The sequence below is a fragment of the Myotis daubentonii genome, chromosome 2, assembly GCF_963259705.1.
Source record: "Myotis daubentonii chromosome 2, mMyoDau2.1, whole genome shotgun sequence".
Taxonomy (NCBI): domain Eukaryota; kingdom Metazoa; phylum Chordata; class Mammalia; order Chiroptera; family Vespertilionidae; genus Myotis; species Myotis daubentonii.
The window spans coordinates 63,589,354-63,711,249 of NC_081841.1; the positions used below are offsets into that span (position 1 = coordinate 63,589,354).

At 39.1% G+C, this 121,896-nt stretch overlaps 1 protein-coding gene across 2 annotated transcripts; it reads left to right on the top strand.

Annotated features, from left to right (window-relative positions):
- Nucleotides 1–26,368: 26,368 nt before the first annotated feature.
- Nucleotides 26,369–110,070, top strand: LEMD3 (LEM domain containing 3). Of its 2 annotated transcripts, XM_059683509.1 has the most exons (13): nt 26,369–27,953; nt 64,819–64,856; nt 69,777–69,843; nt 72,096–72,163; nt 98,789–98,868; nt 98,952–99,097; nt 100,003–100,104; nt 100,518–100,620; nt 101,258–101,436; nt 105,348–105,429; nt 107,387–107,492; nt 107,582–107,660; nt 107,871–110,070. In XM_059683509.1, exons 1-13 carry the CDS (start codon nt 26,408–26,410, stop codon nt 108,032–108,034), a joined length of 2,760 nt encoding a protein of 919 aa, XP_059539492.1. In that variant the 5' UTR covers nt 26,369–26,407; the 3' UTR covers nt 108,035–110,070. The 2 variants fall into 2 exon arrangements, with proteins under 2 accessions (XP_059539492.1, XP_059539493.1); XM_059683510.1 differs by lacking the exon at nt 107,582–107,660 and having other exon boundaries at nt 107,871–108,029.
- The last annotated feature ends 11,826 nt before the right edge of the window (nt 110,071–121,896 follow it).

Consider the following 121,896-nt stretch of genomic DNA (forward strand, 5'->3'; position numbering starts at 1 on the left):
GTCATTCTCTCTCCACCCTCCACCGAAGGCAAATATTATTATGCTTTCTTTTACTATGGATTAATTTTTTGTTTTAAAAAATTAACTAAATGGAATTATATACTGCCTACTCTTCTATGTCTAGCTTTTTAATTTAAAAAGTTTTGAAATGTCTCCAGATTGATGTGTATTAGTAGTTCATTCCTTATTATTACAGAGTAGTTCCAAAATAGTTCCATTTTAGTAGTTCCACTTTTAGTTGTTAACATTCACCTGTTGATAGATTCTGGTTTCAGATTTCTGCTCATTGTGAATAGTTTTATTATTAACATTCATATTTAATCTTTATGTAGATATATATTTCATTTCTCCTGGACAAATACCTAGGAGTAGAATTGCTAGATTATATGGTAAATGTATGTTTAACCTTATATAAACCTGTCAAATTGTTATCCAAAGTGGGCATGCCATGTGGGGAAGGGAAAAAATTCCCTTTTTTCTCTTCTGGTTCTTTTTGGATGACCAAATAAGCAAATCAATAGGAGGCAGATTGGCAAGAGAAAGTCAAATTTAATATTATGCGTACAGGAACCCCACATGCATGAGGGAGTCAGAGAACCCACATACACATGAGCTTCAGAGATAGAAAGGGGGATGGACATATATAAGACATCCTGAGCTAGGAATGAGGTAACGTACCTTGGGAACTTCAAAAGGTCATTGCAGGATGCTAAGAACAGACATTTAGTAAATAGAAGTTCTCCCTGTCCTATAAATAGGTCAAAAGAAGTTACCTCTCATAATCTACTATTATGGTCAAGGCCTTTCTTTTATTTAAATTCTTCTAGATAGATGCTGGCTGTTTATTGATGACAAGCAGTCATAAAGTTTCTCTTGAGCTTGAAGCTAAAATTGACTTTATCTCAAAATAATCTGCATACCACTGAGGCACACCTTGGGGTGGCTCATTCTGAACCCCACAGCCATTTTACAATCCCACCAGCAAAGTATGAAAGTAATGGCTGCTTCACATCCTTGCCAATACTTGATATGATCATCCTTTTGAATTTCAGACATTGTAGTAGGTGTGTAGTGGTATTGTATTGTTTTAATTCACATTTCTCTAATAACTAGTGATGTTGAACATACTGTAATATGTTTATGGCCAGCTGTATATCTTCTTTTGACAAGTGTCTTCAAATATTTTGCCCATTTTTCAATTGGGTTATTTGTCTCCTTATTAAAGATAAAATAATCCAATTGCCTTTTAATTTTATTAAATACTAGAAGCCTGGTGCACAAAATTCGTGCATGGGGCAGGGGGGAGGTGTGTCCCTCAGCCTGGCCTGCACCCTCTTGCAATCTGGGACACTTCAAAAGGGTAGGGTCCCTAGGCCTGGCCGGTGATCAGAGCCTATTGGGGCTTTCCTTCCCCTAGCTGCCAGCAGCTGGCCCTGCCCCCGCCACTGCCACTGCTTGCCATCTGTGTGGTGCTGCCCCCTTCCCCAACCACTGGTCACCTCCATCTGCAGGTAACTGGCGTGGGGTATGTTCGCTTGGCTGGCCTGGGCCTTCCTCTGTGGGGCAATCATGGGACAATGGCGGTGGGCCCCCCGACCAATTGCATCACACCCACTTTGGCTGGCCTGGCACCAGTGCATGTCATAGCGTGGTCATCTGGAAGGTCATCCGGATGGTCGTTCTGCTGTTCGGTCATTTGGCCAATTTGCATATTATGCTTTTATTATTATAGATTGTTCTCAAAGAGCAGAATATTTTAGTTTTAGTAACATCCAATTTATTATTATTATTATTATTATTTTAAATATATTTTATTGATTTTTTTACAGAGAGGAAGGGAGAGGGATAGAGAGTTAGAAACATCAATGAGAGAGAAACATCAATCAGCCGCCTCCTGCACACCCCCTACTGGGGATGTGCCCACAACCAAGGTACATGCCCTTGACCGGAATCAAACCTGGGACCCTTCAGTCTGCAGGCCGACGCTCTATCCACTGAGCCAAACCAGTTAGGGCTATTTTTTTTTTTTTTTTTTTAATGACCAGAACTTTAGGAACTTCAGCTTAAGAAAATGTAACCCTCAGCTTCAACTTTTTACCTTGCTGTTACTCACTGAAATGCTTTAAAATTGCAGAATTGGGCTAAAGTTTAGGCAAATCTTATAAAAGTCCATGTATGTGACAGTCATCTTTGTTTATGTTAATAGTTATCATTTTGTGGGTCTATACTATGAAATAAGCAGTGTGCTAAATAGTTAATATATAAAATTTCATTTAATTTTTATAAAAAGCCCAACTGAAGAGGAAACTTGGATTAAAGTTGTAAAATAAGGAGACTATAAGCTTAAATATCATCAGTGACAGAACTAGAGTCTACTTGAATCTTAAAAACTATGCAGCATTCTACGAAATCTTTGTATATGTCAAAATCATAAAGATTTTTCTATGTTTTCTTCTAGAGGTATTCTATTTTAGCTTTATGTTTGTGTTCATAATCCATCCGAGTTCATTTTTGTATATGATATGAAGGATTAAATTTCATTTTCCCCCTATGGAAATCATAGTTGTTTGCACTGTTTGTTGAAAATATTATCCTTTCCTTCACTTAATTACCTGGACAACTTTGTGAAGAATCAATTGAACATGTGTGTGGGAGTCTATTTTGGGAATCCCTGTTCTGTTCCATTGATCTATACCTCTGTTCTTATACTGATTCCACACTATATTGATTACTGTAACTTTAGAATGTCTTTGTAGTATTGTTATTTATTGTTACATGTATTTCTTATTTGTTCTTCATCCCCATTTCTGTCACAAAGCTCCTAAAACACTTAGAATTTCTTACAGTGATGAGAATCATAAAGGTGTCTTTGGTTATATTAATGAGGTGATAGCTTCAATAATAGATCCATTACAAATCATTTCACAGGGGATTTCAATAATATACATTCCTAAATGAAAACTGCTTTCAAGTTTGCCATCTCCAAGTTTTACTAACTATTCACTATAAGCAGAATCCTCTGATCTCATATTTGTTTTAAGAGACAATTTATTGAAACATTCCCAAACATTACAGTACTTTAAACTCATTTGTACTATGGCTGATCCCATAGCATGCGGTACAATACTGAGACATTGTTGAAAATCATCTCCAAGAAGGAGAACTTTCCCACCAAATACAACATTCAAATTCATAATTTCTCTTAGTAATCTGTCTATGGCGTTTATAGCATGACTGGATGCCATGATGCATTCATCAATAATGAGAAATTGGGCCTTTTTAATAGTTTTAGCAACTTCACTGTTTATATCAAGTCTAGAAATTGAAGTTTCATTTAATGGATTTGGTCATTTATATTGGGAATGAAAGGTTCTTCCACCGAGAAGTAAATTTGCAGCAATTCCTGTAGACGCTGTGGGTAAAACAGTACCACCACCACCTCTAATATAATGTATTAAAACTTTATTGTGGGGAGCCGCTACAGTCTTTTGGACAGGTTCAAGCCTTGGACTGATGAGAGGGCACAGTCCTCTCATTGCCACGTGCAAATCCCAGCTTGGAGGGCATGTCCCTCCCAGCACAATTATAACCAAGTTATAGTTGTAAGCTTGAACCTATGGTCCAAACACGTGGCCCCACGTGCCTGAGTGTTGTAGGCTTAATAGAGTTCAGGTGCATGTAGTTGAGTAGGATTAAAACCCAGGAGAATGTTGTAAACATCTTGGTCATGCCCTTACTTTGCCTCGTGGCATCTGCTATAAAATAAAGGCATGGCTGTGGGCGTGGTCACTGTCTCTCAGAGAAGCAGTGTCCCACCGAGACCCAGATTTCATTCTCTTGTCTGTCTTTTCTAAGCCTTTCAGCCACCTCCACTCAGGTTCACCCTTGGCCGTGCTGGCACAGCACACTTTATAAAGATATGCCTCCATGCTCCAAGGGCGGGTTCCTGCCTCAAATCCCACCCTTACAGAAAATAACTCTGGGAAACAGCTGGGGGGGGGGGGCGGGTAGTGGGGGGAGGGTGCAGCTGTTTCCAAGACAACCCCTGCAGGACTGACTTCCTTCCACTTGGTGGTGCTTCTGGCCATGATGTTACACCCAGGGTTTTTATATAAGTAGATGGATGGTTCAGTAAGTAAAATGTATTTCTGAGTTCTGTGAACTGCCCTAGAAAATGAATCAAACTCAAGGAGAAGATTGTGGGAACCTCTGATATATACCCAGTCAGTCAGAAGTATGAGAGGTGAGTCAATTTACTTGTGAGACTGAATCATTTACTTGCGGAATCTGATGCTATCACCAGGTAGATAGTGTCAGAACTAAGCTGAATTTCAAGCACCCTACTGATGCCAGAGAATTGTTTAGTTTGTGTGGGAGCCTGCCCTCAACACACACGTTGGAATTGAGTCCAGGAACCCAAAAGAGTCTTTTAAGTCAAGTAGTGTAAGACATCCAACTTTGTTTTGTTTCTTTTTATTTTCTTCCTTTTTTATTTTTATAAAACATGGGGTGTCGTTTAACATTGTTTTGAGTATACTAGGTTCTTTGCATTTCCATATAAATGTAAAAGTCAAATTATTAATGTCTTTTTAAATAACTTGCTGAGATTTTGATTGAGCTTGCATTGAATTTGAGGAGGATGTACATCTTAATAGTATGTCTTCCAGGTTGTGAATATGATGCAACTCTCCATTTAATTAGGTCTTCTTTCAGTTCTCTTAGCAATAATTTATAGTTTTCAATGTACAATCTTATGCAATTTTATAAAATCCATCCCTGAGTATTTCATGTTTTCTAAATGCTATTATAAATGGTATTTAGAACTTTTTAATTTCCAAATGTTCATTGCTCCTATGGAGAAATGCAATTGAACTTTTTAATATTGGTCTTATATCCTGGATCTTGATATAGATACTTAATTCTTCTAAAAGTTTTGTGTGTTTTTTATTGGTAGGTTTGTGATAATTTTCCTTATATAAATCATATGATCTGTAAATAGGAATAGTTTATGCCTCTTAGTATTTTTCTTGCTTTAATATACTGGTTAGGACTTCCTGCACAATGTGGGCATGATTTATTGGACATTACACTCGGCTTTTACTGCCACTTCCTTCTAGTGTGAAGTAGATGGAAAAGCAAATACTAAAATTCCCAGACTTCCTTGCCACCAGAATTGTTGTTTCTTTAAATATATATTTTTTATTGATTTCAGAGAGGAAGGGAGATAGAGAGAGATAGATAGAAATATCAATGATGAGAGAGAATCATTGTTTGGCTGACTCCTGCACACAACCGGGGCATGTGCCCTGACTAGGAATCGAACTGTGACCGCCTGGGTCATAGGTTGGCACTCAACCACTGAGCCATACCGGCTGGACAGAGTTTTAATGTTTGATTAAGTTCTACCAGTCAGATGCACCTACACACATTTGAAAGATGAAGCTAAAGGGGAGGCTTTCTTACTGCCACTTAGGCTGTTTATTGATGACAGCCATGGTACTGTGGAGTTTTCCCCAGTCTCCAGTTTCATGGATTTCAAGAGGCAATTGTAGTGGCAGTAATATCAGCTTCTTGACCTCTGGATTGTGGCTACAGTGTTGTGTGTGTGTGTGTGTGTGTGTGTGTGTGTGTGTGTGTGTGTGTTAATCCTCATCCAAGGACATTTTTAAAAATTGATGAGAGAATGAGAGAGAACCACCCAGCGGTGGCCTCCCATATGTGACCTGGCCTGGAATTGAACCCGCAACCCAGGTATGTGCCCTGACCAAGAATGGGACCTGCAACCCTTTGTTCCATGGGATGTCACTCCAACCTACTGACCCACCCGGCCAGTGCTCTTTGTATGTTTTTAACATGAATAGTTCTAGTGGCAGACTCCTGATTCCCTTCTTGTTAATGGCAGAGGAGATAACTGCCCTGACAGGTCAGTTTTTCATGCTGTTCAGGGAATTCATTCCTGGACTTCAGCTTATAACCCAATCTCCCAGCCCTTCCCATGATTCTGTAATGATCTAATCCTCTGCATTAAACCCCTTCCTGCTTACAATACAGTGGGGCCTTGACTTACGAGTGTCCCGACTAACGAGTTTTTTGAGATACCAGCTGTCTCTCGGCCGATTTTTTGCATTGAGTTGATAGAGTAATTTGAGTTAACAAACTCCTTAACGAGCTCGGTCTCCGAACGAATTAAACTCGTAAGTCAAGGCCCCACTGTACTTCAAGTGGTGTTTGTTTCCAGCATTGAACTCTGCATGATACAGACCAGATAGACCTTCAATACAGGCTTAGTCAGCAGAAACAGAAACAGGCAGTTCAGGGGCAAGAAATTAAGTCCTTGGGTGATAAGAGTGCCAGGCAAAGTCTCCATCACAAGAAAAGAACGCAACACCCTAGCTATCAGGGAACCAGAATACCAATGTCAGGACAGGCTGTGCTGCAACGCTTGGTAAGCCTCTGTCCTGGGGCTCCTGGGGCTCCTCTTGTTCCCTAAGTCAGGGAACACATTTGGTTCCAAAGCCCAGGGCAAGAGGATACCTTTAGCTCAAGGTGAAGCAATCTCAGCAATGACAATTGGAGAGATACAGGGTCAGGCGAATAAGGAGGGCAGTTTAAAATTTAACAGAATAATTTCAAGGCAAATAAAAGGCATATCTACTTCATAAAGCATTTAGTAGCTATGTGGTACTCGTTACCCAAGATGTGAAATATAGACATATGGCTTTAAATGTGCTTTCTTCATATACAATTAAGGACTGTAAGTAGTCAGACAAGTCATTGAGCCCATTTGTCATTCAATTTAGAAACCCCCTCAGTGTTACTGAGTAATGGTTCTCTATGCCTTGCTTGAACCGTCTGAGTGGCAGGGAAGTAGTTCGTTATTTCACAGACTTGGCTATTCCATTTCTCTAATAATCAGACCATTATCTTGTATGTGGAATACCAAATGAACTCCCTGTGATTTCTTTGTCTGAGGAAAAGCATATGGCCTCTTGCTGCTTATTTTTCAGAGGAGGAGACCTGGGTGCCTGCTTCCCACTCTAGAACGAAAGGGCACCTCTTCCTCTCCTAGCGCTCAGAAAACCAGGCATGGGTATGTGCCCTTGTTTTGGCCAGTCTTATACTTTCTCTTCAGTTTTTTTTAATCCTGAGAGAATGTGGCATGAATAGGAGTGGTTAGAGGTCATTCAGTATAGAGGTCCTGTGCCAACTACACATTCTAGTTATGGGACAGAGGGTATACTTTGTGCTTCCAAATCAATTTGTGTCACCTTGGTTATCGCTCAGTTCAGAATGTGGTCCTCTAATTTCCATTCTAAGTGCCCTCAATAGCCTTTTAACAGTTTACTTATCTTAGAGTTTGTTTCTCTTGCTTCCAATTCAAACCTCACCAAAACACTATATATAAATGGGTAGGTAGCTCTTTCCCCCCAAAATGTCTTGTCTCTGCTTATCTTAGAGATAATTTGGTTGCAATGGACAGAACCCACTTTAGCTTACTCAAAAAATTAGAGTTTTGCTCTAGCCGGTTGTCTCAATGGATAGAACATCAGTCTACGGACCAAAGGGTCCCGGGTTCGATTCTGGTCAAGGGCATGTACCTCGGTTGCAGCTCCTTCCCAGCCTGGGCCCTGGTCGGGGCTTGTGCAGGAAGCAACCAATCCAGCGGTTCTCAACCTTCTGGCCCTTTAAATACAGTTCCTCATGTTGTGACCCAACCATAAAATCATTTTCGTTGCGACTTCATAACTATAATGTTGCTACTTTTATGAATCGTAATGTAAATATCTGATATGCAGGATGGTCTTAGGCGACCCCTGTGAAAGGGTTGTTCGACCGCCAAAGGGGTCTCAACCCACAGGTTGAGAACCGCTGAACCAATCTATGTGTTTCTCTCACATCAATCTCTGTTTTTCCCTCTCTCTTCCACTCTCTCTAAAAATCAATGGCAAATATCCTTGGGTGAGGATTTAAAAACAAAATTAGAGTTTTATTGAAAGTGCACTCAAAGCACTAAGGACAGGAATTAGAATGAGTCTAGGGGAAATGGAGCTGGGAAATGCAAAGTCAGGAGCTGTGGTTATTCTTCTGATTTTTCAGGGGTCAAGTGTCCTACTTCATATTTGTGTCTCTCCTGTGACTCCACCAGTATTTTTTACACGTATTTTTGTCTCTGTTCTTGCTGGGTTCCTGTTTAACCATCTCATATCAACTCTTCATGACCCTTTAGCTTAATCTACAACTAAGTGACTACAACTCTATGTCTCTCAGTTCAGATTATGAAAAGAGAAAAATACCCTCTCTGACCAGCCAGTAGATGGACTGGCTTTGGATTAGGTTTTCATCTTTAGTCAAATCAACTAGGAAAAAGGTAAGGATAGGTTAATTATATATTCATCCCTCCGTAGGCAGCAGGTGTGGCAGAATGTGAAGTTGGGAGCCCCTAGCAAATTGACTGATTGGTCCAATATGCTCTTGACAGGCAAATGACCCCCACATGGCCAGACACTTTGAAAAAGTGCAGCTGAATAATATTTCTCACCAAAGGATACCTGCTTATTCGTAGTCATCCTGACTCTAGTCAACAGTTGTTGCCCCTCAGAGGCTGATGGAAATCGTCTCTTCTCAGTGGCTCTCTATAACATTCCAAGATTTCTCAAAGTGATGTCTGTGGAAGTTTATTTCAAATGGAAATTGATTCCTCAGATTAACTCTAGATCTACTGAGTCAGCACTTCTTGCAGGGACAAGAGTGGAAGGAGCTGGCCATTTGCATTTGCAACAAATTCTTTTCTTTTTGTTTGTTTGTTAATCCTCACTGGAGGATTTATTTTTCTATTGATTCTTAGAGGGAGTGGAAAGGAGGGAGAAATGGGGGGGGGGGCGGGGAGAGAAAGAGAGATATGCAGCCAATCCATGTTCTCTCACAACCAAGATTGGGTGCCTCCTGCATGTGTCCCAACTGGGCTGGGAATGGAACCTGAAATCCAGAGACATGCCCTTGATTGGGAATCAAACCCATCATCCTTCGATGCACAGGCCAATGCTCTAACCACTTAGCACATAGGCCAAAGCAACAAATTCTTTAGGTTGTTTCCAAGTGCATTAACATTTGGGAATTACTGAACCAGACTATAAATTACTTGAGGACAGGGGACAGTATTTGTCTTGTTTAGGATTATATCCCTGATACCTTGCCTGGCACATAGAAGACAGTTAAATAAATGTTAAAAAATCAATAAATTATCTCTTCCATCAACAAATGTATAACAACAGTGATGAGGCTTAGCTTATGATTAATGATTGAATCATAAACTCATGATTATATTACCATACCAAATTATTTCTAACAACTACTAAGATACTCATAGTGTTAAAAAATCACCCCATTACTGTGATATACTTAGTAGCTAGAGCTCTCCTTTGCTGTTACATTAGTCTTGCTTTCTTTCAGCCCACATTCCAATTCTTCCCCTAATGGCATAGGTATGGTTTTTATGTCCTTCAAGTCCAATTTCAATTACTTTTCCATCAGACCATTTTGACATAGAAATATTTGTTCACATTCAGCCTTAGTGTTCAGTTTCTTATTGGTTTCTTCTTCTATTTCATAGTTATACATACAAGATGAATGGGGATGTGAGGTGGTGGTGGTCATGTAGACTACTTGGAAGTAGTAATTTTAAGTGATTCCTCAAGCACTTTATATTCATTTTATATTTTTTAAAAATTGTTTTTCTACACTTTAGTATAATAAATATAATAGCAGTTTGTTTTGCAGTTTATATTGCTAATTTCATGAACTTTTTGAAATTCTATAATACTTCTGACAGTTATGAACTTTTTCTCCCTCTTTGACACTGAGTTAAAATAATATGAGGTTGGAGGGAGAGTGGTGTGTTCCAGCTCTTTCTACCCACCACCCACTTCCTCTCTCTACCACTGAAGTCTACCACCCTGGCCCATGTGGTTCAGATAGTTAGAGCATTGTCACATACACCGAAAGGTTGCAGGTTTGATTCCCAGTCAGGGCACATACCTAGATTTCAGGTTTGATCCTCAGTCTGGGCATATATGGAAGGCAGCCAATTGATCTTCTCTCTCACATTGATGTTCCAATCTTCTCTCTCTCTCTCTCTCTCTCTCTCTCTCTCTCTCTCCTTTCCCCTCTGTCTAAAATCAATGAGCATATCCTCAGGTGAGGAAGATGAAGAGGGATGAGGACAGGGAGGGGGAGGAGGAGGGGGAGGGGGAGGGGAGGGGAGGGGGAGGGGGAGGGGGAGGGGGAGGGGGAGGGGAGGGGGAGGGGGAGGGGAGGGGGAGGGGGGAGGAGGAAGAGGAGGGGGAGGAGGAGAAAGAATGGAGGCAATCTTAGTCAACTATTCTTTAAAATAAAAAAAGAAAAAGAAAAGGAAATATCTACCAACTGGCAAGTTCCTCCTCCTACTCCCATTCCCCCACCCAACACCATCCATGGTGCTATCCTCTGAAGACACTGTGATTAAATTCAGCTTAACCTATTTTATTTTAAAAAATCTTCTTAATACTTGTATGACTATATCTCAAATTCAATATATATCCAAATTCCAATCACTTCTTTTTTCCTCCACTGCTACCACCCTGGTCCAGACAGTATCTGCCCTTGCCTGAATTATTGTAATAACCTCTTGCCTTGTCTTCATTCTTCCACATTTGCCACACCCCCAACAGCCTATTTTCAGTATTAACTCCCAAAATGATGCTTGAAAACATGTGAGATACTGTCACTCCTATACCTAAGATTCTCCATACGGCTCTCCAAGGCATTCAGGTACTTGGCAAGCTCTTTGGAGTTACTTAAACCCTATCTACTCTGCCATATTATGGGCACTAGTTACATTTTTGTTGAGTGAATGAATACATTTAAAGAACCTTTAATTCTTCCTCTTTTCAAATTAAAATCCTAGTTCTTCAAAAGTTCCTTTGAGAAAATGGCTTCCAGACTTCCATTCCAGTCATCCTTCTCTGTGAAGCTTAGCTCTATAGAATCCCTCTTAAAATGTGGCACCAAGATGTGACCATATGATTCAACTTTAGTATAGCCAGGGATGTTTACTCCATACGTCCTCTATCAGTGCAGCCTAGTAATGCATTAGCTTTTTTGACAGCCATGTCATAACACTGGATCACATTCTGTTTGCAGTGAACAAAAATTCCCACATCTCACCCAAAAACTGATGTTAATTCAAATCTACTCATTCTTGCACTTGTGCAGTTGTTGGTTTGAAATTCTGTAAGAACTGACCAAAAATTATCCTTTCATAGAATTTGATTCTTTTTGTTCAAAGAAATTTGCATCAATATCTGTAATTGCTCAGTTTTGCTACTATGGCAACACTGTTAGTTACTATTTTCTCAGGCATTCCATTTCCCATCATCAGCTTGTCCCCTTGTCTTCCAACTGGTATGCAACACAAAAGCGTTCTTTTATTCTGCGGAGATTATTTTGCTAGATCATTTAAATATTTCTCCTGATATGACTACTTATAGAAAAACACATTAAATAGGATTCAGAAGACTTGGGTGCTGTTCCATTTACTAGCTCTGTGATCTTGGAGAAGTGTTTGAAACTCCATACCTCGATTTTATCATCTATATAAAATGAGAATGATAACTCATATCTGCCAGTTGGTAGGGTTATCTTAAAGTTCAGCAAAATCATGGAAGTATTAAATCAATGGAGTATTGATATAAAACCAGAAAATGGCCAGAGACCCTAAATCAACTTACAATAAGACTAGCTTCTCTTATCCTGATCTGGAAGTTAGGACCACTGGGTTCTAAGCCTAATTTTCTCACGAATCAGTTGAGACACTTTGGACAAGTAATATAACCTGATAGGCTTCATTTTCTTAACTTAAAAAACAACAGGATTTGTCTACATACATGCTCATTTCACTCTCAGGTTTTTGAACTTTAAAAAAATCTGTCATGCTGGCCCACTCTCAAGAGTGACATGTCTTATTTGCACATTTGTCTTCATCAAGGTGCGTGTCTGGTGGCCTTTATGATCCTCCTACTGCATTTCAAATAGCAGCAGAGGTGCAGTGCCCATAAGTGCCAAAGGCTTTTAAATGAGCCCTAAAACACCAAATGGAAATCAACATGATTTAGTTCAAGTAACTAAAGAACTGCTTGTGCTAACCTAGAACAAATTTCTACTTAATGAATGAGTTTCATAACTTAGATCCCTACCCAAACCTATGAGTTTAAAGACTTTACTAACAATAATGCATCTTGCATAAATAAAAATAGTTAATCTTTTTACATGAGGTTTAAAAGATACAGACATTAGCAATCAGTTATTTCTTCTCTCCATTAGAAAAAATGCATCACTTGGACTTTCACATACAAATACCAAAATGCTAAGAAGAGAACCTAGGCTAATATGTACAATAGAAAAGAATGACAGATTGGGATGTTAATTAAAAAAAAATTTTTTAATGAAACTCATTTTTTATTAAAAACATGATTAAACATTTAGGACAATTAAAATAAAATTAATATTATATTATTATAATCCCACTACTATAATGCAACTTTAAAATTTTATTATTACTTCTTAATATATAGGCATATATTGGAGTTCCTTATCATTTTGGAAATAATCAGCCATAGGCCTTCATGGAAAGATCCTTATCCACAGAGAGAGTGTATGACTGAGGGAAAATCTTTAGAAATTTGGTTTAGCAGTTTCCAAGACATCAATCATTTGGTTTTCCTCCATCTCACCACTAGCTTGTTTTCAGTCTCCTTTGCAGGTTCCTTGTTATCTTCTTTATCCTAAATATGAGAGTATTTCAAGGTTCATTTCTCACCTTTTTCCTTTCTAGACTGCTAATTTCCCTGGCTTTAACTTTCAACTCTCTGCTGCTGATACTCACACTTAGAACTTTAGCCCAGAGCTTCCCCACACTTATGTATACATTTGTTTACCAGTCTCCTTTACTTGGAAGTCGCAACCATAACATATCCAAATAAATCTCTTTACTCCCCCCCAACACCTACTGTATCCCCAGGCTACTATATCTCAGTAAATAGCCACTCCTTTCTTCTGGGTACTCAGCCCCAAAACCTTGGACTCATTATTTAGTTTCTCTCATATCCAATGTCCAATTTGTAAGCAAATCCTGCTTAGCTTTACCTTTAAAATATATTCAGAATCCAGCCCTAGCCGGTTTGATTCAGTGGACAGAGCAGCCTGCGGACCAAAGGGTCCCGGGTTCAATTCTGGTCAAGAGCATGTACCTTGGTTGCAAGCTTCTCCCTACCCTGGGTCCTGGTCAGGGCTCATGCAGGAGGCAACCAATTGATGTGTTTCTCTCACATCGATATTTCTCTCTGTCTTTCCCTTTCTCTTCCACTCTCTCTAAAAACCAATGGAAAAATACCCTCGGGTGGGGATTAAAAATAAAAAATAAATAAAATACATTCAAAATCCAAATGCTTCTCACTTCCTCCCACTAGCACCCTGTTCCAAACCATAATTCTTTTCACCTAACTCTTGCAATAGCCTCCTACTTATCTCTTTCCTTTCCCACTTCTTCTCCTAAAGTATATTCTCAACAGAACAGATTCAAAAAGTTGTAAATTGTGTAAACAGATTCAAAAAGAAAGTTATGTCTCTTGGACATCTGTATGTCCACTTTGCAGAATACAGATGGCCAGAGACATTTGAAAATATGCTCAAAGTCACTAATCATCAGAGAGATGCAAATTAAAATGACAATAAGTATCACCTCACACCTGTCAAAATGGCTATCATTAGCAAATCAACAAGTGTTGGCCATGATGTGGAGAAAAGGAAACCCTAATACACTGCTGGTGGGAATGCAGACTGGTGCAGCCACTACGGAAAACAGTATGGAATTTCCTCAAATAATTAAAAATGAAACTGCCATTTGACCCAGTGATCCCATTTCTAGGACTATATCCTAAGAAACCTGAAACACCACTCAGAAAGAATGTATGTACCTCTATGTTCATAGCAGCACAATTTACAATGGTGAAGATATGGAAGCTGCCCAAGTGCCCATCAGTAGATGAGTGGATAAAAAAGTTGTGGTACATTTACACCATGGAATCCTATGCAGCTGTAAAAAAGAAGAATCTCTTCCCCTTTGAGACATCATGGAGGGACTTGGAGAGTATTATGCTAAGCGAAATAAGCCAGTCAGAGAAAAACAAGTATCACATTCATATGTGGACTCTAATGAACAAAATAAACTGATGAACAAAATAGATGCAGAGACATAAAAGGATGGAACAAACTGTTGAATCTCAGAAGGAAGATGAGATTGGGGTGGGGCGAGAGGAGATTAACCAGAGAACTTATATGCATGAATGCCCATGGACAGTAGTGTGGTGAAGGCTGGGGGCGGTGTGTGGGGAGGGGGAGTCAATGAGAAAAAAAAAGGGAGATTTTTAATACTTTTAACAATAAAGGTTATTTTTAAAAATAAAGTTACATCATGTTGCTTTGCTTCTCAAAACTCTACAATGGCTTCCCATTTCACTTAGAGTGAAATCCATGGTCTTACCATGGCCAAACAGCCCTCCAAGATCTGTACTCCTCCACCACTGATCAGACCTCATCCCTCCTGGCTCAGGTCTCATCCCCGTTCCCTACACCAGCTATCCAGGCCTCCTTTCTGTACCAAGCATGATTCCACTTGCACATTCCCAATGCTGGTTTTTGCCCGTGCCATTCCCTTCTCCCTTAGATATTCACCTGGCTTACTTCCCCGCTTCCTTCAGATCTTGCTCAAATGTCCCTTTATCAGAAAGGTCTTCCTAACCACCTATATGAAACAGTATCATCTACCTGTCACCTTTACTCTCCATCCCATTTGTCTGGATTTGTTTTTCTTCTTAGCTCCATCACTAACTGACATATTACGGTACTTGTTTAATGTCTATCTTGTCTTCTAAGCTAAATGTAAGGTCTAGGATGTCTATTTTGTTTATTGTAGTATCCACATCACCTAGAACAATGTTTGGCCCACAATAAGTACTTAATAAATATTTAATAAACAAATGAATGAACAAACCAGGTAGTCTTAATCAGAGACTTGACAAAATATACATTAGCAGCTAAAAAGTAAACATGTCATTCATTGTTTGGATACAGTGAACTAGAGTTATATATGTCTGAATTTCACAATATTGAACAAAAGTGTAAGTTACAGAATAATGAATATATATCATATATAAAATTTTAAAATAACTAAAACATGGTTTATATATTATGTATTTATATAGTGTGGGGAGAGAGAGAGAGAGAGAGAGAGAGAGAGAGAGAGAGAGAGAGAGAGAGAAAGAGGAATGAAATGATGCATGAGAATGATAAACATCAAAATCAGGCCCTAGCCAGTTTGGCTCTGTGGATAGAGTGTTGGCCTGCAGACTGAAGGGTCTCGGGTTCGATTTTGATCAAGGGCAGATGCCCAGGTTGCCATCTCGATCCCTGGTGGGGGGTGTGCAGGAGACAGCCAATCAATGATTCTCTCTCATCATAGATGTTTCTATCTCTCTCTGCCTCTTCCTTGCTCTCTGAAATCAATAAAAATATACTTTTAAAAATGTAGAGAGTTTAGTACAGTAAATTAAACTACCTTTTATTGGGACTTACACTCCTTGCCAAGATGGAGTAGCAAGACCTCTAACCTGAAACAACTGAAAATAAAGCGAAACAATAGTGTCATAATAATGGGCATCAGGCAACGCAGGACAGTGATTCCAAGAAAAGGGGAACAAATGAGGTGAATCTAAAATAGTCCCAGCTCCATCTGAGAGAAGTTTCAGGCTGTAGCAGGGAGGGGAACCCAAGGGGCATTGCTGCTCATGTGGACCTGTTCTTCAGGGGCCAATAGAACAATGAAAGCACACACAACTCTAAACATCTCTCTTATGTGGATGGGCAGAAAATGTTCTCAGAGAGAAGCAAGCAGCAGAGGTCAGGAGCAAATTCTCAATCCCATCAACAAACACGAATAGTGGCTCTCTCCCCCTGCAGTTCTCTCTATCCATGCTTAAGCTTCTGTGAAGAACACACAGGAAGCATCAACGGATACATTAACCAAAGTTTGAACATGTGAAATACAAACCTGATGATTCTCTATGCCTTTTACATCCGAAGTTCTCTTACTTCAAATAAAAGGTCATTTAAAGAAAGGACTGCATTGAAAAGACGGAATAATCATAAACTGAGGGGTTCAGATCTCTTTGTTTATATGATGTAGGGAAGGAAATCATTGGTATTAAAATGCCATTTGCTACTTAAGGAAATCAAACCTGTAGAGCAGCCTGTCAGGAGCCTCTTTGCAGGTATATTCCTTAAACTTCATGCTCAATTTAGACTAGCATTTCTCTCCTGATTTTAGATCATCACACAGGAGTCCTATCCCTAATGTATTTCTTGTTTATATGTCACCATAAAGTCTTCTAAATGCTATTTTGTGATATGTGGTATTACTTTACTATTCATTCAACACATTCAACAATAAGCTAGGAGCTGAGAGGGATACACATTTCAATAAGACACAGACCCTTATCTCAAGGAAATAGAGTATAGTGGGAGAAATAAAACAATTGTATAAGTAGCTGTAATAAAAAGTACAATCCTATATCATAAAAGCCTAATATGCTAAGTGTCCGGTCAACCGGTCAGCCATTCAACCAATCAAAGCATGATATACTAATGACATGTGAAGGCTGCTCAACTGCTCGCTATGATATGCACTGACCACCAGGAGGCAGATGCTCTGATCGGTAGGTTAGCTTGCTGCTGGGATCTGGCCGATAGGGACTGGGTGAGACAGTCTGGACATGCCCTGGAGCCCTCCTGCAGTCCCTCCCTGGCTGGCCAACCTCCTGTGTCTTTCCCTGGCCCCGATCATGCACTGGTGGGGTCCCTTGGCCTGGTCTGCACCCTCTCGCAATCCGGGATGCCTCTAGGGCTGTCAGAGAGCCGGTTTCGACCCTATCCCGCAGGCCAGGCTGAGGGACCCCACTGGTGCACTAATTCGTGCACCGGGCCTCTAGTAAGTACTATAAGAAAGGGCTTTCAGAAAGTTTTTGATTTTATGGGATCTTGATCAAGTATTTTGCTGGGGTTCTTGTCCCAGCATCAAGAAGGGTTCAGGATTCTGGAAAAGGCTGTGCGCAGATGATATAGGAATCCAGAGACTAATAAAGAGTCCAGAGACAAGATATAATTTTGAAAGGCATTGGGGGTCAGAGGAGCTTCAGCTAAAGGAATTGAAGACTCCCTCCTTGTCTAGGACCCTTGCTTTTATTAACACAATTTGTCCTAAGGCAAGGTGGAGATAATACACTTCAAAGGGTAAGGTTTCAAAGGGTACAGAAGCATTGTCAGTTTGGGGAATAGCCTACGGCTGTTCAGGTGTTTGGCCAGTAGGAGGCAATAACATGTAGATTAAGATGCCCTTTAACTGTCTGGCAGCCACAATCAGTTTCCTATTCAGGTTTGGGGAAATGCCTTTAGCCATTCCCAACAGGTGACTACATGTGTGACTCAACCCTGTTGAGTCCCCAAGTTTCATCAACCTTTTGATGAAACTCTTAAAATTATGACATGCTGGAATTGGTTCCTGGCAGTATTTCTTTCTCATTCTAGAGATGAAGAAATTAAAAGGTGAAATGACTCATTCGGTGCACTACATTCTACCCATGTGAGGCATCATGGGCTGGAAAGAAGAATACTGAAGTTAGGGTTAGACAATCTAGGTGTGGTTTTGGATGTCAGCCCTAACTAGCTCTCACAAAGGACAAATGATTGAACCTTCTAGCCTTAGTTTTCTCATCCACAGAACTGAGATAATAACGATTGCTGGTTTGGGTTGGTGTAAAGATTGAGAAAATGAAAAGGGTTTGTAGACTATGAGGTAATATAAAAATGTAAAATATTGCTACAATTAATTAATTGCAGAACTGGGACTAGAACTCAAACCTTCCCATTTTGAGGCCCTTGCCCATCATGTATGAATATGAAATGCTCTCCACGACTTCTAGTATATGATTTAGCTATTTGTCTTCTTCCATAGTTAGAGTAGAATATAATTATCAACCATATGTATGTTGTTTACTTGAATCATATGACTATTCCTAACCTGTTTGAGTTATATACAGAAAAATAAAACAGATGCTCTTGCTGTGAAACTTTTTGGCTGATTCTCACAGTAACATCGGATAAGAATTTTGTCCTACATTTCTCAATACCATGTTGTATTTTTAACCTGTTTATTCTGGCTTCTTCTTTAGAAGCAGTGTTAGTGTTGAATAAAAGTTGAGCAATTAAAAAGAAAAATAAACATCAGGAATCTTCTAAAGTAAAACTAGTGAATACATTGTTGAGGCACTTTAAAAGAAGTTAAATGATAACATCATTATAATATTGTTACTTTTTTTTTTAAATCTCCTAACTCAAATCTATTTTTCTCCATTATTCTCGCTTATTCCAACAGTTTGCTACTGGTCTCCCTGCAAATCATGTCTTTCTTCAGTGTTATTTTTTTGATCTGCTAAAACTTAAGTGTTATAATCAGTTCTATATTTTTGAGTTTCCTTTCCAGTTGCTGTATATAGCAACAAAACCAAGGAATAATAGAACTGTAAAAGATTTGACTTCTTCCTCACTCCATTATAGACATTTTCCTCTTAGGGTGGTTGACAAAAGAAGGAACTAAGTTTATCTTTACATATATTACTGTATGATTGAAGAAAGGTATTCAAGAGGTGGTATGCTGTAATGGAAAGAAGAAGGAATTTGGACTTGGAGGTCATGGGTTTCAGATTCTCATCTAACTCTTTTAAGACTTGAATCAAGTAACTTTTCTTTCTTTTTCTTTTTAAATACATTTTTATTGATTTCAGAGAGGAATGGAGGAGAGAGAGAGAGATAGAAACATCAATGATGAGAGAGAATAATCGATTGGCTGCCTCCTGCACCCCCCACACTGGAGATCAAGCCCGCAACTCAGGCATGTGCCCTGACTGGGAATTGAGTCGTGACCACCTGGTTCATAGATGGATGCTCAACCACTGAGCCACACCAGCTGGGCAATCAAGTAACTTTTCTTGCTTCAGTTTTTTCATATGGAAAAAGATGATTAATGAAACCTACTCCTTGGATTGTCAGAGTGTGGTAGGCAGTTAGACAGATAAGGATGATGGGCCGGCATAGAAGGTCACCAGGGTGGAAAGTCCCAGGTGCCTAGCAACGGACAATCACTTGTAGGGTGGGACCTCACCCCCAAGGTGACTTTTCCTCCCCTAGCCAGTTGCTGGTCATGTGGGTGGGACCCTCTGACCCTTCCTTCCTAGAGATAACATCTATGTTTCAGTTGTATTCCAGCTCCAGGCCCAGATAAGCAACAAAACCAGACACGGGCTGACGTCAGGACCATATGCATTGAGTAATGACCTACTGCCCTGGTGCCGGCTAATCAGTCAGTGGAGATCACCACAACCTTAAAAGGACAGACCAGGAAAACTGCTGAATATTCTACTGAGATCTTCTCCTGGGACCTCCCCTAAAATGTCCACCCTTAAAACCTTTAGGACAGAGGACCCAGAGCACTCTTCTCCCCTCCCCCCACAACCAGCTCTCCCAGGACTTTTCCCCTCCACCTGCCCCCAGGCCTGTTACCTTTAGCTTCCTCACTCCCAAGCTCCAAGGGCCCTTCCTTTACCTCTATAGCTTGTTTCCTGAGCCCATTTTTTCCAGGAATTACTTCTTCTACCTCTGTGATTTACCAAATCAATGTTCTCTTACAGTGTGGGTCTTGGCTCTGAATTCTTTCCTAGCCAGAACTGAAGTACCGAAGTTGCTGACCCAGGTCCCATCTGACCTCACAGGTCAGACACCTGGTGCTCTTCCCACTGCCTACAACAAGAGGAATTGTATGGTTTTCACAAAATGATTAAAGGCAGCTAAAAACATGCATGTCATATTAAGAAGATAAAGTTAAAACCATTTTTTAAAAATGAAGCATACAAAAGTAAAATTAAGCAATTTAAGTGGCATCAGCAGTGGGAATAACTTATAAAATATATGTGATGGAACCCTAAACACTTTCTACATTTGTACTACATACTTGAGTCTGAATTTTCTGGCTGTTCTCTCAAAGAGGGATACATAGCAAGACAGCAAACCAACAGTGTCCACCCATAAAGTTAAAAACAAATAAGCAGTTTTGTGATTCCTCAAAAAGTTAAATATAGAATTGCTATATAATCTGTAATTCTTAGGAATATACCCTAAATAATTGAAAACAGGTATTGAGATACCTGTACCCCAATGTTCATAATAGCATTATTCACCTTAATCAAAAGGTGAAAACAACCAAAATGTCTATCAATGGATTAATAAATAAAATATTATTCAGCAAAAGAAGTAAATACTACACATGCTACAACATGGATGAACTTACGCTAAGTGAAAGGAGTCAGAAAAAAAGGTCACATATGGTATGATTCCATTTACATGAAATATCCAGAATAGTTAAATCCATAGAGACAGAAAGTAGATTAGTGGTTGTTAGGGTCTGGAGAGAGGGAGAACTAGGGAAGGACTGCTTAATCGGTACAAGATCTACTTTGGCAGTGATTAAAAATGTTTTGGAACCAGAAAGAGGTGATAGTTGTCCAACATTGTAAATGTACTAAATACCGCTGATTGTACACTTTAAAATGGTTAATTTGATGCCATGTGAATTTCACCACCATTAAAAAGAAAATGAAGCAAAAACAAAACAAAAAACAAATGAGTTGTTGGAAAAGTGCAACTATTTCTAATATTGAGACCAGAAAGAATATTTTTTTTTAATTAAATCTTTATTGTTCAGATTATTACATTTGTTCCTTTTTTTTCCCCTCCCATAACTCCCCTCCTCCCAGTTCCCGCCCCACCCTCCGCCCTCACTCCCCACCCACTCTCCTCATCCATAGGTGCACGATTTTTGTCCAGTCTCTTCCCACATCTCCCACACCCCTTTCCCCCCCAAGAATAGTCAGTCCATTCCCTTTCTATGTCCCTGATTCTATTATAATCAACAGTTCATTCTGTTCATCAGATTATTTATTCACTTGATTCTTAGATTCACTTGTTGATAGATGCATATTTGTTGTTCATAATTTGTATCTTTACCTTTTTCTTCCTGTTCCTCTTCTTAAAGGATACCTTTCAGCATTTCATATAATCCTGGTTTGGTGGTGATGAACTCCTTTAGCTTTTCCTTATCTGTGAAGCTCTTTATCTGACCTTCAATTCTGAATGATAGCTTTGCTGGATAAAGTAATCTTGGTTGTAGGTTCTTGGTATTCATCACTTTGAATATTTCTTGCCACTCCCTTCTGGCCTGCAAAGTTTCTGTTGAGAAATCAGCTGACAGTCGTATGGGTATGCCCTTGTAGGTAACTGAGTTTCTTTCTCTTGCTGTTTTTAAGATTCTCTCTTTATCTTTTGCTCTTGGCATTTTAATTATGATGTGTCTTGGTGTGGTCCTCTTTGGATTCCTTTTGTTTGGGGTTCTCCGCGCTTCTTGGACCTGTAGGTCCATTTCTTTCACCAGGTGGGGGAAGTTTTCTGTCATTATTTCTTCAAATAGGTTTTCAATATCTTGCTCTCTCTCATCTTCTGGCACCCCTATAATTCTGATGTTGGTACGCTTGAAGCTGTCCCAGAGGCTCTTTACACTATCCTCGCATTTTTGGATTCTTTTTTCATTTTGCTTTTCCGGTTGGATGTTTTTTGCTTCCTCGCATTTCAAATCATTGACTTGATTCTTGCGCTCCTCTGGTCTGCTGTCGGGCGTCTGTATAATATTCGTTATTTCAGTCCGTGTGTGCTTACTTTCTAGTTGGTTCCCCAATATAAGATCGAGGGTCTTATTAGTTTTCGTATAGATCTCATTAAGTTTATCGGCAGCTTCTAAACAGTTCTTGAGAGACCTTAAAAGTGTGGTTCTGAACTCTATTTCTTCCATTGACAATTTTGTCCTGTTTCTTTGTCTCCGCATTTTGTTATGCTTCCTTGGTGCACCCCCTAGTGGTCTTTGTTCGCAGTCTTATAGATAAATCTTGATTGTTGTAGCTAATTCCAGGGAGGGTTTGACCTCCAGGCCAAGTGGCTATGAGAATCAGCTGTGTCAGCAGTGAGAGAACTTCTGTCCTCTAGGGAGGTGCTAATCTAGCCTTTGCCTGAGGCTATCCGGCAAATGCCTCCGTGCAGGGCTTGGGCGGGGCGGGTCGCACAGGATCAACAGGGTGGGCCGGAGAGAGCAGTTATGGCGGCTCTCAGTCCTGTCCCAAGGAGCTCTGCCTCTCTGAGTCCCAGCACCCGCTGCAAAGCTCGGAGAGAAAGCTGCCCTCGCTCTGACCGAAGCCAGACAGTCCCGCTTCTCCTGTTTGAGTCTGGGTCCCTAGAGACTCGCCCGGATCAGGAGCTCAGAGTCTGCGACTCCCTCCCGATTGAAAACAACAACCGCGCCCTCCGCCGCCAGCCCGCTCCGCGCACTCCGCACCTCAGAATTTGACTTCAGCACTGCGCCTCCTCTGAGTGTCCGTATGCATTTCTCTTTCCTCCTAGTTGTAGGACTTCCACTCAGCCAGCGTTCCTGTGGTTCTGGGTGATGTCCCTTCCGTTTTTTGGTTTCACTTTTGAAGTAGTTGTTCAAAGCAGCAAACTCCGGCGTTAACCTATGCCGCCATCTTGGTTCTCCCCCCAGAAAGAATATTGTTTAAGGAAATGAACCCTCAGCAATATATTTATTTGAACACCTTAAGTTTCATGTCATTCTTTAGAAGGTCTTTCAATGTAAGCTAATGTCATAACTATAAACGGCAACATGGGGAAAGGTATGTTACTGGGAACCAGGGTGAGTGTGGTGTTAGTAATATGGCTCAAGCTACACTGGTCTCTGGAGAACAGGCTTAAGACAGAGATAAAATTAAAAACATCTAGAGCAGTGGTTCTCAATCTTCCTAATGCCGCAACCCTTTAATACAGTTCCTCATGTTGTGGTGACCCCCAATTTCATCCTTACAAATTGAGCATAATTAAAGCATAGTGATTAATCACAAAAACAATATTGAATTATATATGTGTTTTCCGACGGTCTTAGGCGACCCTGTGAAAGGGTCGTTTGACCCCCAAAGGGGTCGCGACCCACAGGTTGAGAACCGCTGATCTAGAGGGATGCCTGACCAGCATGACTGAGTGGTTGAGTGTTGACCTATGAACCAGGAGTCATGGTTTGATACCTGGTCAGGGCACATGCCTGGGTTGTGAGCTTGTTCCCTAGTGGGGGGCCTGCAGGAAGCAGCCAATCAATGATTCTCTCTCATTATTGATGTTTCTATCTCTCTCTCCCTGTCCTTTTCTATGTGAAATCAATAAAAAAAATTTTTTTTAAAAAGATTGTTCTCTTAAAAAAGAAAATCTAGAGGGAAAGATGGACTGGCAATCCTTCTGGAAATCATAAATGTTTCCCTTAGTCAAATTTTTGGAAACAGGAGTGAAATTGAAATTGCATTCCCTGTCAATATGTGGTTGCAGATTGCCCATCTAGAGTCTCATGCTTTAAAAGATAGCCAATCTGCAAGTAGGAGTAAGATCCACTGGTAAATGTGGAGAATGTTGGAAGCGAGTAGTGAAAATGCTGAGGCAGTGAAAGTTCTGAGAAAGTGTCAGATCTGATCAAAAACATCCAAACAAAGGATAATTATAACCCCATAGTTCTGTACAATAAATCAGTATCTTCAGAGGTAAGATTTCTTGTAGATTAAATGAGCCCATGTATATGAAAGCTCATTGTAAAGTTCATATCAATTGTAGTTTTCATTGTTATTAGTATCTGGCTATAATATAGAATATGTAAACAACATATTTGAATAGAATTTTCACAAACAGTATTTTTCATCATTCTCAACAAATACTTACTGAATACTAATTGTGTGCTAAAAAAGGTAGGCAAAATCAACATTTTAGAAAAGGATAAACTGAAGTTCACAGAGCCTATGATTTGTCATATAACTTGGAGACTCTGAGACCTTTGATTCCTAATTCTTTACAAACCTTGCTGCCCCCAAGGGTTAAAATGATCAAGAATCATGGTTGCAAAGCCCTTCATCTTCATTAACTATTAAATCTGATTATTTAAATCCTTTAAGGAAATGATCCCTCAGCAATATCTTTATTTGAACATATTGTTAGGTTTCATATCATTCTTTAGAAGGTCCTTCAATATAAGCTGATATAAAAGTTTCACCATTTATATTTCTATCTGTGCAGTGGCATTTTAATTGCTGTTACTTGGAGTTCTCATGAACCATGCTACCGAACACACATACAATGCTTGGGTTTACATTATTGGCTAACATTTATTGAGTGCACATTGTGTGTTAGGTGTGGTGCTAAGCATTATGCAGACACACTCTTATTTAATCCTTATCCTTCCTCCTTTGTTCACACAGAAACTAAGGCTCAGAACTGTTAAATAACTTGTTCAAAGCCACAGGCAGAAATATAAATGGCCTTACAATCCTTATAGAAGGGTATTTAAGGTTCATGAAAATCAGAGGCTGAACCAACAGACTTCCATGATTCCTACCTGAAGAGCCAGTAGGGTATGGAACAAATGCTGAACTAAGAATAAGAGAGACAGGGCTGGGTCCATATCCAGTGTTGTTTACCACCCAAGCCTAACCACCCTGCTACAGGGAGACACAGCTCAGGTAAGTTTGTAACAACTTGACTCCCCACCCAGCCAATTATGGTAATAAATCCTGGATCATGATCATCATACTGGCTAAAATGTACTGTGTTGAACAGCTTAAAAGTGCTTTAATAGTCAGAGATTCAGGAACATTTGTAGATTTTTAAGTCTGTTGATAAAGAACAACTAGGTGCCCCTCCAGATAAAAGTCTTGTCTTTTTTTTAAAGGAACTTTTGCTGAGAGAAATCAAAAGTTCAGGTTACTGAGTATTATTTTGCTGTTGGATTCAGGATATTGAAAAGCTGGTATTTAAGTTTTAAACTAACTTTTTTTTTTCTGTAGATGTGTATAGGGTAAAATAATTCATTCGCCCAAAAATTACTATAGCATGCCAGATATTGTGCTAGGTGTTGCTGTATAGCTACCAGGGTGTAAGTACTCACGAAGCGTCAGCTCTGCCAGAGTCTGAGGAAAAGGGAAGCAATCTTTACCAAACTGGCCAAATTTCACCCCTCTGGGATTCATTTCTCATTTTGTAAATGAGGGGGTTGGATATCTAGGTCTTAATGGTTTGTTTTACATTTTTTTGACTTTGTGTGAAGGTTTCTCCTCCTCATCTGGCACTATTTCATACCATGACAAAATATTAACCTCATACTATTCCAGCTTTGCAATTCATTAATTATTTCAACAGATGTTTATTGAACTACTAGGCTGCCATCGGGCTGACGTTGAGAACAATGAAAGCAAGGGTCCTCTGCTGGTGGAGCTTAGAGTCCAAAGGGCTAGCACAATAAAAAACTTAAATAATTAAAAATATAGATGCATAAATGCAATCATTTACAAAGATAAATAACTATAGGTTAGAAAGGTGCTAAGTCATAGAATGAAGCAAATAGGCTCTCTCAAGTACAAAAAAATGATGACCTATCGAGGTCACTAGATTTAAAAAGGGGAAAAACATGGTAATACCTTACAACAAACGAAGGACATGAATAGACCTTACTTTTGAAGAAAATAGTATTGTGACTGGTCTACCCTGTATCTTCTCCCTAGAGTGGAGGCTTCTCAAAAAAGAGCAGCGAGGGAAACTCACTTTTTTTCTCTTTTTCTTTTTGTAAGTCAAGCAGAAAGACAACATGCAAAGCGAACTCGGAGTCAGGCAGGGACATCACCAATCGTGTCTGGCCGTTTCTTTTTGAGTCTTGGGAGGCTTCCCCGCGCAGAGGGGTTCTGGACTACAGAAAACTGACGTCGGGAGCCTCAAGGGAGATTGCATTTCAATTGCTCCTGCCCCGTGGCGGGGTCCCGGCAGGAGGAGGTCAAGGTGGCTTAGCGAGAGGCAGCTCCGGGGAGGCTCCGCGAAGGGCAGGGCGGAGGACCGCGCTAAGAGGGGAGGGGAGGGAGGCAGGGGGCGCGTGTGCGGGTGCCGAGGGGAGGGGGTGGGAAGCCTCGCCGCCCGGGAGCCGCACGGCGCCCAGGTGGCCCTTTCCCGCTCAGGTGAGCTCCTCCCGCGCCTCCCATTGGCTGCGGCGCGCGGCGCTGGGCGGGCGACGCAGCCCGGTCTAGTTCAGGGTCTAGGGCGGCGCGTCACTTCCGGTAGCGCGGAGCTTGTAAAACACCCTGGAGAGAAAATGGCGGCGGCGGCGGCGGCTTCGGCGCCTCAGCAGCTCTCGGACGAGGAGCTTTTCTCTCAGCTCCGCCGTTACGGCCTGTCTCCCGGCCCCGTGACGGAGAGCACCCGCCCGGTCTACCTCAAGAAGCTGAAGAAGCTTCGAGAGGAAGAGCAGCAGCAGCAGCAGCAGCACCGGTCCGGGGGCCGCGGCCACAAGACGCGGAACAGTAATAACAATAACACGGCAGCCGCCTCGGTCGCCGCCACGGGACCGGCTCCGGCGGGGGCCGTTGGGATGGGGGTCCGGCCGGTGTCGGGAGACCTCGCCCACTTTCGGACTCCTGGGGGCCTGGGCAGAGTGTCGGCCTCCGGCCCCGAGAACCCCTTGGGAGGGCCCGGGGGCGCCTCGGCCGCCCCCACGGCCGGCAGCAAAGTGCTGCTGGGCTTCAGCTCGGACGAGTCGGACGTGGAGGTGAGCCCGCGGGACCAGGCCGGCGGCGGCGGCGGCGGCGGGAGGAGAGACCGGGCTGCGCTCCAGTTCCGCGGGCTCAAACCGCCGTCGGCGTCCCTGGCCAGCGGCGAGGTGACTAACAGCCCCGCGGCCGAGCGGAGGAAGCCCCACGCGTGGTGGGGGGCGCGGAGGCCGGCGGCCCCGGAGCTGCCGCCCCCGTCGGGGAGAGACCGAGCGGCGCGGGACGGGGACGACGAGGGCGAAGACCGGGAGGACAGGGACCCGGAGGCCGGCGAGGCGCTGTGGTCGAGCCGCACCGTGAATGGCAGCCGGCTCCTCGCCTACAGCTGCCGGGAAAACTACTCGGACTCGGAGGAAGAGGAGGACGTCGACGTGGCCTCCGGCCGGCAGGTACCGAAGGACGACTCCCTCCCCCGGCCCCGGCCCCGGCGGAGCCACGGTAAGCCTCTCCCGCCGCAGTCGGCGAGATCGGCCGGCGGCCGGCCGGAGCCCGCGGTCCCGGGAGGGGGAGGAATCCCGATGAATGACAGGGCGGCGGCCGCGGGGAGTCTAGACAGAAGTCGAAACCTCGAGGAGTCCGCGGCGGCGGGACAGGGAGGGGCGTGTGAGGCGCTGGACTCCAGCCCGGTTCCTCGATACCGTGTGAACGCCAAGAAGCTGGCCCCGCTCCCGGCCCCGCCGCTCACCGACATGGACGCCACCCTGGACTCGTCCGCAGGCTCCCTGCTCAAAACCAATAATCATATCGGCGGCGGCGGCGCCCTCGGGGTGGACTCCTCCAGGATTTTCCCCAACAGCCTCCCTCCCAGTGCGGCGGTGGCCGCCCCGGGTTCACTCAGGATCAATCACTCCAATCACACGGGCGCCAATCACACCTACCTGCAGAACGCGTACGGCAAGCCGAAGCTCTCCGAGCCCGAGGAGGAACTTCTCCAGCAATTTAAACGGGAGGAGGTGTCCCCCACCGGGGGTTTCAGTGCCCACTACTTGTCGATGTTTCTCTTAACTGCTGCCTGCTTGTTTTTCCTAATTTTGGGACTGACTTACCTAGGAATGAGAGGAACCAGCGTATCCGAGGATGGAGGACTCAGCAGTAAGTATTAAACCCCCGTGGGTAAGGTAACAGAGGGGATGTTAGTGATCTGCCCCAGCTGCACTGGGCATTTGACGTGGGGTGACGTCTGCGTGCAAGAACATGGTTTAATAGTGAAGGCAACAGATTGAGTGCATTTGTGCCATTTTAAGGAAGAACATTATAACCGTTATCAGAATGATAATCCCATGGCTTGATGTAAAAATTTTTGCGTATGATAGGGGAACTCCAAAACATCTTATTTTTAAAAAGAGAACAAAACATTACAAGCCTGTTAGTAAAATGCATGTATTTACATTTTCTTTAGACTTAAATGTAACTATACGTATACATATCAATGATTCAAAAGTTTTGAAGCATTTTGACTGTTAAAAGGCATCATAAATACAGTGTTGTTTTTTCAAATTGAGTTGTGATTCTGAAAGGCAGTGTAAGATCTCTTGAAATTCTGGTTCAATATTTTGTAGTATTAAGTATATGGGTATATAGTTCTGTAAGTTTTAAAAAAGTGAATGAATATAGAAGGTAGGAAGGCACACCTCTAAATTGGTTTCCCAGCCGAAAGCATTTCTCTTTTCACCCACGAAAAAAGTAGTGGTAGGCCATGTAGGAGTTTGCAGTCAGATTTATCTGGATTGGTTTCCAGGCCCTGCCATTTACTTGTTGAATGGCTGGAGGGAGGTGTGTGCATTCATTCATTAAGCTAGCATCATCTATGCTGAGCACTCAGGGTACAGCAGTGTAAAGTCAAAGTATTCCTGTCCTTCGACACAAGCAGATGAATGCACATCATTTTGTGTTTATGAAGGAAGGAAGAATCGAGTACTTGGTGTATGCTACTTTAGGATTGGTAAGAGTAGGTACAGCTTGAGGTGAGACCTGAAGCAGGAGGAGACAGCATTGCAGGGAGCTAGGAGAGCATTTGAGGAAGAGATTGTAAGCTTTTAGTTGAGCAAGAATCTTGTGGGTTGGAGTGGTTGGAGCACTTTGAGCCAGGGGGAATGAACAAGAGTTTGAGCTTTCCTTTTCTAATCTGTAAAATGATGCTAATATTGATTAGAATGATGCCTGTGAAGAATAAAAGAGAGAAAGTAAATTAGTGCATGATAGACTGCTGAATACATAATTTCTCAGCTCCTTTTCCTCACTCCCCCTGAAACTTCCTACCCATTTCACCCAACGTGAATTCACTGTATCATGATTTGTATTTCTAAAATTGGCTTAGTATTAGATTTATTTCAAAATAGTGAATGATGCAGTTAGACTTAGGTAAAGAGTAGGAGTGAAAATAGTGTAAGCCTGGATTTGGATGCAGCCAATTTTAAGGTAGTTAAAGAATAGATTATTACTATTACTATATTGCTTAAAGGAGTTAGAAGAGGACTGAAATACAGCACTCATTTTAATTTGTATCCTGGGAGCAAGTGTGATATATTCTGTCCTGCCCCAGATACTTGTAAAAAAAAGTATCAAGGTCACCCTAGGAGTTCAGTTAGTAAAGTTCACATAAGTTAAATGACATTACCTATCAGCAGTACTTATTTGCATCTGTTTCTCTGACAACACTAACTATATGACCTGGACCTTTTCTAAGAGCTAAGTACTTTACTCATATTAAATCGTTGAATCTTCCCAACAACTCACAGAGACAGATGGTGTTTATCCTCATTTTGTAGATGAGGACAGTGAGATTCAAGGAAGTTAAGAAATGTACCCACAGTTGAACAGCTAGTGAGTGAAGGACTAAGATTTTGTTTCAGATTTTTTCAACTATAAAACCCATATTGGTAACACTACTTTGGGTATTGCTTCTGGAGAACTTTCTAAATAAGAGGGTACTTTTATTAGGATTAAGAAAACAATTGAATATTTGGTGGCATTTAAAACAGAATTGCTGATGAATACAATTCTCAATTTAAATGATTGTCATATCTTTCTCCTCACTGTTAAGAAAAATGAATACTATTTTCTCAGGTACCAAAACTTCAAATGGAGTAGAAAAGCATAGGACTGCTAGTGTTGAAGAAAGGAAATTATAAAGCGTTTTTGCATTTTAATACATAGTAAATGTGAGGAAGCCAGAGGGATGCAAAGAACAGTAGCTAAGAGGTTGAGGATTTGGGTATAAGGACTTGTCAGAATGACCTTAGTCAAGTTTCTTAACCTTTGAGCTTCATTCTTTTGTATTAAATGATAACAATAATTTCTGCTGTCTGTGGGATTGTTGTGAGGATCAAATGAGATAGTTTGTTAAACAAACATAAATTGGTATTATTCAAAAGTTTAGGTAAAACATATTCCTGGTAATCTATATTATGTAAAGAGAAATAAGTAATTTCTGTAAATGACATTTAGTGTATTTCTTACCTATTCAACATTTAATTTTTATTAAATTCCACTAAATACACATTGTAGATAATGATACAGAAATTTGAATCAAAGCATAATGAATCCTTAAGTGTATTACAGACTTAACTGTATACCCTGGTTGAAAACTATGCCTACTAGTTCAGTTAGGCTGCACACCTAACGGTGAATAATTTCCACTCCCTATATTTATGTAGTATTCTGATCCTTTGTCATATTATAATGGTTAACTGATGTTTAACCATAGGGTTCATTGGTCAAATAGTGTGCTTAAGGGGATAGTTTTACTTTGAGTAATTATTCACCAGAAGATTGTAGGTTATATGTGAGAGAAAGCTTTAGTAAGCTTTTATTAGTTATTTAAATTATGTATAACGTGTAATAGCTTAGCCTTTTAAGTAGTTCTTAATCATTTGGTCTTTGAAGTATTTTCATCAATGCCTAGTTTTATTAATTGAATTATTATGAGTCTGCTTCCTCATCTGTAAAATTGTGGGGTTGGATCTCTAAGCTCTTTCCAGTTCCAAGGTTTAAGATTCTAAGTTTGAACTGCCCTACCAAAACAGCTCAAGGATCAGTCTACAGTCAGATCATGGCAACCCATCAAAAGAAAATAGGCAGAATAGACTGACTACCTTAGGCTTATATGATCATTTAGATAATGGTTTTCAGTTATAGAAGACATGATTTTTGTAGAAAATGTACATAGAGATCTATGAAGCAAAAATTAATGGGTATTGTATACTTCTAGTCTCATAATCACTTCTGATGTAAGTTCAAATAATCCATTCAGAACTTTTTAAATGTTTTTCATGTAATATGTACACTTATATATACCTTTGTGTATACATTTTCATTCAACAGTTGGGACAGGCTTCTCTAAAGAGAATTGAGCCCTAGCTGGTTTGGCTCAGTGGATAGAGTGTCAGCCTATGGACTGAAGGGTCCTGGGTTCGATTCCAGTCAAGGGCACATGCCCAGATTGTGGGCTTGATCCCCAGTAAGGGATGTGCAGGAAGCAGCCGATCAATGATTCTCTGTCATCATTGATTCTCTCTCTCTCTCTCTCTCTCTCTCTCTCTCTCTCTCTCTCTCTCTCTCCCTTCCTCTCTGAAGTCAATTAAAAAGTATATATATGCGAGAGAATTGAGATCTGAATGACTTGAAGGAACTAACTAGTCACAGGGAGAAGAGAATTTTTAATAGAAATAATAGCAAGTATAAAGACCCTGAGGCAAAAACAAACTTGGCATGTTAAAGCATCAGAATAGAATGGTCAGTGTGGCTGGGGCATGGCATATGATAAAGTCACAAGTAGGCAGGGGATGGGTCATAAAGGACCTAAAGGACTTGAAGGCCATAGAAAGGAGTCTGAATTTTATTTTAAGTGACATTATACTATACATATTCTACAACTTTTTTCACTTAATATTGTATCCTGGGTACAATATTGTATCTTAGCCAATATTAAACCTCTTTCCTCCTCTGCCATTCATTCACTCAGCCAACCCCTGTCTGGTTTACCATCCATTCTTCTCTGAGTCACCAATTACTCAATTGCAACAGACTGAGGTATTTCAGAAGAAAGGTGGGGGGAGGATTAACCAAAGCACTTATATACATCCCTGTGCACGAAATTCATGCACGTGGCGGGGGCGGGGGGGGGGTCCCCCAGCCTGGCCTGTTCCCTGTCACAGTGTGGGAGCCCCTTGATCCATCACCCCAAAGAGATAGGCCCCACCTACCCATCCGGGGCTCCTCAATGGATTGCCCCAAAGAGGTAGGCTGGAGCGGGGGAGGCCTGCGGACCCCCAGCGCAGGTTCACGGAGGCTTCCTGGCCAGGCCCGCGGCGGTGGGGCCTCTCTGCGCCTGCGGACCCCTGGCCGGGGCTGTGGTGGAGGGGCCTCTCTGTGTGCCTATGGAACCCCAGCGCAGGCACGTGGAGAGGCCTCTCTGCCGCAGTGCCGTCCCTGATGCTGCAAGTCCCTGCCCAATTGCGCCTGCTGTGCATGCAGCCTGCTGATCAGTTGTTACTGTGACAGTGTCCCAACCAATTTGCATATTACCCTATTATTAGTATAGATATGCATAGCCCATGGACAAACAGTATTGTGGAGAAGACCTGGGGAGGAGGCGGGAGCTGGGTGGAGGGTGTCAACAAAGGGGGTAGAGGGGAGACATCTGTAATGCTTTCAAAATAAAGATTTTAAAAAAGAGAGAGAGGAACAACTATTTTTCAGTATCCTTATGCCTATTTCATTATAGATACCCAATGATGAGCCTTTTGGCTAGTCTAATTACTTGAAAAAGCTAAAATATGTTTTAAAAAATAATATACCCCTTTGAAATGCCAAGGTATCTATACCTTCAATAAACAGTTCTAGTACATTGAACACCAGTCTCTAATCCAATTATGGGACTACAGTAGCCTGCAAGATATTTCTACTTGAACAATTCAAAAACTTAACTCCAAATAAACCATTTTCTCTGTACTACCTTTTCCCAAACAAGATCCCTTTGCCACATCTCTAATTCTTGTCAGTGGTATCACTATTTTATCAATCATCTAGGCTCATGACCACAGAATAATCCTTGACTCTCCTTTATTCTCTGTATCCAAACAATCACCAAGTATTTCTTTCTTCAAATGGATTTCCTCAATCACAGACCCCACTCCATCCTGGTAGTTATCAACCTCCTTCAGGTTTTCATCACTCCATATTTGCCACCTAGTGCCTATCACTCGATTACCTATACCACCACCTGTTTATCCTTATTAAAAAAAATCAATTTGGCCCTAACCCAGTGGTCGGCAAACTGCGGCTCACGAGCCACATGCAGCTTTTTGGCCCCTTGAGTGTGGCTCTTCCACAAAATACCGACTAATGTGCATGGGCCACGAAGTTTCATTCGCACTGTACTTGAGCGCCCGCATGTGGTATTTTGTGGAAGAGCCACACTCAAGGGGCTAAAGAGCCGCATGTGGCTCACGAGCCGCAGTTTGTCCACCACTGCCCTAACTTATTTGGCACAGTGGATAGAGTATCAGCATGTGGACTGAAGGGTCCCAGGTTCAATTCCAGTCAAGGGCATGTACCTTGATTGCAGGCTCCTCCCCTGCCCGGGCCCTGGTCGGGCACGTGAAGGAGGCATCAATCGATAAGTTTCCTTCACATCGATATTTCTGTCTTTCCCTCTCTCTTCCATTCTCTCTAAAAATCAGTGGAAAAAATATCCTCGAGTGAGGATCAACAACAACAAAAAATTAGAATATATCAAGGCACAGAGGACAATTATAATACACTAATAAATGCTATCAGTGACGCATAAAATCTTATTTAAGCAGAGAATGATGGGCCAAATGCTAGGGTAAAGAGAACAGGGAGAGAAGATTTTCACAGGTGACACTTTTTTTTAAGAATAAACTTAGTAGTTAATAGAGATGAAAAAAATCTTCCCAAAGAAGGAAATAACATGTGTAAAGGCATACAGGCACAAAATTTCATGACTTATTCAGTGGACACCAAGTGTTGTTCCTCTCATTCTTGAAGAATGAAAGCTGAATGTTACATTTGAAGTTTCTCAAAGTTGACTATTTTGTAAGGAAAAAAAATTTTCTATACCTCCAAGAATATTCCTGGGAATACTGGGGTTTGAATATCCCAGTTTGATGATTTAAGAAATGAAAATTTACTCAGTGAAAATGTCTTTCATTTAAAAATTATCTCTAGAATAATTTATTTATTTTTAAATCTATTTTTTATTGATTTCAAAGGAAAAGGGAGACAGAGAGAGAGAAACATCAATTTATTGATCGGCCGCCTCCTGCACTAGCCACACCGGGGATGAACTGGGGCATGTGCCCTGACGGGGAATCGAACTGTGACCTCCTGGTTCATAGTTCAGCGCTCAGCTGTTGAGCCATGCCGGCCAGGCTCTAGAATAATTTAAAAATAATCTGGATGAAAATTTATGAATTCCCCTTGTGACTATCCATGAAGTCTAGTTGAGAAACATAGTTGTCAGGGCTTAGATTGTTAAGGAGGCAGACCTGGATTTAAATATTGTCCTTTCTGCTTGCTAGTTTTTTCTTTTATTAAAGGCAAGTTGCTGAACTTTTGTGTTCTCCTTTTTTTGCTCCTTTTAAATGAACTTTAGATGTACTTTCCCTATACATGTATTTGCTTCAGTGGGAATGAAGTGTTCTGCAATTTCAGGGATCAGGAATACTTTTAAAAATGAAATATTTTCATAATTCCTCAGTAGAGTTGTGATGCTTTAAAACTAGCTTCTTCTTGCTCTACCTGGCTGCTCAGTGGTTAGAACGTGTTCAATTCCAGTCAAGGGCATGTACCTTGGTTGCAGGCTTGAGGGCCGGGGTCCATGCAGGAGGCAACCAGTCGATATGTTTTTCTCACATTGATGTTTCTCTCTCTCTCTGTCTCTCCCCCTTCTTCCACTCTCTCTAAAAATCAAATGGGAAAAAAAAAAATCCTCCTATGAGAATTAACAAAAAACAAAAAACTAGCTGCTGCTTGCACATTAATTATTCTATATTAACTTTACCTATCTGAAAAATATCTTTTATGTAAATAAAAGGAACTTCAATGCAAAATATATTTAATCTGGTTTATAAGTAGTTTAAGAATGAAGTATAACTTAAACTATCAGAAAACTCCAAAATATATGATAAATAGTAACTTTTTTATAGAAATTATATTACTAATGGTATATCTTTATTCTAATCCTACATTAATTTATTATACATAGATATTGCTACCATTTAATTTGGAAACCCAGCCCAGTACTAATTGTGGAAATTCTTTTTTTTTTTTTTTTTTTAAATATATTTTATTGATTTTTTACAGAGAGGAAGGGAGAGAGATAGAGAGTTAGAAACATCGATGAGAGAGAAACATCGATCAGCTGCCTCCTGCACATCTCCCACTGGGGATATGCCCGCAACCCAGGTACATGCCCTTGACCGGAATCGAACCTGGGACCCCTCAGTCCGCAGGCCGACGCTCTATCCACTGAGCCAAACCGGTTTCGGCAATTGTGGAAATTCTTATAACAGTTATTGCCTCAGTGGTAAAATTTTAAACTCTATACATCTCAAAATTAAAAAAACAAGTTAAGAAATTATAGAAGTAATACATGATGGCTTCCACATAATAGATCTGTTATCCTATTTTCAGACATTATTACCTGTTAGTATAAATTTTTATAATCTTTAAAAAAAACAGATTTCCTTAGAAATGTTTTCAAAGGAATATGGCAAATATAAAACAACTATAAAATGTTTGATAAATAAATATCAGAACGTAAACCCTGTTGTTGAAGATATTTTAACAGTTATTTTGACTTTCATACTCAGGATTTATTTTTAATTGATTTTAAAGTGAACTAGTAACAGTGTATTTGAGTAGTAATCTTTGGATTTTTCTTTGTTTTAATAATGCATGCTTTAACTTAAATACACAAGTGATTGTTAAAAAAAAGAAGAAAACCTTAAAATATCTTCAACAACAGGGTTTACGTTCTGATATTTATTTATCAAACATTTTATAGTTGTTTTATATTTGCCATATTCCTTTGAAAACATTTCTAAGGAAATCTGTTTTTTTTAAAGATTATAAAAATTTATACTAACAGGTAATAATGTCTGAAAATAGGATAACAGATCTATTATGTGGAAGCCATCATGTATTACTTCTATAATTTCTTAACTTGTTTTTTAAATTTTGAGATGTATAGAGTTTAAAATTTTACCACTGCCTTTGTTTGCATAGCAGATGTATTGCTCAATGCCCATAATTTTTTGCTTAAAATGTTTTTGTAAGATGACTTCAGAATTCATCTTTACAGCTATGTTGATATCAAATGGCAAGCTAACATTTAGGAACAAATGTGTGCAAACTGTTAAGGAGTTGAGTTCAGCTGTTCTAAACTAATTGAGGGATAAGTATGCACCAACAATTACTCTTCTGTCCTGAATGTGACATGAATAGAAGAAAAAAAGTCCTTTAGTAGCAGTGAGAATTTTATCACATTGCAGAACATAATTATATAAATATATAAGAAATTTGCTTATTGTGATTAATTCGTGAAAGCATTTTATATTTACAAAGGAAACTTAAGCTTACATGTAGAGAGAGCCATTGAAATTAATTAGAAGGGGGGACATTTTATTTGTTTAATTTTTTTTTAAATTAAATCTTTATTGTTCAGATTATTACAGTTGTTCCTCTTTTTTCCCCCCATAGCTCCCCTCCACCCGGTTCCCACTCCACTCTCCGCCCTCACTGCCCCCCCCCCCCATCCATAGGCGCACAATTTTTGTCCAGTCTCTTCCCGCACCCCCCAAACCCCTTTCCCCCCCAAGAATAGTCAGTCCACTCCCTTTCTATGCCCCTGATTCTATTATAATCACCAGTTTATTCTGTTCATCAGATTATTTATTCACTTGATTTTTAGATTCACTTGTTGATAGATGTATTTGTTGTTCATAATTTGTATCTTTACCTTTTTCTTCTTCTTCCTCTTCTTAAAGGATACATTTCAGCATTTCATATAATACTGGTTTGGTGGTGATGAACTCCTTTAGCTTTTCCTTATCTGTGAAGCTCTTTATCTGACCTTCAATTCTGAATGATAGCTTTGCTGGATAAAGTAATCTTGGTGTTGTAGGTTCTTGGCATTCATCACTTTGAATATTTCTTGTCACTCCCTTCTGGCCTGCATAGTTTCTGTTGAGAAATCAGCTGACAGTCATATGGGTACTCCCTTGTTGGTAACTGACTGTCTTTCTCTTGCTGCTTTTAAGATTCTCTCCTTGTCTTTTGCTCTTGGCATTTTAATTATGATGTGTCTTGGTGTGGTCCTCTTCGGATTCCTTTTGTTTGGGATTCTCTGCGCTTCCTGGACTTGTAAGTCTATTTCTTTCAGCAGGTAGGGGAAGTTTTCTGTCATTATTTCTTCAAATAGTTTTTCAATATCTTGCTCTCTCTCTTCTTCTGGCACCCCTATAATTCGGATGTTGGTACGCTTGAAGCTGTCCCAGAGGCTCCTTACACTATCTTCGTATTTTTGGATTCTTTTTTCATTTTGCTTTTCTGGTTGGATGTTTTTTGCTTCTTCATATTTCAAATCTTTGACTTGACTCTTGCGATCCTCTAGTCTGCTGTTGGAACTCTGCATAATATCCTTTATTTCAGTAGGTGTATGCTTAATTTCTAGTTGGTCCTTTTTCATTACCTCCAGGGTCTCACTAGATTTCTTGAGGGTCTCACTACATTTATCAGCGGTCTCACCAGACTTTTTGAGGGTTTTACTAAATTTATCGGTGGTTTCTAGAAAGTTCTTGAAAAAGTGTGGTTTTGAACTCTATATCCAGTAGTTTGCTTTCCTCCATTTCTGTCACTTGTGTCCTGTTTCTTTGTCTCTGCATTTTGTATGCTTCTCTGTGTTGATAGAGTGGCTTTCTGTGCTAGATGACCTATAGGGCCCAGTGGCTCAGCCTCCCCAATTACCTGAGGTGGACACTCTTGGTGCACCCCCTTGTGGGCTTTGTGCACAGTCTTGTTGTAGTTAAGTCTTGATTGTTGTAGGTATCACTGGGAGGAATTGACCTCCAGGCCAGTTGGCTGTGAGAATCAGCTGTGTCTGCAGTGGGAGAACTTCTGTGCTGGAGACACCCCTCCAGGGGAAGACTTGATTCAGTGGGGCTTTGGTGATCACTCGAAGTGGGGACGTTTTAGAGTATCTGTTTCTTCTAGTCCCTAAGCTATGGCTTGGACCCATGGTTAACCTTATTGATGACTTTCTAGGTTTTTAATGGTACCTTCCACAGTATCACAAATGCTTACTTGTTTGATTTAGCTCACTTTAAGGAAATATTTATGTAGTTCCTTCCATTCCTTTATTCACTCACCCATAAATTATTTATTAAGCACCTATCATGTACCAAGTAATACCAGGAAATGAGTATATACTTTCTAGAATGATAGGAATGACACTTCTCCCAGACACACTGCCTCCTTTCCGCCCCCCACATTGTTGGGTATGCCCTATGGTAAAATTTACCAAATGTGTACTCTACACAAAAGAAAGTTTCATTTCTTGCACATTTTTATAAGTAATTTAAAAAGTAAAGAAGGGAAAGACATGTAGAATGAATGTGCAAAAAATGAAAATGTCACAGGAATCGAACTGTGACCTCTAGGTTCATAGGTCGACACTCAACCACTGAACATGCCGGCCTGGTGGTTTCTAAGTTTTAGAGCCAGCACTTGAACCCACAATCTCCCAGTCCACAGTCTTAGCTACCAGGCAGTGAAAGATTTTCTTATGCATCTTTTCTCACTCGTTAACTTTATTCGGGCAGGTAAGTCACTTTATAACCTCTGGGCCTTGGTTTTTGCATCTGTCAAATGAGGGGATAGTAAAATCAGGTTACTTCCAGCCAATGACTTTTGTAGGAGATAAGGGAAATGCCTTAGAGCAGCGGTTCTCAATCTGTGGGTCGCGACCCCTTTGGCGGTCGAACGACCCTTTCACAGGGGTCGCCTAAGACCATCTTGCATATCAGATATTTGCATTATGAGTCATAACAGTAGCAACATTACAGTTATGAAGTAGCAACAAAAGTAATTTTACGGTTGGGTCACAACATGAGGAACTGTATCTAAAGGGCCAGAAGGTTGAGAACCACTGCCTTAGAGAAATTTGAAGGGATATATAACTGTATATTTTTAATACTGTAAGTTAGAATTTCCCAGCTACAGTGTCTCATTTAAGCAACACATGTTCAGCACTATGACATGTACTGTCAGTAATGTTAATAAGTGATAGAAGAGTGGGTTAAATTTATAGTCCTTATCAGTAGTTTTACACCTTTCTCTGAAGCTGTCCAAACAGATAAAAGGAACTATCTTTTTACAGTTGGTGCCTTACCTCTAGGCACTGAAAAATAATATTCTTATTTTTTCAGTTATATTTATTTAATAGGTTATGAAGCACAATTTAAAACTAGATTTTAGCCTCATTGGCCACTGAAAGGTAGATTTGCTGATAGGGATGGGATATATTGCTTTAGTCCAAAATATAGTAGTGAATTTGAGACAAAAATATTTCCTAAGAAATATTCTTAGGAATGTGGATAGGTCTTAGAGTAAGCTTGTGTTAACATTATCTGAAGAACAGATAGTGCATATAGCTGGTAGAGAATGATGGCCTGTCACACGCTGTTCTTCAGTTAGTTTGTAAGATAATAAGAGGACTATTATTGCTAAAGTGGGAAGATGAGGTGTGTCCCTATCAATGGGCAATACATTGAATGGAGGTAATCAGGAGATTAGGGTTATCCTATATAATAAAAGCCTAATATGCTAAGTGTCAAAGCATAATATGCTTATGATATGCTAAGGATGCTCAACTGCTCGCTGTGACGTGCACTGACCACCAGGGGCCAGACAGTCGACCGGTCGACCAATCTCTATGACACGCACTGACCACCAGGGGGCAGACGCTCAATGTAGGAGCTGCCCCCTGGTGGACAGTGCACTTCCACAGTGGGAGTGCTGCTCAGCCAGAAGCCGGGCTGATGGCTGGTGAGCGCAGTGGCGGTGGTGGGAGCCTCTCCCGCCTCTGCCTCCGCGGCAGTGCTAAGGATGTCTGACTGCCAGCTTAGGCCCACTCCCTAGCAGTCAGACATCCCCCAAGGGCTCCTGGACTGCGAGAGGGCACAGACCAGGCTGGGGGACGCCCCCCTCCCCCAGACCTAGTACACGAACTTTGTGCACCAGGCCTGTAGTAAAATAATAAAATGGATTTGATAAACAGGATATTAAACATCATGGAATATAAGGAATTTAAAGTGCGTTAGGGCTCTTTAGTCTAAACAGTTCATATGAGGCACATAATGAAATTTTCATCACATTTTGCATTGAAAGAATCAAATATGTGATTTGTTTAGGTCAGAGTTAATAGAAATATAATACAAGCCACATACATAATTTTAATTTTTCTATTGGCCTCATTACAATGTAAAAAGAAATAGGTGAAATTAATTTTATTAATATATTTTATTTAATCCTGTATATATAGTTTATTATTTTTCAACATATAATCAGTATAAAATTCCTGTCTAAGGTTAATTTGTCTAAGGTCAAAATCCTTGTAGCAGAGCAGGGACTTATTACTGAGTAAGACCCTAAAATTTTGTCATGTTCACTATACTATTTTAAAGCATAGCCATCTAGTGTAGCTAAGTGAGATTTAGTTCTGCCATTGCTCAGCTATTTTCAATTCACTGTAGTGACTAATGATATAATTACTCTTTATTTTAAGAAATATAGGACTTCTTAGCTTAAAGTAGAAGTGATATCCTGATATTTTAGAGAGAGAGGAAGGGAGGATAGAGAGATGAAAACATCCATGAGGGAGAAACATAGATCTGCTGCTTCCTGCACGCCCCCTACTGGGGATTGAACCCACAATCGGGGCATGTGCCCTGACCAGAAATCGAACCTGGGACCTCTTGGTTTTTGGGTTGATGCCCAACCACTGAGCCACACTGGCTGGGCCTCATATTTCTTATTGGGAATATTTTCTTTTGTTCTTTTCACCATTTTCTATTGTAAACTGCTTTGTACAGCTCTTCAAATTAGACATGTGGAAGGAAGAAATGGCCTTTTGATTCTGGCACATGACTGTCCTGGGAGATAAGGGAAGAGTCAGCTTCTGTTGAGAAAAAAAACAAAACAAAACTTATTGGTGTAAAACAATTTTTAAGGATTTTAGTACCTCACTTTGGGATACTTTTTTGGGGGGAGGGCGATACTTTTATTCATTGTGCTTTTTGAATTGTAAAACTTACCTCAGTTCTATTATCAGGTGTTATTTTATGGTAGTTTTATACTTAGCAGCATCTTTTTTTTTTTTTTTTTTTAAAGAGGATCTTTTCCCATTTGTTAGAGAGTGTGGAAGAGAGAGGGAAAGACAGAAATATCACTGTGAAAGAAACACATCAATTGGTTGCCTCCTACACATGCCCTCACCAGGGCCTGGGCTGGAGAGGACCTTGCAGCCAAGGTACATGCCCTTGACCGGAATCGAACCCGGGACCCTTCAGTCCGCAGGCCGACACTCTATCCACTGAGCCAAACAGGCTAATGAATTTGAATAATTTGTTTGAATTACATTTGGATTTCTAGCAAATATTTGCTCACAAAGATAGGCTGTTTGCTTCCAATAGGAAAATTGGGCAGTCTTTAATTTTTGAATGTGTGTTGTCTTACAGATATGTGAAAAATAGTTGTTTGAACTTAGAACAGCGGTTCTCAACCTGTGGGTCGCGACCCCTTTGGGAGTTGAACAACCCTTTCACAGGGGTCGCCTAAGACCATCGGAAAACACATCGATAATTACATATTGTTTCTGTGATTAATCACTATGCTTTAATTATGTTCAATTTGTAACAATGAAATTGGGGGTCACCACAACATGAGGAACTGTATTAAAAGGTCGCAGCATTAGGAAGGTTGAGAACCATTGACTTAGAACATGTTTAGTTATACTGTTTTTAAGTTTAAGTTCCTATACTAGCCCATAGAAGCATATTTTAGCATTAATGTAGAATTGGTTTAGTTTTAGATCCTCAGAGCAGCAGACCAGGTTCTGTGGGAGTTGGATGGGGAGGAAGCAAGTTTATTTTTGGCTTTTCATTATTTTTTATTTCTTATACTTTTTGATCTCTTAATCCCTGTGTGTTTTTTTTTAAAATATATTTTATTGATTTTTTTTTTATAATTAGAGGCATAAGAGAAATTTTTTTTATTAAGTTATTACATAAGTGTCCTTATCCACACGTTCCTCCCTATCCCCCCACTCATGCCCTCACCCCCCCCCCCCCCCCCCCGCTGTCTGTGTCCATTGGTTAGGCCTATATGCTTACATATAAGTCCTTATGTTGATCTCTTCCCCTTACCCCCACCCTCGCATACCTTCCCTCTGAGTTTTGACGGTCTGATCAATGCTTCTGTCTCTGGATCTGTTTTTGTTCATCAGTTTATGTTGTTCATTATATTCCACAAATGAGTGAGATCATGTGGTATTTATCTTTCTCTGACTGGTTTATTTCACTTAGCATAATGCTTTCCAGTTCCATCCATGCTGTTGCAAATGGTAAGAACTCCTTCTTTTTTACTGCAGTGTAGTATTCCATTGTGTAGATGTACCACAGTTTTCTAATCCACTCATCTGTTGATGGGCACTTAGGCTGTTTCCAAATTTTAGCTATGGTAAATTGTGCTGCTATGAACATAGGGGTGCATATATCCTTTCTGATTGGTATTTCTGGTTTCTTGGGATATAGTCCTAGAAGTGAGATCACAGGGTCAAATGGGAATTCCATTTTAACTTTTTGAGGGAGCTCCATACTGTCTTCCATAGTGGCTGCACCAGTCTGCATTCCCACCAGCAGTGCAGGAGGGTTCCTTTCACTCCACATCCTAGCCAGCACTTGTCGTTCGTTGATTTGTTGATGATAGCCATTCTGACAGATGTGAGATGGTACCGAATTGTCATTTTGATTTGCATCTCTTGGATGATTAGTGACTTTGAACATGTTTTCATATACCAGATATCAAGCTGTATTACAAAGTCACTGATCTCAAAACAGCCTGGTACTGGCACAAGAACAGACATATAGATCAATGGGATAGAATAGAGTACCCAGAAATCGACCCAAACCACTATGCTTAATTAATATTCGACAAAGGAGACATGAACATACAATAGAGTCAAGACAGTCTGTTCAATAAATGGTGTTGGGAAAATTGGACAGATACATGCAAAAAAAATCAAACTAGACCACCAACTTACACCATACACAAAAATAAACTCAAAATGGATGAAGGACTTAAACATAAGACGGGAAACCATAAAAATACTAGAGGAATGCCGGGGTCCAACCCCAGCAGGTCCAGGGGTCCCCAAAGGTGTAGACGGAGTCGGCGAATGAGGAATGACACGGAGACAGCGTTCAGTTGATCAGCAGCCTAGCCAGGATCTCCAGCCAAGTTCTGGTCTGGATCTCCAGAGAGGTTCTGCTTCGGATCTCCAGCCAGGTTCTGTGGCCATGTTCCCTCGCTAGGTTCTCCAGCCAGGTTCTGTCCAGGTTCTCCAGCCAGGTTCAGTCACCAGGTTCTAGTCAGGTTCTCTTGCCAATTTCTGTAGTCAGGTTCAGTCCAGGATCTTTTGCCATGTTCTCTCCAGCGAAGTTCTTCTGTCTCTAGAGAACGTTCTGTGTAGGTTCTGTGTTCTGAATTCTGTGATGATTTTTTGAAGAGAGGAAGGGAGAGGGATAGAGAGTTAGAAACATTGACAAGCGAGAAACATCAATCAGCTGCCTCCTGCATGCCCCCTACTGGGGATGTGCCCAGCAGCCAAGGTACATGCCCTTGACTGGAATCGAACCTGGGACCCTTGAATCCGCAGGCTGACGCTCTATCCACTGAGCCAAACCGGTTAGGGCTTAAAAAAATATATATTTTTATTGATTTCAGAGAAGAAGGGAGAGAGAGAGATAGAAACATCAGTAATGAGAGAATCATTGATCACCTGCCTCCTACACACCCCACACTGGAGATCTAGCCTGCAACCTGGGCATGTGCCCTGACCTCCTAGTTCATAGGTCGACGCTCAACCACTGAGCCACGCTGACCGGGCTTAATCCCTGTTCTTATACTGGCCTAAGCTTCCTCCTGTTCTATAATCTTGGTTAAACATCTAAGTACTCAAGAGTTCGTTTTTTTTTAAAAAATTGAGATAAAATTGACATAAAACATTGTATTAGTTTTAGCTGTTTAATGATTTGATATATGTGTATATTGAAATTTTAGTTAACATTACTACCCATAGTTATTTTTTGTGATGAGAAATTTTAAGATCTCTCTTAAGCAACTTTAAAATATACAATACAGTATTGTTAGCTATAGTCACCATACATTATATCTCTAGGACTTACTTATTTCATATGTGGAAGTTGGTACCTTTGACCACCTTCACCCATTTATTTCATCCACTTCCTTACCCCACCTCTGGCAACCACCAATCTGTCCTCTGTTATCTATGAGTTCAGTGTGTTTTTATTTTAGATTCTACATATAAGCGAGATCAGTATTTTTCTTTCTCTGACTTATTTCACTTAGCATAATGCCTTATAAATAGTAGGTCCATTTATTGGGTGCTTGGCAAGTGTAAATATCTAGTCTGCTTAAGCATTTTTTACATCATTTTATAACTGGGTAATTTTAATGGAGGATTAGGTCAATTACTTTGTCCATCGTTATAGATCAGAGAGAGGAGTTATGGAGTTATGTTGTTAAATATGACTTGAAAGCTTATCCTCTAACCATTGCACTATACTGCATTCCACTTTCATATATCCTCCCCTTTAGCAAATCCCCACTCCTTTTATTCCTTCAGCTACTTTTAGGTAAATGTTAGGGAAAGCCATTTGATTGAATTCATTGTAGAATTCTGACAATAAAAATTACATGACTTTGCCCTGATCAAGTGACTCAGTTGGTTGGAGTATCATCCCATACACCAAAAGTTTGTGGGTTCTATTTCTGGTCGGGGCACATACCTAGGTTTCGGGTTTGGTCTCCGGTAAGGGCATGTACCAAAGGCAACCAATCAATGTTTCTCTCTGACATTTATGTTTCTCTTTATCTTCCCCTTCCCCTTTCTCTAAAATCAATAAAAACATATCCTCGGGTGAGGATTTAAAAAATAAGTAATTTTAAAAATTGTAATAAGCGATTTAAAAAATAAGTGATTTAAAAAATTGAATTTGTGATAAAATTTGATAATGTGAATGTCTTTAGTAAGGATTGAGCCAATGGAATCAGTTTAGCCCAGCCTCTGTAAATCATCTTTTATCCTTATATGTGTTTTAGTTGGGTTGCTTACGTTTTTATTTTCAGTTAAAATTTGTCAGTAGTTCTTAACTTGTGGGCTGAGAACATTTTGGGAAGTGTATCCATTACAAAGTGTTGTTTGAGGACCTAACACATGATTTTCCCCTCTCATTATTACACTTTTGTTTTTCAACTGTATAGTATCAATATTGCTGTGATTAGAATACAAATAATTATTATACTTATGGTATCCTATATAATAAAAGCCTAATATGCATATTGACCAAACAGAACAACTGGTCGCTATGATGTGTGCTGACCACCAGGGGGCAGATGCTCAACACAGGAGCTGCCCCCAGCCCGCAGGCCCCAGGCCAGCCAAGGCAGGTGGGGGGGTGGGGGGAGAGTGCAGTGAGCAAGCAGTGCCAGGCCAGCCAAGGCGGGTGCCAGCAGGGGCCCCCTGATCACCCCATCGGTCGCCCCTCAGATTGGCCCCGATTGCCAGTCAAGCCTAGGGACCCTACCCGTGCATGATTTTCGTGCATCAGGCCTCTAGTATATATATATTTTGTCATATTTTCTTAGTAAGTGAATACTAAAATTATTGTGGGGATATAAGTGAAGAGGTCCTTTTACTTTAGTATAAAATCATTGCTTAAAGCATGCTGTAAAGAAATTACATGTACTGTTTATAGTTTAACATTTGTTTTTAAAACATTCATAGTGAATGTCAGGGGATCAGTTATAATGTTTAAATGACTAACTGACCAAGCTACCAACTGGTAAAAGCCCCTTAATCTCAGAGGTGATTGTACTTTAAATACAAGATCTTTATTAACCTAGATTCTATCTCTAATTAGTGACATTTTTGGCAGTTAGTGAAAATTAAGACATTATAAAAGACTTTTGGCAGGAGCCTTGTCTTAGTTGTCTCTTCCTAACAGATTTTCTAAGAATCCTGTCATTTCTTCTCAGTTACCTCTATGACACAGACAAATGAGGAATGGAGTAGTGATATATTGTGTTAATTTGTAAACTGAGCGCCATTAAAAAATATTTATTGTTGAAAGTATTACATATACTCTCCCACTGACCCCTTCTAGTCCAACCCCGCCCCTCACCCCAGGCCTTCACTACCCTGTTGTCTGTCCGTGGGTTATGCATATTTGCATATACAAGTTCCTTGGTTGTTCTCTTCCCACACACCCTCCTCTCCTTTCCTTCCTCTGAGATTCAACAGTTTGAGTGCCTTTTTTTATTCATGCCAGAATTGGAAAGAGAAGAAAAAGCTGAGATTTATTAATTCCTTCCCCTTTCATATTGCTGTGCATAGTCAGAAAACATCCCATTTTACATTAGGTTACTAAAGTCCCAGAGAAGATGACTTGCCTAAGATCACAAGTCATAAATGTTAGAGTTAGTATTCTTTTTTCTTTAATCCTCACCTGGAGATATCTATATATATAAAGAGCCAGGTGCCATCGCAACCAAACAGACGACTGAACAGGGTGAGTGGGGCGACCAGGCCGGCAAGGGGGTTAGTGAGGGATGACCAAACAACTGAGCAGCAGGCTGCGTGGGGAGATCAGGCTGGCAGGGGAGCCAGTAGGGGCCACCAGGCAGGCAGGCAGGTGAGCAGTTAGGAGCCAGCAGTCTAGGATTGTGAGAGGGATGTGCAACTGCCGTTTAGGCCCAGATCGGGCCTAAACTGGCAGTTGGACATTCCCTGAGGGGTTCTGGATTGGAGAGGGTACAGGCTGGGCTGAGGGGACCCCCCCCCCACCCCATGCACGAATTTTATGCACTGGGCCTCTAGTGTTTATTGAGTTTAGAGAAAGGAAGGGAGAGAGAGAAAGAGAGAAACATTAATGTGAGAAACTGATCGCTGCCTCCGTACACACCCTGATCAGGGATCGGACCCACAACCCAGGTATCGAACCGCAACCTAGGTATGTGCCCTGACTGGAAATCGAATCAGCAACCTTCTGGTGTGTGGGGTGACACTTCAACCAATGGAGCCACCAAGCCAGGGCAGAGCTAGTATTCTTTACTCCAGAGATTTTTTTTTCCATTTTACCCTTCTGCCTTTCAATGTGGAGAGATACTTTTCATTTATCTAAATGACATAACTTCAGAAGTAAACATTACGTAGAGGAAAATGTATACTTCATTTAAATTTTAAAAATTTAATTTGTAGTTTAAATTTTAGAAATTGTACTAGGTTGAAATTAATATAAAATAGGTATAAATTATACTAATACTCTGCCATCAAAGAAGGAAAAAGGAAATACCATCCAATTACTTTAAAAATATTTAGTACCTTTAAAAACAATTCTGTAATTTTGGGGCTGGAAAATGAGAGAAACTATGGTGACTTAGTGTCCTTGCTTGGGGGCAGAATAGCAGTCCAAATGCATTTTTAAAAATAGGAGTGTAACACTCTATTGGGTTAGTTTAAGTTGCTTATTTAATTTTTTTCAAGCAATCACGTCTATTTTCTTTACATTTCTCTTTTCTGCTTTAATTTTGTTGGGATTTAATGTGGACTAAAAGACACTGAGGTTCATCACTAGCTGCTTAGTGGTAAAGAACCATAGTATAAGTACTGTAGTTAAATAAATAAAAATCCATACACATATTTAAAAAGATAGTTTATACTAGGGTATATAATTAATGGGGGAAGGAATAAACAGCTTACAGTAGCAAGTCAAAATTCTGGTAAGTCAGTCTGTAGCTACTAGTAGAACATAAATGTAAATAAATACGTTATTTTGTGCTTTAATTTACAAGAACTTTTACTATTAATTTATTACAGGGTTGTTGCCAAAATTTTCTTTTTGTCAATTTTTTATTATGAATCCTGGTTCTGGGGGAAGTCATACTGCATGAATAAAAGCAGATACATTTAAAAGTCAACATTTTTGGTATATAAGATCATAAGAATTAAAGGAGTTTTAGAAGTCACTTGCTACTTTGGACAATGGGGTTTGAGAAAAGATATTTTAGTTGGGTTAAACTAGTTTGGTCATAAAGACAGTCTTAAACTGATGGTTTGCTTTGGGGGTGTATATGGACTGGGACTGTAGAGACTTTAGGACTGTAGAGACTCAAAGAACTCTAGGTCTGTACTTGTGAGTCTGCCTCTGTCTCAGTACTGTGCTGAATTTTGCATGCATGCTTTTATTTCTTAAAACAATCCCAAGAGCCAGGTATTATCATTACTTTTAGATGAAGAAACTGAGGCTTAGGTAGGTAAGAAACTTGTCCAAAGTTAGTAAGTGGCAAGATTTGAATACATATACTATCTATATTGTTTCTGTCTTCTCTGTATTTGTTTGTGGATTTCCTTTGGAATTATCTCTACCTCCCCATTTAAAAAAAGTCTCATAGCCCTGACTAGTTTGGCTCAGTGGATAGAGTGTCAGTCTGTGGACTGAAGGGTCCCAGGTTGATTCTGGTCAAAGGCATGTACCTTGGTTGCGGGCACATCCCCAGTAGGGAGTGTGCAGGAAGCAGCTGAATTGATGTTTCTCTCTCATCGATGTTTCTAACTCTATATCCCTCTTCTTCTCCCTTCCTCTCTGTAAAAAAATCAATAAAATATATTTTTAAAAAAAAGTCTCATATTCTACCAGACAAGGAGTTAACTCCAATGGCCCATGATCCTTAAAGAAGCTATAAATGGACTCCAGGTGAATAGGAACTCCTTGAAATTATATGCACTTTTCATATATATATATATTTTGTTTTTGTTTTTTGGTTTCAGAGAGGAAGGGAGGAGAGAGAGAGAAACATCAGTGATGAGAGAGAATCATCAATTGGCTGCCTCCTGCATGCCCCCTACGGGGGATGGAGCCCACAACCCTGGCATGTGCCCTTGGCTGGAATCGAACCAAGGATCCTTCAGTCTGCAAGATGACGCTCTATCCACTGAGCCAAACCAGCTAGGGCTGCACATTTTTAAATGTGTATGCAGTTTTCTGGGGAGAGGGCTCATAGATTTTATCAACTTCTCAAAATGGCCTGTGATCTTCCAAAGTGGGAAGGTACAATGAGTTTTCATCTGGTATTCCTTAGAACTTTATTCAGTGGAATTTAATAAATAAGATGTGGTATGTGGGGAAATAAGTTTGAAATTAGTAATAATTTGGGAGTTTTAAGATGCCTTGAACATTTACTAAATGGGTGTCATTAAAGTATCAGTTTTATTTACTTGGTTTAGAAAACTGTTTTGTTACTGACCAGTTCAAATTTCCATCTTTAGTATATAGTAGTTCTGTGCAGTTAGGTGTGATATTTTTCTTTTTAATTCTCACCCAAGGATATGTTGTTGTTTTCTTTTTTTTAAAAAAATTGATTTTGAGAGAGAGGAAAAGAAAGGGAGGGGGAGAATGCGAGAGGGAAACATGGATGGTTGCTTCCTGTATGCACCTCGACTGGGGATCAAACAACCCCAAAACCTGGTAGGTATGTGCTCTGACTGGGAATCGAACCTGCAACCTTTTGGTGTATGCAGCGACACTCCAATCAACTGAGCAACCCGGCCAGGGGCTAAAGTGAGGTTTTGAAGTCAGAGCAAAAAGCAAAAATTAAGTCAAAATGATACTAAGTCCCCTAGATTTAGAGACTGCCATATGGCCTCTCATAATGACCAGTTTTTTTCCCCTCCATGTAAGGTAGGCTCTTTTAGTATCTAATGAAGTATTAATGACCATAGTACATCTTTAAACGTTATAATCATACTCAGTGTTTGAAGTTTTTACAGTGTAAGAGCTACAGGGCAACTGAGGGTAGGTGATAGAATGACATTGTCATTTCTCTCATCTCAGAATTTGTCTAGGCCCTAGACCAGCCGCGGGCAAACTACGGCCTGCCGGATCAGGCCCATTTGAAATGAATAAAACTATTGAAAAAAAAAGACCGTACCCTTTTATGTAATGATGTTTACTTTGAATTTATATTAGTTCACACAAACACTCCATCCATGCTTTTGTTCCGGCCCTCCGGTCCAGTTTAAGAACCCATTGTGGCCCTCGAGTCAAAAAGTTTGCCCACCCCTGCCCTAGACTCTAGGGCAGGGGTCCTCAAACTTTTTAAACAGGGGCCAGTTCACTGTCCCTCAGACTGTTGGAGGGCCGGACTATAGTTTAAAAAAAAAAACTATGAACAAATTCCTATGCACACTGCACATACCTTATTTTGAAGTAAAAAAACAAAACGGTAACAAATACAATATTTGTATTTGCATGTGGGGCCCACAGGCTGTAGTTTGAGGACCCCTGCTCTAGGGCATGTGCTTATTTATTGACCATAACAGCCAATAAGATGATTGTGGGGAACTGCATGTCTTATTTTTTAGCATTAATTTACAGATATTTGTTCTGCTACAAATAAAAGTTGTAGAAGTTAGAAATAGACATTAGGTGAAAATCCGATATGATTTCAGTGTGTGTTGTACTTTCTGGCCATTGTGTTTATGTGGAAGTATGGGTTTCACTCTTAAGGTTCCATATATTGTAACCAACAAAAAAGGTCTTATTTAGCCTAGTTTACTGCATGTAATACCTGCTTATATTTTGTTTTATCTAGTGGTTTTATTTTGTACCTAATAATGACCTACTTAAATTGCTCTATTTCTCAAGTGACTTTTCATTTCTGTTTGGTTTCTTCCCGAGCTAAAAGTCAAGATGTAACTTTTAAGCACATTGCTCATAAAGTAAATGAGGGCGGAATTTCCTTTTTAGCTCCAAATTTAGTTCATGTTTGTGCTTTGTCTATACATATAAAGCCCTTTTCTCTTTTATCAGAATTACATTGCTTATCCCCATTTGATGAGTAGAATGAGAACTAATGATACCATTATAATTAACCCAGTTATTCTTTAATTAACAGGAAAGGAGTAAAGGGAAGGCCAGATAATATAGGCATGCCATTTGTGCCAGAAAGCTGCAGTTTAACACTCGCCAGGTCTGTTCCCCACAGATCCTGGGGGAGGGGACTGGGCAAAGACAGGATAGACACATGCCCAATAAAGTCCAGGTAACATAGGGGAAGGGGATTACCTGTCAGTCACATCTGGGAGCAGGTCATTGGCCAGAATAGATGTGGCCACTGCAAGCGCAGGAAGATTTGATACTTAAACTCATAAACAAAAAGAGTTCTCTTTCTTGGCTTTCTTGACCCCTTCTCTCTTGCTGCTTGCACCTGATTCCTGGCTTGTGGGGCTATCTGCATTTGCCCACATGGTTCACAGCCATGTGGACCCCATGCACAATGGACTGATAGACTGGATCTAGCCTGATTCTGTGCCAGACTCAAGTCCACCATGCAATGGAAACTTTGGACACTGGCTTTGTTTTTTAGCTTTTTTTGGATCCCCATCTGCACATTTTCCAGGACTGGTTTAAGGGAAATGGGACTTTAGAAACCTAGGGATATAATTCCATGTGAATAAACCTGTCTACCACATTTCATTCTCTCCTGGTGACCTCTGGAGATTCTTATTCCAGTAGCACCCCAAGAACTCCACTTCAACTAGCAATGGAGAAGAGCAGGCCATGCAACTCTCATCCATCTATCTATCTATCTATCTATCTATCTATCTATCTATCTATCTATCTATCATCTACCTACCTACCTACCTACCTACCTACCTACCTACCTACCTACCTACCTACCTACCTACCTACCTATTTATCTAATATGCTAAGTGTCCTTCCCTCCATCCAGGTAATGACATCACGTAGCAACGCTGGACTTCCTTTCCCTAGTGACTAGCCTCCTTGCAGTTTCTTCAGCCCTGGAACACTTTAGCCAGGTGGAAACACTTGACACTGTAACTAAACGTCTGTGAAGTGTTTTCCTGTGCCTCATCTCATTTGATCCTCACAGAAGTCCTGAAGTAGGTAGATAGGAGATTCGGTGGAATCCTATTTTCTTTTCATTAGCTAGAAAACAGAGATTTAGAAAGTTTAGAAATTTGACCCGACTGAAAAGAAGTAAGAAATGCTGGACCTTGAAAATGACTTAAGGTTTTCTCACTGTGCAGAATATAGTCAAACACTGCTGCAGTTAAATATTTTGCCCTTTGTTCTCCCTGCATGATCTATAATAATAATCTGCTTTGTGTTGATATTTACTGCTGTGTTGCTGACAGTTACCTGAAAGAGAAGTTGTGGTGCTTCACTGGGTTGAAAAAAGTTTAGCTAAATCAGAAAGCAGGTCTAATTAAGCAAGTTTGTTCTATATCTATTAGTATAAAAGGCTAAGTTGACTTGCGCATGCGCGATACATATAAAGCTCTCTCTGGTGCCAATCGCACATGTGTGTTTCCATCTGTCATTGTTGATTGTGAATTTGGTTGACGCTTCTATTATAGAGAAAGGGTGAATAGCGATATTAAAATATTTCTTCTAGTTCAGTGGTTCTCAACCTTCCTAATGCCGTGACCCTTTAATACAGTTCCTCATGTTGTGGTGACCCCCAATTTCATTGTTACAAATTGAACATAATTAAAGCATAGTGATTAATCACAAAAACAATATGTAATTATATATGTTTTCCGATGGTCTTAGGCGACCCCTGTGAAAGGGTCATTCGACCCCCAAAAGGGATTGTGACCCACAGGTTGAGAACCGCTGCTCTAGTTAATTTTCATTCATTGTGCACGAATTTGTTCACCGGGTTACTAGTAACACTATAATTAAAAATATTTTTTTAGTTCTGTTTACCTTTTCATTGCACTTCAGCTTTTCTCTCTTCAATTTTATTATTTGCATATTGTCTTTGTTCTACACAAAACTATACTGGTAGTATTTATTATCTCTAGTCATTGAAAATATTAGACACATGCATTTGATTGAGAATGTTACTAAGTAGAAGACCTCTTGTATTTGTATGGGAAATGCATGTTGCTTTATTGCATTGCACTGGAGATAGGTTACATAGTATGTCACAGATCCTTTTTGACTCTCTAAATTCTCATTTAGCAGTATTCTTTCAGAACAGACCTAATTATAATAGAGTTTCACTTGTATTCTTGATAGTGTAAACCTTGAGAAAGTGTTACCGTCTCTAGTTAGTAACAGTTAATGTTTAAAATCTCTTAATACAGTGAGCTGTCACCATGTTTAATAAATTACATATGCATTAACATAAATTGCTTTGGCTGCCAAGTTATCTTTTGCACAGATGCTTGGTTTTATTTATAGATTTATATCTAACCTTTGTGGGTTGACTTGCTTTTATTTTTCTATTCACTTCACTTGTTACCCTACAGTAATATAATTCTTTAACTGGCATATGTGTAAAGTTTTCAAGAGTTCTGTGAAAGTACTGAAAAAGCAGATCACTAAACTTTTGGACTTTGAGAAGTATAGTAAGATAAAGCTTCCATAATTTATGTAAGACACAGTAGCTTGTCTTTATTAGCATGTGTTCTTATATTATCTTTCCTCCCAACATTGGGGAAACTAACAGGATTGTGTGTAGCTAATGACATTAGATGGAAGCAGCAGCCTAATTGTTTCCTTTTGAAGTTTTAAGCTATTAAAGACTTAGGGGGTTGGGGGAGAGATTCATTATTAACTAGTTATCTTAGAGTAAGCTCTTGATATATTCTTAAAAGCCTTCCCTTGGGTTAAACATTTGTTTCAATGGAAACTAGTTAGCTTCAGTAATTAATAATTCTGTCAAATATTCTTTGAGTTATGGGTGTTATATTAAAATATCAGAGTTCATTTTTGGAAGGGATAAACTCATTAAGGTCTTTCAAATGTGTAATATATTATTATTTTCTTGATTTGCTAGAGATCTAACTTTCTAATTTAGTAATTTTATTTTAGGTAAATGAAGCCAGTCTTGTTAAATTATTACCTCCAATTCCATAGGTTAAGCATGTTAGTAATTTTGACTATTTGTTAAACATTTACTTTTTAAAAATTATTAGACATAAGCTCCTATATTTTGGCTATTTTTGTATATGCCAAATTTCTGACATTATTTTAGTAAAAGAGATAAGTTAAAATCTAATTTGTAAATGTAAATTGTATGAATTTAATAAGACTATTATTATATTATTATCCAGGTCTTTCTAAAATAAAACAATCCCTTACAGTACAATAACTCTTCTAGGTTTTGGTTTTGGTTGGTTTGTTTTTTTGCAAAAAAGGGAACTTTTCTTTTTAGTTTTCAAGAATTTAGATTGAAGTGAAAGGAAGAAATGTTCTTTCTTGTATAATAAGCTGCAGCTTTAAAAATTGTTTTTTGTTTTTTGTTTTTTTTTACCTAACATACCTAAGTATTGAAATGATCTTTTATCAGTTCTCTGGTTGGAATTTAGCACCACGAACAAATATTTTTTGTTTTGTTTTTTATACTTTTCGTCCCCTAGCATTTTACTATGAAAAATTTCAAACAGAAAATTAAAAGAATTTTGCTGTGAGCATTCATATATGCACATCTAGATTCTAGAGTTAACATTTTCTATATTTGTTTTAGTATATATTTTATCCATTATTCTATTCATTATTCTGTCTTTTTGAAAAAATGTATTTCAGACAGGATACTTTTCTCTTAAATATTTCATGGATGATATTAACTAGAGTGAGGTGTTTGTTTATATATACATATATAAGTAAATTTCAGAGAGGAAGGGAGAGAAACATCAATGATGAGACTCATTAATCAGCTGCCTCCTGCACGTCCCCTACTGGGACTGTGCCCACAACTGGGGCATGTCCCCTGACTAAGAATTGAACTATGACTTCCTGGTTCATAGGTCGATGCTCAACCACTGAGCCATGCCATCAGTGTTGCATTTTTTAGTAGTTTATTCCATTTTATTACTCTTGGTTTATTTGTAAGGCTTACGTGTATTTTAGGCAGAAGTTATTTGCCCCTTCCTGAGTTCTTAAGCACACTATACTAAACTCCCAGGTGGTATTTGATTACATTATATATCATCATTGGTTTATCTCCAACACTGCTTAAGAGTAATGCTCTCAGAACACGGTGTATAGAATATGCTCTATAAATACTTGCCAACCAGTTTGTGGTTAGAAGTCTTTCTTACAGCTTTTGTTACAGAGATCCCAAACTTTGGGTATAACTGTAATTGTAATTAACATTTGAATGAAGACAAATTTCAGTTACAGTCTTTTATCATTTTTCCTTCCCTAGGGAATCTTCATATTTATTGTGAGTAAATGAGACTTTTAAATGACCACAAAGTTGAAAGAGACCATATGTTCTTTATCATATAGAGATAAAGAATAAGAACCAACCACATAATAAGGCTGTTGACAATTAGGAGTTTTGACCTTTTATTTTCTTGGACACATTTCAGTTTTTGTTATATTCTTAGTACTTTGATGCCTACACTTAAAGCCCTTTTTATTGTGTATTTCTGTTGTTCTTTAAGAATAGCTTATTTGGAAGTAGCACAGAATTGTTGTCTCTCTTAAACTGGGCAAGTGAAAAGTTGACAGTTTAATATGATATGAGAAGTTGTGGAGCTTTTGAGTTTTTGTTCTTCTTCCCTTTTCTTTCATTAATTATCTCCATCTAGGTCGGTCCCTCTGTAAATCCAGATAGATTGGTAGGGTTAAAATGGAAAAGTTATTTATGAGTAGAACAGGGTGGTACAAGAGTTTACCTTTGGCAAGTTTTATAGAAGACAGATTTGTCCATAAAACTTTGTCTAGTTTGTTGATTTAATCTCAATATTCACAGTACTTTTTAAAGTATACTTTAAGTGAATTGTTCCTGTCTTTTAGAATGACCATCTATTTAATAGTCATGAAGAATTGGAAAACTTTCAGAGAACAAATGTGCAACGTGCTGTGTTGCTAAAGAATGTACTGCCTTGTTCACCCTGTCCATTTTTAGATTAGTCTGGCTGGTGGTGAAATGCTAAAGTGTTTGCTGCACAGGTGCAGTGTTCTGCAGCTGTTGGAAACATTTTCCCGCACCCAAACTTCACATATAATTATACTCTGTTTAAATCATTAATACTAGAAGATGGGATTTGAGAATTTGCATGTCTGTTTACAAAAAGGTACAACTCGGAGAGATAATTGGTCATTTAGGCAGCTGAATTTAACTGCCTAGATGACTTGAAGTTTCCAAATACTAAAACCTAGGTTTAAGGTTATGGATTTATAAAATTATAAGAGACTGCCTTTGAAAGTGCATATCTGCAGAGTTACTGCCCTCAAGACTGAAGTTTTTGAAGATGGAGCTTGCATAATTTCATTTTTAAAATCTCCTGCAACTAGCATAATGCCTGGCACATGGCAGCATTTGATATATATTTGTGAATGTCTTAGGTTGGAAGATGAAGCCAAAATGTTTTTTAGATGTAGTATGGTGCATAATCAGAAGAGAATGATTCTTTTTTTTTTTTAATGGATGCCTTGTGGTAAGTTTTATAGCAGTCTTATGAAAAAGTGCCATGGCAGCAGAGAGAAGGGGAATGATTAATGCTGCCTGTGGTGGTCATGGGACACTTTCTATTTTGATATATCATGGAAAGTCTTTTCCTGAACTACAATTAGAGAACTTGGTTTTGAAGTTTCCTCATCTAGCACACAGCATTGTATTCTCCAGTAGCAGTGTCTTGTCCTCATTACCCCCATTTTGGGCATTTTTTTATACATTATATCATAAGGAGATTAAAGTTTAATGATTCCAAATCTGAAGGTTCTAGAGAAGAATGCTTTCCTTAGACCAAATATTTTCTTTTCTGTAGTTGTTTTTTTCTATAATGAAAAGAGTGTAGGCTTTGGAGTCAGACATAGGTTTGAATACCATGGTTTTGAAGCCCAGCTTTGAAAACTGTTTACCTCTTCCTTGCAGCAGATTGTCCATGGCTTGTTCTTTCTGCTTCCTCAGCTTTCTATTTAAGTGCAGTCTTCTTAGTATGGCTATTGCTTTCACTGACCATATTTATTTGTTTATTTACATATATATTTTAATATATGTTTTTATTGATCTCAGAGAGGAAGGGAGAGGGAGAAAGAGATGGAAATACCAATGATGAGAGAGAATCATTGCTTGACTGCCTCCTGCATGCCCCACACTGGGGATTGAGCCCACAACCTGGGCATGTGCCCTGACTGGGAATTGAACTATGACTTCCAGGTTCATAGATCGATGTCCAACCACTGAGCCATGACAGCTGGGCCTGACCATCTTAATTAATACTAGCGGCCCAGTGCACGAATTCGTGCACCTGTGGGGTTCCTTGGCCTGGCTTGCGGGATCGGGCCAAAACTGGCTCTCCCAACACCCCCTAAGGGGTCCCGATTGCAAGAGGGCACAAGCCAGGCCAAGGGACCACACCAGGGCACAATCAGGGCCAATGAGGGATGCGGGAGATTGGCCAGCTGGGGAGGGACCCCGGGAGGGTTCCAGGACATGTCTAGCTTGTTTCACTGAGTCCCGATCAGCTGGACTCCAGCAGCAAGCTAACCTACCGGTCAGAGCATCTGCCCCCTGGTAGTCCATGCACGTCATAGCGAGCAGTTGAGTGGCCTTAGCATATCATTAGCATATTACACTTTGATTGGTTGAATGGTCAACTGGACACTTAGCATATTAGGCTTTTATTATATAGGACTAGAGGCCCAGTGCACAAAAATTTGTGCACTCAGGGCGGGGGGGATCCCTCAGCCTTTCCTGTGCCCTCTCACAGTCTGGGATCCCTTGGGGGATGACCACCTGCTGGTTTAGGCCTGCTCCCTGGGTAATTGGGCCTAAGCTGGCAGTCAGACATCCCTCTGGCAGCCCGGGAGCCCTCGGGGGATGTCCACTTGCCAGCGGGGAGCAGGCCTAAGCTTCAGTCGGACATCCTTAGCACTGCTGAGAAGGTGGGAGACGCTCCTACCACCACCGCTGTACTGGCAGCCATCAGCCTGGCTTGTGGCTGAGCAGAGCTCCCCCTGTGGGAGTGCACTGACCACCAGGGGGCAGCTCCTGCATTGAACGTCTGCCCCCTGGTGGTCAGTGTGTGTCATAGTGACCAGTCATTCCCAGTCCTACTGTTAGGGTCAGCTTGCATATTACCCTTTTACTATATAGGATAGAGGCCTGGTGCACGGGTGGGGGCCGGCTAGTTTGCCCTGAAGGGTGTCCCGGATCACGGTGGGGGTCCCGCTGGGGTGCCTGGCCAGCCTGGGTGAGAGGATGATGGGTGTTTTCAGCTAGTCACACCCCCTTCACGGTGGGGGTCCCCACTGGGGTGCCTGGCCAGTCTGGGTAAAGGGCTGAGGGCCGTTTTCATGCTGGCCAAGGCCCCCCCCCCCCCCCCCCCCCCGCGACGGAAGCTCCCAGCCTCTCATTTTTTTCTTCATTTTTTTATTCTGGGATTTATTTACCTTCTATAATTGAAACTTTGTTGCCTTCAGTGGAGCTCAGAGCTGGCTCCTGCTCGCTCCTGCTCACTCCAGCTTTGTGGCCACGGCTGGCTGAAAGCAGGTATCTGGGGTTTATTTATCTTCTATAATTGAAACTTTGTTGCTTTGAGTGGAGCACAGAGCCGACTGGGAAGCTTGGCTTCCTCCATCACAGGAGCAACCAAGCCTCCTGCTCGCTTCAGCTCCGTGGCTGCCAGCCGCCATCTTGGTTGGGTTAATTTGCATATAGTTGCTCTGATTGGCTGGTGGGCGTGGCTTAAGGCACAGTGAAGGTATGGTCAATTTGCATGTTTGTCTTTTATTAGTGTAGATTGCTTATCTCTCTCACATGTCAAGCATTTGTGTTTGTTCATTGTCTCTTCTAACCTCTCTAGAACATAAACTCCTTAAGGGCAGGGATTTTTTTATTTTAGTCACTGCCTTATTTCTGTTGCCTAGCACAAAAGTACTCCATAAGTATTTCTTAAATGTTTATCTTTCTTTCTGAGTTATAAAAGAACTTTGTTCACCACAGACTTTTATTAACTGTCACAGAGTGATTGAAATGAAGCCTTTCTGAGGAAAACAGTCTATTTGGTCAACATTGAATATATATTTTGTGAATACATTTACAGGTGGAGATATTTCATTTCCATCCTTTTATCTGGAAATTCATAATGATTGATAAATTTGATCTTAGCCTGAGAGAATGAAAAAATGTTTACAGTTGACAGAAAGGATCAGTAAAACTAGTAACATTTTTTAGAATTGATGTGAGAGGAAAAGAGAGAAAGAGGTTTGGAGAAGGAGTCAATGTGTCTTATAAGTAAGTAGGAAAGTAGCACAAGATTAGAATTTAGTTCCTTGAAGCAAAATACGATGGGAAATCATTGGACAATTTTGAGGAGTCTAGTAGTATAATTAAACATATTTAGGAATGTGACTTTTACAATCATTAGGATAGTTTAAATGAAAGAGAACTAAAAATATTAAGGACATTTACAAAGAAAAGTTTGATATATTTGAGGTTTGAAATAATCTGAAAATTGAAGGAAAAATGGACAAAAGGAGGAATTTGAGAAAAAGCAGTAATGTTGGGGGTATAGGGTATTTAAGAGGACAGTAACATCTGCAGTCACTTCAAGTTTGTGCCTTTAAGGGGGTGGAAGAGTAAAGTTTAAAATAGCAATTTGGCATTATTGTTGCTTTAGGGTAAGTAATAAGAACTATAATTTATTCTCAGGTCCACCCCTAGAAAAGAAGCTAATAAATGAAGTGGCAGTGTGTTGCTGTGCTGTGTGGAATGCTTTTGGAATATGGTTCCTCGTCTACTGTTGACTAATAGGCAGAGGAGGAAGGAGTATTTCATTAGGGTTAACAATACATGTTCTTCCCATTAAAAAGTGTAGGTAATTTGGATGAGATAGAAGATGTTGATGTGGTTTTAGAAATGCTAAAGTGAGTTGGCAGAAGAAAAAGTTAGATGTATAAAGATGCTTCTTTTAGAAATTTGAGGCCTTTTGGTTTGTCAGAAGTGCTGGAGATAAGAAACGCCCTAACCTTTGTTAGGTTAATAAAAGTCTGTGGTGAACAGAAGTGCTTTTTAGATGGAATTTCTTTTTAAAACTTGACCAAGGCTACATTTTACTTCTATTAATTCTATAGATCTGTCAATTTAGTAGATGATAGTTGTCAAGTGAAATAGGGGAAAATTATTTTTAATAGAAGATATGTAGGATGGGAAGTATATTGTTGGCTTTTTAGATATGTTAAACTCTCGGGTATTTTAGCCCATTAGACAAGAGGCAGAAATCTAGGAAAATATAAAGGACAGAGTAACGGTTTTCAACAGAATTATTGTTCTGCTCTTTGGCTTTCCCTTTATCTTATCCCCTCTCTCCCTTCCTTATTTCCCAGAACATAGCCTTCTCCAACTTCCTGCAGAATTTAATACTTTCCCTTCAGTGTTAACATGCAGTGTAGAATAAAGAAGAGTGGATTTAACCTAGGTAGCACAACCAGCACTTTTCATGCACTAACTGTGTATGTTCAGTACTATGTTTGGCTCTGGGCATACAAACATGAATGACACACAGCCCCTGTTGTGAGAAACTCACAGTAAAGCAGTCTATTGGGAGAACATCTACAATCTACAGCAGTTTTATATATATACTGCTGGGGTCCAACCCCAGCAGGTCCAGGGGTTCCCAAAGGCGTAGACGGAGTGGGCGAAGAAGGAATGACACGGAGACAGCGTTCAGTTGATCAGCAGCCTAGCCAGGATCTCCAGCCAAGTTCTGGTCTGGATCTCCAGAGAGGTTCTGCTTCAGATCTCCAGCCAGGTTCAGTCACCAGGTTCTAGTCAGGTTCTCTTGCCATGTTCTATAGTCAGGTTCAGTCCAGGATCTATTGCCATGTTCTCTCCAGCGAAGTTCTTCTGTCTCCAGGCTCTGTGTAGGTTCTGTCTTCTGAATTCTGTCTGTTGTTGTCTTGTTGCATCTGTATTTATACCAGTTGATTCAATCCTATCAATCTCTGTTACAAAGGTTAGGGCGTTTCTTATCTCCATTCCAGGGAGTAAAGATTATGTAGCTTAAGCATGATTGTTCGTAGTTAAAGTGATTAATTACCCACCTGGCACTTAGTTGAGGGGTTTTATTCCCTCCCTAACTTCAGGGGAAAATCCCTACCTGGGGATTCAACCTTTCTCGGAGAGGTGACCTTGGTTAAAACACAGCGCCAAGAAGGTGAGCAAACATATTAAGAACCATATGCCATATATGCCAGGTCCCTTGAAACAGCAAGGATGGACCGGCTCCCGGCAATATACTAGGGGGCCGGTGCACGAAATTCGTGCACAGGGTGTGTGTGTGTGTGGGGGGGGGAGTGTCCCTCAGCCCAGCCTGCCCCCTCTCACATACTGGGAGCCCTCAGGCGTTGACCCCCATCACCCTCCAATCGCAGGATCGGCACCTTGCCTAGGCCTGACGCCTCTGACAGAGGTGTCAGGCCTGGGCAGGCGACCCTCATTTCCCCCCATCACTGGTTCTGCCCCCAGCCCAGGCCTGATGCCTCTGGCCCAGGCGTCAGGCCTGGGCAGGGGACCCCCAGGCCCCTCCGATTGCTGGCTCTGCCCCTTGCCCAGGCCTGATGCCTCGGCCAGAGGCGTAGACCCCCATCATCCTCCGATCGCCTGATCGGCCCCTTGCCCAGGCCTGACGCCTCCGCCAGAGGTGTCAGGCTTGGACAGGGGACCCCCATCTACCCCCGATCACTGGCTCTGGCCCCCGCCCAGGCCTGAGGCCTCTGGCCCAGGAATCATGCCTGGGCAGGGGACCCCCATCTTCCTCTGATCACTTGCTCCACCCCCCGCCCAAGCCTGACGCCTCTGACCCAGGCTTCAGGCCTGGGCAAGGAGACCATCATATCCCCCCAATCCCCGGCTCCGCCCCCCACCCAGGCCTGATGCCTCGGCCAGAGGAGTTGACCCTCATCACCCTCCAATCACCAATCACCGGATCGGCCCCTTGACCAGGCCTGAGGCCTCCGGCAGAGGTGTCAGGCCTGGGCAGGGGACCCCCAGCTCCCCGAGGTTGCAGGCTCCGCCCCTGCCCAGGCCTAACGCCTCTGGCCTAGGCGTCCAGCCCGGGCAGCGGGGACCCGCAGCTGCAGCGGCCCGGCGATCGTGGGCTTTGCTTTAGGCCCAGGCAAGGGACCCCCTAGCTCCCGGGACTGCCAGCTTCGGCCGTGCCCAGCTCTCATCGCTGGCTCCACCCCCACTTCCTGCTATCACTGGCCAGGGCGGAAAAGGCACCTGATTCTCCGATCATGGCTGGGGGGCAGGGCAAAGGCGGCCCCAGGGCCGCCTTTGCCCTGCCCCCCAGCTCTTAGCTTCCCCCTGGGTTTCCGATCACTGTCAGTGGCAGGGGGCTTCTTCTTGCTTTCCCTTTCGCCTCCCTGCATTGTGCCTACATATGCAAATTAACCACCATCTTGTTGGCAGTTAACTGCCAATCTTAGTTGGCAGTTAACCGCGAATCTTAGTTGGCAGTTAATTTGCATATAGCCCTGATTAGCCAATGAAAAGGGTAGCGTCGTACGCCAGTTACCATTTTTCTCTTTTATTAGTGTAGATGGCTATTATGCAAAGTATTCCTTTGGGAGTTCGATCACTTGCTCTAACGTGCTCTGAATACCAGGGGGCAGCACAGAATGAAGGAAGCCCCCGGCCAGCAGTTGGGAATCCTCAATCGGCCCTGATCGCCAGCCAGGCCTAGGGACCCTACCCATGCATGAATTTCGTGCACGGGGCCTCTAGTAGTTTCATAGTGATACTTGATGAGCTAGGTTTTTATTTAATAATTTTGATAAAAAAATACTTTTGTATATAGTAAAAAAATAATGCTATCGTTGCTTTTTTCCATAGACATTAAAACCAGTGTTTAAGAATTTTATGTTTTAATATTTTAGATTAATAAAGAGCAAATAAAAGACTTGTTTTTTAGTATTGTTAGACCAATTTTAATCAAATTTCTAATTTTAACTAGATTGACAGGGCATCTTTTGGTTTATTTAACTAAATATAGCTTTATTTTAAATTGTTCAGATGTTACATGAATAAAAATGAATGTTATTAAAAAGAGTCTTTTTAGTTCAAGCATGTTCCAATTCTTTACATTTTATTTAATCTTTAAGCTATATTTCTCCTTCCTTCTATTACCCCTATTGGGTACTTTTGGACTTTCAAAAATTTTTCTTTCCCAGTATTAAAACTTTGTTACTCTATAGAAAAATATTGTTTAAAAAATCTAGTAGCAAAATCCCTGTAGATCAGCGGTTCTCAACCTGTGGGTCGCGACCCCTTTGGGGGTGGAACGACCCTTTCACAGAGGTCGCCTAAGACCATCGGAAAACACATATATAATTCAATATTGTTTTTGTGATTAATCACTATGCTTTAGTTATGTTCAATTTGTAACGATGAAATTGGCGTCACCACAACATGAGGAACTGTATTAAAGGGTTGCAGTATTAGGAAGGTTGAGAACCACTGCTATAGATGCTAGCCGGATACATTTTTTCCCTTTGTTAAAATTTTTTTTATTGTACTTTGTTAAACTGGTCTTACACATGAACTTTCTCAGAATCAGGCAGTTCCTGGTTCCTATGGGACTTCCTGTTTTCTCAAATGAAAATTAAAAAGCACCTCAGAAAGGAAACCTGGTGAGTGTGAAGTACTTTGTAGGCTCAGTCTTAGTTGTGACCTGGATTACAGAGATCCAGGTATGAAAGCTTTGACTATTTTTACATGTGATTTAAAAATATATGATAAGGAGGATTTTCTAAATAATAATCATGAGAGATGCTACATAATTCAGCCATAAACTTGTTGGTATCTTTACTGGAGGATGGGTGAGTATAGGGAGGTTGGATAGAAAGTGGTTAATTCTTTCCTTATAATATTTATCAAAAATGCAAAATTGTTTAGTACTGAGATAATTCTTAAGTACTTTGATCTGTATATTTACTTCTTGCCATTTTCCAAAATATTAGCAAGGATTAGGAAGTTTTTTTTTTAATTATTAGAAGTCAGAATTCTAAATTATTCATTTTTAAAGCATGTTATAAACTGCACAAGTAGTAAGTGCTTTTAGAAGTGTTTTGAAGAGAAACCAAGTTAAAGAGAAAACAAATGATTCAGTCATTAACAGTAACAATAGGTAACATATATTAAGTGTTTGAGACTATGCCAAGCATTTTTTAAGATTTACCTCATTTAATCCTCACAATAACAATATAAGGTAGGTGCCATTGTTACATCCTTCCTTTATAGAAAAGGAAACTACAACTTAGAGTGGCAAAGTAGATGTTAGTTCAAGGTCACGTTGCTAGTAAGTGATGGAGCTGGGACTTGAACCCAGCAGCTCTGACATCAGAGCACCTGCTATTACTATGGAGAACACCACAAATTCAGAGTGAGAATGGTTAAGTATAATAAGTCTGAAAAAATGCTTTTCCCAACTGTTATTATCATCAGTGTGTTTTACATTTTATTTGCATGTTTATATTCAGTTTTAGCAAAAAACATGCTGACATTTCAGAGGACTTATTTAGGGGGATTCTTACTTTCATTTTTAAATGATGCTAATAGTTCTTCTCTTTTTTTTCCTTGATAGTAAAAAACCCCTTTGATGAAACATTTGGAACAATACAAGTAAGTAAAAGATGATAATACTGATATTTTGTCTCATGTTTTATATGATAAAAGTATTACCAACTAAAAATAATAATTTTTAAAAGGTTTTTGCTCTGGCTGGTGTGCTCAGTGGTTAAAGTGTTGGCCCATGCACCAAAGAGTCTTAGGTTCAATTCCTGGTCAAGGGCACATACCTGGGTTGCAGGTCGATCCCTGGCCTCTGTCGGGGCCCATGCAGGAGGCAACCAATCAATGTGCCTCTCTCACATTGATGTTTCTCTCTCTCTCTCCCTCTCTCCCTCTCTCCCTCCCTCCCTCCCTCTGTTCTCTTTCTAAAATCAATTTTAAAAAGATAAAAAGTATGCATGTTTTCATAAGTTGTTGGATATCCTAACCTAGTAGTTTTTGTCCTCTTTGACCTCATCCTGTCTCTCTCTGGACTTTTTGCTCATTGGCATGCCTGTTCCACCATCAGGAAGGCATAAACATCCCTTAGGCTGGCTATTTATGATTTCTTTTTTAAAGGATCTATAATGTTAATTTTAACCAATTTTATTCACATGAAAATATTTTTTGCTTACCATCATATAGACACTTCAGAAATTGATATTTGAGTTATAATACAAAATTCTTAATTTTTTTAATTGTAGGACTTGACAGTAATATAGAACTGTGTAGAATACATTATTTGTTGTGATGAGGGATGTGTAATAGTGTATAATTAGTTCCACAGAATATTACCCTAGATTGTTAGGGTGAGACTTTGTAATGATTATTTTTTTGTAATATTCTGTTGAGATAATTTGTTTTAAAAGAGTTGACAGTTACACTTTTAAGTACAGCACTGCTACTGATACCATAATTTAAATTTGTACAATGTACTCAATGAACATGGGAAATACAAGACTTCATTTTCTTCTGTATAATTTTTCCCATGAGGGAAACTGAAGTTCAGAACCTCTAAATCAGGGGTGGGGAAACTTTTTCTGCCAATGGCCATTTGGATATTTATAACATCATTTGCAGGCCATACAGAATTATTAACTTAAAAATTAGCTATATTTGGTCAAACTTTTAATTAATTCACGCTAATGCCTTAGGAGGGCCAGACCAAATGCTTTTGTGGGTCTTATACATGGGTTGGATGTTCCCCACCCCGGCTCTAAATAATAATAGTAAAAATAAAGATGATGACAGCCACTTATTCTGTGCCAGGCACCATGCTGTGTTTAAAATTCATTATCATTTAATCAGATACATGATACAAACAATTGAAAATATTTTTGAGGAGAAAATTGGCTGAGGATAGAAGAGTGAAATATTTAAAGGGGACAATATATGAGAAAATTTGGTATAGTTTCTCTACAGTTTGATTTTTTTCTCCCAAGAATAAGAACTTTGCTTTAGAGTATATGTATTACTAAAATCTGGACCTTACCAAACAGACAGAAGGTAGCTATGTCAAATTGTGAAACTATCTTTGTTTAATGAAAGATTACTTGAAAGCTTACTTTAAATATGGACTTATTGGTAGAGCATTAACTTGTTTTTGGGGTGATTAGGGAAGCCACTAGTTAGGCACCTTCAAGCTGAATATTGGAAGTGTCAATCTAAAAAGCAGTCTGAATTGAAGAAGAATGTAATGCAACTATAAGCCAATATAAGTTTCTATAAAGAAAATAACTTTAGTATTTGATTTACATACTTTTTAGATTTACTTCCAGTTTAGCGTACTGGTGCTAAAGATAATTGAACCAAACAAAGCCTTTCTCTTTCTCAAAATTGATTTGTTCACATTAATAACATAGTCGATTTGGATGGCACTTGAGAATCTTGTTATATTATATAGATGTTCTTTTTGAATAAGTCATCACTAGAAAAATAATTCATGAAAAAATAGTGGAGCTTTTTGAGTGCTTAAATTCTTTGTATGAGAATGTAATAGTATGTATGTTATCCAGTATGAGATTCATTTACATTTGATTTCGCTATTTCTTCTACTTATCTAGTCCAGTGTTAATATCTGTGAATCAAAAGATGAAGTATATTCCTAGTCCTCTGGTGTTCATTAAAGATGTAATCACAGACAGCAAGTGTCAAATTTTTGAATTTAGTTTTATTTTCAGTAGGAAAGTGGGGATGGGTTTGATGAGGATCTACTCATCATAAACATAAAGCAAAAAGGAAATCAGTCACTTCCAGATAACGGAGGAGACAAATGATAAAACTCTCAGCTACTTTATTTATTTGTTTATTTTTTTACTTTCAGCTACTTTAATCTTTGAGCCTAATCAGATTTACCTTGATTTTATGTGTCAAGTCCACAGCCTACGTTATTGAATTCCTTTTCATTCTATTATAATGAATATATTTATTTTTTAAAAATATATTTTTATTGCCGAACTGGTTTGGCTCAGTCTGTGGACTGAAGGGTCCCAGGTTCGATTCCAGTCAAGGGCACATCCCCAGTAGTGGGCGTGCAGAAGGCAGCTGATCGATCTCTTCATCGATGTTTCTAGCTCTCTGTCCCGCTCCCTTCTTCTCTGTGAAAAATCAATAAAAATATTTTTAAAATATACATATATATTTTTATTGATTTCAGAGAGGAAGGGAGAGGGAGAGATAGAAACATCAGTGATGAGAGAATCACCGATTGGTTGCCTCCTGCACGCCCTCCACTGGGGATCGAACCCGCAACCAAGGCATGTGCCCTTGACAGTAATCGAACCTGGGACCCTTCAGTCCGCAGGCCAACGCTCTATCCACTGAGCCAAACCGGCTAGGGCTGAACATATTAAAAACAATTTTGTGATGTAATATATCACAAATGCATAGCTTTCAGAATCCTGGATTTTAGCCCCTGCAGTTATTTTTTTTTTAAAATATATTTATTGATTTCAGAGAGTAAGGGAGAGGGAGAGAGAGAGAAACACCAATGATGAGAGAGAATCATTGATCAGCTGCCTCCTGCACACCCCCTACTGGGGATCGAGCCCGCAACCCAGGCATGTGCCCTTGGCTGGAATTGAACCTGAGGCTCTTTAGTCCGCAAGCTGACACTCTATCCACTGAGCCAAGCCGGCTAGGACTCCTGCAGTTATTTTTGATGTCTGACTTTTGCAATTTGGATTTTTAAGCTTATGCAAAGATAAGGACTGTCTTGATTCAGAATCTGGTTGAGATAGAGTTGAGGTGGAAGGAAATCAAAAGGATTGGAAGGCAAGTAGTCAGCTGAAGGAATATCACTTGTCTCTTACCAACAATCTCACATAAAACCAGGGACTCCGGTGGTAGGATTTGGAGCCTTTGGCAAGTTTTCTTTTTTCTTTAGTGTCACTGCATTGACAAAAGCATGCCACTTACAGTGTCCAAACTTTTCTTCTGTCTCTGAATATATAGCATGAAAATAAATGGATGAAGCCGCATGTTATTGGACATATAATTTTCCAGATTTTAGTATCTTGTCTGAATTTGCTTTTGGTTGTATTCATACAGTAATCCTGTTTTGTTAGACACTTTAGGAGGGAAAAGGGAATAATAATACAGCCCCCCTCGTGAATCATGAATTTATTCCAAATAGTGTAATAAGCTATTATTACCCGCTCTCCTAACCTATTATTCTCCATTGCTTATATTGGTCTCTCTTAATTGTGATTGCTCTTAAATTGGGGGGTCTCATTGCTTTAGACTAATTGGTAGGGTGCATAGACATTCCAATAGTCTCCTCTAATTTTCTTTCATGTGGTCAGAGTAAAGGTCCTGATGCACGTGTCTGTTTTACTTTCCTCCCCCTAAGCTTTCAAAATGAAGTCAAACTCTTTGTCTTGGTATTTAGGGTTCTCTAGCAGTTTATTCCAAACTACTTTTCTAGTAGGTTGCTGAGTCAAAGTAGGCTACTGGTTATGTAAGAAATATAACAATGCCTTTATGCCTTTATGCCTTTGCTCATGGCTGTTCTTCTGCTTGGAATGCTGGTAAATTCTATTCTTCTTGTGAAACTCAACTCAAATATTCTGTCTTCCATAAATAGATCTTCCCTTCCCTCTCTCTTTTCTATGTTTACATTATATTTTGTATGCAACTGTGATATGTTTTTTACCCTTGGGAACAAGAATCATCTTGTTCACTGGATCTCTTGCTTTGTGGAGAACAATCTTTCTTTCTTTTTTAAAATATATTTTTTATTGATTTTTTACAGAGAGGAAGGGAGAGGGATAGAGAGTTAGAAACATCAATGAGAGAGAAATATCGATCAGCTGCCTCCTGCACACCCCGTACTGGGTATATACCCGCAACCAAGGTACATGCCCTTGACCAGAATCGAACCTGGGGCCCTTGAGTCCGCAGGCCGACACTCTATCCGCTGAGCCAAACCGGTTAGGGCGCAGAGAACAATCTTAACTCATAGTAAATACTCGTTAAATGTTTCTTTTACTTTAATGGTTCATAAACTTATTCAGGGCCATTTTGGGAGCTTAGGAGATGTTGAGGTTCAATCAAGGCATCAGTACTCATTCCCTTATTATGTGGTTGAATCAGATTAAACAAAACATGAAGGGCAGCCTAGAAGAAAATAGTGTCATAAGGACAATATACATAAGCATGCTATTGTATGGGGGTGGGGGGGTATTGAGGAGCATTGTTTTGGTGGTTGGCGAAGTTTGTTGTGTATGAGACCTTTCTTAGCACTAACCTTAGTGCCAATTTCCCGATCATCCTCAAGAAAGTAAAATATATAAAGTGATTATTTAGATTTTAGGCTTAAGTTTCTTTAAAATATGGTAGCCATTGTTTAAATATAAATTAGTCCTTTAGATTATATAGTATCTATGATTTTAAATTTTCTTATGCTTTTCTTTTTGGCTAAGACTACTATTTGGAGTATGTGTTTTTCTTGGAGTTACATAGATATTTTAAAATAATTTCTTTTAATTTTAGGAAAATGAAAAAAATCTTATGATGAACACTTTATACAAGCTTCATGATCGATTGGCACAGCTTGCAGGTAATTATTTTAACAATCGAAGTCTATAAAAATGTTTTGAAAATTAATTTGCATATGTAGCATGCTGTAGCAATAGAAATAGTTTTTCTCAAGTCTAGTGTTATATTTGTGAAATATTTTCTCTTTTGAGGTTATTATTACCTATATGGAGTGGGTTTTTATTTTTGTAGATAATATTTAATCAAGGTGTTTTTTTCTGCCTGCCACATGTATTAGTGCAAAATGTATGTATATAATATTCTAAAGTCAATTTTTTTCTGCATTAATATTAACAAAATTCTGAAAGCTTAACGTATAAATTAAATTGGAAAAGCAATGAATTAACTAAAATCCTAGATTAAATATAAAAATGCAGATTTTTTTTTAGTGGTTATATAGATGTCATAAAGTAAATATATTGTAGAATTTTTTCTTCCTGATTCATTGCATTTTCTTTATATTCTGCTCTTAGTCTTTGAAAGCTTTCAGGTATTAACATATTTGCATATAGGTTATTAATAACAATAATATAGGTGAATTGGTATTAAGTTTAGTACCTATAAAATGTGGTAGCAGCTTCAAAGTTTGTTACCTTTTAACTTTTCTTATTATACATTTAAACCAAAAGAAGAGACTTTCTTCTTATAGAAGAGATTTTCTTTTTATAAACAGTTACAAGAAAATAAAAATGCAATTGTTCACACTCTTGATGTAGCAGATCCTTTTTGTGGAAACCACATCATTGGTAGAAGCCTAGTAGGTAATTGGGGAACTTTTCTTACTGCATGGAGGCATTTAGAATTCTGGCAGTTCCCCATCCTATTATCAATCTTTATTTTTTTAATTTGGGTCCTTAATTCTGATCAGTTTTTTAGGCTCACAATTCTGTGTATATCACTAAAAGCCTTATTTGCGTTGACTTTTGAACTGTCATATTTATACACTGCAAGTTAATGACATTTATTCAGTATGTGTAGCAACTAGAAATAGTTTAAGTGCATACTTTAGCCAGGAATTCCTGATGTTGCTACCGCAAGCGTCTACAGCTGTCTCTATAGCATTGTTTTATGAAGTGTGCTACGTCAGCATAACCTGAAGTGCTTTTAAAAATATAGATTCCTTCCTTTAGAGCAGGGATTGGAAAAGTTTTTTCTGTGAAAGGGCCAAATAGTGTAGAACATTTTTAGGCTTTGTGGGCTAGACTGTCTCTGTCGCAACTACTCAATTCTGCCATTATAGCATGAAAGCAGTAGCCATAGATAATACATAAATGAGTTTGGCTGTGTTCCAATGAAACTTCATTTATACTAGTAAAATCCCGTGGTAGGCCAGATTTGGTCTATGGGCTGTAGTTTGCTGACCCCTACTGTAGATCTAAGGCATCTGAATCTCTGAGGATACATTATAAAGTTTGAAACTTACTTGTTCATCTAATAGGTATTTCTTCCCTTTTTACAACTATAACCACTAACAACTGGTTACTCGAACAAAACTATGAATAGGAACATGGTTTCTTTTATGATAGGAAAATTTGCCAAGACTTTTATTTTACTTTAACTATTGAACTTTTAGGTTAAAGTTTTTTTAATTACTTGAAAGAAACAGGACAGGAAAAACTTAAATTTGAAGTTCATTATGAGGATAATTGATCTCTAATAACTATAGATAGCCTAACAGAAAAGGCTTTGGATTCTTTTATAGTGACAAAAAAGGAAAATGTGCTTTTCTGTAGAAACCAGATTATAGCCAGAATCTTCTAATTTCCCTGTTGATGTGTTACAATAATTTTTAAGGCATGTGCACTACTTGCTAAAGATAGGCTTAGTTATATTCTGAAAATGTATGTTTTAATTAAAACTTATTTGAACACTTGAACTATTTATTAGTTTTAGTGATAGATGTGTATGTTAGAACAGTGAATTTTCCCACTTGAAAAATAATGAATCTGTGGAGGGCCTTCTGTGTGCCAAGATCTTTGGATAGGCATAGTGTGACATGGTTCCTAACCCAGCTAACAATGTAGTTGTGAATAGAAGAGGAAGATAAGTTCTTATCTAGACTGTAATGCATGTTAAAGGCTGTGGTTTATGTAAAGGTAATTGTTTCTTTACATTACTTGGATTTTTCCTAGGAAATAAATATAAATAATGTTCATCTTTCTTTAGTGAATATAATAACTATAATTGCAATTTGTAAAATATTTTGATTAATATTTGTTTTCTTCCATTGAACATCATACTGATCCAAAATTAATAATATGCTAATCTTTCCAGGAGATCATGAATGTGGCAGTTCTAGTCAGAGAACACTTTCTGTACAAGAGGCAGCTGCATATTTAAAAGTAAGCAGTGAAATTATAATTTTAATAACTATATTCTTAAAGTTTATATAAATAATAACAACTTATATCAAAAGCACCATTCATTTGCCCTGGCCAGGTGGCTCAGTTGGTTGGAGCATAGTCCCGTACACCAAAAGGATGCAGGTTTGATTCCCTGTCAAGGCACACCTAGATTGTGGGTTTGATTCCTGGTCGGGGTGCATACGGGAGGCAATCAATCAATGTTTCTCTCTGTCCCTTCCTTTTTCTCTAAAAATAATAAAAAGCAAAACATCTTCGGGTGAGGACTAACAAATAAAAATTAAAAAGTACCATGCATTTTATTAATTGCACTGTTAAAAGCTTGGGCCTGCTGTTTGATATAATGGAGCAGATAGAAAAAGCAGAAATACTCAACATTTTTGTTTTAGTTTGCTTCTCTGAGACATTGCACATTAATTTGGAAAGGAAACAGTTGTGAGAAAGAAATTGAGGTAGGTATATAGCATGTAAGAGAAGCAAGTATGTATCTAACTGTTGTCATTTATTTTAAATTTGTCGCAGATTAATGTCATCTCAGGGTTCTAAGAGAATTTGCAGATGAATTTTAGAAACCACTGTAAATAATATTTAGGAAATCCTATATTAAAGGAAAGGTTAAGATGGATAGGTGCCATTCTGATTTCCAAAAAGACAGTGGATTTTGAAAGCCATACTGGAGAGCTTCAGTTCTGTAAATAAAATTCCATAAAGATGTGAGTACTTACAAATGGAAATGCTGATCTCCAGAAGCTGGCATGGTTCATTACCAGCAAGTCATGTCATATACTAGTATACTTCATTTTTGCCTTTGCTTATTGTGGTAAAAAACACATGAGATCTAGCCTATTAACACATTTTTAAGTGTACAGTACAGTATTGTTAACTACATGCCCATCATTGTATTAGAACTTTTTTGTCGTGTCTGACTGAATCTCTATTCTCATTGCACAGCAGTTACTCATTTCCCCTCTTCCCAGTCCTGGGCCACCACCATTTCACTTTGTGCTTCTGTGAGTTTGACTATAGCAGTGGTTCTCAACCTTCCTAATGCCGCTCCTAATGCCGCTTCCTAATACAGTTCCTCATGTTGTGGTGACCCCCAACCATAAAATTATTTTCGTTGCTACTTCATAACTGTAATTTTGCTACAGTTATGAATCGTAATGTAAATATCTGATATGCAGGATGTATTTTCATTGTTACAGATTGAATATAATTAAAGCATAGTGATTAATCACAAAAACAATATGTAATTATGTGTGTTTTCCGATGGTCTTAGGCGACCCCTGTGAAAGGGTCATTCGACCCCCCAAAGGGGTTGCGACCCACAGGTTGAGAACCCCTGGAGTATAGTAACACCTCATTTAAATGGGATTATGTAGTATTTATCCTTTTGTGACTGGCTAACTTCACTTAGCATTAATGCCTTCACAGTTCATTATCCGTGTTGTAACATGACAAGACTTTTGTTTTTAAGGCTGAATACTATTGATCTGTATGGATATTTAGTTTGCGTCTACTTCTTGGCTATTATGAATAATACTAGAGTAAACATGGGGGTGCAGATATCTCTTATATCCTCTTTTCAGTTCTTTTGGATACATATTTAGGAGTGGGATTGCATGATAGTTTTATTTTTAATTTTTAACATATGTATTTTTTAAATTGATTTCAGAGAGGAAGAGAGAGAGAGAAACATCAATGATGAGAGAGAATCATCAATTGGCTGCCTCCGGCATGCCCCTTATGGGGATTGAGCCCACAACCCAGGCATGTGCTCTGACGGAATTGAACCATGACCTCCTGGTTCATAGTTTGACGCTCAACCCCTAAGCTAAACTAGCTGGGCTATTTTTAATTTTTTAATGAACCTCAATACTGATTTCCATAGCAGCTACACCATTTTATGTTCCCACTAGTAGTTTACAGGTGTTCCCCTTTCTTCACATCCTTGAAAACACGTGGTTTTTTTTTTAAATAATGGTCATGCTAACAGTTGTAAAGTGATACCTCATTGTGATTTTTACTTGCATTTTCCTGATGATTAGTGATGTTGAGTATCTATTGGACATTTTTATGTCTTTAGAGAAATGTTTACTCAAATCCATGCCCATTTTAAAATTAGGTTATTTGATTTTGTTGTTGTTATTGAGTTGTAGGAGTTCCTTATTTATTTTTGGATATTAACCCTTATCAGATATATGGTTTGCACATATTTTCTCCCATTCTGTAGGTTGCCTTTTCACTCTGTTGAATGTTTCCTTTACTGTGCAGAAGCTCTTTAGTTCAATATAGTCCCACATGTATGTTTTTGCTTTTGTTGCCTGTGCTTTTGGTGTCATGTCCAGAAAGGCATCGCCAAGACATGAAGCTTTACCCTGTATTTTCTTTTAGGAATTAAAAAAAATATCCTCACCTGAAGATATTTTCTCATACAGAGTGGAAGGGAGGGAAAAGGGTGGTGGGGGGGAGGAGGAGTCAGAGAGAGAGAAACATCGACATGAGAGAGAGACCCATCCATTGGTTACCTCCTGCACATGCCCCAGGGTTTGAACCCACAACCAAGGTACAAGCCCTTGACCAGGAATCAAACCTGTCATCCTTAGATCTGAGGGCCAACACTCTAACCACTGAGAAAACTGGACAGGGCTCTTTTAGGACTTTTATAGTTTCATTAGTGTCCTGGTGCACAGATTCATGCACATTGAAAGGAAATTAATTAGAAGAAATATTTTAATATCACTATTGGCATCTTGCTAATGAAAAGAAAATAAGATTCTACTGAGTCTCCTATCTACCTACTCCAGGACCTCTGTGAGGATCAAATGAGATGAGTCACGGGAAAATGCTTCACAACATTTGGTTAAATTGTAAAATGTTTTTGCACCTGGCTGTAAAGGAATTCGGTTCCCGAGCTGAAGAAACTCCAAGGAGGCTAGTTGGCTAGGGAGAGGAAGCCAGGCGTTGCTACGTGATGTCAGTACCTGGCGCCCACAGTGACAGTTTCCGGGCTGGGCTATAGGCCGTGGGCTGCATTTTGCACCGTGGGGTCTTGGCAGCGTTGGCTGCGATTTGGTGGGGTGTTGCTCCAGGGTGGTGGCGGGGCCTGTGTCCCACTTGGGGGAAGCCGAGTGTTGGTTTGTCGGCGCCAGGTCTGTAGTGCAGTTTATTCTTAAATGGCCAGTGCGCCTCATGGCAGCACCTGTGTTGAGCGTCTGCCCCCTGGTGGTCAGTTCATGTCATAGCTACCGGTTGGGTGGATGGACACTTAGCCTTTTATATATATATAGATGTCTTGTATTTGTCTTTAATTCATTTTGGGTTGATTTTTTTATTTAGTGTAATAAAAGAGTCCAATTTCATTCATTTACATGTGGAAATTGTTTTTTTCCCCAACATTGTTGAAGAGACTATCTTTTTCCTATTGTGTGTTCTTAGCATCCTTGTAAAAAATCAGTTTATCATATGTGCATGAATTTCTCTATTTTCTTCCATTGGTTTATGCCTATCTTTATGCCAGTGCCATATTATTTTGATTACTGTAGCTTTGTGATATGTTTTGAAGTCAGGAAGTGTGAGGCCTCTAGTTTTTTTTGTTCTTGCTCAAAATTGTTGAATCATTCTTTCATTTTAGGAATAAATTCCACTTGCTCATGGTGTATCATTCTTTTACTGTGCTGTTGAATTTGGTTTGCTAGTATTTTGCTAAGAATTTTTTTGCATTTATATTTATTAGGGATATTGGTCTGTATTTCATGTAGTTCTTTGTTTGGCTTTGGTATCAGAATAATGCTGGCCTCATAAAATAAGTGTGGAAGTGTTCCCTCTTAAATTTTTTGGAAGAATTTGAGAATGATTAGTGTTAATTCTTATTCTCTTGTGACATCAGTTGTAATATTCTTTTTTATTTCTGATTTTATTTATTTGAATCTTCTCTCTTTTTCTTAGTTAAGGGTTTGCCAATTTCCTGGTCTTTCGAAAAACAACAACAAAAAAACTGTTTTACTGATTTAACCCCCCCCCCCCCCATTTTGTTTATTTCAGCTCTAACTTTATTATTTCCTTCTGCTAATATTAATTTATTCTTTTCTTAGTTTCTTGAGGTACAAAATTGAGTTGTTTATTTGAGCTCTTTCTATTTTAATGTAGACATTTACCACTAAACTTCTGTCTCAGTACTGCTTTTCTTGTATTTCATAAGAGGCTGTTGGGCTTCCTGAATCTGAATGTCCCTTTCTTTCCACAGATTTTCATCATTATTTCTTCAGATATGCCTTTTCCACCTTTCTCTGTCCTCCTTTTGGGCCTTCCATAATGCATATATTAGTCTGATTGATGATAGCCCCTAAGCTATTTAAGCTTCCTTCACTCGTCTTTATTGTTTTTGTTTGTTTGTTTCTCTGATTGAATAATTTCAAATGACTTGTGTTTGAGTTCCTTGATTCTTTCTTCTGCTTGATTAAGTCTGCTGTGGAACCCATTTAGTGAAATTTTCAATTCAGTTATTATATTTTCCAGCACCAAAATTTCCATTAAAAAAATTATTTCTCACCTTAGCTGGTTTGGCTCAATAGATAGAGCTTGGGCCTGCGGACTGATTGGATTCCGGTCAAGGGTAGGTGCCTGGGTTGTGTGCTCGGTCCCTAGTAGGGAGCGTGTAGGAGGCAGCCAGTCGGTGATTCTCATCATTGATGTTTCTATCTTTCTCCGTCTCCTTTCCTCTCTGAAATCAATAAAAATGTTAGAAAAAAAATGATTTATCTTTATTGATGTTCTCATTTTATTCATGCGTTATTTTCCTGAGCTCATTGAGCATATTTATGACAGTGATTTTGAATATTTTTTGTCAGGTAATTTATATTCAGTATCATTAGGGTCAGTTTCTGGAGATTTATTTTGTTCCTTTAGTCAGGCCATATTTCCTTGTTTCCTTTTTCTGCCTTGCTACTTTGGGTTGTGATGTATGCATTTGAGAACAGCCATATCTCCCAGAGTTTATTCAGAGGAAACCTTCAACAGTAACTCAGAAATTCTGGGGTCTTCTTAAATCTTTTCTCTGAATGCATCTTTTTGTGGGTATAAATTTCTAAATAGAAGTTTTTTTGTTTTTTAATATATTTTATTGATTTTTTACAGAGAGGAAGGGAGAGGGATAGAGAGTTAGAAACATAAATGGGAGAGAAACATCGATCAGCTGCCTCCTGCACACCGCCCACTGGGGATATGCCCGCAACCAAGGTACATGCCCTTGACCAGAATCGAACCTGGGACCCTTCAGTCTGCAGGCCGACGCTCTATCCACTGAGCCAAACCAGTCAGGGCTCTAAATAGAAGTTTTTGTAGGTTTCTTTTTTCAGGAGCTTGTAATTTCTTGCTCCCTCTGGTGTCTGTTGTATGGCAGGTCCTCTGGGGCAGTAGCAGTTTTTTTGTTCTCAGCAGCATCCACCCATCTATATAGACTGTCAGGTCTTGTCAGTGTTCTGAGATAGGTGCTACAGATACTAGTCCCTTGGGCAGCTCTCTAAGAAACTGGAACATTGGACACATATTTCAACTCTTTTCCTCCTCAGGGAAAAGCCAGGGGCTTGGGGTTTTCTCCCACTCATTCTTTACTGAGCTGTGGGGAGGGGCAATGATGAGTGCCTGTGTGCTAGTTTGAACCGGTCGTTGCCTTTGTTCTTGGCAGTTCCCAACTTGGTGCCCTTACTTGTCAATGCCTAGTTTCAGGCAAGACTAAAACCAGTCCCTCTGGTAGCTCCCCCAAAAGTCTGAACTTTAGACATATGGTTCAATCTTCTCTTTCCATCCTCAAGGAGAATCGAGGGAATTTTGTCCTGACTGCACCATGCTGTGCCAGGAAAGGGGGCTCTGGTGAGTGAATGCTATTAAATTTTCCTACTGGCTTCTATGCAGCTAGTTTTTATTGGGTCTGTTTGGATTCAGGAGCCTCTTGACGGGTTTTTGGATCTGTTACAAGGGAAATTTGTCTGTATAGTGTTGAATTTCTGTCTCCTGGGAGAAGTAGGGTCTAGGACTTCCTATTCTGTCATCTTGCTGATATCATGCCTGCTTTTTAACAATTAAGAATGTAGTATAGTTCTAAGTCTTTCATCAAGGTTTTGTTAACAATGTCTTGATATACTTGCCAAAAAGAGAAGGACTCATTCATTTAATTAATGACTTACATGTAGATAGCCAATAGATGTTAAGACTATATAATATATATAATATGATGGAGATTAGATGTCTCACATAGAAGCTGTTTGTCTTGGTAAAGTCCCTTCACTTTTCTGTACCTGTTTCTCAATGTGATACCTGTCAGAGTTACTAGAGACTTAAGTCAATATATTAAACTAGTGGCCCGGTGCATGAAATTCGTGCACATTGAGAGGGAATTAGAGGATGTAAGCGTGAGGCAGTCCACGTTTCTGAAATTCAATGACATGAATTTTAGCTATTACTTCGCCAAATAAATGGAATTTACATATATCATTTAAAAGAGCATTTAGCTTAATATTAAAAACTCTGGCTATCAAGTCAGGTCTGTTTTCAATTTTTTGCCAGCGTTGTAAATTGTTTGCAGTATCTGCCCATTTGGGGTTGCATGTCATGGTTATGAATAAATCGGGCTTGCCATACTTTGTTACAATTGCCATAGCATCCTGATATCGCTGCTGCGTATTTCTGGGACTACCCTCAAAAGATGATGGAAGTATTATCATTTTACCAGTTGGCACATTGTCATTTTCAGATCTAGATTTGAGATAATGCATAAAACCACTATATTTTTCAACTCTCAACTTAGATTGGTTTGATTTGCTGAAATTTATCTGATTGGCCTCCATTTTTTAATATGAATCCACGATAAACTGTTGAGTTAATTTTCCTGCATTTAAAATAGGATTGAACGTGTACTGCACAGAGAGATAAAATCCATAATACTGCATTTGTGTGACTCGTGTCCTTACATTTTGTCTAGTATTATTGTCGATTACACTGTTGTCTCTGAGTCTTAATGCAATATCTGTTCCCCAGCCCTTTTCACCATTTGGAAAAAGAATAGGATATGTCATTGCATTTAATGTAGGAAACAGGATATTGATTTGTTTCATTTTAGTGGCATTTGGATTATTGGGATCTGGTTTACAATGAATGAGCAAGGCCCATTCAAAAGGAGGTTCTCCATCTTCATTTCTGAATATGACAGCAACCTCAGTTACACGGGGGGAATTATATCTACCTGGGTCACTGTTACAATCATATTTCATTGCCATTGTTACTTCTGTGGGAGCAATACCTTTTGCTGCTGCTTCAGATTGGGCTTCCTTTTCTACCTCATGTAGCATCTTGTACGATTTTGTTAATTCATTTATTTCATGCATGAGGTTGTTGATGTTGATCATGAGTCTTTCTGAGCAGCCCTGGTTTTCTGGCATTGCTAATCTTTTACTTGTAGCTTCGGCTGTATCCAAAATACAGAGTTGAGCAAACTTCCGAGAAACACCATCCAAAAGATGTAAAGTTCCAGTACGGTGATAAACTTGTCCGTGTATTCTAAAACAGTATGGTCCATATCCTGATGGCAATGCAATATTTGCACCCATGGAAGCAAAAGTAAAAGAACTATTTATGGATGAATATTTTCCATGAAATTTTTACTGTCAGAATCTTCGTTTGTCATTAATCTTTTTAAATATGCCAGATAATCTGGAAAATGTATATCATTTGGACAGACTTTCCCTTTGCTACATCGAGTAAATTTCCCATCGGGTGGTTTTTCATCAGAGAAATTTAGTGATAGGTAAAATTCACATCTAACAGTCATTCCACCACAACTATGTTCGAGAATTGCATCCTCATGTACTCCATTTTTGCTGAGAAGGCAGTTCCTACCAGAATTGGTAGTACTCGTTGATGACTGTTCTCTAGACATATTCTGTTGTCGCCACCGCCTTCTTTCAACTTCAAAGTCACATTGGTTTTTAGACATTTTCTGTCGATGATGCCGGTGTTTTTCGGCATCAAGCGACGTTTTTCCAATAGCTGGTCTTCAGATACATTCTGTCGCAGGCGCCGCCTTCTTTCAAGATCAGATGCACGTTGTTCTTCAGACATTTTCTGTCAATAACGCCTGTATCTTTCGGCTGCAGCGCTACGTTGTATCAACAGTTGTTCTTAGACATAGTCCTACCTCTCTACTGTCACAGTCTGAGATGTAGGTGAATGAGAGTCCTGGCTGTCAGGCTGCTGAGAGCTGTCTGACCAATGGCTGATTCTGGCTGATTCTGTCGGGGTGGGACTTCCTCCTCCCTGGTGTCAGTTTCCACAGCTTTGATGAGGAAGCTGGGGTGACAGAGGGAGCCACGCCCTCCAAACTGCCCTCTCTCTCGCTCTGCTCTATGTCCAGTGGCTTCCTGCTCTGCCAAGTCTTCCAAACCTCCTGCTCTCCCGCTCTACTCTTGGCTGGCAAAGGTCCCGGGAGCCCGTGGGCGTGGCTAGGCACGGCCGTTGCCTCCCAGGGTACTTGACACCTGTGTATGCAAATTAACCCACCATCTTTGTTGGCTTGATTTGCATACTCACTCCTGATTGGCTGGTGGGCATGGCTTGTGGGCATCACAGAGGGACAGTCAATTTGCAACTTTCTCTTTTATTAGTATAGACTAGAGGCCCAGCCCGGCCTGTGCCCTCTCGCAGTCGGGGACCCCTCAGGGGATGACCACCTGCTGGCTTAGGCCCGCTCCCCGGGGGATTGGGCCTAAGATGGCAATCAGACATCCCTCTGGCAGCCCGGCAGCCCATCAGGGGATGTCCACTTGCCAGCGGGGAGCAAGCCTAAACTGCAGTCGGACGTCCTTATCGCTGCTGAGGAGGCAGGAGAGGCTCCCACCACCACCGCTGTACTGGCAGCCATCAGCCTGGCTTGTGGCTGAGCAGAGCTCCTCCCATGTGAGAGCGACCTGACCACCAGAGGGGAGCTCCTGCATTGAGCGTCTGCCCCCTGGTGGTCAGTGTGTGTCATAGTGACCAGTCATTCCCAGTCTTTCTGCTGTTAGGGTCAGTTTTCATATTACCCTTTTACTATATAGGATAGAGGCCTGGTGCACGGGTGGGGGCTGGCTGGTTTGCCCTGAAGGGTGTCCTGGATCAGGGTGGGGGTCCCGCTTGGGTGCCTGGCCAGCCTGGATGAGGGGATGATGGCTGTTTGCAGCTGGTCACACCCCCTTCAGGGTGGGGGTCCCCCTTGGGTGCCTGGCCAGCCTGGATGAGGGGATGATGGCTGTTTGCAGCTGGTCACACCCCCTTCAGGGTGGGGGTCCCCACTGGGGTGCCTGGCCAGTCTGGGTGAGGGGCTGAGTGCCGTTTTCAGGCTGGCGGGTGACTGAAGCTCCCAACCTCTCCTTTTTTTCTTTTCTTTTTTTTTTTTTAATTCTGGGATTTATTTACCTTCTATGGCTGTCACTGGAGCTGAGACACGGCTTTAGCTCTGAGGCTCTGCTCCAGCTCTGAGACCTCGGCTGCTTAAAGCAGGTATCTGGGTTTATTTGGGTTCTATAATTGTAACACTGTTGCGGTCCTGCTCGCTCCAGCTCTGACGGCTGAAAGCAGGTTTCTGGGGATTGTTTAACTTCTATAATTGCAACATAGTTGCTTAGAGTGCAAGCTCAGAGGCCGGCAGTGGCAGGCGGGGAACCTTGGCTTCCTCTGTCACTGGAGCAAGCAAGCCTCCTGTTTGCTTCAGCTGCCTGGCTGCCAGCCGCCATCTTGGTTGGCAGTTAATTTTCATATCTCGCTGATTAGCCAATGGGAAGGGTAGTGAAGTTATGGTTAATTACCATGTTTCTCTGTTATTAGTTAGGATGACCTAGCTCAGTGCCTGATGATTATGGTAGCTTCCCAATATGTTTTTATTTCTTTCGCTGTGTTTCCTAACTAATTAAACCAGTGTCACCTGGAGAGAGGTTCCTAATAACATGCTGCAGGGTTTGCCTCTCAGCCTTGTTCTTGTCTTTATTTTCAGTTTTGGCCTAGATGACAGACAAATTTGTTGGTAGTATAATACCTAATGAATTGGATAGCTAAAGAAGTAGTATGTACATTGACCTTAAATAGGGAAGAGTTGTGATTATGGGGCTGTGTCTTATGTGATAGAAGAAGAATTGCTAGATGGATTGTTTGGGTCGGGGCAAGGAAAGGGTTGGATTTAGTACACTAACGGGGACATAGGATAAAATATTCCAGGAAGAGGGCATAACGTGTGGGAATCCAAAACAAGCAAGTGTTTCCTTCTGAGATATTTGAAAGTGTTTTTATATCTAGTAGTAGGAAAAACTGATCCCAACCAGTGCTTCCTTTCGGCTTTCTCTTTTTTATTTCTGGTTAAATCTCTTATGTAATGGCACAGGTATGTGTTGGTAATAAATTCCTGCAACAAGATTATTACACATTTCAGAAGAACCCTGAGACTCTTAAAATCTACTGAATACTATATTTGAAGGACTAAAGGGATGGGACACGGGGTTTGGGGACAGAATAGGGCTTGATCCAGTAGGTAAGCTGGAGCTGAGGAAGAGGAAGGGGGGTTAATGTGGAAGGATAATTAGCCTCTTCTCTTTTTCCTCCCCAACCATTAGATTGAAGCTGTGGGTCAGCAATAGGATATGGTAAAAAGACGGGATACAGACCAGAGTTGGGACAAGTTGGAGTCTAAGCCAGGCAACAGTAGTGTACAGGAGATTAGTTCTACTAGTACTAAGGATGGTCAGCAAAGTAGTTAATGAAAGCACCCATGCATGAGGTGAGTTGGAACTGCTTGTATTGAGTTTTAAGAAAAAACTGATATTAATGAACTTCAGTCTTAAAAGATTCTCATATCTTTTCCCTGAAATTATTTTATGTTTCTGATTAGGTTTAACTTTTTCTTTTTTAGATTCAGTAGAATTTCTTATGTATATGTTTATAAAACATTTTGGATTGACCAATATTTTAGGTAGTTAAATTATTTTATGTACAAATGACAATACCCTTTTATGTTTAGCTATGAGTGTGTGAACCTTTTCTTCTTGGAATCCCATGTTCAGTTTTGCTATAAAACTTCATCTGTCTTAATCACCACCAAAGATGTAGTTTGGACTGCTGCTAAAAACATAAAAAAAGCATTAAACAGGAATTTTTTTTAAAAAAAAATTTTTTTACGGTCTAGATAAAAGCTTTTAAGTATTGTTTTAAAAATAATGCTTGCCCTGGCTGGTTTGGCTCAGAGGATAGAGCATCAGCCTGCGGACTGAAGGGTCCCAGGTTCGATTCCAGTCAAGGGCACATGCCTGGGTTGTGGGCTTGATCCCCAGTGGGGGACGTGCAGGAGGCAGCCAATCAATGATCCTCTCTCATCATTGATGTTTCTATCTCTCTCTCCCTCTCCCTTCCTCTCTGAAATCAATAAAGATATATTTTTTAAAAAATAATGCTTATATTTTTCAATATAAGATTAAATGTTTATGATTTAACTCATGTGGAAAATAAAAGGAAAAAGGGCATTTCAAATTTACCACCTAAGTTTAACCACAAGTTTTGGTCCATTTTTTTTCTAGTTTTATATTTTCCCCCCTAGAATTTGTATCAGTATAAAATATTTCATATTATAAATAAAACATTTTTCTTAAAGTTACAGTATAAACATTTTCCATGTCATTGTTCAGGTTTTTGAAAAGTGTTTCTTTATATCACTTGATAATAATTTCTATATAGAATTGCATTGTATGCTGTTGTTTTGTGTGTGTGTGTGTTTTTTTTGTTTTTGTTTTTTTTGGTAGTATTATAAAGGCACTCTTAATCTGTATATAGTATTTGATTTTCTGATCATTTCCTTAGGAAATAGTCCTAGAAAAGAAATTACTTGTTCAGAGAGCAGGAACTTTGTTAATGCTTTTGCTATATATTGCCAAGTTACTCTCTAATTTGGAACGAGAAATTTAGTACAATGTAGCTATTTTATTTTATTCAAGTTTCAGCATAAATTGGAAGAATGTCACTACTAAGCTGGTATCAAACAGTGATGATAATAGGTGTGCATATTTTAGGCATTCTGCTTAATTGAGAGAAATTTGTACATTTTATGTATTTGTCCTATGGTTTCACCATCAGTACAATTAGTTATTGCATTCATTCAGAAGTAAATAAACCAAAGAATGTGTAGAATTCCTATAGGTATAAGCTAAATTTCCCCCCCAACTTATAGTATGTTATCAGCAGGGTATTAGTAAATGTTTAATCTAGTAAAATGAGAGAATAAGTAAGCCTCAGTTAAATTTTATTTTAAAATTGATTCTTTACACTGCTTTTATTTTCCCCACCTTCTTCTTCAGAGGAGATTTAAATAAACATAACAATTAATTTAAATAATTTAGCCACTCTTTTTCTAATTCCCCCAATCTCTTGAGAATTTTATTACTCATTTTTCAGATTGAAAGGTTGTTTTTATGAAAAGTTAAGAGGTCCCTCTGGTGGAACATTTTGGAAATACATAGCATTATTTTGAAATACCATAGATTTGGGGGTTTTTTTTGTCTCCCCTAATGCCTAAGATCTTCCATTTTTATTTTAGAAAAGCACACTCCAGGCCTGGCTGGTGTTGCTCAGTGGTTGAGCATCGACCCATGAACCAGTAGGTCACTGGTTCCATTCCCAGTCAGGACACATACCCTGCTTGTGGGCTTGATCCCCCAGTAGAAGGTGTGCAGGAGGAAGCATAAAATTATTTCCGTTGCTACTTCATAACTGTAATGTTGCTACTGTTATGAAACGTAATGTAAATATCTGATATGCAGGAGGTCTTAGGCAACCCCTGTGAAAGGGTCGTTCGACCGCCAAAGGGGTCGCGACCCACAGGTTGAGAACCGCTGCTCTGAGGGCTTTAATGGGTAGGTCATCCAACTAATAAGTGATGGAACTAGAAATTAATCACTATACTGTTCTGCTTCTTAAATGGGAGAGCTGAGTTCATAACCCCTGCCTCCATCTATTGGGTTGACTAGGGACTGACCATGAATAATGGTTGGAGTCTGAAGAAGTGATTAAAGTAGATGCATCTACATAAATGAGGTTGTTGTGTGTTTTTTTTATCCTCATTTAAGGCTATACATATAGGTAGTCAATAATGGAGTCATGATTTGATCCCAGGCTTGCTTGATTCTAAGGACTATGTTCTTTCCATTATTCTTGGAGATGAAAGATCAAGTTCCCACTGAATGATCAAGAGTTAAATTATATTCACTCATATTGATTTTTGTGTGTCATATTTTAATTAATTTAAAAGGTAGCATTTGATGTATGGCATCTATCATCTCACAATTAACCAGAATGTTTACTAACTGGAAAGCCACATTGCTATTATTAACATGTATATTATCCATTTTGTGATTGTCCTCAATAGGTTTTAATATTTGCTTGACTTCCCCTGTAGCAGGTTCTTTCCCCCTTCTTACTAATTGTTTTTAATGAGCTGAGTCTTTTATAGAAACAGTATTATTTTTGTACTTTGAAACTGTAATCCATGTTCAAAGCATCTGACATGGGTTTTAAAGTACACATTTTTGAGGCCCTAGTCCAGTGATGGCGAACCTGTGACACGCCGCATGTCAGAGGTGACACGCAAACTCATTTCTTTGGTTGATTTTTGTTTGTTAAATGACATTTAAATATGTAAAATAAATATCAAAAATATAAGTCTTTGTTTTACTGTGGTTGCAAATATCAAAAAATTTCTATATGTGACACGGCACCAGAGTTAAGTTAGGGTTTTTCAAAATGCTGACACGCTGAGCTCAAAAGGGTTGCCATCACTGACCTAGTCAGTTTTGTGTTCAGTGGTGAGAGCATTGGCCCAAGCACCCAAGGGTCACAGGCTTGATTCCTAGTCAAGAGCATGTATCTGGGCTGCAGGTTTGATCTCCTGCACATGCGGGAGTTGACTAATCGATGTGTCTCTCTCACATCGATGTCTCTCTCTCCCTCCCCTCGCCCCCTTCTTTCTTCCCTCCCTCTGAGAGGAAGGGAGAGGGAGAGATAGAAATATCAGTGATGAGAGAGAAACATCATGGGCTACCTCCTGCACGCCCTCTACTGGGGATTGCAAAATCTGGGCATGTGCCCTGACTGGGAATCGAACCCTAACCTCCTTCCTGGTTCATGGGTCGATGCTCAACCACTGAACCATACCAGCCGGGCTAAAATTTTTATATTTCAAATATACAACTAATAAACTTAGAAATTTATTTCTTTTAATATTATTTGAAATATGTATAGTCTAGCCTTCAAAATTCTATGTAAGGATGCAAAAATGTCATAATATCCTGCATATTGAAGTGATATAAGTTGAAACTCATATATATACAATCCCGGTAGCTAAAGTGTATACATTTCATTGAATTTTAAAGTAAGTCTTTGAAGTCTGCTATAGTGCCTGTGTTTGAAGGATTAAGTCTTTGAAAGGAACTAAATGAATACAAAAATCCTTTTTAAAAACACATATATAACAAAGGAGAATCAATGCAATGTCTACAGCTTCATGGATAACTCATATTAATCTTGTTTTGTGGATTTTGAAAGTCCTGTATATAATGCTGATCCCTCAATCCCTTATTTCACGTGATATATCCCATGACCCCCAGTGAATGCCTAGAATCTTACGCAGTACTAAATCCTATAAATTCTATATTTTTTTCCTATACATGCATACCTATGATAAAGTTTAATTTATAAATTAGGGACAATAAGAGGTTAACAACAATAACTACTAATAGAATAATTATAAAAATGTACTATAATAGAAGTTATGTGAATGTCGGTCACTCTTTTCAGAGAATCTCATACTATAAAGTCTTCATACAGGCTCATTGCTTTCTGTTGCAACACATTGCCATCAGTCAGAACAGGTTTTCTGTTCATGTCTTCCACCCATAAATTTAATGCCTTTTTCATCTTACTAAGCATTTATTATGCACTGTGGCTGTAACTTTTGCATTTTGAGGTATGACAGCAAAATTAGTATGAGTTTTTTTTTCCATTTTTCACACTTTTGAGGGATAGATGATTTGTTTTTAATGTAGATCTTGGCAACCTCAGCATATAATTTTTTTCTTTCCTTATTATATCAAGAACTTTCACCTTTTCAATTAAAGGAAACACTTTATGGCTTCTCTTTGGCATATCTGAATTGCCAGCATCACTACTGTTGAATTTTGGGACCATTATTACATAAAATAATTTTATTTGAACACAAGTACTATAATACTGCAACAGTTGTTCTGATAACTGAAAAGGGTATTAAGTGATTGACAGGGTGTGTATATGTTGTGAACACACTACATAAGGATGTTTCACAGCCTGGATGGAATGGAGTGGGGACAACATGAGATTTTATTGCACCACTCAGAATGGCAGGCAACTTAAAACTTAGGAATTGCTTATTGAATTGTTTATTTTTGGAATTTTCCATTTAATATTTTTGGATCGTGGTTGCCTGCAGGTGACTGAAATTGAGGAAAGCGAAACCAAGGTCAAGGGGGACTACTGTAGCTTGTGCTTTAGCTAATCCTGATTCATGCAATGTAATTAGAAGTATGTTCTCTTGATGCTTTTTCATCAGAGGTTTTTTTCTTCTCTAGTTTTAGAGCAATGATTATGACTTTTGTTTAATTTTTAGTTATACGCAAAGTGATTTCTAGTTGTGTATTTATAACAACAGTAATTGTCTGAAATTATTTTTGTGTAATTTTATTGTATAATATTTTAAGGCAATATTAAAACAAAAGTCACTTCTTCATTTTCTAGTTTTTACTCACGAGTACATAACTTTTATAGTTATACATAAGTGTAAATTGAATGTCGTAGTTTTACTATTTTAAGCATATAGCTGTTTAGATCTGTTTATTTCTGGGTTCATAATATTCCATTGAAATGATTTCATATATAAACCACTTCTCATTCATTTGATAATTACATTGGCAACAATTTTAAAAATATTTATAAATAATACTGAAATAATTATACTTTTTTTTTTTCCAAATAACAGATTGCCTGTAGTTATCTTCCCCATCTGGAAAATCCTGGTATTAGTTACACATAAGTAATAATGCCTGGCAAGATTAGTTCTTCTTATAAAACATTTTCAAATTGTACATAGTAAAATTACTTACCAATTTCATATTAGGAAGTAAATTTACTGATCAAATGAAAACCTTGTGATTCCAATGCTATTGAAGAATTTGTTTATAAAATGTAATAGCTATTACTTACAAATTTCCTTTTTTAAAAACTGATTTTAAAAACTGACTTATTTCTACTTTTAGAAGTTCATCCTTTTCCCTTCAAAAAGGACATGAAAACATATTTTTTAATAGAACATAAGCTATGTGAGCATAGGGGATTTTGATTGTTTTGTTTGGTGCTACAGCTCTACGTCCTAGAACAGTACCTAACATACAGTGAGTCCTCAATAAATATTGAAAGAAGGAATTTTCAAAGATGTTTATTACAGCCCTATTTGATATATTAAAATATTAACTGGAAACGCTTTACATGATTATTAATAAGAGGTTGATTGATTAAAGTATAAAATAGCCATACAATGGAATATTGTTTTGTTAGAAAAACTTGGGGTTGTTTTGTCTGTACTGACATTGATACAATACCTCATTTTGTGGAAAAAACAAAACAAATACAAAAAACAAGTGAAAAACAGTATATGTAATGTGGTACCACTTTTATTTTTAATAATTTGATTTAAAAAAACCAACTAATTCACCTATATAAAGCAGTTTTTATTTTATTTTTAATTTTCTAAACATTTATTTATATTATTATTTTTTTAAATCCTCACCTGAGGATCTTTTTCCATTGATTTTTAGAGAGTGGAAGAGAGAGGGAAAGACAGAGAAATATCAGTGTGAGAGAAACATATTGATTAATTGCCTCCTGCACTTGTCCAGACCAGAGCCCGGGCTGGGGAGGAACCTGCAACTGAGGTACATGCCCTTGACCAGAATCAAACACAGGACCCTTCAGTCCACAGGCCAACGCTCTATCCACCAAGCCAAACCAGCTAGGGCTACAGCAGTTTTTAAACTCTTCAGTTTCAGGATCCTCTATTACTCCTAAAATTACTGAGGAACACAAACATCTTTTGGTTGTGCCATCTATCTATCTATCTATCTATCTATCTATCTATCTATCTATCTATCTATCTATCTACCTACCTACCTACCTACCTACTAGAGGCCTGGTGCACAAAATTTGCGCACAGGTAGGGTCTCTAGGCCTGACCGGTGATCAGGGCCAATCTGTGGGGCAACTGGCCGAGCGATCTGGGGGCCCCCGCTGGCACCCGCCTTGGCTGGCCTGGCACTGCCTGCTTGTTGGCCCCGCCCCTCACCACTGCTGCTGGTCGGGGCCTGTGGGCTGGGGGCAGCTCCTGCATTGAGCGTCCGCCCCAAGGTGGTCAATGCACATCATAGCAACTGGTCATTGTGACCAGTTGTTCCACCATTCGTTTGATTTGCATATTAGGCTTTTATTATACAGGATATTTAGATGCATAATTACATATTAGAAACCAAAACAAAAAATAAATTTATATAGTTGTTTAAAATAATATTACATTTTAACATAATGCAGTTTTATGAAAAATACATTTTTCAAAAAATTTAGTGAGAAGTGGCATTTCACATTTTTGCCAATTTAAAAAAAAATTATTGCTTAAAGCAGCGGTTCTCAACCTGTGGGTTGCGACTCCTTTGGGGGTCGAACGACCCTTTCACAGGGGTTGCCTAAGACCATTGGAAAACACATATATAATTACATATTGTTTTTGTGATTAATCACTATGCTTTAATTATGTTCAATTTGTAACAATGAAAATACATCCTGCATATCAGATATTTACATTACGATTCATAACAGTAGCAAAATTACAGTTATGAAGTAGCAACGAAAATAATTTTATGGTTGGGGGTTACCACAACATGAGGAACTGTATTAAAGGGTCGCGGCATTAGGAAGGTTTAGAACCACTGGTTTAAAGTATTACGCATGTCTCCTTTTCCCCCCATTGACCTCTCCCTGGCACTCCCACCCTCCTACACGTGCCCTCAACCCCTAGTGTCTGTGTCCATTGGTTACTCTTACCTCCCCCCTACCCCTACCCTTTCCTGCCTTCCCTCTGAAGTTTGACAGTCTATTCGATGCTTTTCTGTCTCTCCATCTATTTTTGTTCATCAGTTTATGTTGTTCATTAGATTCCACAAATGAGTGAGATCATGTGATATTTATCTTTCTCCAACTGGCTTATTTCACTTAGTATAATGTTCTTCAGTTCCATCCATGCTATTGCAAATGATAAGAGATCTTTCCTTTTCACAGCAGTGTAGTATTCCGTTGTGTAGATGTAACACAGTTTTTTAATCCACTCATCTTCTGATGGGCACTTAGGCTGTTTCTAAATATTAGCTATGGTGAATTGTGCTGCTATGAACACAGGGATGCATATATCCTTTCTGATTGTTGTTTCTGGTTTCTTGGGATATATTCCTAGAAGTGGGATTCCTGGGTCAAATGGGAGTTCCATTTTTAATTTTTTGAGGAAACTCCATACTGTTTTCCACAGTGGCTGCACCAGTCTGCATTCCCACCATCAATGCACAAAGGGTTCCTTTTTGTCCACATCCTCACCAGCACTTGTTGTTGATTTGTTGATGATAGCCATTCTGACAGGTGTGAGATGATACCTAATTGTTGTTTTCATTTGCATCTTTCCGGTGATTAGTGACTTTGAGCATGTTTTCATATGTCTCTCGGCCTTCTGAATGTCCTCTTTCGAAAAGTGTTTATTTAGGTCCTTTGCCCATTTTTTGATTGGATTGTTCATCTTCCTTTTGTTAAGTTGTATGAGTTCCCTATAAATTTTGAAGATTAGACCCTTATCGGATATAACATTGGCAAATATATTCTCCCATGTAGTGGGCTTTCTTATTTTGTTGTTGATGGTTTCTTTTGCTGTGCAGAAGCTTTTTATTTTGATTTAGTCCCATTTGTTTATTTTCTCCTTAGTTTCCATTGCCCTAGGAGCTATATCGGTAAAGATACTAGCAGTTTAATGATAATAATAGCGGATTTTGTAATCAAAGAAAACATGATAATTTCAAGTGAAACATCAAAAGTGCTTTATTCAAAGTAATGTCCATCGCTAGCTACACATTTCCCCCATCTTTCAGGTTATTTGTGGATACCGTCCCAATAGAACTTTTCTTGTTTTGAGGCAAACCATTCAGAGACCCAATTTTCCACTTCTTTGTATGTTTTGAAATGGTGTTCAGAAAGTGCATGTACCATCGATCGGAAAAAGTGGTAATCTGAAGGAGCAAGGTCTGGTGAATATAGTGGGTGGGTTAAACTTCCCAGCAAGATCTTTTAACGTGCCTTTAATTGGTTTTGAAGTGTGTGATGGTGCGTTATCACGAAGCAAAATTACTTTGCCATGTCTTCTGGAACATTCTGGTCATTTTACGATCAAAGCGTGGTTCAAATGGATTATTTGTTGTTGGTAGCGGTCAGTATTAACAGTTTCACCTGGTTTTAGAAGCTCATAATACACCACACCTTCCTGATCCTACCAAACGCAGAATATTGCCTTCTTTTCGAAGCGATTTGGCCTTACAGTCGATGTTGATGGTTGACCTGGATCAACCCATGATTTTGTACATTTGGGATTCTCTAAATCCACTTTTCATCGCCAGTCACAATTCGATGCAAAAAAGACTTTGTTTCGTTCCGTTGAAGCAACATTTTACTGATGACTTTTCGGTTTTCCATTTATCTTTCGATCAGTTGATGTGGCACCCATTTTCCTTCCTTTAAAATCTTTCCCATTGCTTGTAAACGATCGGAAATTGTTTGCTGAGCAACGTTTAATCTTTCTGCAAGTTGTTTCTGCGTTTGACATGCATCCTCTTCCAATAATGCTTGTAATTGTTGGTCTTCAAACTTTTTCAGTTGACTTGGGCGTTCTTTGTCTTTCACATTGAAATCATCACTTTTAAAGCGTTTAAACCAGCGTTCATAAGTATCTTGAGATGGAGCATAGCATGTTCACCATAAGCTTCCCGAAGTATACGATAACTTTTTCTTCAAAATAAAGTAATGAATTAATACTTCCTGAAAATGCTCTCTTTTTTTGGCACGAAATTCGACATTTTTAAGTGTAAAAATATCTATGATGTTAACACCTTCAGCAAATTTGACATATGAAGTTTTGAAGCTTGCTGTCAATACAACAATATAACATACATATCAAATCGCATGTATATCAACATATATGTTACTCCATCTTTTGAAAAAAAATCCGCATTATTAACTGGTACACCTAGTATTGCTATGACATATGTCCGATATTTTGCTGCCTGTGGATTCTTTTTAAGATTTTTATAGTTTCCCATCTTATGTTTAAGTCCTTTATCCATTTTGAGTTTATTTTTGAGTATGGTCTAAGTTAGTGGTCTAGTTCAGCATTCGCGCCAACCAGTGGTCCGTGAGGTCCAAAAGGTTGGTGACCGCTGGTTTAAGGAAACCTTTGGAGCAGAGGTTGGTGACTGCTGGTCTAGTTTCATTTTTTGCATGTATCAGTCCAATTTTCCCAACACCATTTATTGAAGAGACCGTCTAGACTCCATTGTGTGTTCTTGCCTCCTTTGTCTAATATTGAGTATTATGGCTTGGGTCAATTTCTGGGTTCTTTGTTCTGTTCCATTGGTCTATATGTCTGTTCTTGTGCCAGTATCAGGCAGTTTTGAGAACAGTGGCTTTGTAATACAGATTGATATTTGGTATTGGGATCCCACCTACTTTGTTCTTCTTTCTCAGGATTGCTGTGGCTATTCGGGGGTCTTTTTTTTATTCCATATGAATTTTTGGGGAGTTTGTTCTAAGTCTGTGAAATATGCTGTTGGTATTTTAATGGAGACTGATTGAATCTATGGATTGCTTTGGGTAGTATGGACATTTTAATGATGTTGTTTCTAACAATCCATGAACATGGCATATTCTTCCATTTGTTTATGTCTTCCTCTAGCTCTTTTTTTTCAATATCCTGTAGTTTTTTGAGTACAAGTCTTCTACCTCCTTAGTTAAGTTTATTCCTAGGTATCTTAATTTTTTTGTTGCAATGGTCATTGGGATTATTTTTTAGTTTCTCTTTATGTGAGTTCATTATTGGCATATAAAAAAGCCATAGATTTCTGGGTGTTAATTTTGTATCCTGCTGCATTGCCAAATTCATTTATTAACTCTAGTAGTTTTTTGATGGAGTCCTTAGGGTTTTCTATGTACAATATCATGTCAAATGACAGATTTACTTCTTCTTTTCCAATTTGGGTGCCTTTTATTTCTTCTTTTTGTCTGATTGCTATGGCTAGCACTTCTAGTACTATGTCAAACAGGAGTGGTGAGAGTGGGCATACCTGTCTTGTTCCTGTTCTTAGGGAAAATTATTCTACTATTTTCCCATTGAGTATGATGTTGGCTACTAGTATAGGTTTGTCATATAAGGCTTTTATTCTGTTGAGGTATGATCCCTCTATTCCCACTGTGCTGAGAATTGTTATCAAGAAAGGGTGTTGGATTTTGTCAAATGCTTTTTATGTATCAACTAAGACCCGGAGCACAGAATTCGTGAGCAGGTGCAGTCCCTAAGCATGGTCTGCGATCAGGGCCATCTTCCCTGATTGCCTGCACCCGGCCTCCCCCCCCACTGCTGCCCATCCCGGTTCACCGTTCACCATTGGGTGATCAGTGTCTGCCGGCTGGGGGGAGGAACCAAGAGGTTGGCTGTTCTGCCTGCTCACCAGCCCTGCCCCCTGCCGCCACCCACCTCCAGTTTCCCATTCGCCATTGGGTGATCGGAGCCTAGTTGGCCGGGGAAAGGGACCTAGAGGTGGTCAGTTAACCTCATAGTGACTAGTCTAGTGGTCGTTCAGTGTAAGGGTCAATTTGCATATTCCCCTTTTATTATATAGGATAGAGGCCCAGTGCACAAGTGTGGGCCAGCGGGGCCGGCTAGCCGCTGTTGTTCTGGTCTTTGGTCATTCTGCCGTTTCAGTCGCTGGCTTTTATTATATAGGATTGATATGATTATGTGATTATGTGATTTTTATCCCTTAGTTTGTTTATGTGATGTATCATGTTTATTAATTTGCGGATATTGTACCATTCTTGCATCCCTGGAATAAATTCCACTTGGTCATGGTGTATGATCTTTCTAATGTAATGCTGGTTCTGATTTGCTAGAATTTTGTTGAGGATTTTAACATCTATGTTCATCAGGGATATTGACCTGTAATTCTCTTTCTTTGTAGTGTCTTTATCTGGTTTTGGGGTTAGGGTAATGCTGGTTTCATAGTAAGAGCTTGGAAATGTTCCTTCCTCTTGAATTTTTTGGCATAATCTGAGAAGGATAGTTTTAGTTCTTCTTTAAATGTTTGGTAAAACTTCCCTGTGAAGCCGCCTGGCCCAGGGCTTTTGTTTGCTGGAAGCTTTTTTTAATTACTGCTTTAATTTCATGGGTAGTTATCAGCCTATTCAGATTTTTTTATTTCTCCTGGTTGAGATTTGTAAGGTCATATTTTTCTAGGAATATATCCATTTCTTCTGGGTTGACCAGTTCGTTGGAATAGAGTTGTTCATAGTATTTTTTTTTATAATCCTTTGTGTTTCTGTGGGGTCTGTTATTTCGTCTCTTTCATTTCTGATTTTGTTTATTTGGGTCCTCTCTTTTTGCTTCTTGGTGAGCCTGGCTAGAGGTTCATCCATCTTGTTTATCCTTTCAAAGAACCAGCTCTTGGTTTTATTGATTTGTTGTTGTTGTTGTTGTTGTTGTTTCTATGTAGTTTATTTCTGCTCTGCTCTTTATTATTTCCTTCCTTCTGCTTACTCTGGGCGTTTCTTCTTTCTCTCTAATTTTTTAAGTTGTTGGGTTAGATAATTTAAGTACCATTTTTCTTGTTTTTTGAGGTAAGCCTGTAGAGCTATGAGCTTCCCTCTCAGGACTGCTTTCACTGTGTCCCATAGATTCTGGATTCTTGTATTTCATTGTCATTTGTTTCCAGTATGCTTTTGATCTCTCTGGTAACCCAGTCATTGTTTAATAGCATGCTATTTAGCCTCCAAGTGTTTGATTTTTTTCAGTTTTTATTGTAGTTGATTTCTAATTTGATGCCATTCTGCTCTGAGAAGATGCTTGATATGATTTCTGTCTTCTTTAATTTGAAGAGACTTTCCCTGTGTCCCAATATGTGGTCTGTCTTTAAAATATCTTGTGTGCACTTGAGAAGAATGTATATTCCGTAGCTTTGGGGTGAAATGTTCTGAATATGTCAATTAAGTCCATCTAATCTAGTGAGTCATTTAGGATTGCTGTTTCTTTGTTGATTTTTTTGTCTAGAGGATTTACTCAGTGATGTCAGTGGGGTATTAAAGTCTCCTAATATGATTGTATTGCTGTTGATCTCTCCCTTGATATCTTCCAGAAGTTTTTTTGTTTTTGGGTGGTCCTGCATTGAGTGCATATATGTTTACCAGAGTTATATCCTCTTGTTGTATCAATCCCTTTAGTATTATGAAGTGGCCATTTTTATCTCTTGTTATGGCCTTCACTTTGTCAGATATAAGTATTGCCACCCCAGCTTTTTTTTTCATTTCCATTTGCCTGAAAAAATATTTTTCCATCTCTTCACTATCAGTCTATATGAATCCCTTGGTCTCAGGTGGGTCTCTTGTAGACAACATATATATGGGTCATGTTTTCTTATTCATTCAGGCACTTGATGTCTTTTGATTGGAGCATTTAATCCATTTAGGTTTAAGGTTATTATTGATAGGTACTTCTTTATAGCCATTTTTATTCTTTAGGGCTGTGTTCTTTCTTCCCTTTTTATTTGTTCTTTTTACAGCAGTCCTTTTAAAACTTCTTGCATTGCTGGCTTGATAGTGATAAACTCCCTTAGCCGTTTTTGGTCTTTGAAGCTCCTGATTTCCACTTCAATTTTGCATGCTAGCCTTGCTGGATAGAGTATTACTGGATTGAGTCCCTTGCGTTGCATGACTTTGTATACTTCTTTCCATTCCTTTCTGGCCTGATGTGTTTCTGTTGAGAAATCATTAGACAATCTAGTGGGAGATCCCTTGTAGGTACATCTCTGTTTCTCTCTTGCAGCATTTAAGATTCTCTCTTTGTCATTAACGTTTGCCATTGTAATTATCACGTGTCTTGGTGTGGGTCTTTTTTGCTTCATCTTGTTTGGGACTCCCTATGCGTCTGTGACTTCTTTCTTCTCCAAATCAGGGAAGTTTTCTGTCATTATTTCTTCAAATAGGTTTTCTATTCATTCCTCTTCTTGTTCTTCTGGCACCCCTATTATATGTATGTCGCTTTGTTTCATGTTGTCCCAAATCTCCCTTAGGCTCTCCTGCTTTCTAATTTTTTTCTCCAGTTGCTGTTCAGTTTAGGTGTGTTTTACTTCCCTGTCTTCTAACTCGCTAATTTGGTCCTCCTCTCCTAGTCTATTGTTGAAACCTTCCATTGTGGTTTTATATTGTAGCTATATCATTTTTTATTTCCTCTTGATTCTTACATAAGTTGTTGAATTTCTCATCCAGCCGGTTTAGGAACTGTATGACCCTTACTTTGAATTCTTTTTCTGACATATTGAATGCCTCTGTTTCATTCAGTTCCTTTTCTGGCCATTCCTCCCCCCCTCCCCCCTTTGGGGCTTGTTCTTTGTCTCCCCGTTTTTGCTCTCACCAGAGTGCCAAGGCGCCTAGTCACTGCACGGGGCCTGTGTGTGGCTGAGGAGAGAAGCGCACTCAGGTCTCACAGGAGCCTGTGGCCAGGGAGGCTGGGGTCCCAGTGTCTGTGGGTCTGCAGATGAGGTAGCAGTTCTTTGGCCGGAGTGGCTGTAGTGTCTGGGATGGTGTCTGAGCTTAGTCTGGGTGGTGGTGATGCTGGGCTCCTAGTCATAGCAGCTCTCCCCTTCAAGATGGCGTGTTTTCTGAGCTAGAGCCAGCAGCCCTGGGAGTGCTTGCAGCCATAGCAAGGGCTCCCTATCTAGTACAGTCTGGTCTGCCAACCCCTGAGACTCCTGCAGGATCTGTCACACACACACACACACACACACCACATGCCCACATACTCCCCTTTCACTCCCTCACTCACTCTCACTCTGTCCCTCATTACCGTCCTGCCGGCCTCCATCTTGACTCCCTTTTGCAAATTTCTTTAATGTGTAGCCTAAGAAAAGGCAACTGGTTTCTCATATTTGCTTCTGATCTGTTATGTTGTGTTTTGGTTGAAATACATAAAAAAATTTAGTCTTATACAGATAATGTAGTTAAAACAGGGAAAAGTATTCTTTAAAAATCCTTATTGTTGAAAATATTACATAGGTCCTCCTTTTTCCCCCATTAACCTCTTCCAGTCCGTTCCCATCCTCCTTCCTCCTCCCCCCAGGCCCTCAGCACTCCATTGTCTGTGTCCACAGGTTATGCCTATATGCATACAAGCTCATTGGTTGATCTCTTCCCACCCACCCTCCCTTGCCTTCCCTACCAGGTTCAACAATATGACACTGTGTCTATTTTTGAGCAACAGTTTATTTGGTTCATTAGATTCCACATATGAGTGAGATCATATGATACTTATCTTTCTTTGACTGACTTATTTCAGGGAAAAGTATTTTAGTACTCAGGTAATTGTAATTATTCTTTGATACCACATTAAAATCCTACAAGTAGTAGTTTCTTAAAGATTAGCTGCAATGTGGGATTTGAAACCATGTCTAAACTTTTTCATACTCAGCCTTTAAAACCCATTGGTATGTTTTGCACTAGAATGGATTTTTTTACCTGTGCAAGATTTTGTAACTTATGCAGCTGTCATTTGGAAGATATTGGTTTACTGGTTATGTAGGTCTTCCAAATGTTGACACATTTTATTAAGTCATACCCAAAAGTCATATTCATTAATATCACACCAGTCTCATTGCAAGGGGTTTTCAAGTTACTGTGAAGCTGTCAAGCTCATAGTTATGGATGCAAGTTTTTAAAAATTCTACTTATTACTTGAAAGTTTGAATTTTATCATTAGTAATATATGGTCAGTTGTTTTTCTTGAGCCTGACATCCTTCCTTTATTCACTTGTTCAGAAAATGTCCATGAAATAGCCACATCTGAATTTTTTGTCATTTGTCCATCTAAAAATAGTGTTCCATTTTTAAAAATTGCTAATTCACTCTTTTGATGATACTTTAAAAAATTATTAAAAAACACATTTATAAATGTAAAAAAAACAAACAAAAAGAGAATGTAGCAAAATATTAACCATGATTATCTTAGAGTGGTGGGGAAATGGTAATTTTTTTCCTTTTACTTTTCTGTAATGAATAATACTTTTTTGTTACGCAGTATAGTTTAAAGTGTTATGGAATGTATGGTAATTATAAGAGTCAAATGAATGTGAATTATTAAGAATAGTTAGTTATGTTCTCTATTTTTCTTATTAGAATTTAGGTCCTGAATATGAAAATATGTTTAACATGTCATTACAGTGGATTTTTGAAAATGGAAAAGATGTTGGAATAAGGTAAAGGACTTAATTTCTACTTTGATCATTTTGTAGTATAAGAAGTGATTTTGCTTCTAAATTCTCCCTTTATTTTTAAATAGGTGTGTTGGCTATGGCCCTGACGAACAATTGACAAATGTAACTGATGTGCAGTTTTTACAATCCACAAGACCACTAATGTCTTTTTGGTGTCGTTTTCGGCGCGCTTTTATTACTGTCACCCACAGGTTATTGTTGTTATGTTTAGGTAAGTTGTTAGGATGACAAAGAAGATACATTGTATTTTATAATTTTCGTGTCTGTATTTCACCAAATGCTAGGATTGATAATTTATTTCATTATAATTCACATCCAAAACTCCTCTAAGATATAATAATATTGAGGTTTTTAAAAATAATGTCAGCATTAGTTTAGAAAACAGTACTCAGGTATAAGTGCATAGATGGAAATCTACTTTAAAATAGAACTGGAAAATATAAAAATTAAGGTTAGTTTTTAAAAATAAAATATAAGTATTTTACGTAAAATATTATAAATATGGCAAGGTATGTATGTTTATTAAAATTATTTTTTATTTTAAAAATATTACCTGAATTAAAATTTTCATTTAGGTTCCTAGATTTTATATGAGTATTTTGATTGAAAATTGGAATTTATGAGATTATTTTTCTGTCCAAGTCCCTCAAGAATAAGTTAATTTACCTAAAAAGTAAGGTATAGTATGTTTAATCCCAATAGACTCACTTTTCTAGTAGTTTAAAGCTGCAAAAGAAAAAAGTCTGTGAAACAGTTTTTATTTTGTTTTCAAAAAATTAATAGCTAGAATTTAAATGTTGCACTTATTAACAGATTTTTAAAACATTGAAAAAAACCATAAAAATTAAAAAGAAAAGTTCAGTTGTCAACATAACAAAAGAAGTGAGATTAAGTTAAACTCTGGATTATGTTTAATATTAAAATTTTCTATATAGTTTTAATTATGTAGCTAATTCAACCCACTCTCTTGAAAGCACATTCCATTATCCCATTATGGCAAGTAAAATAATCACTGTAGAAACTGTCATGAGTTTTCTTTTCTTGTTTTTCGCAATAAATGTTATTGAATGCCATTGACCACAAATTTTTAAAATGCAAAATATATGAATATTGCAGGTGTAGTGATGGTTTGTGTTGTTCTGCGTTACATGAAATATCGCTGGACAAAAGAGGAAGAGGAAACAAGACAGATGTATGATATGGTGATAAAGATTATAGGTATAGTATTTTTAGAAATCTAAACTATTGCCATGGTCAGTGGTTAGAGCATTGTCTCGGGCACTGAAGGGTTTCGGGTTTGATTCCCGGTCAAGGGCAATGGGTTGTGTGTTTGCTCCCTCCCCACCCCCTGTTGGGGCATGTGCAGGAAGCAACCAGTTCATGTGTCTCTCTTACATCGATTTCTCTCTTTCTCTCTCTCTCTCTCCCTTTCTCCCCCTCCCCCCTTCTCTCCCCTTCCCCTTCCCTCCCTTCCTTCCACTCTGAAAAGCAATGGAAAAATATCCTCAGGTGAGGATTAACAAAAAAGTACAAATAAAATCTAAACTATTTCTAGAATAGTCATTACATGATAAACTATAACATGATAACCAGTGATTGATTCATTTGTAAATGTGTTGATTTATTTTCAGATGTTTTACGAAGTCATAATGAAGCTTGCCAGGAAAACAAAGATTTACAACCTTTCATGCCTATTCCACATGTTCGAGATTCCTTAATACTGCCTCATGACAGGTGTGTTCAAAGCATTTTGAGTTAAAGTAAATAAGAATGTTGGTGTTTTCTGTAGTTGTGAAAAATTATTGCGAGTTGTGACCCTTCTCAACTAAACCCTGTTTTACTGTGCAGGCTTTATTTTTGTACTTGAAACTCTTCTTTCTAAGTTCTCTTCTGTTACCTTCCTGATTTTCAGTGGCAAAATAAACAATTAGGTTTCTAAATCATTCTCATTCTGTTACATCTGATTCTTTTTTGTCAATTTCTACCTTATTTCCTTTACTTTCATCTTGATAAAGAAACAGAGATAGTAGCCAGTGAAGTTTTATTAGTTATATTTTTAAATACTTAATCTTGTTAACAAAGCTTTTAAAATAAGAGAACCAATAACTTCTTGAAAATAATTATGATGCCATATGCTAAAACAGCTTTCTTAAGGTCCAGTGGAAATTTTAGGGAGGAAAACATACTGAGGCTTATGGTCTACCTCTAGAGTTTGAAATTCAGTAAATCTGAGGTGAGTGAAGTTTAGGCAACTAAATCTTTTTTGAAAAACACTTTAAGAACAGCCAGAATTAACAATAACACTACCTTCAGTTATTAATATTTGAAAAAATGATAAGCCAAGATGATAATCATTTTGTTGCTATAATAGGAAAAGAATGAAGAAAGTCTGGGATAGAGCCGTTGACTTCCTTGCTGCTAACGAGTCTAGAGTTCGTACAGAAACACGAAGAATAGGTGGTACAGATTTTCTAGTTTGGCGGTGGATCCAGCCTTCTGCATCCTGTGACAAAATATTAGTAATACCTTCAAAAGTATGGCAAGGTCAAGGTATGTATTTTTAAACAACAAAAAATACAAGCATAAATTTGTTTTGTTATTTCCAATTATAACTCTTATGTTATTTAAAATAGTACAATTGAGCAAGGTATGAAAGCAAAGCTCCCCTTCCAGTTTCATCCCATAGAAGGAATTAGTGTTAGCTCCTTATATGTCCTTCCACTTTCTCCTGGCTTTTAAAAACTTAAATGATTTGTCTTTTCTGTAATAGAATACTATACACATTAATTTTTTTTCCTTTTTCACTTAACAAAGTAACTTAGTTATTAAAGATTTAATTGCATTTTCCTCTAATTTTTTATGCAGATAAGACACATATGCTTTATATATGTATATGTTTTACATATATAATGCTGTATATATAAGACATATTAAATGGAATCATAAGTTTTTAATTGCTCCTTTTTCCAGTTTTTACTTGCCTGCATATCCCCCATGCCAAGTAGCTTTTCTGAGCATCTCTATATTTTTTTTAATACTTGCATAGTTACAAAAGCGTGTATATGTAAGTATATAGGAGGGTTTGGTGATTGGTTGTCTTATATAACCAAACCTGTACTAGTGATAGCGGTTACCTCACTTGAATTTTTTGTATCTTAATGGTTAGTGGAAAAATTATATCTTATGGTTAGTTTAATTTGCATTTCAGGACGAGTAGTGAGTTGAGTTTCTTTTAACCTTGTTGGATAAAAGCACATTTATTAGTGTTTGCTAAGCATAGCTTTTATGGGAAAGACCAGTAAATTATTTTGAAATTACAATAAGATCCCATTTTTTCTAATTTTCACTGTTAAAAGAGTTTGAATAATAAGCTTAATATAATCATGGCATAAATATGAAGCTTTGACTTTGCCAAAGATGGCACTAAACAATAAACTATTTGGGGTTTTTTGTTTTGTTTTCTTAAAATATATTTTTATTGATTTCAGAGAGGAAGGGAGAGGGGGAGAGAGAGAGAAACATCAATGATGAGAGAGAATCATTGATTGGCTGCCTCCTTCATGCCCCCTACTGGGAACCAAACCCACAACCTGGGCATGTGCCCTTGACTAGAATCAAACCCAGGACCCTTCAGTCCAGAGACTGATGCTCTATCCACAGAGCCAAACCAGCGAGAGCTAAACTATTCGTTTTAAAGGGTGCATGCTGAAGGGCCCTTTGACAGTGGAAACAATTCAAAGCCAGTCAGATCTTATTACCTTAATGCCTGGTTATAAAGGTGTGGAGTCTTAGCCTGATTTCTTCATAGAGCTAGCAATTAGTACTCATGTATGCCTTTGAGGTTCTAGAAAAGGCCATTATTTTGTTCATAGGAATTTTTTTTTTAATGTTATAGTTTGTCTTGTTTTTTAAAGGTGAGATTTTCAAGACAAATCTAAAGACAGTTTCTTGCCCAAATAATAAACCATATTGTTCTTACATATTTATAGTAGTACTAGAGGCATGGTGCACGATATTTGTGCATGGAGGGGGGTTCCCTCAGCTCAGCCTGCACCCACTCCAATCGGGGACCCCTTGGGGGATGTCTGACCACCCAGGGATTGGGTCTAAACCAATGGTCGGACACCCCTCTCACAACCTGGGACCGCTGGCTCCTAACCACTCGCCTGCCTGCCTGATTGCCCCTAACCCCTCTGCCTGTCTGTCTGATTGCCCCTAACCTCTCTGCCTGCCTGATCACCCCGAACTGCCTCTGCCTGCCTGCCTGCCTCATTGCCCCTAACTGCCTTCCCCTGCCAGGCTGATCTTGCCCCCAAGTGCCCTCCCCTGCCGGCCTGATCTTGCCCCAACAGCCCTCCCCTGCCAGCCTGATTTCACCCCTAACTGCTCTCCCTGTCTGGCCTAATCGCCCCTAACTGCTCTCCCCTGCCGGCCTGATCTCGCTCCCAACTGACCTCCCCTGCAGGCCTGATCTTGCCCCCAACTGCCCTCTTTTGCCGGCCAATTTGGGTTCTGATTGGTCAGTTTCTATGCCAGTCAGCGCCAAAAGCTCCACCTCCTAGGCAGCCATTGGCTCCTTACAATCAGATTTGATTCTGATTGGTCAGTTTCTATGCCAGTCAGCATCTCTGGGCCTGTCAAACGGGCCTGATCAGAAAGGCAAGGCTAATCAGCAGCCCCTGTGGAGGCCTGGAGAGAAATGGAGGCAGACGCTCAATGCAGGAGCTCCCCTCTGGTGGTCAGGTTGCTCTCACATGGGAGGAGCTCTGCTCAGCCACAAGCCAGGCTGATGGCTGCCAGTACAGCGGTGGTGGTGGGAGCCTCTCCTGCCTCCTTAGCAGCGCTAAGGATGTCTGACTGCAGCTTAGGTCTGCTTCCCGCTGGCAGGTAGACATCCCCCGAGGGCTGCCAGGCTGCTAGAGGGATGTCTGATTGCCAGCTTAGGCCCAATCCCCCAGGGAGCAGGCCTAAGCCAGCAAGTGGTCATCCCCTTAGGGGTCCCAGACTGCGAGAGGGCACAGGCCAGGCTGAAGGCCCCCCCCCCCCCCCAGGGCACAAATTTTTGTGCACTGGGCCTCTAGTATCTAATATGCAGGATGGTCTTAGGCGACCCCTGTGAAAGGGTTGTTTGACCGCCAAAGGGGTCGCGACCCACAGGTTGAGAACCACTGCCCTAGCTGATCTCTTGCTGTGACTTCATTTATCATATATATTGATAACTTCCAAATTTATATTTTGAACTTTCATTCTGTTTTAGTTTTCAGGTTCTTATACTTAGATATATATTTACCTTCTCTACTAGGAGATTGGTACCACAAATTCAACAAATGCACGAGCTCAGTATCTTCTCTCTCCAAACTGACCTCTCTTTTGGTGTTCCTTTCTGATTAATCACACCTTTCCTTAGTTGGTTCTGCCATACATCTAGGAGTCACCCATAATCTCTGTCTTATCCTCCATTTGCAGTTTTTAAATGAGTTACATCAGATCTCCAAAATATTTTACAATTCTATCCACTTATTTACATCTGCATTATTGTCATTTCTTATCCACATTACTATAATTTCACTCTTAGACAAGTATAATAACCTTTTTTAAAAATATATTTTTACTGATTTCAGAGGAAGGGAGAGGGAGAGAGAGATAGAAACATCAATGATGAGAGAGAATCATTGATCGGCTGCCTCCTGAACGCCCCACACTGGGGATAGAACCTACATCCTGGGCATATGCCCTGACTGGGAATTGAACTGTGACCTCCTGATTCATAGGTCGACACTCAATCATTGATTCATGCTGTCTAGGTTATAATAACCTTCTAACTGGTCCTCTTATGTTCATTTTTGCTTCCACCTAAGTGATTCTCCATATGGGTGTATATTTTTAAAATTTGTAACTTTAAAAGACAGATCTCATCATATTCATTCCTCTCCTGAGAATGTTTGAGTGGCTTTCTGTTGCACTTATGGTAATCCCTAAAATACTTTGTGACCTACATCGTCCTGAAAAATCTGACATCTCTCTCTTCAGGTTTATCTTTTCTTATCCTCAGTCTAGCCACAATGGCTGTCTTTTAGTTACTTGAATAGACCAAGCTCCTTCCTTGCTTCACTTTACTCCTCTCTTCACTTTGCCTATTTTTGTTTATTCTTTAGGTCCCAGCATAAATGTCACTACCTTGGTGAAGTGTTATCTGATACTTTCAGGATTAAGCTTAAGTTACCTAGAGAGCTTTCTGTACTGTTCTTTCTTAGATTTTACCACAATTATGATTTCTTGGGTGACACTGTTTTTAATGTCTCCCCCACTAAACTAAATTCTGTGAGAGCAATTACTATCTTATTCACCTTAACATCCAGGGGTCTGCCTCGTAGTAAAAATACACAGTGAATATTTTTGAATGAATTAAATGATTGAATACCTTAATAATGCAAATAATAAAACTAACTTGTTTTTTGTAGCATTTCATTTAGATAGAAGAAATTCACCACCAAATAGTTTGACGCCGTGTCTCAAGATTCGAAATATGTTTGATCCAGTTATGTAAGTATTATGACAAGGGGTATATGTAATTTTTATTTGGAATATTTGGCTGAAAAATCAATGGTATTCTTAAAATGCTGTGGCTGTAATTGAAAAATCTCTTCTCCTTCTTAATTTCTAACTACAGAAATGTTATATTTTTCTCTTCTCTTTTTGTTATATTGCAACCAAAGGTTTGGCTAAAAGACCCAGATGTATAAAGATTTGTAAAACTTTTATAAATCTTACCCACATAGCAGATAAATGCTTGAGTCAAATTAATGACACACACCATACAGACAGTACTCTTTATTAAATGCATAAGTCATGTATGCCAATGTTGTTTGCCTCAATGGGCAATAGAGATAAAAATATCTGCTATTTTTAAATTTCTAATCTTGTAAAAATTCTCTAAAAAGATGTTACATACCTTCCCTTCCACAACCCTTTTTATCCATGTAATATTTGAAAAACTTTTCTGTCCATTTAATAGTTGAGAAACATTTCTATAATAATCTTCCTGGAGGCAACTGCTTATCTGTTCAATGATATGACATTCTATTTTTTTTGTTTTAATCCTCACAGTGGAAATTAATTACATATAAAATACCTATAAGTTACATTTAATAACTCATTTATTTCAAGAAATAGTTGAGCCTTGGCCAGGTGACTCAGTTGGTGGGGTGTCATCCTGTACACCAAAATGTTTCAGGTTTGATTTCTGGTCAGGGCACATACCTAGGTTGCAGATTTGATCCCCAGTTGGGGCAAGTATCGGAGGCCCTTCTCTCTAAAAATCAGAAACATATCCTCAGGTGAAGATAAAAAAAAGAAAAGAAATAGTTGATATGGTGAAATTCTAAATAAGTGACAGCAAAATCAGAAATATGGGAAAGCACTGTCAGTATATACACAGCCTCTATTTTGCAGAGATAGAAATAATTAACGAGGTGGTAATCCTGTTGGGATTCTTACCTCATACCTTAACAGTTAGGAAATCACTGCCAGTCCAGTATTTTATTACTTAAGATGAAGATTACAATTTAAAGTGTAGCCGCCTTCCCCTCTGCCTCACAATCTATATCTTAATTTACATTGCTGCAGCAGGATATCGTAAAGCTCTCTTAATATTGAGGTGACTATTTTTGTCTTGTATTACTCTAATTATTTTGGAGAAGAGAAGCTCAGAATACATTACAGCGGGTCCTTGAATAACACTTTTTTGTTCAATTTGTTTAATGCCATTTCATTATAACATTGATGAGAAGTGTAGGAACGTAACTCCTATTTATATTAATCAGCCTCTGTTAAAATTGGTTGTCATACATCATTTCACTTAAAAGTTGCAGAACCTATTGACAATGTTAAGTGAGGACTTATTGTATTTACTAAAAATTTTGCTTACGTTTAGGAATTTGACAATATTATTAAAAAAATAATATTCAACGTTTACCAGTCTACCCCAACTCATTAAAATGATTATTAACGTGTAGAAAGAAAAAAGAAATGACTATAGCTACATAGGATTTTAAACATAAAAATGATAGCACATTTGTCCTTCTATGGTGGACTAATCCTTCCTTATCCCAGCTCTGCGTTCTTACACTGGAAAGTGAGAAAAGGGCTGAGCTTCTGAAAGCTAATACACACACACACACACACACACACACACACACACAGAGGGGCCTTGACTTACGAGTGTCCAGACTAACGAGTTTTTTGAGATACCAGCTGTCTCTTGGCCGATTTTTTGCATTGAGGTGACAGAGTAATTTGAGTTAACGAGCTCGGTCTCGGAACGAATTAAACTCGTAAGTCAAGGCCCCACTGTATTTTAATCTACCTACTAGTATCAAGCATTTATTTACTACTACCTTTTTAAACTATCCCCATTCTAGTAGGACATATGTTTTAAGAGACAAAAGACTTCTTACTGAGTATGACTATGGGTGTTGATTTTTGTTTTCGTTAATTTTAGGGAAATAGGGGATCAGTGGCATTTGGCAATTCAAGAAGCAATTTTAGAAAAATGCAGTGATAATGATGGCATTGTTCATATTGCAGTAGACAAAAATTCACGTGAGGTAAAGTAACTTTTACTATTGAATTCTACATTTTGAATTTGTTGCTATTAAACTAAGATTATTCTTTCTCTCTTTTTTTAATATCGCAGGGTTGTGTATATGTTAAATGTCTGTCTCCAGAATATGCTGGGAAAGCTTTTAAGGCATTGCATGGCTCTTGGTTTGATGGTAAGAAATTTGAGTATTATAAACATTTTGAAGAGATAAATTATGGCTTACTATTTAAAGTATACTAGATTTTAAATTAAAGAGCATTTTTACAGTAATAATTTTAGATTATGTTAACTTGTGTTTTGTTTATGTTTTTTACCACAGTTTTTTTATAAATTGTTAAGCACATTTTTACAGATCTAAAGTACTATTTTTATCTTACAACAGGGAAATTGGTTACAGTAAAATATTTACGACTAGATAGATATCACCATCGCTTTCCCCACGCTCTTACTTGCAACACTCCCTTGAAGCCATCAAATAAACATATGAACTCTATGTCTCATCTTCGTCTGCGGACTGGCTTAGCCAATTCTCAAGGAGGTTCCTGAAAAGACTTTCTTCCACTCCTAGAACTGTTATTTACAATAGAAAAATTCCAGTTTGGTTTCTTGTCTTCCTTTTTAAATGCTTTTTGTATGTAATATTTTTATTGAATACAGCTCTATTTGAACGTTCCAGAAATCTTAAGGTTCCAAAGGGACTTAGCAATGAGGCAGCAATGCTGAGTGGGTAAATAATTGTTTCATTCAGTTTTTTGGAGCTCATTTAAGCCAATGCATTTAAAGTTTTGCATGAGGAACATTGGCTTTATTACATATTTTCAGATGTGGTGGTGGTATTTTTGCACCAAAAAGTGTTTTGATAATCACACAAAAGCATGGTAAAGAGACTTGTATTTCCATAATTTCCTGTGAACTAATGTTGTGAATTCTTGTATACAGTAACCTGTATAGATCCTTACAGGCTAATGTGATAAAACTGTTCATTTTCCAATTTAACCTTAGGTTTCTATTGCTTGTAAGAGATTCATTTGCTACAGCTGGAATATGGGAAAACTAATTTGGATTTAGTGGTTACATATAAGTATAATTGGATGTACATGTACTTAAACTGGCTTTTCTATATATGTATAATTGCTGGTGGTGGCAAAAGTAGTCTTGTTTTGTGAGGTTGTCTGCATTAAAGCAGTAAAATAAGCTTTCTATTTTATTCATAATCTAAAATGTATATATATGTATATGTATATATGTGTGTATGTGTATATATATATATATATATATGTATGTGTGTATGTGTATATACACACACACATATATACATATGGCTGTACTATCACATAGATCAAACAGCCAAAACCCCGGAAGTATTAGATACAAGTTTCAAATATCTTTTATAGGTTTTATATAAAAATGTCTTGAGTATGATTTTGTGTGAAAGTTTCGATACCAGTTGTAATGGTTTCAAATTTATGTGAGCAATAAAGAAGCAATTGGCGGATATTGGAAAAGTATTTTGTGAAAAGCTGTATTTATTATAAATGCTAGGGCTACGATATAGTACCATTGGGATTAAGTCATTTTCCCAATCTATTTATAACTTAATAAAATATTAGCTCCCCTGTTATATGTCAAGTTTAAAGCAGGGCACATTGTTTCAGCAAAATGTGTATCTGAAAAATTATATCTACAGTTTTGGGTCATGAAACGTTTGCAATATAGTAAATGCACGAGTGACCATTGCTTTGTGCCTCGATATTTACTTTGTTTCAGTAAAGTTACTTTATTACTGTTTTTGATTTCAGATTAAAATAGTTGTGGAGCAAAGTTTACTTGTAATGTCCACAACTGGCTTTTTATTCCTTTTTGTTTTTTAAGTAACCTGTTGATATATCATTGTCAGTCCAAATGAATATGTGAAACAGCTGAAGGTTGTACCGATTTTTATTTTGTTTAAAGCTCAGTTTCCTTTTTGGTTTTTATTGTATATGTGTTGGGTTTGCAGCATGCACTTGCACAGATAATGCACGTTTTCTGGTGAAGTAAACATGATGCACACTGTTCTGTAACAGAAAACCCTATTGTGCCTTACCTATGTGCTTTTGTGGGCACCATGTTTATGAAGAATAAAAATGATTTGTTATCTGAAGAGAATAAATTTTAAATTCTCAGTTTATGTCTCAGATGCTAACGTGTGAAAATATAAATATATATAATATATAAAATAACCATTTTATGTGCATCATAGTGATTTATCTGAGCTTAGTGACCCCATCTTGTGACCTGTTGCAAGAGTGAATGTAAAAATAGTTGTGGCATTTTAAAGGGTAGCATTTTGATGCAGATACATCTTTATCTTGCTTCTAAAACATATTTCATGTAAACATTGTACACTTATTATTGTAATATATACTATTATGCAGCTTATTTTACCTGAAACTGTTAAGCTGACCAAGATCCCTTCCCTGCAAGACAGATGGGAATGTGTATAATAACTAGATATTTGAGAAGTTCTGAAGTTTGATGTAATCTGTTACTTGTCCTGTTACAAAAAAAGGAAAAAATTAAAAATTTATTAGGTTTTTTTTAATGCGTGTTGGCTTTTAAAAAACTTCATAAGTGCCCTGTGTCTTTATATTTTACCAGTGAAAGTAGGTGCCTTTATTTTATATCTTTTTGGGTATCTGTAAATATATGTGTGTTTTATAAAGATGGATAAAGACCCTAGAGTTAATTTTTTAAACATCTATTCCTCAGCATTTTACTTTTCTTTATGAGAAATGTCTTTTTCTAAAAAGTGTTTGAATCAAAGTGGGGCAAGAATGTAAATCAGCTGCATTACTAAACACAGTTTAGTTTAGATAGACATTTTTTAAAAAGCAAGAGTTACTCAAAAAAAGAAGCCATTCTTTTATATATTCTGGTTCATACTCCCTATCTCATCATAAAAAAAATGGTTATTGGGCTTTGAGTAGCAATGGTTTGGATTTTTTGATGGTTTAATCGAGTAAAAAGAAGAGTTGGTCATTCAGTAAGTTGATAGATATAGCAGTTTGTATATCTTAGGGATGCAAATATGAAAAGACAAAGCCACTCCTCAAGATGGTTACAGTCTAGAGTAGCGGTTGCCAGCCTTTCGGACCTCACGGACTACCAGTGATCCATGAACCACTGGTTGGTGACCGCTGGTCTAGAAGAAGAACATTGGGCAGATAAGTTAAAATATAGTGTGGAAAATATAGTGAGAGAGAAAAGAGCAGAAGAAATTCTGGGAGAACAGAGAGGCACCCAATCTCTCTCTCTCTCTCTCTCTCTCTCTCTCTCTCTCTCTCTCTCTCTCTCTCTCTTCTCTCTCTCTCTCTCTCTCTCTCTCTCTCTCTCTCTCTCTCTCTCTATATATATATATATATATATATATATATGGCTAAACTGGCCAACTGGCTGGTAGGTATGATGCACACTGACCACCAGGGGGCAGATGTTAAACGCAGGAGTTGCTCAGCAACACCAACTCTCGCACTCTGGGACCCCTTGGGGGATGTTGGAGAGCCTGTTTTGGCCCAATGCCCGCAGGCCCTGCAGGCCAGGCCAAGGGGCCCCACCTGCCAGAGGGACCCGGCTCACTCCGCAGATGCCCTTCGAACCATGGCACAACCCCAGGTGTGGCTGGCCAGGGAGGGACCACAGGAGGTTGGCTCCAGGGTGTGGCCGGCCCATCTTGCCCAGTCCCACCCCGCTGGCCACCTTCTAATTAATTTTCTTTCAAAGTGCACCAATCCATGCACCGGGCTACTAGTGATCTTAATAAAAGACATCAGGGCAGATGAGGTAATAGCTGAGCCATATTTTAATTTAGTTGAACTTTAAACTCTTCTTAATTAGTATAATACACTGATAAGTCTTCTTTCCCTTGAGCTCTCAAGAGAGCTTTGATTCTTGTGATGAGCTTATAAAAATTAATATATGAAACCTGAGTTATTATACAATCCATTTTCATACTCATTTGCCTATGAGTTCCTGAATATCTTGTGAACTGAAGCCTGATATTGGAGTTGGTTATACTTTCCTTGTATCATATTCACCATATGGATGGCAGTTGTGATTTCCAAGTGAACAATGTTTTGATGTATTATGTGTCCAGAACATTTCCTTTAATAAGATTGACCTTGTGGTCTCCCTGCCTGCTCCTAGTAACAGCACTTTACTTTAGGTCACCTACATGGCCTCTTCGCCCTTTCTTCCTAGACTTATCTCGGCAAGTCACTTCCAGATGACTCATAGGAGGATGCTAAATCAAGCAGAATTTTGGCAGCCATTCTTTTGGAAAAGATGCTCAAGAACAGGTACTTAAGAACTGAAAATAGTTAGAAACCAGAAGTTGTGGTTTAAAGAAACTGAATATCCAGGATGCTTGTTTTCTTGGTCCAGCATGCATGACTACTGCCTTTAAGCTCCACTGTAGAATGTTTGACTAGAAATGCATCCTACACCTAAGAACCTTTACTGGGAGATAGACTCTTTGTGTTGATTCTTAGGTTTTAAAACCTGTAGAATCAGTGTACTTAGATTTACTTTTTGTTTCATGGGTGGAGACCTGCATGTGCTCCTGATATTGGAAAGGCAGCCATCTAGGCATAGAGAGTACATGAAGAAGAAGATAGATTGATGAGAAGCAACCTAGTAAACTACAAGCAGTTTTTATGATTGAAGGACAGTGCAAGACAATAAGACAGGATCAGATCATCAAAGGCTTCATGGATCACATGAAGTTTGGATATTGGTTGTTAAAGTGAGTTTAGGTGAAGATTTGTTGGAATGAAAAATAGAGAAAGGATTTGAGTAGTTCGATATTGAGAGAGAGATTGATGTTCAGTTTTCTATCAGAGAATAGATGATAAGTAAATTGGATGGGAAAGATTTTGATAAATTTTTGGATATTTTGAGATTGGGATGCCTATGGAATATTCAGGGGGATGTTTTTAGCAGGTGATTAGATTTCTAATTTTGAGATGTTTGAGAAAGATCTGAGCTAGAGACACAATTTGGGAGTTAAAAACCATGAAAGTGCATTATGTGAGCCAGAGAGAGTCCCTACAGAGGCAGAAATTTAATCAAATCCCAGTTCTGCCATATTTAGCTGTGTGGCCCTTAGGTGGGGGTTAGGAATGGGGTGAAGTATTGAGAAAAATTTGAAACAAAGTAGGAAGGTGGAATTTGAAAAGGCCTTTCAATGAGGTGAAATTAAAGTGGAAATTTAATATACTGATCACATTTCTGGTTTGGGCAACTGGTTAAATGGTGGTGACATTTCCTAAATTATGGATTACTGAATTGGGGCGCCCGAGTCAATCAGAGGGCTTAAATAACATTTTCCTAAAATTGCAGAAGTTAAACTAAACCTAACTTTTTTTATTGTAGGACATTGTTACAGGAAGGGCAAGAGGGTACAGTCTCTGAGAATCTGTCCTCTCCAAAAAACCAGAATTGTTACCTTAAATAATGTTTTAGCCTTGCTTATGATTCTCTGATACTAATTAGAAATTTTACTGGTTTGTGGAAAAATGAGATGTTGAGTAGATCTAGAAACCTGTGACTGTCAAAAGAAGGAATAAATACAAAAGTTGGTCATTAAATAGGACTGTTTGTAAATTTTTTGCCATACACCCCAAAACCAGTAAATTTTTTGCCATACACCCCAAAACCAGAAACTTGTTTGAAGCTGTGTGTGATAGAGCTATTGAAACTAGTCAAGTGTTATAGGTCTGGAGACCTTTTATTTCCCCTCGGTGCAGGGCAACTTCATTTCTGCTTTGATTTGTTGTTAATTTAAAATTTCAACCTTAAAAGGGTAGTCTCACTTTTATATTTCTAAATGCTGCAGTACTTCATTTTACTATTTTAAAAAAGCTACAATTGTGTACATTTTCAGATTTTAGTGGCTCTTTATTTCCTACTGAATAAAAGCCAAACTTATGATTATATATATTTTTTATTTTTAGAGAGCGTAAGGGGGAGAGAGAAATATCGATCACTGTCTCCTGCATGCACCTAGACTGGGTCTTGATCCCACAACCTGGGTATGTGCCCTGACCAGGAATCAAATCTGCCACCTTTTGGTGTACTAGACAACATTTGGACCAGGTGAGCCACACCGGCCAGGGCAATCTGAAATTTTAGGGTTAACTTCAGTTACCGCAAAGAAGTCAGCTGGAATTTTTTGGGGGTTGTTCTCAGCTGTATATCAATATGCAACATGAGAAGCATTGCCATTTTAACAATATTAAGTGTTCTGATGCATGAAAATATGAAATATTTCCATTTACTTAACATCGTCTTTAATTTCAATAATGTTGATAGTTTTCAGAATATAAATTCTCTATTTCATTTGTTAAATATATTCCTAGGTATGTTATTTTATTTGCTACCTGAGGCCCGGTACATGAGATTCGTGCACGTGTGTGTGTGGGGGGTGTCCCTCAGCCCAACCTGCACCCTCACCAATCTGGGACCCCTTGAGGGATGTCTGACTGCCCATTTAGGCCCGATCTTGGTGGGCCTAAACGGTCAGTCGGACATCCCTCTCACAATCCAGGACTACTGGCTACCAACCGCTCGTCTGCCTGCCTGCTTGCCCTTAACTGCTTCTGCCTGCCAGCCTGGTTGCTCCCAACTGCCCTCCCCTGCAGGTCTGGTTGCTCCCAACTGCCCTCCCCTGCAGGCCTGGTCCCCCCCAGCTGCCCTCCCCTGCTGGCCTGATTGCCCACAACTGCCATCCCCTGTCAGCTGTCTTGTGTCCACATGGGGCGGCCATCTTGTGTGTTGGAGTGATGGTCAATTTGCATATTACCTCTTCATTATATAGGATTATAAGTGGAATTTTCAAATTGTATAGAATTGGGTTCTGCCTCCTTATCAGCCTATTAGTTCTAATAGGTTTTAGTGCTTTTCTTGGAATTTTCTATATGTAAGATCATGTCATCTGCATATAGAGGTAGTTTTTCTTATTTCTATATTCCCCCCCCCCCCCCCCCCCCGCCCAATTGCCCTCCAGTACAATATTGAATGGAAGTAGTGAGAGAAGAGATCTTTGTCATGTTCTTAATCTTAGAGGGAAAGCATTGAGTCTTTCACTGTTAAGTATGATGTTAACTATGGGTATGTTATAAGATACTGTAATTTTTATTTTCATTAATCTCAAAGTATTCTCTTATTTTCCTTTATCAAGTTGAGGACGTTCCCTTCTATATCTCATTTGTTATTTTTTTTTATGAAGGAGTGTTAGATTTTGTCAAATGCACTTTCTATGTGTATTTAAATGATCATGTGATTTCCCCCCTCTTTATTCTGTTGGTAATGAGAATTGATTCTCAAATGCTAAGGCAATCTTTCATTCCTGGGATAAATCCCAGGTCATGATTATCCTAAATAATAAAAGGCTAATATGCAAATAGACCAAACGGCAGAATGACCAGTTGCTATGAAACGCACCGACCACCAGGGGGCAGACGCTCAATGCAGGTGCTAACCCAGCCGTGGGCAAACTACGGCCCAAGGGCCGGATACAGCCCGTTTGAAATGAATAAAACTAAAAAAAAAAAGACCGAACCCTTTTATGTAATGATGTTTACTTTGAATTTATATTAGTTCACACAAACACTCCATCCATGCTTTTGTTCCGGCCCTCCGGTCCAGTTTAAGAACCCATTGTGGCCCTCGAGTCAAAAAGTTTGCCCACCCCTGAGCTAACCCCTAGTGGTCAGTGTACTCCCACAGGGGGAGCGCTGCTCAACCAGAAGCCAGGCTCAAGGCTGGCGAGCACAGTAGCAGTGGCAGGAGCCTCTGCAGTCAGTCAGACATCCCCTGAGGGCTCTGGGACTGGGAGAAGGTTCAGGCCAGGCTGAGGGACTTCCCCCCTCCCCCCCACCCCCACCCCTCCAAGTGCATGAGTTTTGTGCAACGGGCTTCTAGTGATGTATAATTCTTTTTATATGTTTGCTAGTATGTTGTTGAGGATTTTTGCATCTATATCCACAAGACATTTGATCTGTAGTTTTCTTTTTTGTGTAAGATCTTTGTCTGGTTTTGGCATCACAGTAATACTGTTATCAGAGTGATTTTTGGAAGTGGTACCCCTTTATTTTTTGGAAGAGTTAGTGAAGAACTGATAGTATTTTTTAAATATTTGATAGAATTCAACATTGAAACCATCAGGTCTGGGCCTTGTAGGTAATTTTTTGATTGCTAAACCAGTCTTTTCACTTGCTATAGGTCTATTCAGATTTTCTAATTCTTGGGTCGGTTTCAGTAGTTAATGTTCTAGAAATTTTTACATTTCATCTGTTACCTAATTTGTTGGTATATAGTTAGTTATTCATAGTATTCCCTTATAATCTTTATTTCTGTAATGTTAATAGTAATGTCCCCTCTTTCATTCCTGGTCAGTCTAGCTACAAGTTTGCCAATTTTGTTCATAAAAAATCAACTTTCTTGACTTTGTTGATGTTGTCTATTGTTTTTGTATTCTCCCACATCATTAATTTACACATTAATCTATTATTTCCTTCTAAATATTTATTTTGGTTCATTTGCCCTTACTTTTCCAGTGTCTTCAGGTAAAAGTTTAGGTTATTGATTTGAGATATTTTTTAAAATATGGGCATTTATAGCTATAAATTTCTTAAGCACTGTGGTAGTTGTATCCCATTAGTTTTGGCATATTGTGTCTTCATTTTTACTCATCTCAAAGTATTCTTATACCTTTTGTGGGTTTTGGGATTATTTGTTTGACCCATTGCTTATTCAGAAGTTTTTTGTTTTATTTCCACATATCTGTGAATTCCTGACATTTCTTTTTGTTACTAATTTCAAATCTCATTCCATGTAGTTGGATAACGTACTTTGTTTGATTTTAATCCTTTTATCCCAGGCCAATGCTCTATCCACTGAGCCAAACCAGCCAGGGCTAGCTTGAAATTTTGTGCTAAAATAAAAAATGAAATAATTTTCTATATAACAAAGTTAACTTAGAAATATTTTAACTCAATTAAAATTTTTTTATTGATTATAGAGAGAGAGAGAGAGACATTGATTTGCTGTTACTCATTTATACACTCATTGGTTAATTCTTATATGTGCCCTAACCGGGGATCAAACCTGCAACCTTGGTGTATCTGAACAACACAAACTAACTGAGTTCTCCAGCCAGGACCAGAGATAATTTTTTGACATTTTTTTCTTGGCCATCATTTGAAACATGAAATGATAATTTTCACTTGTTTGATCTCTGCTCCATAATTGAAATGTTTTCTAAAAATATCCCAGATTCATCCATTTAGGTTCTCTAGTCAGGTCACTCCTTTATCTACTTCTTGTGTCACGGTCCTTTTATCGTTGGCAACTTTAATTGCTGACACATTCTATGGCTGTACTTGTGATTTGAATAGTTCTCCATCTTTGTCAACTCTATAAAATCCTACATATTTTACAAGATTTGCTAGTTCACTTTGTACTGGATTGTCATTGCGCTTGCAGTGTATTTTTGAATGGCAATCTGCAAGACACTAGCAAACACAGAGATTAGCATAGATGGTACTGTGAAGCAGGGAAGGATTTTTAAGGAGGCACTGACTTTATGTTATACTACAGGCCTGGTGCACGAATTCGTGCATGGGTGGGGTTCTTCTGCCTGGCCAGCAATTGGGGCCGATCAGGGCCATCTCGCTCAGTCCCAATTGGCCGGACCCCAGCAGCAAGCTAACCTACCAGGCACAGCATCGTCTCCCTGGTGGTCAGTGCATATCATACTGAATGATCAGTCGACTGCTTGGTTGGACACTTAGCATATTAGGCTTTTATATATATATATATAGACTAGGGGCCCGGTGCACGAAATTCGTGCACTGGGTGTGTGTGTGTGTGGGGGGGGGAGTGTCCCTCAGCCCAGCCTGCCCCCTCTCACATACTGGGAGCCCTCAGGCGTTGACCCCAGCCCAGGCCTGACGCCTCTGACAGAGGCGTCAGGCCTGGGCTGGGGGCAGAACCAGTGATGGGGGGAAATGAGGGTCCCCTGCTGGGCGAGGGTTGGGGGCGAGTCACCCTGCCGGCCCTCGTGATCGGGTCCCGGGCGACCACTGGCACTCACGCCCCCAACCCACTCTCCCGGGTTGAGGGCGTGAGTGCAGGCAGACGCTGCAGCCGCCCCGCCGGCTCGCGTCTGGGTTTGCCAGCCGGATCGGGTCCCGGGCGACCGCTGGCACTCACGCCCCCTACCCGCTCTCGCGGGTTGGCGGCGTGAGTGCAGGCGGATGCCGCAGCCGCCTCGCCGGCCCGCGTCCGGGTCTACCGGCGGGATCAGGTCTCGGGCAACTGCTGTCACTCACACCCCCAACCCGCTCTCTGATGGCGCTGTACCATCCTGCCTGCAATATGCAAATTAGCCGCCATCTTTTTTGGCGGTTAACTGCCATCTTAGTTGGCAGTTAATTTGCATATCTCACTGATTAGTCAATGAAAAAGGTATCGGTCGCACGCCAATTACCATTTTTCTCTTTTATTAGTATAGGATGGTAACTAATGGTGCAGAATGCTTGGCACACACTTTCCCTCCAGCCCCTGGTCTTGGAGACCTCATGTCCTTCCAAGGCTCTGCTCACTCTCTTCAGCTGCCACACGAAGTAAATTGCATCGTGTGCATGGAAACCCTTTGCAGGCTCCATGGGTGTGTCTTTACTTCACTGCAGTTCCAATTACCCCAACATAAGGAGAGACACCCTCATTATCATGTAACACCGTCGTGGTAAGACCCCTGCTCAGCCTGCTGCAGCGTTTTTAAATAGGCCGTGGGTCGCCCTAGATTAGTGATGGCGAACCTTTTGAGCTCGGCGTGTCAGCATTTTGAAAAACCCTAACAACTCTGGTGCCATGTCACATATAGAAATATTCATAATATTTTTTTTATATTTGCAACCATAGTAAAACAAAGATTTATATTTTTGATATTTATTTTATATATTTAAATGCCATTTAACAAAGAAAAATCAACCAAAAATATGTATAAAATGAACAAAAACAGAAAAACAATGTACACTTAGGAAAAAATAATAACAATGATAATCAAATGGTACGAAAACTAGAAATTAGTGACTTTTTTGGTGCTGAAGTTTGTCTGCTAATTCTTCGATTGCAGGTTCATACCTGGTGCACTTCAAGGCCCAGCAAGCGCCACTAACTTCATCTGTTAGCCGGTTTCTTTTGTTCGTTTTAATATTATTTAATGCTGAGAACAAAGTCTCACAAAAATATGTTGATGAAAAAATTGTTAGCAAAGCCATCGCTAGATTTTTTATGTCGCTAAAAGTGTCAGGTACTCTGTTCCAAGTACTCAAAATTTCTTGTTCGTAGTTGCACTCTTCTTCATTATTCAAACGATTTCGTTCCAGATTTTCAAGTTTCGACCTTAAGTCGACAAACACATGAGTCCAAATGCTACCTTGAAAATCTGCAAGTTGCATCTCTAAATTGTCAATTTGCATCCATTGGAAATCCTTTAATTCCAAAGTACTGTAAATAACTACATCCGGATACTTAATTATTTTAATGGTCTGTTCTAGGCTTCTAAATTGTCCAAATTTTTGCTGAACTGTTCAAATAACGAGATTACTATATTCTGGTACATAAGTATGGACTCCATTACACTCGTTGTAGTGGCCTTCTCGAAATACTTTTTTATCTGAGGAAAATACTTACAAGTTTTAGTTTCAATATCTCGCTTGAAAATTTTAAGTTTACTTTCAAAAGGTTTGATGTATCCAAACATAACGTCAATACTTTTGCCAAAACCTTGTAATTTTAAGTTCAGTTCATTCGTATGAACAGAGAGATCTGTAAAAAACATCAAATTGCTGACCCACTTATGATCATTGATCTGAGGAAAGTTTGCCAGATCCTTATTCTCAATAAATACCATAATTTCTTCAAAGCACTCCACAAATCGCTCAAGTACTTTACCTCTACTCCGCCATCTCACATTATTGAACATCAGTAGTCCACTGTAGGTTGAATCAACTTCCTGTAAAAGTGCAGAAAATTCTCGCTTGGGAAGGAGTCGAGAAGCTATAAAATTCACAATTTTTGTTACAACTGACATTAAATCATTCAATTCTGAGAATCCCGATTTGGCACACAACATCTCCTGATTGATAATGCAATGAAAAGGTACAAGTGGATGTCTGATAGCTTCCATAAACAATTTCAGGAATCCCACTTTTTTTCCCACCATATTTGGTGCCCTTTCTGTCGTGACTGACACAATTTTAGAGATATCAATGTTTAGGTCACTGAATGTTTTTATAACAACCTTACATATTTCGTTTCCTGATATACTTATCGGCACTGATTCTAACTTTATCAACTCTTCTCTCATTGTGAGACCATCAGAATATCTAGCAATAATGGCCAACCAAGCATTTGATGTGACATCAGTAGTTTCATCAAGAGAAATAAAAAAATATTTACAATTATTTAAGTTTTTTTTAATTGATGTTGTACGTTTTTGTTAAGATCTATTATTCTGTCTTTGATAGTATTTCTACTGAGTGGTAGCTCAGAAATTCTTTTAATATCTTTATTTTTCATATCGTGAAATAGAGCTGGTGCACATCTTAGAAATGTTTCCTTAATAAATTCTCTGTCACTGAGGGCTTTTCCATGCTGAGCTATGGAGTGAGCAATACAGTAACTTGCTGATGTTAAATTTGTAGAGCATCTTACAAATTAATGATGGAATTTGATTGACTTTTATAGAGGTGTAGCTGCCTAGAAATGTATTCCTTCCTTTCATCGATACTTTTTTTTCAAGAGCTTGCCGGGGTCCAACCCCAGCGGGTCCAGGGGTTCCCCAAAGGTGTGGACGGAGTCGGCGAAGAAGGAATGACACAGAGACAGTGTTCAGTTGATCAGCAGCCTAGCCAGGATCTCTAGCCCGGATCTCCAGAGAGGTTCTGCTTCGGATTTCCAGCGAGGTTCTGTCTTCTGAATTCTCTTCTAAGCTCTGTCTCCTGAGTTCTGTGTTCTAAGTTCTGTCTTTCTGTCTTCTGAATTCTGTCTCATGAGTTCTGTGTTCTGAGTTCTGAGTGTTTCTGTCTTGTTACAACTGTATTTATACCAGTTGATTCAATCCTATCAATCTCTATTACAAAGGTTAGGGCGTTTCTTATCTCCATTCCAGGGAGAAAAGATTATGTAGTTTAAGCATGATTGTTCGTAGTTAAAGGGATTAATTACCCGCCTGGCACTTAGTTGAGGGGTTTTATTCCCTCCCTAACTTCAGGGGAAAATCCCTACCTGGGGATTCAACCTTTCTCGGAGAGGTGACCTTGGTTAAAACACAGCGCCAAGAAGGTGAGCAAACATATTAAGAACCGTATGCCATATATGCCAGGTCCCTTGAAACAGCAAGGATGGACTGGCTCCCGGCAAGAGCTGACAATGATTAGTTTCAAACTGTCTCTTTACATTCCACGTTCTGCTTACTACCGTTTCATTACACAGTATGCACAATGATCTATTGTTTCTGTCGACAATCCCGTACATCTCGGTCTGTCCATATGTCTTGAAAGGGTTGGCTACTGCTACTTCCACTTCCTTTATCATTTAATCTTGCTTTTTTATTTTTTTGATTCTCCATCACAAGGCTGCAAAAATAAATAAATATAAATCACAGCATTTTTTATAAAAGGTTGATAGGTTTCTTACCTATTAACTTTTTGCAGTATTGTTGCACTGACTCCTGGTGCAAAACAATTCAAAGATAGTATGTATAACAAATATATGGTGCTGTAATCAATTATCCAACACACAGAATGTCTTGTCGAGCACTGTTGCACTGTATATCCTTTTCTTCTAACCCTCCCACTCCTGTCTCCTAACGAACATGGCGATCAAGTTGCCGAATGCACCCGAACACACGGGAAGCTTACCCGAGGCCACATTGACAATAACGAGGCCGTTTCCAGAATTGGACATTTTGTCACTTGAGTAAAAATAAAATGTCATGAGTAAAGATTTATCTCTTTATAGTGCAATTCTTAACCTTTTTATATTAATGTCATTATTGGAACAATGTATCTTGGATGTTTTCACTATGTATCTTTGCTATGCAACACCAATGTACATGTTTACATCCGGTTTTAGAATTGCATTATTGATCATGAGTAACGTGAGTAATAATATTACTCGAGTGATGCCCAACTCTGGCCATTGCGAGAGACAAATATTTGAATTATGCAATTTTTTGTCTCTGTCGATGTGTGTCACCCAAAATGAGTTCGCGTGTCACCTCTGACACGCATGTCATAGGTTCGCCATCATTGCCCTAGATGGTTTGGCTCAGTGGATAGAGTCACATCCTGCGGACT

Excerpts from the sequence above, each read along its gene's own strand:
- LEMD3 (XM_059683509.1), top strand. The coding sequence starts at position 26,408 with ATGGCGGCGGCGGCGGCGGCTTCGGCGCCTCAGCAGCTCTCGGACGAG. Across the intron at positions 27,954-64,818 it reads CGAGGATGGAGGACTCAGCA|TAAAAAACCCCTTTGATGAA; the intron begins GTAAGTATTAAA and ends TTTCCTTGATAG. Across the intron at positions 99,098-100,002 it reads GTTATTGTTGTTATGTTTAG|GTGTAGTGATGGTTTGTGTT; the intron begins GTAAGTTGTTAG and ends TGAATATTGCAG.